The sequence below is a fragment of the Gossypium hirsutum genome, chromosome A12 (genome assembly GCF_007990345.1).
Source record: "Gossypium hirsutum isolate 1008001.06 chromosome A12, Gossypium_hirsutum_v2.1, whole genome shotgun sequence".
Classification (NCBI taxonomy): domain Eukaryota; kingdom Viridiplantae; phylum Streptophyta; class Magnoliopsida; order Malvales; family Malvaceae; genus Gossypium; species Gossypium hirsutum.
In genome coordinates, this window is record NC_053435.1 from 108,185,631 (window position 1) to 108,329,809 (window position 144,179).

The window sequence follows — 144,179 nt, forward strand, 5'->3', positions numbered from 1 at the left end:
CTCAGCCTTGGCCACCACGACACCACGCGTCTGACACTCCACCGTGCCCACCACCTGCAACAAGAACAGACACCACAGCAAGGAGAGCATGCAAATGATGGGGAAAACAATAAACAAACAAATGTATTGGCTTTAAAAGCCGAAATCGGTCATGGGAATAGGGGATTTTTTTTCCTTTCATTCTTTTCAGTTGTAATACTACTTAGAATACAAAAAAAAGCCGATTGAAGCAAGGAAAAGACCCGAGACAGAAAAGGCAGAGATCTAAGGTTTCTTTTATTCTTATTCGAAAACTCATCTATTATATATCTACACATAGCATAAATTTAAAAAAAAAAGAGAATAACAAAAAAAAATAAAAAATTTTACCTTTCCGGCCACCGCGTGCGGTGGCCGGCGCCGGCGCCGGCGAGCCTCCGGTGGCCGTCCGGTGACCCCCCTTGCCGGAAATCGCTCCGGGCTCCCCTCTCCTCTCTCCCTTTTTTTTTTCTCCCTCAGCTTTACAAATGATTTTTTTGAAATTTTTTTGACTTTTATAGGGGGTCAAAACGCACCGTTTTGGTCCCCCCCTGTTTAATGATAAAACGACGTCGTTTTGCCCTGGGTCGGACCGACCCGACCTGACCCACGAGGAGGATCCGCGTGTTTTTGCGGAAGGGTCTAATTGCGCGAATGACCCTTCCGCTTTTCTAAACTTTTGCGATTAGATTTTCATTCCTTTTAAATTGGCATAAATTCCAGCGCATTTTTTATTTCGATCCCCACTAAACGCTGCGTTTCGAAAGGACAGGATATTTGCACTTTTAATCCTTCCTGTGTTTTAGCGTGTTCCAATTGGTCCTTCTCTTTTATATATTTCTTTTTAAAATTCCCCCTAACCTTTTTTTATTTCGATTTTCATCCTTTTTTTTACTTCTCATCATTATTTTATTTTAATTTCAATATTATTTATACTAATATATTCTATTAACGTTACTATTCTTATGTTTTTAGTATTTTATTGTTGTTATTCTACTTAATACTAACCTGTATATGTTATGTAGTATTATTAAGGGTTTAATATCATTATTTTGTTAGTATATTTGTATATCACCTATGCATTCTTTAAATATATATTTACGCGTATATCCTAAATTACATTACACATATTTGTTTTATATATATATTTATCTACGTATATTATGTCTCTATTTTAATATATTTTACATATAGTATTTAGATATAGTTCTTATACATTTCCATGCACATATTTCTACACCATCTTACGTATATATTTACCTATGTTTTCGTATTTATGAATATATCTTTAATACGCATAAGTATATATTTATTATTAATAGATGTTTTCAACATTATTATTATATATATTATGTGAATATTGTAACATTACATTATATATGTATTTATATATATTACGCATATATATATACCCTTCTTTTTAATATTCTATTTTTACATATATATGTAGATATACGTATTTATACCTACTTAAATATATTTTTTCACATTTCATAATTCTTATATACTTACATATGTTTATGCATATTTTACATCATATACATACTTATATATTTTATACTCTTAAAAATGTTTTTTGTATATTTCACATACTTTATAATCCACATACATATATTCTATATTATCACGATTTGTAAATGTATAAATACACATTTACATTTTTTATAATATTTACCGATTTTATATATATGTACATACTTATCTATGTTTTCATATTCTGTAATTTATACATATTTCTTATTTTATGGTTTTAAATTATACATGCACATATATATATTTTACATAATTGTATTCATTGTCATCATTGTTATTTGGTGTTTGTTTATTTATCCATGTACACTTGTGCTTTTTCTAAAATGTTAGTTCTATTTATTTATTGGTATGCTTTGTTTATGTAATCGCCTCGTCATTCCATTTTGCCTATTGTATTGTTGTTACTCACTTTACTTTGCTTACCTCGTCGTATTCGTTATTGTTTCGTCAAGCATTAACACCAAACATCAAAAGGAAAATTTTTCTAAATAAGGCAATATTTCGCGTTTGGAAAATCGAGAAAACGTGCCCTAACGTGCTGGGTTTCGATTTCTCGTTCGACCAAATAGCCAAATATCCTTTTTAAACTTTTAAATAAGGCAATATTTCGCGTTTGGAAAATCGAGGAAACGTGCCCTAACGTGCTGGGTTTCGATTTCTCGTTCGACTAAACAGCCAAATATCCTCTTAAAGCTTCGAAATATGGTTTCATTAAACTATAAGGTGATCTTGGTTTCGATGGTTTAGAGTATCGTGTCCTAACGTGCTGGATGTGATATTCCTTCGGAGCAAGAGAATCTTATGTTTCAATTCACGATATCAGATTTTCTTTTAAGGATCGCATCTTTTAAAACTCTTCAAATTTTCAATTTTCGACACTAAAACACTAATTAATCAACTAGGTACCAATTTTGGGCGTATCGAGGGTGCTAATCCTTCCTCGTGCGTAACCGGCTCCCGAACTCATTTTTTTCTGAATTTCGAAGACCAAAATGGTTGTTTTTATAAAATTAGATCATTTATAAAAAAACAACCACTTTTTGAGGTGACCCGATCACACCTCGTCAAAAAAAGGATTGGTGGCGACTCCCGTTTTCGTTTTTTTTTTTAAATCCAAGTCGACCCCGTTTTCATCCAAAAAATGGTGTCAACAGTATATAATTTAAATTTGACCCAAAAATAATTTTAATTACAATATATAAATAAATATTAATATAATTTTACAAATCAAATTTTAAAGCAACCTAAATTATTTTAAATAAGAAACTCGACCATGACATCCCAAATCAAGATTAAGGGTCATATTGTTAAAAATAAATAAATTAAGGATCACATAATTTATGTGGGTCGTGCATGTTTATGTCACAAAATAATCCAAGTGCTCACCTACTCTTATTTTTATAAGGCAGTTTCCAAATATTTTAATTAAGCTGCCTAGGTAATCAGTTTCCATATTTTTTAATCACCCATTTTGGGTAAAGCCCAGATGGAGGAACCCATCAAACATTAGAAAAAAAAATGGTTAAATTGCATTAAATTTCTTCGAACTATTTTTTAGATTTTAATTTAGTCTCTACACTTTAAAATATTTTAATCAAGTCTTTAAAATATTAGTATTATATTAATCAAGTCATTCTATCAGCCTAATCGTCAAGTTTGGTTTTAAATGTCAGTTCTAATCTAACATGAAGTATTTTTAAAATACGTGATCGAATTATAAACATATGTGTCTATCGTATGAAAAGTTTGGGTATGATGTTTTAAAAACTAAACAATGATATTAAAACTTGTGAGGATTAATTTTTAAATTGTCAAGCTCAAGCCCATACTATAAATGTGCACACGTTTACAATTTGACCCACAGATTCTAAATAGCTTTAAGTTACGATTTGGCCTTTAAACTATATCTTTCTTTCACTTTAGTACTTAAAACAATTTTTGTCCTTTATTTGGTACTTGAGCAATCATTCTCTCTATTTTTACTGCAAAAAATTATCAAAGCGAATGATAATTTTTATTGCTAAATGTACTGCATGTCATATTTTTATTGCTAACATTTTATTTTACGTAAAATGGGATGAAAATGATAGTCGAATATCAAAGCGAGACAAAAGATAATTTAGGTATGAAAAGAACGAATTCAATTCAGAGGGTAAAACATAACTTAAGCTTTTTAAGTATCCTCTATAGTTAGACCAGAAACTTTGAGAATTAAATTAAAACATCAAGAAGTTAAGGGACCAATTTAAAATCCAATCCATAATCTAAGGACTTCTGATGTTATTACCCCATAAAGGAAAAAATAGGAGAAGAAGAAGAGAGCAGCCCACAAAAGGGTATCGACATGGTCATCTACATTATAGAACAAATCGCAAGAGTCTCAACAAAAAGGACCCCCAAGAAACTCATTTAAAAACCTCCAAAAAATCCCCATTGTTTAGTCCTTAGCTTTTTTGACACAAATCCCATCTCTGAAAAAAAGGGTGTATATTTTGTCTCTCTCTAAGATTCTACAGAGAGAGGACACGCCATGGATGTGAGGAAAATAGTTGTCGTTGTAGAAGACGTTGATGTATCAAGGAAAGCACTCCAATGGAGTCTCCACAATTTGCTCCGTTACGGTGATTTGTTGACCCTCCTCCACGTCTTCACCGCCACTAAATCCAGGAACAAAAAGAAAGCCAGGCTGCTTCGTTTACAAGGCTACCAATTGGCTCTCTCTTTCAAGGAAATTTGTAACTCCAATTTCTTTAATGTGAGTGAGTCAACTCATCCCCCCACCCCTCCCACACCTCTCAAATCACTGATTAAGAGACTGGGTTTTCTTTGTTTTTTGTTATAATATTGTTGAACAGACGAATATTGAGATGGTTGTGACGGAAGGGGATCAGGAAGGGAGGAAGATTGTGGCTATGGTGCGTGAGATTGGAGCTTCTGTCCTCGTTGTTGGTCTTCATCACCAGAGTTTTCTTTACAGGTGAGTCAACTCGGGTTCTTGTGTTTAATTATTTTGTTTCATTGTTTAATTATTGTTTTTGGTGATAACCCCGTTGGTAGTAGTTTTTTTAATGGGCCTGTTTTGGGGGGTAATTGAGAGTTTTCTAGGAAGGTACAAGAGAAATGGTCAAAACTTTCATAAGATATTAGGTTTGTAAATTTCAAGACCATTTTTTTGAGATTGTTGATTAAATTGATTAATTCATGATGATGATGATTGAGAAATGAGAAAGTAGAGGGACAGTCAAAACAAGTTGTTTGAGTCGGACCGGTTGGAGTAAGAATTGGTAGGGTCTCCCTTCTTTGAAGGGTATTGAACTGGTTGATCGAAAAATGGGTATGTACTTGTTGAAGTAGATTTTTAATTTTATTTTTAATAATTTATTTAATCGGATTGGTTAGACTGAAGAATTGGTGACCTAACCAGTTCGACAATAGATTGAATTCTGAGAATTTTGGGAGAGATTTTAAGAGTGTTGTGTAATTGTAATACACATTGCACCTTTACAATAAAATCTCAGAGATAACATTGTTAAAAAGGATAATTATAAATCCGAAAAAGACATTTTCATATAACATAGTAATCTTCATAGAACGTGAAACGAATTTAGTATAAAAAAAAGGGCATGGACAAGCATGTGGGTATGTCAATGGTGAAGAAACAGCCAAAATAATAAGTTTTTGGGTCCACTCGGTTTTTGCTAGATGTAGAACTTTTTCCTTTTTACATTAACTATTGGGGTGCTTTTGACAAATATAATAATATAACTTAAAACTCCCTTTGTCACTTAGTAATGGATAAAAAGTTCCCTAAAAGCCTAAAGCATGGGGGTGGTTATGAAAATCATGGCATAATCAAAGTGGTTTCTGTCCACTAGGCTAAAATTTCTTTTAGTGAACATAGTTTACCGCAAATTCATTTTTTTTTTCATTTTCTGAAGTACTTGTGCTTGACAAATATGGTATGGGGTTTGATTTTTTGGACTATAGATTAAGCATACACGTATTCAACATTCACCCGAGTCCATATAACATTTTTTTTATGTAATTGTCTTCTCTCTTGATTGTTTGGAAGTGGTTCCTTAGAATAAAACAAATTGCCCCTATCCATAGTTTGCAATTAGTTTCTGAATTTCATGATATGAAAGACTACACAGTCTGCTCTGCATGGTTACAGATTATGTTGGTCATGGTGCTCTGCATGGATACACGTATTCAACATTCACCATCACCAAAGTTAAAAAGAGGGTTAATATAAAATTTGAACCTTAAACTTGGTAATTAGGTCCACTTTGGTATCTATATTTTTTTGTCTGCTTTGGTAGCTTAACATGACAACTAGGTTCATTTTGGTCCCTGAATTTAGATCCCATCAAGATTTGATGTTATGCCACAATCTCATCGTGCCACATTATCAAAATTTTATGTTTTCCAAGTTTAGAGACCAAAATGGATCTAATTGTTAAGTTCAGCTTCCAAAGTGGACCAAAAAAAATACAGGTATCTTAGTGAATCTAATTGCGAAGTTTAGTAACAAAAAATTACGTTAACCCTTCAATTTTCTTTTTTTTTTAAATTTGTTTGACTTTGATTGAAATCAGTGTTTTGATTCGTATAGGTTGGCATTGGGCCATGACAACATAGCAAACTGCTTGAGCTGCAGAGTACTTGCCATCAAACAACCAGAATTGTCACCACCGCCACCATTGAGGGCCAAGACCAGAGAAAGGCTACCACCACTTGACAGTTCAACTACCATGGACTTTTCCCAAATTGAAATTTCTGGTTTGCAGTAAGTTTGAAAAAAACCCACCATTTCTTTTTCTTGCACTCTTCTTTGTGTTTATGTGACAAGCTTTCTTGGGATATATATCTTGCAATTTAATGACTTAAAAATGGAGCTAATTGATTTACAGTGTGCCTGATATTCCTCCACCAAAAATCCCATATAGAATCTGTCCAAGCCCTTCTGCAATTATTTGGAGACCAAGAGGGTCAAGGAAAAAAAAGAGCTGTTCAAATGGAGGAGCATGATGTTTAAACATAGATTATTTTATTGTTATTATCATAAATTGCACATAGTTTGTGAGCTAATCCTTTTAGCATTTGAGTTTGTTTTTACACAATACACCCAAAAAAAAAATAACAGTGGAAATTGACATCATACAACAGAGTTTCTTTTTGTCTACTTTGATCACTGAAAAGAGTGATTTAATCATGTAATTATTTTTTTATCATCTTTTACTGTTCGGTTATCAGATTCGATCTTGATTAAATTCGCTAAATCAAATTAAAATTTATAGGCTAAAATATGTAATAGGTCACTGTATTTTTTACAAATTTAGAATTTAGTCTTATTTTTATTTCTAAAATTTTGGTTTTTTTTATATTTCAAAATTTAGGTATAATTGTTAACACTATTAATTCTTTTTTGTTGAATTTGTTGCTAAGATATTTTGAAATAAAAATAATTAATTTGGCAGCAATATAACTAAAAAATAATATTGTAATGAATTTTAATTTAACAGAATAATTTTAATAATAGGACTTGAATTTTGAAATTTGAAAAGTGGAAGGACTAAATTCTTATAAATAAATGTACAGGGACTGGATTCTAGATTTACAAAAAGTACAGAGACTTATAATGGATTTTAACCTTTTTGTATATTAAATAATCTTTGGTGGTACGGATTATGTTTATAAAAAAAAAAAAGCAGTTAGTGTTTTCAGGTTTCACGCAATAAACTAACCCAATAAATTAAAGAAAATGGCGTGCAAGAGATCCAAACCTTTTCTTTTTGAATTTATTTTTTGAACTTAAATGTATATTCAAGTTATCAACGACAGATTTAATTTTATTGGTATAAATATTGTTATCAATACAAGAGGATATGGGTTCGAATACATTGGTTCGTATTATCTTCCTACTTATGAATTGAAAGGAGTTATAGATAATTTTAAATATTATATCAAAAAGAGTAAATATGAAGTTGAAGTAGCTTTTCCAGCAATTTTGAGATTCAATTGTGATTTTAATATCTCTATTATGTTAAAATTTAAAATTTAATCAATTTTTTAATTTAATATAATTTAATCTCTTTACTTTTATAATATTAACAATAAATCAAAATTAAACCTGTCACATAAATAATTAGATTTAACATGTTTAATCTCTTTACTTTTATAATATTAACAATAAATATAGATGTGTTTAAAATTTAATTAACCTATTTTTAATATGCTCTATGTCATTTTAAGCTAGAATTTAATGTTAAAGCTAATGACAATGCAAATAGATAAACTCGATTGGTATAATATTAATATTTTAAAAATAATTAAAATATTATAAAATTTAAAGCAATTTAGAATTTAAGGTATAATTTAAAAATGTTTAATGCAGTTAATATTTTTGTAAATAAAAGAGTGTAAATTTGAACGGTTAATTTAAGCCGGGGCTCGCCACCCGTCATTTGCTCAGTGGGCTCAATAAATCGATCCGTCAGCCTTTTGTAACTATCATAAGGCTCGACTGAGCCAGCCCAACACCGATTTTTAGAAATAGGGTAAATTTCATCTAAAGTCACTAAAATTATTAATAATTTTATATTTTTATCATTAAATTTTAAAAATTATAAAAATAGTCTCAATTCAGTAGTAAAATTATAAAAAAAAACTCTATTGTATTAAAATAAGTAGCAAATATTATTTTATGGATTTTTTGTTTTTTATATATATAAAAATATATTGTCGAATAAAAAAAATCATAATTTTTACTATCTCAACACTACCATTTCAACCAAAACTACATTGGTTTTCATATCAAAATTTTATAATTTTGCTACATAAGTTTTTATGTCCACATCATGAGTGTCATAATCAATGTTTTAAAAAATCGAATTGGTAGTCAAATCGATCAAATCATTGGTTCTCGATTTAATGGAATGATTGAATAATTATTTAAAAATTTATAAACCGATTAGAGGTGTTCTTGGACCGAACCTAAGCATGTTCTTAATACACTTTATGCTTGCCTAAGCCTCACTTGACTAGAAATAAGGTCTAAAATTTTGCTCAAACCTGTTCATATTTATAAATAGCTAATCCAAATTCATTTTAAACCCGACCATATTATTTTTAATTTAATATTTAATACTTCTATATATTTTTTTATTTATTAATAATTTATATATATAGTACTCTTAACATTTTTTTAAAAATTATGTGTTATTAATTAGATAATATAAAACATTACAAACTTAAAATACAGGTCTAGCCAGGTCAAGTTCAAGCCTTGGATGTGGTTCATATTTTAAACAAATTTGTTCTTCTTTTACCCGAGCTTATTTTTCGAGCTTAATATTTTTATTCAAACTCTCCCAAATTTCGAACAAACTTTCGAACTTAAACAAATAACTCAACCCATAAATAATTCTAAAACCGAATCAATTATTTATTTTTATCCTAATTTCTAATGTTTTACCAATTATGAATAATACATTCAAGAACCAATTAAATCTTTTTATTCAAATCGCTATCAAAATCATTTATTGATTCAACCGATATGATGAACCCATCAAATACGATTCCGAATATACACTAAGACTATTGATGTAAAATCAGTAAATACGACAATAGCCTTAAAAACAATCTTCCAAAAAACCGAAAAATAGACTGCAAAAACTCCATGCCCTCTCCACGTATGTCCCTTGCATGTCTCCATGAAACTGAAACTTTCCCACACCTGTCACCCAACCCTAATCTCTCTCCTCACCTTTTAACCCCTTTACCCCCCTTCTCTCTAACCTTCCACTTCCCTTTGAGCTCTCTCAAAACCCCCCAACCATGGAGGAGCGCAACCCAACCCAGCAGCGGAGATCCCCAACAGGACCTAATAACCCCACCGCCCCCGCCTTGTCCACTTTCTTACAAAGAATCCAAGCTCATTCACCGCACTCCGCTCAACTCCCCTTGTTCATTACCGCCTTGATTCTCCTACTCCTCACCGGGCTCACCTTGACCGTGACCAGTCTCGGCTTCATCTTTTTCATGCCATTGATTATCATTTCTAGCCCTATATGGTTTCCTATAGGCGCCGTGGTGTCGATCGTTTTCGCGGGTTTCGCCTCTGTGTGTGGCTTCGGGGTTTTGTCGGTGGTGGGGTTTTGCTGGATGTATAGGTACTTTAAAGGCATGCACCCGCCGGGATGGGATAGGGTCGATTATGCGCGGAGCCGGATTTACGATACGGCTAGCCATGTCAAGGACTATGCTATGGAATATGGTGGTTACTTGCAAAGCAAAGTAAAGGATGCAGCCCCTGGTGCATGAGGAAAATGTGTATGTATTTGGATCCGATTATAGCTGCCTGCTAGCTTTTTCTTTTTTACAAAGTATTTTTGTTTTGAATATGAAATTTGCACATCTTTGTACAACTTTACTTTTGATTAATGTGAATGTGATCATCCATATAATCAACCTCAATCCATACATGACATCAACATTTCCTTTTTTTAAATAATTATTTCCCTTTTCCTTTTTTTAAACTGATAATATTTAAAAAAAAATTGAAGGACATAATGAATTTATTCCTAATAAAATTTCAATTTCAATATTCAGTTGAGTTTTATTTTGAGATGATTAAAAATTGTTTGAATTAAATTATTGTTTTTTAAAGATTTTTATCAATCGGAGATTAGAAAAAGAAATTAATCTTGAGGAAGAACTAAAAGTTAATTTGATGATTTAAAGAGTTGGCCAAAATCCTACTTGCCCTTTTAGCTACGTCGGATGACAAGAAATTTACAGACACTTGGATATAAATAGCAGCTCAAATGAAGTGATATCAGCCATCCATCCGAGTTGAGGATAGAAAAATGTGAGGAAGTCAAAACCTCTATTTTTCATTCTCACGCAAATCATACAATAAGACTGGTGAACACACACACACAAAAAAAACACACTTCCACTACAATTAAATTTTCTAACAAAAATGGACTAATCCTTACACTAATATTAAATACTTGCCGCCATCAATAGGCTGCCTAAGTTTATAATTTTAAATTGATAGCCACAATAATTGCTTAATCTACATTTATAATATTTCAATTTCATATATGGCCGAAGTGGGTGCTGGACCGTGGCTCCTTACATGAAATTGCATCTTTATTTTATTTTTTAAATTGAAATATATATCTTGATAATAAAATCAACTATCTCGGAATAATTAATTTGAGAGAGTATAGAAATAGTGGGATTTGAATTTGGACCAATAAAGTCTTTAAGATCTAAGGTCGTGCCCCATATAGAAAAATTGTAATGCTGAAAAAATTTATAATTCAATTTCGACCATTTTTTATTAACATATCCAAGGCTAAGTCCACATTGCTTTGACCGTTGACCCTTGAATAAGTCTATCGATGATTTTAAACGAAAATCCTATGAAAATCCCTAAAATTCGATAATAAAAATATTAATGGGTCAAGCTAAATCTATACTAGATTTCAAAGAAAAAAATTTAAGCCAAACCCGCCCAAACTTATCAAAATGGCATGTTTTACTATAAAAATAAAAATAAAAATTATTTTTATATTATTTCTAAACAATAAACCAGTTTGTCCAAAGTTGAGAATATAACCCAACCTTAACTCGAATGATTATATATATTAATCACAATTTTTTAATTATTTCTTGAAAATCAAATTTATTAAATTATTTTTATTTTGAAAAGATAAGGGTTATCCTAACACATCATTGAGCGAATACTTAAATTTAATTTTTGCAAACACCTTGATCCCTTTAGTGGAGAAAGTGATACCAACCTTCGTATAATGACCTTTTTTTTTTCTTTTCCTTTTTGGATATACTCTTTCTTTTTTTTTTATCATATCTATTTTCTTTTTTACATAATGTCTAAAATTACTCATAATTCTTTTCTAATTCCTAAATAGGAGGATAATATATTTTAGCGCACTCGAACCCTATCTTCCTACACTGACAACAATACTCATGCCAATCAAACTAAAACTCAATCGACTTTTATTTTATTTATGTTATTTGATTTCTTAACCCATATATTTTAATAATATACTTATTCAATTGTTTGAATATGCACTGAGATTTGAAGAATATATCCTTCAATATTTAATTATTATCTTATCAACTATATTTTTATATTAAGCTATTAGAATTCCTTTTTAAAAATACATACAATACTCATCACCTATTATTTTATATATTTTTTCTTACTAAAACATTGGTGTATACTTGGTATGCCCTTACCATTTAATTAACTTGTGAAAATTTTGACTACACTAAGAGTTGACCACAATAATTTTCAATGCAATTAGTAAAATACATATGGTTTATGATTCTAGAAACAAGAATTTATGTACAACATAAAATGTTTGAAGATGAATATTTTAATTTGTGTGACACAATAGAATTAAACTAGCGTAGTCATATCATCATTTTCTTGGTACTAAAATCAGTAAGAAAATTAATTATAACAATAATTTGTTCATATATAGGGTATATTTGTCATTTTGTCTGGAATTCAAGGATTTGATTCGAATAATTCATAATCGGTTCACCCCATTTTGATTATAAAACTAAGCAATCAAATCTTTTAAACCCTACATTTGAATTGACCAAACCCAAAAGTGATTAGAACCCGAAAAGATACAAATCTAAAAATTCGAGCCTCAATCTTGAATGGTTTGAGCTCGAGATTATTTAAAACTTGAAATGATCGAAAATTTTTGAAATATAAATAAATCCAATCTTGATTGACCTGATTAAAATCAACCCAACCTATACAATTGATATCTACTCTTGAAAATAGTAATTTTTTTTTACACCTCCAAAATTTATGATTTAAGCCTTTTTCAATGATGTCAAAAATGAGATTGGATCTGTCGATTAAATCAAGAATCAATAACTTGATCAGTAACATAAAATTGATTACAGATCAAATCGCTTGTGAACCGGTAAAAAATCGAAAATCAAGACAAAAGACCGACAATTAAACAAGTTAAACTGGTTTCTAAAATAATTTTAAATTTTTATTAATTTTTAATTGTTTATTTAATTGATGTTGAATAAATAGTAAAATTTATATCTTTGGTCCCATTTGAAACTTCATTTGGGAGGACCTCTTCAAATGTCAACTTTCTTAAAGTTAAGTGCTTTTATGTACTGAAGGGTCGTTGTTGGGAAACCTCTAAAGGCATTGATTTTTAAAGTTTGAAAGTTATCTCCTTTTTTGAAACTTTCAACAACTAAATAGCTTGAAAAAAATATCTTGGAATTGAATTAAAATATATTTTGTAGTGAGTAGGGTAAGAATTAAACATTGTAACTAAATTATATTATTACAAGCTCCCTACCTAAGTACACAATAATTTAATTAATTGGTTCACCTTTGCCCTTCTATATTCGAGCTTAAAATTCCAACTATAACTTTAAAATCATTGTTTAGCAATTTTGGTTCAAGCATATGATATATTTCAATATTTAATTTGATATTCAAGTCAAAATGACATCATGTGATTCAATGAATGTGTCGACACTTGTGATCTAGTAAAAAAGTATAAATATTTAATTGAAAAAAAAACTCGAGTACGAAGGTGAGCATTAAAACTTAATTGAGATACCAAATTAGTAAAAATAATTGAATAGCAAAATTAAACTAGGTGCCAAGTAGGATATTAACTTTTATTATAAATTTGACAATAGTAGGATTAGGGTCAATCACAACACCAACTCGACTAGCAGTTAATTTCGTTTCTTTAGTATAAGCTAATTTGATAGAAAGTAAAAGATTTAATTATAAATTTCATCCATCTAGTTTATGAAATTTGAGAAGTTAAACCTTTTACTTTAATTTATCAGAATTTAGTCATTATACTTTTTTAAAAAATCAACTTAAATTGTTTGTTTTTACTAAATTGTTTAATGCAAATTGTTGGTCCGTTGATTTTTGTTAATTCCATACTCATAACACATTGAAATACTGAATTTAAGTATACAATTTGAACGTCTAATGTTTTGCTGTATTACCAAATTGATCAAACTCGGTTATCATAAAGTATGAAGATTAAATTCTTGCAAATTAAAATAGATGGACTAACTTCTCAATCTTAATAAAATATATGGATTGGAATTCACGATTAGACCAAAACAATAATAAATACTTTACCGTTGAAATAGACATACGAAGCCCAATGCAACTTGCCTAATGCTTTGTGAAAAAAAATTTCTAAAGTTGAAACATAAAAAATTGCTTAAATTCACAGTTCACCATACATATATATATTGTTTAGTCTATTAATGTTTTTATTGATTATGGTGGAAAAGAATATAAAAATATATAATTTTTTTTATTGGCTTATTTAACAATACACAATTGCCACTCAACTATCTTAATAGGATGAGTGTGAGATTGTATAGGTGGTTTGATGCGGTATGATGCTTTTAGTTTACTTTTGATCTCAAGCTATAGTATCTAATCTCACTGTCACCATTATTTTTAATTAATCGTAGATAAATGCATCGTCCGGTGTCCATCCAAATCCATCCTTAATTGCATAATATCAATTGAAGTGAATACATAATTAGTTGACAATTCCATTGTTAAGAATAAGATTAAAAATTTATAAAAATAAAATTTAATTATTATTTATTTCATGGTTAAGCTGTAGCTAAAAGTTTAACCAAGTTAATTTTATCGTTGCTACATTCACAATGGAAAGCCAAAATAAACAATAAAAATAATGTTTCCATCAAATAAAAGTAATCATTATATTATTAAAAGTTCTACAATGCAATTTTCCAAATTTTTTTTTCTAAACCTTTGTACAAAAACGTTCAAGTGGAAAATAAAAAGAAGATTCTAGACGCAGAATTACCTCACTAATTTATAGAGAAGAGCAATTTTTTCTTTTAAAACAGGTTTTTTTAGCAAAACGAGTTCGTCACCTGAGACCATCGGTCTCAACCATAACCACCAATAGAAACGCAACACGTAGCTTACACCAAGAGAGAAAGAAAGAAAAGATACGTAAACTAAACAACCTTGACGGGTAGCCTAATCAGAGCCTCCCTTTCGGGTGAGGTAAGCAGGCAAAGGACTGGCACGCGGCGATCGAATAGGCAACTCGTCGAGTTGATTCCCTTTGTTATCGTAATAAATCACACCCGAAAAATCCAACGGCTGACATTTATCTCCCATCAAAATCGCCCTTTGCCATACCCCGCCGTCCCCGTAATCTTCCTCCTCCACGTGTTTCCCGTTTCCGCCGCCGAGATTTTTCCGGTTCACCAGCGTGATCGCTTTGTGGCTTATCGTCGCCAAAAGTTGCTTCGGCATCGGCGATCTCAACGGAGACTTCAGAGGCGATTTCGGCTCGTAGAATCTCGGAGTGCCGGAAGCTAAGCTGTTTTGTTTAGGCTTTAGCTTCTTGGAAAGCCGGCTAGCGCGCTTGGCGCATAGAGCCATGAATGAAATGAGGAAGCCGAGAGTAAGCCGCTGTCTGTGTGAGGTAGTGCCGTGGTCCGATGAATCCATTCTCACTGAAAAGAAAAAACTGTTATATTTTTTCTTTTTGAATAATGAAAGTTTTGGCGGGTTTGAGATAGTTGGTAATATATATAGAGGGGGGGAGATGAGAGGGAAGGTGACCGGTTATAGCCGGTGAAAATTTCGTTGACCTAATAATTCAGTTTTGTAGGACCAAGAAAGGAGAGACGTTGGGAAATGATTTGGTGCTTCATTTCATTATACAATTCTATTTTTTTTTCTCAATACAATTTTTTTCGTTCAACTTTATTTTATTTTTGATTGTTATCCTGAATGGAGTGGACAATGAAAATGACTAGTAATTCCATTAAATGTTGTAAAGGTTGAATCCAATTAATTCTCAGCTTTTTTATTTAATAGGTTGAATTTAACATCAACACAACGAGTAATTCCATTTTTTTTGTTAAAATAAAATTTTAATTTTAATTTTTTTTACTACTTCAAAATAGTTTTTACTGTTTTTCAATTAGATCATCAATTCTCAATTCAATCGATTGATTCAGTACTATTATAGTAGTCATAATTATATTACGGTTGCCTTTTAGAGTTATTATCCATCTTTTTTATTTTAACTCCAATCGATTTTAAAATTTTGTTATTGTTTAGGGAGATTGAATCATTTGGAAGAAATTTTCCAAGAGTCCATCTAGAGTATTGTCTTCGTGTTGAGGTTTTATCTCCCTATTCTTGCCGTGAACTTTGAAGAGGATTTGGCTTATATAACATAGGTTGGTGGTTTGAGGCCAGGGGTGTAGCTAGGGGCAAATAGGGGTCTCAATCCCCCTTAAAATAAAAAAAATCTATTTAGGTCCTTTTAAATTAATAAAAGTAAATTTGATCTTTGTCTTCCTAAAAATGATAAATTTTTTATTTAATCCTTTAAAATTAATAAAGATATAAGTTATTAAAATTATTAAATTATATTTTTACCATAATAAAAATTACAATTTAATTTCGATACCCTTAAAAATATTTTCTACCTACAACCTTATTTAGATCCCTTCATACACAAATGATTTACATATTTAACGTTACATACTATATTAATACTTATCTCGTGAGACTTACAAATTATATATTTATCAACTAAAATACTTAATTCTTTAAAAGTCATCGACAAAATAGAGAGATAAAACCCCAACCAGCTACCATTGTTGCTCAATGAAGGATAATGCTAAAACTTCTGCGCAAAGAGTAGAATTATAAAAATATAAAACTTACATATCAATTAGTATGGTATTGAACATGCGCGCCGTTATAATATGCAATGAGAACGAAATCACTACAAAATGTTTCAAAAAAGTTAAAATACATAAAAAGGGGTAATTTTTTAATATAGAAATTTACAATTACAATAATAGAGAAAACAAAAAACCAACAGATAATTAAAATCCACGTGTAAGGAAGTATCTGGTATTGCAGTTATAGGAGCCAATAGAAGCAAAGCACCAGATCATAGAATTGTCCACGTCTCGTGCACTCACCTGAAAGTAAAGAAAAGCAAGTGGTTAGGTCAACTCATTTGGCAAATGCCAGCAAAGTCTTCGCCACCTTTTAAGATTAATTAATCAATATAATTTTTTTGAATAAAAATATTTTATTATTTTTAGTTTTATTGAAGTGGACTTTTGGGGGAGAATCTGTCCCACTTGGACACAGCCTTCGAAATTTGACAATTTTGTGTGTTTCTCACTTCATTTGGACCCACCACAATCTTTGGTCCTTTTGGACTTGGTCCCATCTTTTATTTAATGAAAAAAGAAATTCATTTCTTAATTAAGGGTCTTAATATGACTTAAGACTAAATTACCATAGTTAAACGTGTTAATTGAGGTTTTACGGATTTTGAGATCTTAACTGCAAGTTTTATTTAACATAATATTAATGGAAGAATCCCCATCATCAAAATAAAATATAATAATAAATTCTGTAGGATTATTCGATAATGTTGGTTTTTAATGTTTACGTCTTTTGTTAATTTGGTCATTATTTTCTCTTTAAGTTAAATTTGACCGTTAACTTTAAAAAAAATTTAAATTACTTTTCTTTAACGATGTTGACATGACAACCTATGTGGCAATCTACATGTATTTCATGCTGATATAATATTATTTATCTTATATGCCATGTCAAAAAAGTAATTTAATAATTATAAAAAAATTCAAAAAAATTAATACACGTGAATTGTTATATGGGATGTCATGTTTAAAAAATTAACATTTTAGTTAATATTTCCATTAAAAAGAATCATATTGACTCTTTATTTAAAAGGGCAATCGTCAAATTTGGATTCTTTTAAAAAGTTAAAGGGTGAAATTTAACTCCATGAAATAATAAGAGTCAAATTGACAAATGGTGTAAATATTAAGAACTAAATTTGACATTATGCCAGTAAAAAATAACAATAACTACGATAGAAGTCTCTAGCATGTGCTTTTATTATAACAAGTTAATTGTTCTATCATTATAAATGGATTAATTTAGCCTTTGTGTTATTAAAATAAATCAAATAAGATCATATTGTTACAAAGTTAATATTTATCGTTTAAAAAATGTAATTTACTATTTAAAAGAGTTTACATTTTTTAAGCTTTTATGGTTCTAAAAATTAAATATTTTGTTTGAAGTTAAATTACAAAAAAAAATATTAACTTTATTAAAATTTAGCCTTATTTTATATTTTTTATTAGTATATGGACTAAATTAATCAATTTAATAATGAAAAGATTAATATGAACAAATTTTTATAAATTAAGGGATCGGAAAAAATATTTTTATAAAACTCCCCACCCCTAATCAATAAAAAAATGCTTATGCATGTCGGGAATTTTAATAACATTCGTGATTAAGCAATTATTGTTTTGCTAATAGAATCATGTAATAATAAACCAATAGAGCTAAGCACTATGGAATTTTTTCAATAAATCAGATTAGATGAATCGAATCATTTTAGTTGATCATTAATTCTATAAATTAATAAATAAAATAATAAATTGGTAATAAATTTCTTTTAACATTTATAAAATTATAAATTATAAAATAATAAAATTACAATTTAACCCACTTTAGACTCCATCTCTAAATAATATATACTCTTTCTCTTTATTTATTTATGGTCTTTATCGTGCAGTGGGGAAAGGTTGAAACCTTTTTCCTATCTATTTCCGAGTATGATTCCAACGAATCAACACAGAAATTATATTTTTATCTTCTTTTTATTTTTTAAGTTAATAAAAAATCATAGATTTATGACCAAATGAAGAATTAAATGATATTAGGTAAACACTCGATGGAAAATATAGGTTCGAGTATGTTAAAACGCATTATCTTTTTATTTATAAGTTAGAGGAGGGTTTTGGATAGTTTTAAGTATTTTTTTAAAAACAGATATAATAAGAATTTATAATATTTTTATTAAAAATAAATAATTATATAATTATCATTAAATTTCAAACCAATATTTTATTTATATGATCAGACCAACTTAATTTCAAATTTTAACTCGAAAATGTTTCTAGTGTTTAAAAATTTCGAATCATAAATTCTCTTGATTGGAAATTGTAAAACTCATCAATTAAAAAATGCTTAAGCATGTCGGGAATTTTAATAACATTCTCGACAGCGCCTGGAAATTTATCATAGCGCTAAGGACAATGGAAATTTTTTAATAAATTAGATTAGATGGATCAGATCATTTGAGTTCATCATTAATTCTTTAATTAATATTTTCCTACAAATCAAATATTAATATGTTGAGAGGAGTTAGCACTAGCAATTTTTTTGGATTATTTTATTTTCAATTTTTAAAATTTAGTTAATTTTTTTTACGATAAAATTGATTAAATTGTTAAAATTTTAATAGCAATGACACGACAATTAATATAGTAGTATACATGTATTTTACTGCCGATATGGATGATTTTTCTTTAATTTGTTAAATTTTTATTTAGTTTTTATTAAGTATACATGTGACATGTCAGTAGCCACCTCAGTACTATTTAATTTTTAATGGTCTAATTAACTTTTTCATCTAAAAGAAAATAATTTGACTAAAATTTTAAAACTAAGGGCCAAAGTGATAAAAAGAATTACGACCAATTTGATAAATTAAGTAAACATTAGAAGTTATTTTATCATTACGTCAATTTATAAAATGGGTTAGTATTTATTTTACAAACAGTCTAAAAAATTTATCATGTGTTTTTTTAAATATTTTAATATACACTATAGAATACTTGTCAACCCTTTAATCTTACTTGTGAAATTTAAAAATTCTAGACAATGTACCGACTACTTTCTCTTATAAAATTATAAAATAATATGACGATAAAATTACAAATCGATCTATATTTTGGTATTTATCGTGCAATTGGGTAAAGGGAGAAACCTTTTTCTATTTATTTTCTAGTATGATTCCAAGGAATTGACTCGGAAATTATATATTTATCTTCTTTTTAATTTTTAAATTAATAAAAAAAACCACAGAAATTGTGACCAAATGAATAGTTAAATGATATCAAATGGTATTAGTTTGCAAGTCAACTGTTCCCCTCACAAAGAGGAAAAAAATAAAAGCCAGGCTGGGTGACCTACAAAAATTAAGGTTAAGAACACTGTTTAATCTATAATATTAAACCATAAATAAAATGGTAGGTTACCTTCCATTTAAGGGATTAACTAACTTGATGAATTACATCCTTTATTTTAATCTCTCTATACCAATTTTATTTTGGCAGACCATCATTAAAATGGTAAGTTCGTTAAGGTCACTATAGGTTAGGCCATGGTCCGGTTTAAAAATAATTTTCTATTCATACAAATACTCCCTTTTTAAAGTTTTGATTCTAATTAGATTGAACTAAGTTGATGGAAAGGTAAAAATATTGCCCAAGAATTTAAATTATTTTGATCTTTTCATAAGTCGGATTATTCGTTTAAGTCTAAAGACCCATCTGAAATTTGGGAGGGTTTTAGTAAAAATATCATACCCAAAAAATGAGCTTTGACAAAAAAATTAAGTACATTTAAAACATGAACTAGACTAAGGCTTGAACATTCAATGACCAGCCTCGACCCAACCCATTTTTAAGTTTATGAAATCTTATAATACGTAACTTATAACACATTTAAAAAATAAATTTATACTATCACTCTAATGTAAACATTAAAATAATGTTAAGATACCTATAAAAAATGTATAAATTTATTAAAAATTAAAAAATATAATATAAATATTTTAAAAAATTAAAAATAATATAAGCAGGCCTAAAATTGAATTGAGTTAGTTTTTTTGTAAATATGGGTAAATTTGGACAAAAATTAAAACTCGTATCTTAAGTCAAGTCAAGTTTGAACAAATATAAAATATATTAATATTATATTTAGACCTAATTTGAACCCGACTCAACTTGTGAACAGCTCTAAAACCACCCGAAAATAAGTTTGATTTTAATTTCTCTGTACCAACATTAATTAGGCATAGTCGATTATATTAAAACATGATTAAAATTGTAGGTTACTTAAGTGACTATAAGTGGGGTTGAGCAAGGCCATGGTCCGGCTTGCTCAAATAATCCATTTTAAATATTTAATTTTAATTTAGGTGATCTATACCGTCAATGGAAGAACCAAGATGATTCTTAAGTCAAAATTGGTTTTAATTTCACCACATATATCAACATCAATTTGGTCCTTATCACCTAAATTATCGACTCAGTGTCCACCCGAGGATCATTACAAACTATAAGACGCCGACTTTGCTTTTTTGACAAGACAATTCCTGTATTTTAAATGTAAATATTATATTCCATAAATTAAAAATAATAATAATCAAGAATTGAAAAGAAAATTAGGGTGCGTTTGGTTCGCTGTATTGGATTAGAGGTGTATTGGGATTAGAGGTGTATTGGATTAGAGGTGTAATAGCTAATCCACTGTTTGGTTGAATGTAATGGAATAGAGGCGTAATAGTAATCTTGTGTTTGGTTGAATGGAATAGAGGTGTAATAGCATAATGAAAAAAACTAAAATGACTAGAATACCCTTAGCATAAAATTGTTTTGGTAAATGATTATTGTTATTGTTATTTAAATTTTAATAAGATTATTATTATCAGTAATAAATAATTTAATCATATTTTAACATAATTATTATTAAATATATTTTAATTAAAATATATAATTTATAATAAAATTCTTAATAATCAATATTCTTATATGAATTTACTCAAATCATAATATATGATACTATAAAATATAATTTGAAATAATTAATATTAAATATATTTTAATTAAAATATATGATTTAATAAAATTCTTAATATTAAATATTCTTATATGAATTTTCTAAAATCATAATATATAATACTATAAAATATAATTTAACATAATTATTATTAAATATAAGTTAATAAAAATATATAATTTATCATCATACTATAGATAAATATTGAAATTTGTCACTGTACTTTATTTTTATTTATATTTGCCGTTATTTTTTTTAAAAATGAGTAAATTTGTAACTTAATTTTTATGTTATTGAATTTTACCACTAAAATTTAAATTTTATTAATTTTTGCCACTAACTCTTATTTTTTAGTTAAACTCTTATTTTAAATTGATATTGAATTTTTATTTTTTTAAATTACAAATATCTTCATTTAACTTAACGAGTAAATATAATTCTTGACTTTCCTTTCTCATCATCTAAACAAAAGCACAATAAACAAATTGTCAAAAAGAAACCCAAATCCAATAGTTGGGAGATTCAAAAGCTTTCTCCAATAATGTGTTTCTTCTATAAGAAACAATGCTTATAAGCAGCTTGTCAAAGCTCAAAATCTATTTAGTCCTATGTCATACATCCAATGTCATTTGTATATATGCTCCCTCACATCAGCACAAAACACAAGACTCAATATGAAGCATACATGAGAAGAAAACAGTTGGATTGAGTTAATGAAGTACATGCATCTTATGTGTTTTTCTTTCTCAGGGAAAACCTTTCGAGAAAAAAGAAAGTAGAAAAGGAATTAAAAAAATGTTGGTGAAACATTTGAGGAACATGCAAACAAGGTATCCTACAGCTAGTAGTGGTGATGAAATACTCTGCAACAAAATCAGCGCATCTTATAGAATTGAACTCTCGAAACCACACAACGTCGTCCGCTCAATGAATATTTAACCATTATATCAACGTCTCGGGGATTCTTCTTGTTTGGTGCAACAGTCATGCTCCCAATTATTGTCTCCCCTTCACAGATGGTTAACACATCCTCTAGATATAGGACTGTTTGCTTCCAATGGGTAGCTCGCGATCTTGGTCCTGCATTTTGTATTTGCCATTAGCCAAGGCAAAGTTCTTCTAGGCTGGCTTGCTGATTTCTATTCGTAGATAAAATGGAAAGGACAAAGGATGGAGAATTTTGATGTAGATACAAACCTGTAGAGAAACCCATCAATTTGTGGCATTTGGTAAACGAAACATCAAAATATGCAACGAAAGCATGGATGTAATCATCACGCTCTGCAATAAGCTTGAAAGGTGCAGTGAAAGAAGCATCCCCAAGAACCATCTTAGAAATATCCATTGTCTGAAACCAGAAAACCAAAATAAATAATTCAGTTGTACTCCAAACACATTATTTTGTAAAATAATTTCCAATAAGTGTTCATATATATAGATACCCAATGATATATACATACATACAGGAATATGCTTGTGTATTTTCTCACCTTGAGAAGGTGGCAATTTGTTACAATTTGTTTCTGGTCAACCGTGTCAACAAGAGGTTCCATCATAGCTTGCTTTTTTATACAACTCATGTCAAAGCCATAAACATTATTCCAAACTGTAGCAAGATGATGCCATGTAGAAAAGATGGGGTATATATAAGAATACAAAAAGTTGAATTGCAATGAAACACAATAGAAAAACTCGTTGAAAGTTATACAAATACATATGAACATGAATACCTATATTTATATCAATTTAGCAGTCTGTTATACTCACATTCGATCTTGTCGTCTTTGTACTCGGCATCCTCAATTGCTGTCAAGTAAAGAGAAGCTTCATCTGGTAGCACAACTCTATCATCAACCTGACACGGGTGAAGGAATAAAAACTTTGATTGTAAAGAATGTAGCTTATAAGAACCCAACAAAAGTTTTGCTTTGATGAGCAAGAGTAAAAATAAATTTAAAAGGCCCAGCCCGTTCACCACACGAAATAATAAGGAAGTAAACTGCTCAAGAGAGCTTGACATGATGATGGAGTTAAAATCTCAATCAATTAACAGTTATAGCAGGAATCTAAGCTACTTTCTGCAAATCATAGCATGCAACAGAGAATTTAACTAACAAAGTAGCTAGCTGCCCCTAACCACACGAAGCAATACAAGAAGACACAACAATTTTAAAAACTTCACCATCAGGCAAGCCATTTGTTTCAACAATTTGTTTAGCCATGTCAGCCATATGGGAGCATTCAACCTAGGAAAGGGAAAAATATGAACAGCATTAAACAAATAAGAGATAGACGCCAGGAGTGTAAGAATTTGGTCAGACAGATTATTAACAACACATAAAACAGAAACAGAAGGAAGATGTAAACTTGGAAGTCATACAGCATAAACATGTGCCGCCCCTGCTTTTGCACAAAACAGGGACAAAATTCCAGTCCCAGCTCCCACGTCAAGAACTACTTTGTTCTGGAATAGAAACTTATTCCGATAAATAACATTTTGATATGTCTTGGTTCGCACTACATCTTTAAGCATTTCCTGAAATACAAGGAATAACAGGTTAACACAGAGGAAAAACATTTCACAAAAAAAGAAGAAATGAAAAAGTTACGCAACCGTATCAAGTTCTTCTACTGAAACCAAGAAAACAAACGCAGAAATCATTTCCAGAAATTTAAGTAAAAGATTAAGTTAAAAAAAGAAGACAGTTTTTGGATAGTAACTGTGATGCATTAATTCATGTATGAGCTTAAACAAACAGAAAAATTACAACCAACCCTCCAATCACAGATATTCGGCACCCAATAGATCACAAAATAATGGTGACTGAAGCAGAACCATTCCATAAATAAGTCGACAAAAACGAAACAAGATTCAAATGTCCAAGTTGTTGCACACTTACTTCATGAATACCTGCACATACACAAAAGAGGGGACAAAGATTTAGAGGAAAGTGCTCACTGGAGATAAATGCAAGAATGTATAACTTGAAACATCAGCGAACCCAATGCCCTACCTAATACCAACATGCTAGCCCCATAAACATGCAACCAGTGAACCACAAATTACTTAGATATAAATAAACTATTGAACTCAACAAGCTCTAACTTTTGCGAAGATAGAAACTTTTTTCTCACATTCGAACCTTCTTCACAAAAATGTGAAAGGCAACACTAAGAAATCCTCACATTCTCATTGTTTTCTAATCAACAAGAAAAATCAGTAAAAAAACTTCAAAATTGAATCTTGGAAAAGAGGATGAGAAGCAGAAAATATACCGAAGTGAGAGTAAGAATCGAAGTAATAATCAGCACTGGTTTTATCATCTTCGCCGTCGCAACCGAAAAACGAAATGTCGGGCTCTCCCATAGAAACATATTCACTAGCTTTGTCAACGGCGACGATTGAATCATCGAGATTGGAGCTGTTGCTGGCGATTTCCTTGTCGTCGGCGTCTCGGAAGCGAATGTTAGCTCCTTCGAAATTGTTCGAAGAGTTGGTCGAGGTTTGAGTTGTGTTGGGGATCTAGAAATGGAGAGAGATAATAAAATACCAGTGCCATGCCATGCCCACCACACGTGAAAAAACCTATATAAAAAAGAGAGGTAAAAAGAGAAGGAGAAGAGGCGATGAGAGTGGAGAAGAAAGCTAGAAGGAAGAAACAGAAGACGTGAATTTTGGGTAAAACAGAAGCGGGAATGGGGAGGGTAAAACAGGGACCAAAACTGAAGCAGCGCCTAAACTGAGCTCAAGGAAGGGATTAGAAATCAGTGGTTTTCACCGATTAGAAAGGTAAAGGATTACACCCGTATTAGCAATACATCAAACCAAACGATGGAATACAGTCGCATTAGGTGGGGCCCACCGATTAGGGATGTATTGGCTATGCCAATACATCCAACCAAACATGCTCTTAGTGTATTATATTATGTTTTACTTCATTCCTTATCTTTGATTTTTTAAAATATTTTTTCCTAATTTTTAATTATTATTTTTTAATTTGTTAAAGTGGTTGAATCGAGAACAACATGCTTTAGCTATATTCCTATAGTAAAAGAGTTTTTATTTATTTATAGTTTAAATTATGTAAATATTATATACTTTATAATTTAGATTTTAAACAGATATTTTATTATATGATTAGACCAAATAATTTAAAATTTTTTATTATTCAAGTGGGAACAGTTATACCAAAAGAAATAGCTTTGGCTATTGAACAAAGTTACTGTTCACTTTTGGTCCTTCTGGATTTACCTCTTTGAAAGCGTGACAAGGTCTTTTTTTTGGAAACCATACTTTTTAAATCTGAAATATTTGAGGTTTAAAGAGAGTTGTTGGGTTTTAACTTTAGGGTTCTTCAGTCTTCTGTCTATACTTCTTAAATTATGATTCATATGTATATATCAAATTTTAATTTTGATTTAATTATGTATATCTAAAGAATTGAATATATAAGTTTATTCTTATATTAGATTAATATAATTATTTATGTATGTAATATATCATTGTAAAATAGTACTAATTCAATAATATTATTAGTAATTTATCAAAATCAATATATAAAATTATAAATTGAATGAAAATTCAAATTTAATTTTGATATTTATTCTAAATATTTTTTAAAACTAAATCTCACGTATGTAAATTATATATTTACTTCACCCTGTGTCAACTGAAAACACATCAAAGCTAGCGGCAGAGAGAAGGGGGGGGGCCTTAAATTGAATCAAAATTCAAATTTATTTTTGATATTTATTCTAACTATTTTTTAAAACTAAATCTCATGTATGTAAATTATATATTTACTTCACCCTGTGCCAACTGAAGACACATCAAAGCTAGCGGCAGAGAGCAAGAGGGGGCCCCTATTCTATTATCAAGTGTATGGTCAAATTATCTTTCTGTTTGTATGATAAATAGAACCCTTTGCGTGCAATAAACTATTGAATAGCAGCAGTAAAAATGTCAATGGAATGGAATTTAGAAGCATTCGGCATGATTATTGGAGTGCTTAGTGGTATATATTTGCTAAGGGAATTTTAAGGTTTATAAAATTTAATTTCTTTGATTTATGATTGTTAATTTTAATAATGTAAAAGAATTTAAGTTTTTTTCTTAAAAATGTAATGAGTTTTATTATTAATATATTTTTTAATAATTAAATTAGAGTCAAACCATCGTTTCTCAATTCAACTAGTTTGATCAGTTCAAGTATTTGTTCAATAAAAATTGCATAAATATTTGAAGATTTTAAAAATTTAAAATCAATTTAATCAATTCGACTGTTGATTTTCTTTATCCCTATTTTGACATTTTTACAGATTTCAAATGAGTTGATCAAAGATAACGCTTATGTCCAAATTGATATTCAAATTAATTTTTGGTGGTGGGGAACAGTAATAGAGGCCAAGAGGGCCTTGGCACTCTCAAAATTTTTGAAAATAAATCAATTTTCCCTTTAAATATGTTGAATAATTTAACTTCTCCTTCAAAATTTCGAATTTTTAAAAATTTTAATTAATTTTTAAATTTTTTTATTAGTCTTACAAAATTAAAAAAATTAATTAGATCCCTAATTTTTTGAAAAAAAATCTCATTAAACAACTAAAATATTTAAAAATTGTATTAATATTCTAAAATCCGTCACTAATTTCCGGTTTCATAAGCTAACCTAATCTAATTAAATTAACCTAGAAAACTCCCCAGACATAGATCTTCTGAAACTCCATTTTCTCCTTTGGAGTCATAGAAAAATGGGAAAGTTGGTCTTGAATTTATAAGCTGAACAGTTGATATAGTTTGGTCTCAAATCAGCTAGGGTTTTAGGGTGTACTGAATAGTATACCAAAAACGACAGTAGTGGGTTTGGTTTGCTTGGGTTTTTGCAATCCCTATTTGAACGGGATCCTTAAGATCTTTAGCCCTAATTATTTCTTGTCTGAAAATTCAAGAGTAGGGGACGGACTGCACCTCATTTTTCCATTCTTATTATTTTTCTCAGATAACACGATTGAATGTGTTGTGTAGTCACACAAAGGAAGGTATTAAATATTACTACAACTATATATATATATATCAAAAGCTGCAGTTGAAAATGCTTTGCGGGTGTTTCATCAATGGCCTAATCACCACCCACCTATATGTTTTCTAGGGTTTCACGAATGAAACATATTCCAACTTTTTGTTCATGTATATTTATTGTCTTTGCTTTTACAACATGAAGCTATTAAAAACAGTATTATAGTTGACATTTACTTGCCAATGTTCTAAATCATCTAAAGGGAAATTTACCTAATTAATTAATCTATTTAAGTCTATTGTAACATCGGTTAGTTTAATTGGTTAAGACAATTAAATCGATTATTTTTTTTTTATATCTTTCTAAGGATAATAAACTAAACACGAATAGAAGGCGGTTTAAGTTTTGGTTAAAACTTTATATAGCACTATATCATAGAGCACCAACTATGTGAATGACAATTTTTTATGTAAAATTATGTTTGTTAGAAGTTTACGTAGAAAAATAAATGAAGCTTTAGTTAAAGATACCATCTTATGTAATGGTTTAAATCTTACCATTTGGTTTCATTTAAAAATATATTAAAAAAAACCTTATAATGATATTCTTTTTTATAAATATAATGATATAATTTATTTTAAAAAAAAGTTTTTTAGTTATTATTCAATTGAATTATTGGTCGGTTGACTTTTGAAGCGAATTGAATCAAGAATTTAATACATGTTGTGCACATATATTATTATAAATATATTTAAAAAATAAATATATTATGTTTTATAAGTCGGTTAAATAAGTTGATTATGATTATGAACTTTCACCATGAGCAACCAAAGCAACTTACTTTAATACTGCAATATTGAATTAACCATTATAACTGATTTTATTGAACCGACATGACCGAAAGCTATCAATTAATTCTGTTTGAACTAACTCTTACTCTCCTTAGCGAAAATAGTAAAAAGTCCTTAAACACTATTTAGTGATATTTAGAGAAAAGTTAACATTAAAAGAAATAAGGCTTTGATTGTGTTTGGCACAGTTGAAGTCATTTATTATATATTGATATTTAATAAAAATTAACATGAAAAATTTGTTGTTTTGGTAGTGCTGGTAAGGTTGGGGCACTGGAGCTTTTCCTTTGAGCGCCCAAGTTTTTAAGTCCAATCGAATGTAATTTATATCTAAAATTGATAAGGATCAATCCTATTTGTAATTGTTGATATAGTTGTAATTTTTTTTTTAAAAAAAAGTGAAATTTCATGATTAAACCTATAGAGATGGTAGCATATATGTGTTATACCTCTATCTTAAGCCCCTCACAAAGATAACCAACCACTGTAAGGACTCAACAATACAACCTTACCAATGCTTCGCTAGAAGAACCTCATACTCATCCTCGCCTAAACATCATATTTGGTGAACCGACATAAATTACAGAAGATATATTAAGAAGGGCTCGTTTGACAACACCAATCAATCTATCACATTCGTCAAACCTTCACTTGATCTCTTCAAGTCAACTTCAAAAGTGTCCTGACACGCTACCCATTGAAAGAGAACTTAACTAGCTGAGCCCCACTCTTAACCCTCACGCTGTCAATACTCCACTCACACTCTTAAAACTTTCAAATCGAGCATATCGCTTCCTACCATTTAGGATGTGAAGATTTTTGTGTTGCAACAATAAGATATCAACTAGCAAATAATGCCGAGAACAAAATGGAATTGACTAGAGAAAACACGAAAAGATGTAAGTAGTTGAGAAGATAAAAACAAAATGCAGCTAGTATAGCAGCAACCCGGCCCCTCAAAGCCAAATCACCAGGCAAGGCTCCTAGCTAGATAGCTCAGTAAGCAAAGCTACCGTAAATTAAAATCTTACAGCCTTAGCTTCCTGTTGTATCCTTTACCTTCTTGCCTTGTACTTGCATATATATATATATATATAAGCAATCTCTTTGTTATCAAATTCAGCAGCTACTTCTTTATTAACATATAAAAATCTTTCTTTTCAGCTTTCATCATTGATCTATCTGCTGAAACTTCGTCGACTTGGGTTTTTTTATTTTCCTTTTCGTTTTGGGGTATTTTCAAGTTCAACTTGTTCATGGATTAAAGCTTCTATTGGTGAGTTTGAGGTTAATTTTCATTGCTAATATATATGAGATCATTTTATTCGTCCTAGCCTGGAATTTTTGAACTTGTTCTTTTGCTTCATTGTTTTTGCATGATGATGAGTTTAAAACTTGGGCTGCTACGTATCGGCAAGTAATATGGAAATGGCAATGTTGAACTGGCTTTGTTCAAGGTAATTCCAACACTACTTCACAAATTATCTTCTAATTTATCATGTTTTATTTCTCATGTTACAAAAAATTTATAAAAAAAAAATCTAACAAAACTAGTTTACCAAGCTAACCTTTGTTAAGTCAATTTAATTCATATAAATGATTAACTAAGACTTAATCAATTAAGATAAAAAAAAGTTGATTTTTTTTTCGTTTTTTATAATTAGAAGGGATGAATTGCTCACTCTAATAATTTCTCCTTTGCAATAATAGTTACAATTAACATATACGTCAATATGATATTTCGAAATAGATTTAGCGAATAAAAATATTTAATAAAATATTATGAAAGATATTGAGGTCTTTTTGTGGCGGGCTAGTGGATTGGGTTAGTGCTGCCAGATGGGAAATAGGTTAGAAGATATTAGGGTATAATTTCTATTTTAACACCTCGAAAAAATAACATAATATTTTTAACTTTTAATCTCTTAAAATTTTATAATTTTATCTTATCTCTTAAAGGAAAATTCTTGACTCCATCCTTATTAGCACCCCCTAAAATGTAAACTTTCCATTTAGGCTCCTTAAAATTTTAAATTTGTAATGATAAAATTATATTTTGCCCCTCTAAAATAATAAAAATTTAATTTAATCCTTTAAAATTTATAAAAATATAAAATATTAATAATAAAATTACATTTTTACTATCATAAAAATATATAATTTAATTTCGACCCTTAAAATATTTTTTAACTTCACTCTTATTTATTAATTCTCTAAAAAATATTAATTTAAACACCAGCTCGTTTGATTCATTTATCTAGTGTTTGGGGTTGAGCCTCTATTGTTGTGGACTGACAAAATGAAATGTGTAATTATTATTATTTTTAAAAATAATCTACACATGGGTTAAGTGAAGGCAAAGGTAATACAAAAAATGAAAAGAACATAACATTCGAGTCATAAATGAGGTGAAAGTGTGAGAATTCAGCTTTTAGCATGGGAATGACCGATCCTTTCCTCTTAATACCTGTCCCATCATTGGCATAATCACTTAACACTCCAACTACAAACTATTTATTTAAATTTTCATTTTTTAATTTTTAAACTTAAATATTTTGTTTAATCATCTCAAGATAAATAAAACAGTTAATGTTTATTAATTTTATTGACATGACATATGTGAATGACATGTTAATATTTAATTAATTTTTTTAATATTATAAAATATTAAAAATATATTTTATAATTCTTTTAAATTTCTATTATAAAGTAAAACTGTTCATGATTGAGTCGGGTCTAAGTATGATATTAATATATTTTATATTTGTTCAAATTCGGTTCGTTTAAAAATATGGGTCTAAAATTCAATCTAAACCCATCTATATTTGTAAATAGCTAATCTAAACCCATTTTAAACTCACTCATATTATTTATTAAAAAAACTAAAATATATATTTATATTACTTTTATTTAACATTTAATAATTTTATATATAGTCATATTACAATTTTTTTAATGTTTAGGTTTAATTTTTATACACAATAAATTAAATAATATATAAAAATAATATAATATAACTTAAAAAAAGCTTGGGCTAGGCTCGAGCTTTAAATGTTTAAGTGTGAGCCTTATTCATATTTTAAATGCGCCTAAATTTTTTTGTTTGAACCTCCCAATTTCGGGTGGCCCTTCAGACCTGGGCGGGTAGGTCAACCCATGAATAGGTCTATTGAAGAGGCTAATCTTAATGGTTAAATTCTATTTTTAGTATTTATACTTTGTGAAAGTAGTAGATTTAGTTCTTGTTCTTTAATTTGATTAATTTTAGATCCTATGCATTTTGAAATTTGAAATTTTAGTTTGATCTAAACGATAGTAATTAAATTAGTTTGGTTAAATTCAATTACTAGTCTATACTATGCGTAGGGTTGTAAGTTTTGTCCATATCCTCCAATTGGATCATTCTTAAGTTTTTGTGATTTTTAAATTTTGAAATTCTAGTCATGACACAAAGGATAGTTGTTAATCCATTAATTGGAGTTTTAGTAAATATTATGTTGAAATAATAAGCTGACATGACAATATATATATGGTTGGCGTATTAGGTTTTAGAAACAACATAACTTAATGAATTTAATAATTATCATTTGGTGGTGATTGAAAATTTTAAAATTAAAAAGTGTAGGGACTAAAGTTGATCAAATTAAAGTATATGAATTAAATCCATAACATTTGTAAAGTATAAAATTAATAGTAGAATTTAACCTTTTATTTATGTGCCGGGGTTGACAGGGGTGTCGGTTTTGCTCCTTGACATGTTTGGTATCTTAGATACTCTTGTTTTAATAAATTCTGTTTGTGATCGGAGGAAACATAATTTTATTCTCAATATTTATATTTTATGTTAATTTAATTTTTATATTTTTTTGAGTTAAATTTGACTCTCCACCTTTTAGAAATAGTTGAAATTGACCATCAATATTTAAAAAAAAGTTAAAATTTTGCTTTTCTAATCGAAATACTAATTAAGACATTAAATTTGCAAACATGTTAACCCACATGACAATCGACATGCACTTCATGTTTTTTTTTTAATTTTTATAAATTTTAAATATATTTTTTTGATTTAAAAAATAAAATAAATAATGCCATATCAGTACAAAATACACATGTAATGTCACGCGGGTTGCCATGCAAACATCGTTAAAAATATATCTTTTAATCAACATTTCCATTAAAAAAAACACATGGAATTTTTTTAAGAGATTAATAGTTAAATTTAGCTCAAAATAAAATAAAAATTAAATTGATAAAAATATATAAATATTCATGCTAGAAAATCATCTAACGGATTTATCATTTGTAGGGTGGTTTGAGTATTAGGGCTAAGAAAATGATCCTTTCTGGGTTGGGTTGTAGGATAGTTGATTGATATATAAAGGCCCAATTGTTTTGAATTAAATAGAAAGCATCTAAGTGTGAAATTCATGTCTAGGAGTAGGAGCTGGGCACCATTGACAAAGCACCTCTCAGCCAGTCAACATTCTAGGCTTTAATCAGCACATCCCAGTCCAATCTAATTGATACACCTGAAGTTTAGTTTTTAGTCCTATAATTTCAATGCCTAAGAAACCTTTGCCACTGCTTTAAACATATTTCATCATAATCTTCTTTTTTCGATATCAACCAATTCTCTAACCACTTCATCTTCATTACCGGTGACCCTAAGACCCGAGTTTTTCCCGAGCTCCCATGCTTCCCATACTTTCTTTTTCCGATTAAGAAAGCCAGAATCAGATAAAGAGTTGTTTGCATTTTGACTCCCATGACGATCAAGGCTTTGGAAATTTATTTTTACATTTCCTACCGCTTCCATTTTTTCTTAAATCCGTGCTCCGCAATTCTTTATTTCTCAGTTTCAAACAAAGATTTAACTTTTCTTGATTTGGATATTTTTTCCTATACTATATACGCACATAGAGAGACAATATATAAGGATGGAAGAGATAGATGAGAAACCCCTTTAGCGTGCATTATCTATTTAGGGATGACTGGATTTATTGAGAAGTGAATGTCAAATGGGATAAAATTTTTTTTAAAATAGGTATAGAGTGGTTATGGTAAGTGTTTGTTTGTCCCATACCATCTCACTATATAAATTATCATTTTATTCTTGTATATATATAATTATTATAGGAATAAAAATGTGTTATAAAAAATTCATATGTTTTATATTAAATATTTTAGAAGAACTATGTATAATATTTACTTACTTTAAAAAAAATTGAAATGTTAAAAATAATTCGAAAAAATTAAACTGGGCGGATTGAGAGGGATTTGGATGCATCCAACATCTATGGAATTAGTAGGTGTTTTCAAGATTACATACCAATCGTAGAGTGAAGTGGCTGGTAGGGCAAAGCATACTGACTATGAAGTGGTGGTAGATTTGGTAACATTTGCTCGCCTTACTCCGCTTCATTATAAGAGGATTTGATATCTGTCAATGAAGTCTTGACAATGTTGACAAAAACTAACATCTTAGGACCTTACACCCAAATTTGAGTCTCACACTGTGAAAATTATGTTGGTGTAAATGATATAGTTGAATAAGTTTATTATAAGAGGAGTTATATGCAGGTAAGCAAAGACAATAGATACAAAGATTGATGAAGAAAACGATTTTTATAATACAAAAGTGCAATATTATTTCGTTTTGTATAACCAATGTATTCTTCATGTTTATAGCTTTATCTCGTGACAATGTTATCTCTAAGGTTCAAATTGTAATTTTTTTTAAAAGTGTAATGTGTTTTATCATTGCATCTAACTCTTGTCGATAGATGTATATTTTTTTAAAGAAAGGATTTTTATAAGTATAATGCATTTTCCATGCACATGATGAGATTGGAGATCCACACATACAATTGTGCATAATAAAACTTGAACTTATGTATTCAAAACTCAAAATCTCAACCTTTGCTAACAATACAAAATGCAATTTATTTTAAATGCACTAACTTGGCATGGTTCTGAGCTTTCTGGCCTTTTTTGTTGGCTCTGAATCTCTCGATTTTATCATGCTTTGTGTTCTTTCGTTTTTGCATGATTTTGTCTTTGTTTTGATTGCTTTTGCTTGTGAACTCTTTATCACTGCTTGAGTGTAGGTTGCTTCTTCCTTTTAATAAATTTACGTGATTGAGAAAAAAAATGGATTACATTTCCCTTTGAGGGCTTAAGCGATACAAAAGTTACTTAAGAGGGAAAGGATTTTTATTAGATGTGATTCCAATGGAAGGTGTTAAGAATTAGTGTTAGTGGTTGTTAGGGTGTTCATGGGATATGCCAATATGATTTTAGATAGAAAGGAGGTAAAAAGAAAAAGACACCATAGGGGGCCATGTAAGAAAATGCAGCTAATGATAACTAAACCATAAGGAAAAAAGAAAAAAGGTCCTGCACTGATTGAAAAGGTTGTAGACTTTGATTGCCTACCGAGGTTTCGACATACCTCGGTAGGGTTGGGATTGAGTGGCTGACCACTTTTTATAGATTTGATTAAGTAATAAAATTGTTGTTTATTGAATGGAGGAGAAATAGATATTCAAGATTTGATTAAAGACTGACTGAGCCACTTGTGAAAAATCAATTTGGTTTCATGCGAGGAAATCCACCATATGGTAGCATTTCTTGGAGACAATGATTTAGAAAGAAAACCGACAGGGATGGTGATTGTGGCAGATTTTGGAATTAAATTTTGGGTTAATAAAACATTTAAAATTTTTAGAGTTTTAATGATTTTGTTTTGAGATGTTTAAGGATGAGTTTGGATGAGCGGTGCGTTTACTTGCGGTTAGTGTAAAAACAGCGGTAGCGGTCAAATTAGATACTATAGCGATACTATAGCGTGAGACAAAAAGTAAGCTAAATGCATCGCACCGCACCGCACCGCACTCAATCATCCATCCAAACTAAACCTAAATTTATGATAGATGCTAATTATATGATTGAGATTGTATGATTTAAGGAAAAAATCGTGTTGATTTAGCCACAATTAAGAGATTATTTTATGAACCCTTCCCACTATATTATTTATAATCTATTTTTAATTATTTAATGACATTATAATTTTTTTCATGTCATTGATACATAATTTAGGTAATTTTTTTATCTTGAATTTTGAACTCTGAATCCAAATTTGAAGTTCAATGTTTAGGGTAAAAAAAATTACTAAAATTATGTATAAATGACATGAAAAAAAATAATAAAATATCTTAAATAATTAAAAATGGACCCTGAATTATATGGTGGGAAATGTCATTAAAAATTGCATGATTTAAGGAAAAAAAATCATGTTGACTTAACCACAATTAGAGTGATTCAAAATTTAGGGTTGAAACCTTTTGTAATTCATTTCCCTCCCCAGATTTGTAATAAGAAAAAGGAGAAAAAAAATCATAATATTAAATTTATATGATTGCAAAATACTTTAGACTTTAAACGAAAGCTTTTGCTGTAAACACAAAATGTTGGATTAACATGATGTTGACATATGCAAGGAATGTCATAATAGGTTGGTTCAATTGATAGAGCATTGATTAACATAATAGCAAAAATCAGAGTTGTCTTAAGTAAAAAGTGATGTACACTTATTGACAATATGCAAATGTTGCATTTGGTCACATGGGGTGTATTTGTTAGAAACATGGATCTAATTAATGTTGCACAATGGTTGAAGAGAAGACCAAAAAGCACATGGTTGGAGATGATGTCTTTGCATCAATTTCACATTTTCATATAAGGGTGTGGTTTTGGACTTATGCTGAAATATGCTTTTAATTTGAACTTAGAAAGAGATTGACATTGGTGCATCAAGTTAACTAAGAATATTATGCAATAAATTTATAAAAATTAAATATGATTATAAATATAAAGGTAAAATTGAGATTATGAAAATTATTATATTTTGGGTTTAAATCCCATTATATATATTTTCTTGGTTTTATATAAAAATTTAAAAAAGAAAAAAAATACTCTTAAAATAGTATTTATTATTTTGTAAAAATAATAAATTTTTGTAATCTAAATATTTTCTTTGAATATAAGTGAAGTGGTAATAAATTTGTATTTTAATACTGTTGCAACACTATTAAACGTGTACTTAGAACTTTAAATTTATAATTGTTTTACTTATAAATGATATAAAAATCTGAAAAAATAAAAATATTACTAACAAATATTTGGGTGTAATGAAAAATCACACTATAAACTAACCATAATTGTTGTTAACTTTTACAAGAGTTTTACCTTTTGATTGGTCTGGTCGATGACTCACCCTTTGGGGTTTCTTCTCCACTATCACAATTGCCTCAGCCACTCCACATCTTTTTCTTCCATTGGTGCTTTTACAACCTCCACTTCATTTCTTTTATCTATCTATCTCTTAGGGTTTTCTTTTTTGCAAGAAGTGCTCCTAATGATTCAGATCTTACGGCATATTCTAGGTTTTAGAGTCTTCAGTTTTTTTTTAAACTAGGGTTTGCTAAAGGATCTCTCTCACACAAACAACACCAAGAACTTTGGGGTGTATAAAATACCAGATTTTGAATGTATATATATATGCCGAAAAAATCAACCTGTCATCTCAAAATCTTAGGGTTTTTCTTTCTTTCTTGATTTGTGCTTTTAAGTTACAGATTTGGGAATAGCAGTTTTAGGGTTTGATGGGTTTTCCAGTGTATATCTTCCCTCTCCATCATTTTGGGCGAAGTTGTACAAATTTAAGCAGACCCGTAAGAACCCTAACTAGAAGTGATGCCCACATACCTATTTAGCAAGAAGAACTTAATGTAAGTGGTCCAAGTGAAAATGGTGGATTTGAGGACAAGTTCAGAAAACTTTTATGGGGTGAAGATGGTAAAAAAGAAATGCAAATCAAAACAAGGATCAATGGCTTTAGGGTCAAAAGTGCTCTTGCTGTTTTCCCTTTTTAGTTTTTTTTTTCCAGTCAGAGAACACTTATTCATCTTCACATGGGTGTGGATAAGTAGATACCAGTTCAGGTCTGTAAGGCAGATTATTCACTCTCATTTTAATTTTAACCTTTAGATTCACCCATTGGCCTTTTGGATGTAAAAAAGAAAATGGAATTTTGAACTTTTTTCTTTCTCACACACAGATATATAATCGTGTATAAGTCACTCACAGCCACAGACATGAAAGGATGAGGAGTTAAATAAAAGAGAAAATCCAAATTTTATATTTGGGATATTTAATGGCTTAAGAGACAAATATACTTAAAAGGATGAACGTATTAGGGGGAATAGTAACAAAATTTGAAAGTATTTGTGTTTATAGATAATAAAAAGGATACAAAAGATACCGTGATTTCAGGGTTGCTGATGCAATTGCTGGCAATGCTATGTAGTGTCTAATTGTCGGCTTAAGTTGGAACTTGAGGCAGTAATTGCATGGTTTTCTAAAATAGGGTTAGATTGGCAATGCTATGAATGAGAAAATTCAATTATTCATGTAAATAAAAAAGGGTGAATCCGTTAATTTGTTTTACTTTTTCTTTTAAAAAGTTTTAAAATATTGGATGATCATATTTAGTGAAACAAATCATCAATAGTCGCTACAACTTAGTTTATGTCATATATCTTAATTCCTATGCAAAAATATAGATGCAATATGTATTATTATAAAATAAACATATAAAATATTAAAAATAAATCAATAATTTAGTTTTATATAATTTATTATACAACAATCAATCTAAAGAAAGCCTAACATGTACATATGTGTCTTATATATTAAAAAATAATAATTTTATCCTTATACACATTTTTTTTATTAAAAAATAATAATTTTATCCTTATACACATTTTTTTTAAATTACTAAGCTGACAATCCATATGCATATTTAAGTATGTAATAAATATAAATATCAAATTCAAATATTTAAAAAAAATAAAAAAGGAATTGAATGCAATAACTTGTATATTTAATTTTAGCCTATTAATTTGTAGTTTGAATTCTCTATATATTTCAAATTTTCTCATTGCTAAAGGAAATGGTCAATCAATGTTTTGTTCCAATATAAAATATATATGTTACTTATGTTTAAAATAATATATACTTATATAAGCTGATCAAGTTTTAACTTAATTGTCATTGTTGTTATTACAATATTTAAGAGGATATAGGTTTTAGTGTAACACATTTTTTTTTATTTAAGGGTTGAGGGATTCAAATTTTTATTTTCTAGTTTTATTATTTTAAAATTATATAAAAATTTTAGATTTTAAATAAAATTTATATTTATACAAAAATTAAAAAAAATTGAACCAAAAAATTCAAAATTTTTATTAAAAATAAAATATAAAAAAACCCGAGTTTTTTTTTCGGATCTTCAACAAATTTTTTTCGATTCTTGACTTCCTATTTCTTATTGTTCAAAATAATCCAAGTTATCTCCAATTATATGTTACCAATTTAACATATTAAAATTTCAATTTTTAATTCGTCAACTAAATCTACCCGATTCTGACAACATTTATTTGTCCTTCAAATTTAATACGCATATGACTAAACGAAAAAAAAGTAAGATAGAGCATGATTTCTTTTCATGTATGGAATAACTATTCCTTATCTTTTATTTTTGCCCCTCTTCTCATTTTCAATCATATACACTTTTGAGATATGACAACACCCGCTTTCCCTAAATATTTTTCCAGATTATTTTCTCTAAGGTACCCTTTTGTTTCCACATGTTTTGCTTCATTGTAGGGGAGAATCAATGGTAAGTTTTATTCAATATATGATCAATTTAGTGCAAGATGTCCCAATACCATTTGGTGCTTTATTGCTTTTCTATATACCTAGTGTTTCTTGGGAACAATTTTTATCCTAATTATCCATGGGAGGGTGGGGGGAACTTAATTATAATTTATGTGGGGTATATTAAGAGAGTTTTTTTTTTCTTCTTTTTTTTGAAAGAAAGAGAGTAATGATTGTATGAAATAGGGATAAGTCTCAAAATTATATATGAATTTTAGTTTAATGTGTAATTTTATATATGAATTTTAATTTTGTGTAATTTCATACATAAAATTTTGATTTGATCTAGTTCTCATAAGTTATTAACATAATTATTGATAAAATGTCATTTTAAGTTTACATGTTATATACACAAATAATTATATTTATCCAATATAAAAATAAATGTATATAATTGAACCAAAATTAAAGTTTCATGTATACATTTGAACCAAAATAAAATTTCCATAAATATAATTTAACCAAATTAAAATTCATGTATCAAATTACACATTGAATAAAAGTTCATATATAATTTTAAGATTTGTTCCTATGAAATAGGGTGTATTACTTTCATTCAGATCATATTATGTGTAATAATTAATTATGAAAATAATTTATTAGTGATTTTACAATAAATAATTGGTTAAAAGTGATAAACAATGAGTTGTCTCTTTAACAACAACTTCCTTTAACAAACATTTCATTATAACAATTAAGTTTATTGTAAAACTGATTTTTTACTTTCTATAACAACTTTCCATCTTTATCAACAACTGTCATAATGTTTTAAGTACATTTTTTCCTAAATTAATTGTCTATTATCCCAAATTTTAATAAAATTAATTCGATTCCTAAATGAAATAAAAACAACAAATTTTAGTGAAGATATTATTTAAATAAAGTATTTAAATCTTATATAAAAATATATTAATTTTACTTTATTAAACAAAAATAATATTTAATAAATAAAATTACATTTATAAATTTTATTAATTAATATTATTATAATTTAAATCATTTACAAAGATTTTAATCCTGCCACATGTAGATTTTATCCATTATTTTGAAGGTAGACCAATTCAACTCAACGTTTATATTATTATTAATTTAATTTATTTAAATTGGTTTGATGTATAAAAAAATTTATATACGCTATGATAAAATTTTACTCAATTTCCAAAAATGATTTAAAATAATAAATAAAAAAAAATGGGTGGACTATTTTGGTAAGTGTTAAGCTTTTGTCATTAGCTTTTAGTTTCCCATCGAATAGCCAAGTGATTGCTTTTGTCATTAAAGTAAAAAATTATTCTTGTTATGATGTATGCATTTTCCACTGCCTTTGTTACCTGTTATGACATTTCTGGTATGTGTCAGTAAATAGACTTTATTAATTATTAATAATTATTGTTAATAATAAATCTACTTGTATTTAATGAATTTTATAATTTTTCCTTAATAATTATTAAATTATTTTATTGAATTTAATAAATAAAAAAATTAATTTATCGAATTAATAATTTTGTTCAATCCTTATAAAATTGGTTTTGAATTAATTATTCAATCCAATTTTTGTAATAACTTATTGCACCATTAATACCTATTTTCCCATAATATAAATATAAAAAATATATCTATTTTTCAGAATTATGCATAGGTTTTGTTTACGGTAATAATTACACATTGTTGTAATTGTAAAGAATTTTAATTCTCTATAATTATATCGTAATTCTCTATATCATGTTTGATAGTATAAATTATAATTACAGAGTTATATATTTTTTAATTCTAAAAAATAATATTAATTATATAAAAAACCATCAAAAATATTTGAAAAAACAAATTCTCAAAAGAAGTAACAATATTTAAAATCAATTATTAATGTATATATTATGTTAGTCCAAGAAAGCATCAACAACACGATTAGTAATAAAATTAACTAAAAAAGAAATATTCTATACAATTTTATCTAATTACACTGGCATTCAATATTTGTTGGTCTATTCCCTCTATAATATTTAATATATACTCATTATCATCACTGATTGGTCATTGGGAAAGTATAATTAATTAATAATAAATGTTATGTAATTTAGTAGGTCAAAATGTATGAGAAATTATCTCTCGTGTAGACAAGATTAATGAAATAACATATAATTACATTTAAAAATAAAATATATGTCAAAAAATAAAAATAATATTACCGTATAAAAATAAATTTTAAAACTTAAATAGTGTAATTGATTTTAAATATAATTATTCACGTAATTACTTAAATTCTCATCCTTCCTTAAGAATTGAAAATTGTTATCAGAACACTTCAACTACATTCAATTTAATAATACCCACTAATTACAATAATTACCCAAATATATTGCACATATATAATTATAAACAACTACACCAAAAATTTAATTTTTAGGCTACTTTTCAAAATATTTAAAAGTTTTTATTTTGTTCTCATTTTTTATGATCATTTCAGAATAGCTTAAATTTATCCTACACAATAAAACAAAAGGAAATCATAAAATCAATTATTTTTCCAAAAGATGTTATATATAATCAAATTTCTTCAATTTCTTTTAGATCGGTGAATTTTGAAAATTTCCAATAATCCCATGTAGCATTTTATGTATTTTAAGTGTTCATGCTTTCATCTATACATAAAACCAAGCTCTCAATTGCTTTCTCTAACTTTTGAGTGTTTCTTTCATTAAAGAAATACTATAAGAAAGTCTATAGTAGAAATTTTGTGTTATATCTTATGTATATATACATATAAAATAAAAAAAAGAAAAAGAAATAAAGAAGTAAGAGAAAATAGTTAAATTAATGGGAGTCGAGATCTAGATTCAAGCTTAACTAAATAAGCGGAATTTGGCACTTCTAAGTGTCCGGTCCTAAGTCAGACTTATTAGCTAATAATCTTTTTTCTTGTCTCTTCTCAGATCTTGAGGGAATTCAATGATTAAAAATCTATGTTAAACTCAAACACCTATGATAGTTGATGTACTCCTACATAAAAAAACAAACCTATTTTAAGAAATAAATTTTATAAAAACTTAGATTGAAAAATAATTAAAAATTTTCCACTAACAAAGTAAAAAAAACTTACAAAGTTTATCATGTATGTTTATCATATGCTTCAGAAAATCGACCTAATTTAGCTACAAATTGTAGTAGAAATTATCGTAAAGAGTGAGTTTCATAGTACTTCCATGGTAATGAACCATCTAAAGCATCTAAGCATGCACAAAAAGGATGCCCACTAAAGTTTCTATTATTTCATAGCTTAGATTTCAATAGAATTAATCTCTACAATATTAAATTAAGTAATTAATTCACAAAGTCATGCAATTGTATATGCTTAACTTTAGGAACATTGAGCTGTACTGTTTGAAGTCATGATGCCCACTATATTATAATATTCCATTATACATGAAGATATCCCTATAATTTCTACTTAATATTATGAGATGAATGATGGATATGTTGTTTAGGCTTTGAAAAACTATGGCCTGAAAGTGGAAGAAAATTGCTTGTAAGGCCATAGTGGATCCCAAAACCCACCCTATGTATGCAACCATTTCCTATAAAAGCTTACTTCACCACCAACATAAGGCAAAACCAATGAACAAACACTAAAGACAGAGCAAGTTTTAGATCAATTGGTTTGAAAACAACAATAACAATAACATAAAAAAGATGCTGATCTTCATTGCTGAAATTAAGGTTTTACAATGAATCTAATTAAGATACTATATTTTACTTACTTTGAACATAAACAAGGGAATTGCATAACATCATCCTAAAATGATAAATCACCACACAACAATCATTAAAAGAGTCCACAATAAAAATCCCAAATAAATATTTTATTAAAAAAACCTTGTTCATACCATAGTACTTACCATATAGAAAGTCAGCAATAACATAGTGCATGCCTCTAAATTTTATTGTTGTAGCCTTCCCATGGTTTGCCAAAGGGCAGAAACCCAGTGATCTGATGCTGTCAAATTATATCATTTGTTATAATTAGGTTTGGTTCTAGAATTAGCAGCTGACAAACAGAAGATCAAAGGAACTATGTTATAAAGGAACTTAGTACTTGCCTCTTGGTTAATTCCAGAGTTTTGTAGACAATTGAACATGGAATTGGGGTTCCATTTGTTAATAATTGCTAAAGATTCATCAATCATATCACCACCAGCAACCTGTTGCAAAGAAGGGTTGATCTTCTTGTTGTGGTGGTGGTGTTGGATACTAGATTCTTCACCTGTCTGAAAAGAACACCATGAACTGAGTTTGTTCTCATCAGTACTACCACATAGCTTTTGATTCCACATGTTCTTTGCTTTGGTTCTTGCCTTTGCCCTTGCTCTTGCCTTTTCCCTTAAATCCCTTGCAAGAGGGTGGAACTGGAAAGTGGTTTTTTTAACCCTTTTCTCTGTAGGTTTCCCTTTAGAGATGGTACCTTCTAAAGCAGACACCACTTCACCCTCGGAAGTCGAAGATGGACTCTTTGCAACAGCCGCCGCTGCCGCTGCTGCAACGCTGTTGTTATTATTATGGGAAACACGGGTTCTGGCTAGCTTCATGATTTCGTGCCTCGCCTGTATGAGCAACCATTCCACGGTCCTACTAGCTTTGTCGTAGCCTAACATGTCTTGCAAACCAAAGAACTCACGAGCTACATCGAGGGACAACCTCATCCTCCGGTCTCTTGGTCCATTCGCCGTGTTGATCTTGCTGTGTCGGTCTCTCTTAGAAGACGACCGCTTTTGCTGCTTTACTTCAGCGTCGGTATTATGATTGTTGCTCTTCTTCTTGGTGCAGTCCACGGCTGAAGTTGCAGGCACGTTAACGATGGTGCCCGAAACCGAATCAGCCATTAATGGCTGTTGGTATTGTTCGTGATGAAACAATAGATCATGATGTTGGTGAAGGAAAGCATCATGGTCTTGGTCTTGAAACACTTGTTCAAGCTCACATTGACTATAATACGGAGAGGGGAAATTGAAGAAACCAAAAGAAGGATCTTCCTGTTTAGAATCCGTAACGAAATGAAAGAACGAATGGTCATTAATTGGTTCTTCACTGCTGCCATTGCTGTTTGAAGGATACATTTGAAAAGGCCAAAAAAAAAAAAAAAAGAAGCTTTGAAATTGCGCCGCTAGAAACAACCCTATTAGAAACTAGATTTGAGAATACGACACATGCACCATTAAGGATAGTCTAATTATGGTTTTATTTTCTGCAAATGAAGACTCAGTGTTTTGTGAGAGAAATCAAAGTACTCAATATCTTCAATCCCCATGCTTGTTTTGATTTCTTCTTTTGTTGTTTTCTCACTCAGTTTATAGAGATAGTTAACTAAGCATGTGGATCAAAAATCTGAGTGTTCATTTTTGGGCGATAGAAACTAGAAAGAGAGAGAGGGAGAGAGAAGGGGTGTGTATTTACCCTTCACAAGCAAAGGACAACTACAGCATGAGAAAGACAGCAGAGATGATGTACTCTCTACGGCTGTAGTAGCAGAGTTGTCTCTGTTGCAATAGATATATAGAGAGAGAATATGAGGGAATTGAATTTCAATTCTGAGGAGGCTCAAGCACCTCAAAGATGGGAATTTATTGCAGACAAAATACCCCTCAATCCCCATCTCTTTCTTAATTTTTTTCGTTAAATTTAGAGTACAAACAAGTGAGATTTGTATTGAAATGATTGAAGAATGAACCGGTATAGACAATTATTATTATCATCATCATTAAATTTAGAGTTTGAATCAGTAATGATAGATTAAACTCGTCTGTTAGATTGATTGAATTAAAATTTGTCTTAAGTATCAGTCTAAAGAATAGTATCTAATCAATTCAACAATGAATCAGTAAGAACCGACAAAAAAATTTGTTGACCAAGAAATCAAACCAAAATATTTTATTTTTTAATAAAACCAGAATAAACTATACATTTACATAAATTGGGGCTCAAACCCGAGATCCCAAAGTTCCTAAAGCCTCAAGCCTCATTAATCCATGGCCTTATTGATTACTATTTTTCTAATTGGCATCGTCATGATCAATGTTTTGAAAATTGGATCGATGGTCGAACTAGTTAGACCACCGTTTTGACTGTCAATTCAACAAAAATTAAAAGTATTTTAAAACTAAATTAAGTACTTAGATCAACCACAGTTTTTTGTCTCGGTTTTCGATTTTTTACTATTTCGCAAATGACTTAATCTATATATGATTTTATGTCATTAGTCGAATTGATTGAACCATCATTTTTTGATTCAATCAATTCAACTGACCAATCCAATTTAATTCTGCCGTCATTAGTTGTGATTGTGGTCCCTTAAAAGATTGTGAGTTTACCAATAAATTGTTGGAACAAGTGGGGAGTAGACTTTTTCCCAACAGGGATGAAGACAAATGGGTAGAGCTGTGACCTTGCCCCCTCTCAAATAGTAGATTTGCCATTGAGTCCCTTAATTTTTTATGAAATTACTTGATAGTATAATAGTAAAATTACACTTTGACCTCAAATAATTTGTGATTCATCTCTATTCTCTATAAAGCGATTTTGTTTGGCTTCATTTGTTCCGGAAGTACTTGCACCAAATTCGAATTCTCAGATTTTATCAAAATACCACTTCGATCCAAATAAATTTAAATTTAACTTGTAAAACAGTTTTAAGACACTTGTGATTATACAGAAAAGAATGGCATAATTAGGGTTACCTAATACTCCTGCATTTAATCAGAAATGGTGTTAAAGAAAAAAAGAGGGCATTCGCATATCTTTCAAACATTTGAAGTGGGACAGTGTGCGAATAAAAACAGTGAGGTCGTGGGATGTGAGTAGATAGGGAACACTTAGTGTTGTGCCACCTTCACGTGGTAACAGGTACGTGATTTTGACAGTGAACTCATTTTTATGTTTCTTTCACTTTCTCCTCTTTTTGATTTCTTCTTCAAAATATCAACCTAGTTAGTGAAAATTACTTAAACCCCCCCCTCCCCACACAAACTGTTTAGTAACTTCTGTTTTTCCCGCCTAGGTTATTGGGCTTCATCTTCACTTCTGCTTTGTCCTAACTTGTTATGGCAAGAGACATGATAAAATAAATATGCAAGTAGAAAAAATTATTCAAAAATTGTAAATATTTGAGGGGTCAAACAATAAATTTTATTATTTTATTAGCTATAATCTTATAAAATTTAAAATATCAAGAAGTAATTTGTGGAGGCGAAGAAGAATTAAAATTTGTTCCTATTTTTAGTGTTGTCATTATTTAAAATTATTAATGAACGGTTCGTTACATTATTTAGAAGAGAAATTAAATTTAAGTATTGAAAATAATATTGTTAAAAATAATAGGTTGGTTATAAAAAAAAAAGCCTAAATTTATATACTTTCAACTGGACCAAGGCTGAATAGACCTTTATCACCTAAGACCATTAGGCACGCCTTTTTCATAAGAGTGACTCTTATAGATAAATGATAGCTCCAAAGTTTGACCATACACCGTTAACAAGAGGAAGTATAAAAGATACAAGTTCATAATACCCTTTTTTTTCTGTTCTTTTTTTTTCTCAGGGTAAGTTTAGAATATTTAAAATTAAGGAATACCAGTAAAATACAGGATGAAGCCAGAAAAATTTTTAGAGACTGAAATTAAATTATAATTTTATATGATAGTAAAAATGTAATTTTAAAAGATCAAATCAAAATTTTTTTATTTTAAAGAGTTAAAGTATAATTTTATTTTTACTAATCTAAAATTTAATGGACTATTGCCAACCCCTTAAATTTGCCTCTAGTTATATATATATAAATGATGTTTTAGTTGATGGTATATAATGTTTTAGGTTTGAGTTTGTTTACGTGCAGATTTTTTATTATAGATTTGATATAAAAATGTAATAATATAAAAAATATTATTATTATAATATTTATTATGTTATAAAAAGAATGTGTTTTTTTTAATATTTTTCAATCAAATAATTATTTGATTTGTAATAGCCCTAATTTGACCCTAGTCAGAAAGTGGTTTCGGGACCACAAAACCGAGTCGTAAAAATAATTAACCGTCATATTCGATGCTTATTATATGTGAATGTGCATGTGTGAAAGTTTCATACTGTAATTTTGTTAATTGTATGTGAAATTATTAAATAGGACTTATGTGAGAAAATTTTGAAATGTGATAGATAAATTTATAAGTGGTTTATTAATGCATGTTTTAAAGAGTTTGGACTTGCATGTCAAATGTCCCTTTTTGTTTATAGTGGCCGGCCATGTTGATGTTTATGACAATATATATGTATTATTTATTAGTTTTAATGCAACTAAATGGCTTTATAATTTTTATAATATTAATGAATAAAGAAATAAGTAAAAATTTGGGTAAAGAAAACAAAGCTTTATCTTTGTCTTCTTGGCCGAATTGAAAGAAGGAAATGGGGCAAAAACATTCGGTCACTTGAAGCTTGAAGAAGGTTAGTAAATTATGTTAGTTTTTGAAATTTTAAGCTTAGTTTAAGTTAATTAACTAGTTTCATATTTAGCCCATTTGAAAACTTTGAAATTTGGATGTTGGTTTGAGCTTTCGGTTGTGGTTGTCAAGGGAGGAGATAAGATTTTGTTTGTCTTGAACAATCGTTTGGTATATAAATGTTAAATGGGAGCAAATGCCGTTTGGGTGATTGAAATAAATAATTAGAGGTTTAATTATCAAAAGGTTCGGCTATGTATATGATTTTTAAGGTATAATTTTGAATAATATAAGTAATGTTATGCATAGGTTTCGGCTTGATATTATCTTTATAAGTATAATTAATTCATTTTGATAATAAAGTATGAGGTGATATGTAATAGCCCGATTTTAGGCTTAGTCGGAACAGTGGTTTCGGGACCACAAATCCGACGAAAAAAAAATGTAATGGCTTGAATTTTCAGAGGTGTCGGAACGGTGATTCGAGATCACTAAATTCGACAAATGGGTAGAAAATATTATTAATTTAGTAAGTATAAGTTAAATATGAAGTTAGGAAAATTTTTGAAATAGTGAATAGTGCACTAGAAATAAATATTAAAATAATTAGAATCGAAATGAGGTATCAAGACCTCGGGGATTTTAAACTGAGCCATAAATATTTTTATAAATATTTATGGAGTGTTAAAAAGTTAGTATTAAAGTTTCGTTAAGAAATTTTAAAGTTCCGATAATTAATTGAACAAAAAGGACTAAATTGTAACAAATGCAAAATTTTGGGAAATGATTAAATAGCTTAAATGATAAAAGGAAGAGGGCTTAAAAGGCAAATAGACCCAAGGTCTATTTGGGCTGGACGGCAGAGGCATGAAATCAGCAAGAAAGTAAGGAGAATTAAGGGCAAAATTGGAAAATTGCAAAATTTGCTTAATAAAGTTAGGACCCAAGTGGAATTATCTAGATTTCTCTTCATTTTTCTGAATTCTCATCAGCTAAAACACCATGGAAGGGCTTCTTCAAGCTGGTTCTTCATATTTTTATTACAAGTAAGTTCAATTCTTGACTATTTCTTGAAATTTTTGTATTTTTATGACTTTTACAACTAGGCCCACTTGTTAAATCCATTAGTTTTTGATTTTATGAAAGAAGTTGAAAGTTGATATGAATATGTTCTGGAAGTATATGATGATTTAGCATGAAATTAGAGCTTTAAATTGTTCATATGCTGATTTTATTGAAAGAATTGAATAGAAAGTGAATGTTTGGGACCTAATAGTAAAAGAGTTTGAAGATAGAGTTATATGTGGAAATTCTGAATTTCAATAGTTGTGTAACAACTTATAATGTCTAGTAAAGTACTAATTGAGAAAATTAGATTAATTGAGGGGTTAATTGAGAAAGGACCGAATTGTATAAACTGTGAAATTTGGGGCAAAATGGAAATCAACATTTTGCACTAAAGCAGTTTTGGACAGCAGCAGTAGTGTAACTTTGAAAAATCACCAAAAATTGTAGAGATTGAATTATAGGATGAATAAAATATGAAACTAAAGCTTATTGAGTCTAGTTTCTTATAAAAGAAATGATGTGAGCAATGGAATTGTAAATCATGAGATATAATAGATTTTGTGAGACAAGGTCAGAATGAATTCGGGTTCCCCTGTTCTGACTTTGGAAAATCATTAAAAATTGTACAAAAATGATTATGAGTTATAGTTTATATGGTTAGAATCCTTAATGAGTCTATTTTTAGAAGAAACAAGCTAAAACATCATCCGAATTCTGTACAATGAGATAATTAATTTTTAGTGAAGAGTGGTCGGAACTGTCAGACAGCGAAACAGGGGAAAATTTAAAGAATAAACTGTACTATTTGGCTGAACCAAAAATTATGAAAATTTTATGGTATGAAGATATGTGAGTCTAGTTTCAGGCAAAATTAACGGATCTTAATTTGGAGCTCTGTAGCTCCGGATAAAAATAATTTAGTGACTCTGACTCGGATAAACAGCTTTGAATATACATGTTAGTGAATATTGAAATTATGGTTAATGTTGTTTAAGTGTGTTATACACATTAAGGATGTGGAATGGAGAGGAGGAGGAGGAAAATTGGGAAATATATGAATGATTCGTGTATAAATGGTCATATGTTTGATTATAACTCATAAACGATGAAATATGAATGATGCTTATTTTTGTGCATTATTGGTCATGGTTTAAGCTCATGTGTGAAAATAAAGTTTCATAGTATGTGTGTATGGTATATTCAGTATATGATTTGGCATGAAATAATACCATGAATGGTTTATGAATTAACACATGTTGGTAAGCCTGATATATGAATAAATGATCAAATTGAGCGGAACGCCGGATTTGAGTACTTCTGATCAAATGACAAAGTGATAAGTGGTAGCTTTAGCTACACTTATCTGATCAAGTGACAAGTGGAAAGTGATAAGTAATAGCTTCGGCTATACTTATCTGATCAAGTGACAAAGTGATAAGTGATAGCTTCGGCTACACTTATCTGATCAAGTGACAAGTGAAAAGTGATAAGTGATAGCTTCGGCTATACTTATCTGATCAAGAGACAAAGTGATAAGTGATAGCTTTAGCTACACTTATCTGATCAAGACAAAGTGATAAGTGGCTACACTTATCTGATCAAGAAACAAAGTGATAAGTGGCTACACTTATCTGATCAAGAAACAAAGTGATAGGTGGCTACACTTATCTGATCAGGGACAAGTGATAAGTGATCATACGTAAGACCATAGTTATACTATGGCAAAGTGAAAGTGAAGTACTCAATTTTCCGTGACCGTTCCCTAATTTGATTAAGGATGGTAAGTGACAAATGGGCCCAAAAGAATTAAAGTAAATGGATAAGTGGTAGTGTATTTATATCAGGACGATGTTGTTATTCAAACTAAGGTGATATTTTCATTGCTAAATTGAGAATTTCATAAATGTGTTATTGAATGGTATAATCAATAAACATTGAGTTAAATGGTAAATACGTATTAGTTTTGAATTTGATGTCATTGAATTGTACGTGAATTAAATGGAAATTGCTAGTGATATGATTTAAATTATGAGCATGAGAAATTGCGAATTGAATGAAATGGAAATGAAGCATTAAATTGCATGAGTATGTATCGGGTCTCGCAGGCCCTAATTATTATGATTATAATATTTTGAGGATATATTGTGAAAAGTTATAGAAACATGTTAATTATTTTGAAAGTTTTAATTTTGATGAAATTTTATAACTCGGTTAAATACGTTTACAAGTGTATGTGTTTTGGTAATGCCTCGTACCCTATTCCGGTGTTGGATACGGGTAAGGGGTGTTACATGATAGGTAAAATTATTATGGTGGCTTAGGTTTAATGACATTCGGCTATGGATTATAAGTGTTAGCTAATTCGGCATAAGAGTATAAGTGTTCATTTCTTTGTATTTGAAGTCTTGAAAAATAGGTAGTGGTTAATTAAAGTGATGAAGGCTAAATCTTTAAGTTTGGTTAAATTAGGCATTCGACATTTCTTATGACATTAGATATAAGTGTATGAAAGGTTAAGTTTAAGTAGTTGGTGCGTTAAAATGTTGGTGATTTGGGTGCTACCTATGGTTGATTTAGGTACGGTCTTTGCATGAGTAAAAATATACTTATGGAGATGGTTATTATATTTTACTAAAGTATCACTATATGCATTTATATTAAGGAATATTCAGCTATGTTATATATATATTGAAATGATTATAATGGATAATATGTAAGAGTAGTTTCGGTTTGTCAAATATGCGGTATGTGTATGGCAAATTGTATAACTATGATGCATTGAAGTTACCCTATATGATCGAGTAGATAATTAGATTACTAGTAGTATATATATATGTAATATTTTTATTCATTGTAACTTGGCATGTGGATTGGGTATATGTTAGTCAATATATGCATTGGAGGTGATGTGTTAAAATAATTAGGTATACGGTTTGGTTTCATTATTGAGTATAAGGGTTAAGTGCTTTAAATTGCCTTTGATGTTCGAAATGATTAAATAAATTTATTGGTTTAAATTAAGCTCAAGAGCAAAGAGAAGCTAGATCCGATAAGGGAAAGGAGAAAGCAGTCGAATAGCCTATTCACAACTATTCAAAATTTTCCGAGGTAAGTCTTTGAGTAATGGAACTTAGCTTATGATTTGATAAAATCATGATATATAAGCATAATATATAAATTGTGACCTAATGTATCTACTTGAATTAAGTAGTGAGATAAGTAATTTGTACATATGACTTGTATCCGAATGGTTATAGAAATCATGTTGGATAGTGAAACGAAATCGGGTTCTTTGCATGTGACTATTGAGCCGAAAGTGAAATTATTGATAAGCATGTTGTGCTTGAGTTCTAGTAAGGTAAATGAAATGCTAATGTATTATGATATATATATGTGTGTGAACGATAATTGAGGATTTTAACCGGGCTAAGACCCGCAGGCCTTGTGTGAGATATATATCCGGGCTAATTCCCGAAGGCATTCGTGCTAGTGTTATATCCGGGCTAAGTCCCGAAGGTATTCGTGCTGGTATTATATCCAGGCTAAGTCCCGAAGGTATTCGTGCTGGTGTTATATCCGGGCTAAGTCCCGAAGGCATTCGTGCTGGTGTTATACCTGGGCTAAGTCCCGAAGGCATTCGTGCTGGTGTTATATCCGGGCTAAGTCCTGAAGGCTTTGTGCTAGTATTACATCCGGGCTTAAAGTCCCGCATGCTTTGTGGTGGTGATTGGATTTGGGTTTTAAACCTAGCAGACTTAATGCCGATGATTGGAGTAAGATTTTGATTTCGAATGTTCGTAGTAAACTACCATTGAATATGTTCAATACATTAAGTTGGTCAGGTATGTATTATATACTTTTATATGTTAGATTGATCGGAATTGAATCATGAATGCAAAATGAGAAGTATATGTGAAAATCTCATATGTGTATGTGTGTATTCGGTTATGGTGAAAGGTTATATGAGATTGATTTGGTGATATACATGTTAAATAATATGAATGCAAAGAATGGGTAATAAATCTGCATGAGACAGCAGCAGTAACGTGATTTCAGAAAATCACCATAAATTGTGGGAGTTGAGTTAGAGGCTGAATAAATTATGTTATGAAATCTTAATGAGTCTAGTTTCTTATAAAAGAAACTGTGTAAGCAAAAGAATTGCCAATAATGAGATAATTGAAGTGGCGTGGAATGGAGTCAAAATGACTTCGAGGTCCCCTGTTCTGTTTTCAGAAAATTATTATAAATGGTACAAAAATGGTTATAAGATAAAATTTATATTCTTAGATTCCTTAATGAGTCTAGTTTCAAATGAAATAAATGATAACATATTTCGTATTCTGTATAATGAGAAAATTGATTCGTAGTGAAGAGTGGTCAGAATAGTCAAACAGTGAAACAGGGGAAATTTCAATACAAATCTGGTATTGATTGGTCAAACCAAAAATTCTGAAAATTTTATATATGGAAGATATATGAGTCTATTTTCAGGGAAAATTTACAACACTTGATTTGGAGTTTCTTATCTCCAGTTATAAATAATTTAGTGACTGTTGCTCAGGAAGACAGCTTGTAGTGAATTTGTGATTTTGTTGCAAACATGGTTAAAACTTGTTAATGAGATGCTTTTCGAGTTCTTACGATCTTATTTGTGATTTAAATATTTGGTTTTAATTGAGTTCAGATTCAAGTGAGGTGAATTTGCTAAATATGCATTACGTTCATGGATACTTGGCCAAAGTGGCAATTATCTAGGAATGATTTCTTGAAAATTTGAAATAATCGATCTATAAGTAAATTAATTGTTTGCATTGCTTAAAACTAACTAAGCATTGAAGCTTACTCCGTGTTCTCTTTTCCATTTCTTATAGGTTTATACTTTAGCTCGAGTTGGAAGGGCCAGAGATATCATGTAACACCCCCTAACCCCAAACCGTCGCCGGAACGAGGTTATGAGGCATTACCGGACATATCAGACAACTTACGAATAATTTACAATTAATATAACTTTCATAGTATAATATAATAATTAAGTCCCTATCTTGAACTCTCGAAGTTCAAACACGTATTAAAAGTAGAACGGGACTTGTTCGAGTATTCCAATTTTTTTTATAAAAATTTCGGCAGCATTTCTGCTTATTTTTACCTAAACCTCCTGTAAATTCAAACCAAAACAACCAACACCAATATTTCACATTCATATACTAATATTTATATTATTAACAAAATTTTAATTTAATAACTATCATAGCATCATTCAAAATTGATTAAAAACTTCATTCATTTAACAACTTAATGTTCATGTATCAAAATATCATGTACTTTCCTTACCATTTCATTTAACCATCTAAATTTTATAATTCATCCTTCACTACTCAAAACAATATACATATTCAGGTGACTAAACAACACCTATGTACATGCCACCTTTACCCAAAAGAAAAATATACATCACCAAGTTTGTGTTGGAGTCGGGATTGTTCTGGATGCTGAGCTGGGACATTGACTTCTACTAACCTGCGCACGGAAACAACTGTACGCTGAGTATGGATATACTCAGTGGTATTACTATAACTCAAGACTATTTAACATTAATAAATTACAAACATCAACCATAAATTCTATAATTATTTAAACTACTTTTATATATAATTATTTTACTTCATAAATCTTAAATTCATAATTCATTTTTCTCATACTAACTCAATTCATAATTTAGTTCATACATTCTTTCTCGTACTTTTCAATAGTACTAAAACAAATAATCTCATTTTCAAAATTTCATTTCAATTATTTACCCTACTAACAAAGCTCGGACTATGACAGATATGCGGATTCCATCCAAACACACCAGAATGTCCAACCCAAACACACCCGGAATATTGTAAATCCTCCATAACACACCGGTATAATATATCCTCCCAAACACACCAATAAGGCATTAAATGCCTATTCGGATAAACCGAAGTATATAATAACAGAAACATCTTCTCGGCCGAACTACAATCTCTTCATCACATCACAAATCCAATGGCATGCCATTTGTATCGAATCTAGTCCGACAAGTTAATAGGGTATTATTTTACTTTTTCTAATTTCAATTTCATTTACACAAAAATTTTCAATACTCATTCAATTCAAATATCTATTATCTTAATTCATATACAAATTAATTTTCACACAAGTGTATACCATCAACACCATACATTTGTCACAATTTATTTATTTTCAATCAATACACTTTTCAAATAATCACATATTCCATAATTCACTCAATATTCATATCGATTTCACATACTTACCTCAAGTCTTATTTACCATACATAACAATTAAAATTTCAGCAATCAATAATAATTAAAATTTGAATTATAGTAATACACACCGTAATTCTCCCGTTTTAGTCCTCGATGACTTTCTCCTTTCCTTTCGATGCTGATGCTTCCGGTTCTTTGTTGGCTATGAAAATAATAGTAATTTACATTATTATTTACAGCATTATTTATAATAAATAATTAAATTTCTAAACAATTCCTACCTTATTCCCAATTTAATCCTAACTAAACTTAATTATTTTCTTAATCCAATTCTCTCTCTTTTTCTATTCAAATTTTGTCTAAACTTATATTTAACTATAAAATTTCCAGCATATTTCCCTAATTTCGAAATTTCTTCAATTTAGTCCCTACAACATAAAACTTATAGCCTAGTTTACAATTTAATACCTTAATCAATTCTAACTTAGAATTCATTCAATTAAATCCTTAATTCCATAATTTTTCCAACATGAACCCTACTTGGAAACATATGAACTCTTGAACTATCAACTTAATTTCATCAAAATCTTGTTTCAAAGCTTCTAAAACATCAAAATTAAGAAAAAAGGACTTAATTAAGCTTACCAAACAAGTTGAAGCTTCAAAATCCAATTTTCCCTTTTTCTTTTATTTCCCTTTTTTCTTCCCCTTTTTTCGAATGCTCTCTGTTTCTTATTCTGTTTGTTTCTTTTTATTTCATTCTTTTATTCTTTTATTTACTTTATTATTTTATTAACATAATATAATATTAATATCATATATTAAAATATCTTTTACTTTAATATTAAGTAAATTAATAATTATATAACAAGTGTACCTATTTATATTATTACAAATGTCATTATTTAATTTGCTTATTAAATAAAAATCTCTTGATTTAATTAATACAATTAATAATTATAAAATATTTTTATACTTAAATTATAAGTAATTAAATATTTAAATTACAAATGTACCCATACAATTCTTACACATGTATACTTTATTACCATACAATTGTCTTCTATTTAATTTATTTATAATATATTATCAATTAAATAATCATAACAATTTAATATAAAACCATAATAATAATCATTATAATATATAAAACCTAAAAAAAAATCTTTGATTTTATTTCACCAATATGCCACCTCATTTGTAGTCAATGGCTTAATTGCCATTTTAATCCTTTTTATTTTTTATTGCTTTATAATTAAACTTTTACCCTTTACTCAATTTAATCCCTTTTTATTACTTACTCTAAATTAAACTAAATTCACTTAATTAGATCCTAATTAGACACACCACTAGGCTCATAAATATTTTTAATAATTATTTTCGAACTTATTTCACTAAGACGGAGGCCCTATAACTCACTTTTCCAGTGCCCGTGAATTTCAAGTCATTACAATCACACTATCGAGTCATTATGTGAGTTAAGAAGATTGTATATCATCATGGTTTAAGGCATGTATAGGATAGACTATAGGTAGAATGATATTTCGACTTTGTATACATTATAGCCATGCGAAGATGGCTTGCTCATTTTGTTTAGAGAAGCCTTATAATTGAACTAATGTGGTGAAATGTTTTAGTTATAACTTGACAGTAGTTAATTTGTTATTAGATATTCGGTTATGTTTTGATAGTGAGTCATTTTGGAAATTTATAAGAGCTCTTATGGAAAATCAATGAGACATGTTTGCATTGTTGATTATTTATGTCTGGTAAGTATCTTTGACCTTATAGAAGTTTTGTTCAGTCAAGTAATACCTCTTAACCTTATTCTGGCAACGGATACGGGTTTGGAGTGTTACATGATTAACTCATGACATCAATTCAATCAAACATTTGAGTCTAGATTAGAGATGGATATGGAATAAGGCGAGGTGGATGAGCCCAACAGTTAGACATCTCACCACTCCACCATGGATGTACAATTTTGAAAATCATTATCACCTTCTCAGATGTGGAGGATGTTAGATGCATCCATCCTCACCACTTTTCAATTTAACTTTTGCCAGTTATTTATAATATTTTCAATATTATTTAAAACATATTGTAACACTCCTATACCCAACTCGATTGTCGAGTCAAGACATCAGGATGTTACATTCGTTACTGAAACAACTACTAAAAATTTTAGATCAATTTATCATATTATTGAATTAATGTAGATTATTAACTTGTTTTAGTAATAACTGAAGTTACGATAGAACTAATAATGAGTTAAATGAGCTCATTAAAACATCCACAATTGATCAAAGGCCAAACTGTAAAGTTTACAAAAATTTTTGAATTGTCGTCACGATGTTGGGGTTTCCACGTCATGACATGGCGAACTTGTCATCATGACGTCGCCTTCATTTTCTTACAAGTTCCACGTTTTATTTTTATTTATTTATTTTTATATATCATTACTTGAATATATATTTAGATGTCATAACCGCCACTTCATTTTACATATCATCTGCTTACATCTATTTCTAATATCAAGTCCTCATAAAAATATTATATTCAATAAAAGATAACAAAATATATAAAATTAACACAAATATTAAAGTTTTACAAATAAGACCATTGGAGGACTTGACACTTTCAAAAGTAGTTTACCCACTTTACGTATATTTCATATTTATTTTTAAATTATGCCAATCAATTTAATTCTTCATAAAATTTTAACAAAGAATTCAATATCACATCAATTAACAATTATTCACTTATTATTTTATCAATTCGTTTAAACATACTCACATGTATTAATCATTACATCACTTACAATCATTTCGAAACATTTCAAATTCATCTACTATATATATATTCATATTTTTTTCCTCCTCCTCCTCTCCATTCCACATCCTTTATGTATATATTTGTTAGAATGTTTAACTTTTAGTATATAACATGCTTATATGTAACATTATCTATAATTCCACTATTTACTTATGTGTTCATATCAAAGCTGTCCACTTGAGTCATAGTAACTAAATTATTTATATCTTGAGCTACAGAATTCGAAATTAAGATCTGGTTGATGTTTTTGAAACTAGGCTCAAATATATTTTTACCATAAAAATTTCAGAATTTATGACTTAGCCAATAAGTATAGTAAATTCTTCAAATTTGTCCCTATTTTGCTGTTTGACAGCTTCGACCTTTCTTTACTAAAAATTAATTATCTCTTAGTACGGGGTTTGGATGATGTTTCTGTTTGTTTATCTTAAAAATAGGCTAATTAATAATTTGAACATATAAATTTAAAACCCTAATAATTTTTTTACATTTTTTTATGATTTTCCAAATTCAGAATAGGGGAACCCGAATCCACTCCGACCTTGTTTCACGAAAATTAATATATCTAAAACTATAAAATTTCGTTTCTTTCATCGTTTCTTCCATATGAAACTAGACTCAATAAGCTTTAATTAAATATTTAATTCAATCTCTAACTAAATTTTTTATAATTTTTGGTAAATTTTCAAATTTAAGTTACTGTTGCTGTCCAAATTGTTTTAATGAAAAAAAATATTTCATTTTCCATGGTTCTTTGCACTATCTTTCATTCATTCACACATAATAGTCATACTTTTGATTACTATAAAATTTAGACACTTATATTTACATGTAGATTACACATTCATTTCTTAATCTTAGTACTTTTCACCATACAAATCACATTCTCTCTTACCAATTTAGTGTTTTAAGTCTCTATTCTTCATCAAATCATTTCTATTTCTATTATTTAGATTAAATACATGTTTCATACATCTCACTCAAAACACCTTTAACTCAATCTATTGAAATACAAGTAGGTTTAGTATGAAACTTACCTCCTTTGTCAAGAATTTATTCATTTCTTCTTCATTTCCATGCATTTCTCATCTTCACCACTTTCCTTCCTTTTTCTTCTCATTTTCTCCACTTTTATCTACTATTTTCTTGCTTCTAAATTGATGAACATATTCTCTAGAATCTCTACTTCATCTTCTCTCTTTAATATCTAAGGAAATTTTCAAAAATTTTGGATAAAAAGGTAAGTTTTCATGGCAAAAAACTAAATTGTAAAGGAAAAAAAAACTTCTTTTCTCACCCTTTCATTCACGTTGGAAGGATGATCCATTTCCTTCATCCTTTCTCTCTTTTTATACTACCATTTAACTAATTAATTAATTAAAAAATCACCAAAATATTTTCAACACCATCATTACATTCTAGAACTCTCCCTACTTGCAAATTGACCATTTTGCCCTTTATGATCTTTTAAATTTCCATCATTGAATCATCACTTAATTTGATAAAATTACGATTTAGTCCCTCACAATTCTTCACCTATTCAATTTGGTCCCTGCATGCCAATTCCATATATTAGTAAATTGGATTATTTTCACTTTTGGTCCTTCAAATTTCTCATTTTTACACTTCAATCCCCTAAATTTTGAATATTTACACCTGAGCCAAAAATTTTCCACATATTTACTAATTTAGCCTTTACTTTAAATCAATATACTAAAACCTACTTCTTAATCATTATTATTATTATCATTTTAATACTCCTCAATATTCTCTTTTATCTGCTTTATATCATTCTCATTTTACCAAAAAATCAATTATACATTATTCAATTTATTATATATCAATTGTAGGGATGTTAAATTTATGCTTGTGCCATAGAACTTTTTACATATTTACAATTTAGTCCCTTCCTTAATACATCATGTCATGTTTTTTGATTTAACTCTCTTTTGATATATTGTAACTTTTATTTTCTTTAATCTTATACCTTACTTTGCTAAAATTTTATCTCATTATTTACGACTAAGAGGGTTTTGAGGATATTATATACATATAGACTTTTTCTATAATATATTTTTTCCCTTTTAATAATTATATATAAAGGTAAAATGATAGTTTCAAATAGTAGGATGGGTAGACTAATCAATTATCATAACCACTCCATACCTATTATTCTAAAAAAAAATCCTCCTCATCCCGTTCGCTTACTACCGTCCTCTTTTCAAATAAAAAATCCGTTCCAAATAGAACATATTAGTTTGATATCTATCAAACATTTTGGATTTTACTACCCCTAATATCAATAAATATACTTGACATATTCTTTAATAATATTATTCTGCATCTTAAATTTTTTATTGATTTAAGCCTCGAAGCGCAATATTTCTAAAGTTAAAATATGCCATAGATTTATGTACTCTTCATAAATTTGAAATTTAGTTCATGTATTTTATTTTTAGGAATTTAGTTCCTTTACTTTTAAGATTTTAAATTTTAAGTCTAATTATTAACACTATTAATTTTTTATGTTAAATTTGTTGATGTTTCATATTGAAATAAAAAAATTCACTTGATAGTGATATAATTAAAAAAATAATATTGTAATAAAATTAAATTTAATAAAATAATTTTAATAGTATTAACGATTGAATTTATATTTTAAAAAATAAAAAATTAAATTAAATTAAATTTTTAAAAATAAAAATATAGGAATTCAAGTACTTTCTCACCATTGGTAATGCCTTTTACATATTTGATGAAATGGTTCTGCTTACACCGAACATAATCCTTAACCCTTAAGAAAACTATCAACAATACCACTTCATTATAAAATGGCTAACGATAAGCTCGAAGTACCCTTTTCAAATGAAGGGCGGTCAATTATTCCTCCCTAAAGGGCAAACAATCTACTGCGAGGCCTGTCATGAAAGTGCAATGATCCTTTGACGAGAGCATCTTTGAACATAGAGATCTGAATTTTATCCGCATTAGAAATTAAATTTAATAATTTTTTTTAATTTTATACATGCGAATATGTGATACTTTGAGATTATATTACATCATTACCTGTATTTTTTTATGAAAATTATTATTATAATAAATTTAACATGAAAAATTTAACAGTGTTAATAATTAAGTCTAAATTTTAAAATCTAAAAAAAATTTTGACTAAATTTCTAAAAATAAAACTTACAAAAATCACATAAAGTTGAAAAAGTTGAAACAATTTCAACCTAGTTTTAAGCATATAATATATATGTCACCTACAAAAACTTTCCTCCAAACCGTAGCCATTGGTAAATTTTCAATGTTCTATGGACTCTCATGACAACATTTTCCTTTCAAACGAGGGCGAATCTAAGAGTTAGGGAGGAACTTTGACCCTTTTTAAATAGAAAAATTGTTATTTAAGTTTCGAATAATATGATTAAACTAAAAAGTATTTTATGATAAAATTATACATTAATCCTCTGAAAATGAAAAAAAAATCTACTCAAAAATAATGAAATAATAAATTAATACATTATAAATTATGTTTTTTAGTCTCTCAAAAGTTTATTATTCAAGTCCAACCCTCTAAAAAAGATTTCAAAGTGTTTACCTGTCGGTGTTTCCACCTACATTATCTCAGTACTTACTTTCTTTGTCAAGCTCACCGTTGTCTTAGTGAAGCTGGCACATTTTGGAGGACCACATTATATATGGAAGAGATGAATCCAGCCAAACTCTATGTTGAATGAGGTTAGTTTCCCCAGTTAATGAGGCTTTAATTTCTACTATATTCAAATTAGTTTGTGCTATAACAACATATTCAGGGTTCAAGCTGAGAATTTTGTATTGAAAGTTGAGATATAATTAAAATAAATTAGGGTGTCAAAGTTAAAAATTTGGTATTAAAATAATTTAAATTGAATTATTAATTTTAATAGACTGAAAATGTATGGCATTATCAATTTGATTAAGACGAGAGAAAATAAAAAACATAATATTACACGATGTTAAAATTTACATTAAAGTAAATTATTAAAATATGTCGATTGAGTTTTAACTTCATTAGCATCGGAATTGTTATCAATATAGGAGGATGTGGATTTGAATGCGTTGAAGCGCATTATCCTCCTATCTAAGGGTTGAAGAAGGGTTATGGGTAGTTCTAAGTATTGTGTTAAAAAAAAAAGTAGATATGAAGAGAATTTATAATGAGATTAATGTTAAAAAAGTAAATTATTAAAATAAAAAATTTTACAAAAAATTTATGAAAATACTAATTATTTTATAAATTTAATAGTTATTACAAAGTACACAAAATGTGATAAATAGAAAAAAAAATCATAAAAACCCTAAAAGCATACGCATCTAGGCATCAAGGAGAGGGTAAATTCGAAAAAAAAAAATTCTTATCTCTATTTAGCCCGTACTCGTGATTTAGTGAATTTTCTGCTTTAACACTACTCCACTCTTTAAACCTGCATGTTATTTGCAGTAAATGCTTTAGGTCTAAATAGAAGTGTACATTTTATTGAGAAATTGAAAATTCAACTCAATTAATTTAAATTTAAATTTTCTTCAATTCAATTAGAATTTATATAATTTAAATTTGAAATCATTCAAATCTAAAATGAATTAACTTATAATCAACCTCAAATTTTATATCAAGATTTTAAATTTTAAAACCTAGATTAATTCAACAACCTAACCTCAAACCAACTCAATCAGTCCAATTGACTAGTATAATAAAGGGTTAATATAATATTTTGCCCTTGAAATTAGCAACTAGGTTCATTTTAGTACCTACATCTTTTTTGAGTCTACTTTGGTACCTAAACTTGACAATTAGGTCCATTTTCATCCCTGAGATTATGTCACGTCATCAAATCTAGACGGAATACAAGTTTAGAGACTAATATGGACTTAGTTGCTAAGTTCAGGTATGAAAGTATCCAAGAAAAAAAAGATTTATTTGTCAAGTTCAAGTATCATATAATAAATTGTATCTAAAAAAGGATAAACCACACCCAATGTCACCAAACTATTAGTGAGTTACGTTTTGATCACTTAGTTTTAAAAAGTTACAAAATGGTCTCCAAATTATTTGAAAGTTTTCATTTAATTCATTAGACTATTAAAATTACTATTGTTATCTGTTCGCATTACCTGCACCAATCGAAAGCTCTCATTCCTCTTCTCTTCTACAGTTTAGTGTTTTTTTTATTGAAACAACTTTCAACACCATGAATCTATGAACCAAAATCCAAATAGCTTTCTTCTTTGATCTTAGACACTAACTACCAAATCGACTTGGATATAAAGTATGCTATTCTACTCATTGATGGATACTGATCTACTGTATTGATCATTGAATCGTCGCTTGGAGCTCGCTAAAACTAACTTTTTTAAAGAAAAAACTTTACTACCTAGTGACTTAAATAAAAACTTTTAAATAGTTCAATGACCATTTTGTAACTTTTTTTAAGTTTTGTGACCAAAATACAAACTTACTAATAAGTTAATGACCTTGGATGTAGTTTATCCTAAAAAAATGTTAATTAGGTGTAAAAATAGTTATAATCCAACTATTTGGGTCCATTCTATGTGGGCCTAAACCAGCTTAGAAGCCCAAAAATTATTATTTCCTTTTTTTTCCGGCCAGACCCAACAAATATCAGCTAGCAAAAAAAAAACACGAAGTAAAATAGGATGTATTAAGGGAGAGGGGTTATTGGCGCTCTTTTGAAATATCCTAACATAACACTTTTTTCCCTCTATTTCAGCTAAAGAGACTCTGATTTGGTTTAAAACACCAAGAAGAATAATTCTTTTGCTTTCACGTATATAATAATATAATTTAATGCCATTTGTTTTAGGAATTTGAAGAAGAAAAAAATGAGTTGGAGCCAATTTGTTCGGGGCAGGCTTTTGGCAGCGAACCTTTCCTTTGTTCTCTTTCACGATTTTGATCCTTCTTGAGCTGGATCATGCCGGTTCTTAATCTTTGTGGTCAGTTCAATTCTCTCTCCTTTTTCTTTTTTCTCTCTCAGGTATAATAATTTGATCGATTTTACCTGTTTTGGTTTCAATTTTGATTTTGATTGAATTCGCTTCCGGAATATGTTTTTTTATTTCTGTTTTTCTTCTTTTTTTAATTAACGGTTTGTCCTTAGAAAGACGGTCTTAGATGTTAATTTGTTTAGAATTTTTAGTTTAGTGTGGTTTAAATATTGATGTCATTATGCAATTGGAGGCAGTAGACGGATATTTATATGTTATTAGAGAAAACATTGATGTCATACCTTTTGACATAAACCAGAGGTGCAAAGGAATGTTCATGTTTGCCAAAGAAAACTTAAACTCACAGTGCAGGTCTCAGAGGCGAAGCTAGAAAATTTTTTTAGGGGGCGGATGAAATTTTAATTTTTATAATTTATATTTTTATAATTTATAAAGGATTAAATTGAATTTTTATAATTTTAGGGGGGCAAAGTGTAATTTTATCTTTACTAATTTAAAATTTTTAAAAAATTTCAAAGGTCTAAAATGAAATTTTCCATTTTAAGGGGCAGGCCCATGCCAGCCCTCCTGGCTACGCCCCTGGCAGGTCTAAATATTGGATAATTGGATACATGTGACACGGATATGATTAGATTTTGAGGATCATTGGAAGTTATATCCCCATACTTATTTGTTAGGAATGAGTGTCATGCACAAGTAACTAGACAAAAAATGAAGATTCGGAACAATATATGCTGGAAATTTTTAATCGTCAAATTCTGCAATATAAGCCAACTGAATTTTTATAGACTTCAATCCTTTATCTCTCATGCATTTATACCTTAGTAGATGTAGTTTCCTTAATAGGAATGATCTTCTGACATAGGAGCAAGATTTTGCTTGCTTGTTAAATGGTTGAAAATGAACAAAACACTAAAAAGATTGTGCTGTCATGAGATTACCACAAGCTTTTATCACTAAAATGCTATAGATTACTTTGTCTTTATCCTGGTCAAGCTTGATGCTTTGCCAAACTAGGAAAGAAATGGTAGGCTTCCCATCAGTATCACCCATGGATTTGGATTAATTTTAGGATAGTCTTGTTATTGATTAGTGATTAATGATCTAAATTGTTTTAGACTGATACTTTTAGGATGGTCCTACGTCTTACGTATACCCATCCACCTCAAACTGAAGGCTTGGATTATAGAAGTGTCCGTGAGTTAACTTTTGGATAATTTTTAAGATGAAAAGTTTATAGTTATACATGAACAACTATATAAGTTGTAAAAAAGAAAATCTTAAAATTTTAGCTCTCCTTTAATATCTATAAATTTTGGTTAATGTGATTGTAATTTTTATTTAAAATATTGGAACATTATTGTATTGGCTGCTTATATTTGAGAAAAAAAATGAAGGTTTAGTATTGACCGTAGACCACAGAGCAGGTCCTGAAGTTGGTCTTGGGAGAGCACGAAATGATCCTAAACTTTTAGGACCCATTTTGCATGGGTGATCTATGGTTTTAGTTTCCAAAATGCGACTCAGTTATTCTCATCTAAACCTGTCAATTGAGTGAGGCTGGATTGATTTTGAGTCGGATTAATTTAAAATGGGTTAATTCGATTTTTTTTTTAAATTTTTGGTTATTTGAATTAGGATTGTTTTAGATCAGCTTGGATTCGGATTATTGACTTTTTACAGTCATGTCAGATTGAGTTAATTTCGGACTCAAGCTGGTTGGGGCAGATTTTTTTTATTTAAATTGATAGGTCTAATAATCTTATTAACTGTAGTAAAATTATTCTAAATTCCCTAGATACATGATGTAACTACTAATATATCTCACCCTTAGATAATAGATAGTTTGTCCACAAATCACTAGTAACCAATAGTCTCTTTACCGTTCAACAATAAGAAGCCATTGAATTATTGTTTAGAATATCAAATAGGGTGAGATGTTTCTCATGTGCATATCGCGGTGATAGCCAATGCTTCTGGTTTAGCAGTGGGCACAAAAATGTCAGTGTTGCTTGCAGTCACTGGCTTGCTCACTGCTTTTTCATTATCTGATATCTTCTTGGCAAAATCGTCGAAGCACTCCGCAATGGTCCGAAATGAAGTGTTCGGATAGAGAGAGCAGATTTCAACATCAGTAGTTTTGTCCAAGCTGAAGTTTATTTGACAGCCATTTATGAAAATGTCATGAGTTATTGCAGCAACCACACTCTGCGGGATCCGCATCTCTGCAGAGATAACAAAACTAATGCTTAAATGGGGATTTAATTCTTCACAGAACGGTTACTTGTACTGGTACTCTGAAGAAAAGTGAGATTAAACGAACCTTGAGCCCGCTGGAGCAGATCTTGTTCTGTGATAGTTACCCTAGGCAGCACGCGGCCGATCTTTGTCTCCCATAGTGAAGCCATTTCGTTCATGTTTAATAGGTTACTTGGAGGTTGAAAATGGACGGTTTTGTTTAGTGTTCGATCATCATCAGTGGACATGACAGTGAACTTTCCAATATCGGAACCCGCCACAAAGTATGCTGTGAGTTCACCACAAAATTGAATTAAATCCCTATTCAGGTAGTGAACAAGCTATATGAAGGGTAGTGCAATGTCTTTGACTGATTTACACATTATTAGAAGGGTAGAAAATTTCTTAAAATGCTACCAACTTTTTTTTATGTTGTAATGTAAGAGGAAAAGAAGCAATGGGAGATAGAAAAGTGTTGGGAGATGATCACGTGATCCTTCGCTACCTAACACCCCCCAACATATCAGTTACGTGTCTCTGTGACATTTGACACTTTGGGTCTTATTAAAACTGCCGAGAGGAAAATCTCCTAGCCTTGAAAATTTCTATTACCCTTTTTTTTTGCCTCAACAACAAAGACAAAACGTTAAATTAGTCAAATTTTGCTTGCTTGACTAAACGCAACCTTTGACTAGGTTGAACCATTCCAAACTTTTCCCATGTTCTCAACTGTATATTCTTTGGTACGATAGAAGTATTATTTTAAGTACGTAATATGCCAGGGACAAGCTTCAAAACCAAGACACCCGTGTGAGGATTGGGGAGTGATTTAATTCTGAGACATTGATTTTCTTTGAAAAAACTAAAGTAGAATTAGGTAAAGCCTTTATTATATAATATTTTCAAACAAAAACAACAACGATGATGATGGAGAAAATAATAAATTTCAAAGAAAGGAAAGATGTGGAGCTGGGGTACCTTTGACAGCGCCATCACCATAGATTTGGAACCTATCAAGGGGTGGTAGAACATCTGCTGGATGAGTGTTGTCATGGTAGGGCCAAGCAGCAATGGAGTTGCAGCATATGTAACTGTACGGGATCCCGCATTCCTCTATCTGCCTCCTAATCTTGCTCTTTTGCTCATACATGGTCAGCCCCGGCTCCACCGGTTTCGCCCTATCTATGTCATGACCAAATTCCGACGGTACAAACCTCTGCAAATATATATTTCATCCATTAAAATAGTGCCTTATGAATCATGAACTTTATGCAGTTTTGGAGTCCTTGATCTTGCATTGCATGCAGGCCCAACCTTAAGGTAGTTTGGGAGTGCGACCACCAAGGCCTAGGGCTGGAAGAGGCCCAAAAATAAAATTTTCAACTTTCAAGGTAGAAAATAATTTTCAACTTTTTAAATTTTTTGACGTACACTTTATTATAGGCAGGAAAAGAAAGAAGAAAAGGGTCTCCAATTTTTTATTTTATTGTATTATATTTTATAAATTTTTAAAAAGAGTCTCAATTTATTATTTTACCTAATGTCTCAAAAATATCAAGAGTGGATCTGATTGCATGCTATCACATGACATAACACACAACCATATATGTTGAGCAGAAATATACCTTCACAGTGTTTACATTCTTAATAGCCTCTATTAGACTGAGCTGGTCCAAGATGCTCTCCCCTCCTACAGCAGATATTACAACTTCTATCTTATATTCTCTCAGAACTTTCTCCATGAATTCTTGGTCGGTGATAGAACCCTGTTATAACATTTTCAGTTCTTGCGTAAACTTGTATATAATACATAAATGTACATGTATGTATATGCATAGGTATTGCTGTATAGAACATGATTTTGCCTATACAAATATATATATACATGCACAAAAAGAAAATTTCTTGAAAATTCAAGGATATATAAATACGAAGAGATGCCGAGAAGAAAATGGTAAATTACATATATAACGATGGCTCCTTTGTCTTGAAGAAACTTAATGGTGGAAGCTTTGGAGGGAGAGTTTGAACTAGAGCGGACTAAGATATACGTTGGCCGGCCTGAGTCTAGACAGGCCTCGGTAATGAACCGACCTATGAACCCACTTGAACCGATAACTACAGTCTGACCGGCCTCTGACTCATTTGGATATGAACCATTCATTTGTGTTGATTTCATAATTGCTTGCTTTTGTTTTCAACTTTAGAAATTTTGGGGCACAAAAGGAAAGTAAGGAAAGAGGGTGAGTAAAAAGAAATATCCAATTGTGTTTAAATAGAGGTGAGCGGTTTAAAGGGTGGGTAGAAAATCGCGATGGCGCATTGATAGCTCGAATTAGGAAGGGAACTTTTACCATTCTCAATTATATATTTAACCAATGGCTTGCTTGCTTTGTTGTGTTTTTCTTTTAGTAAAATTATGCTATTAGTCCCTATACTTTTTGAAAGTTATGGATTTATTCCTTTTACTTTAATTTGATCATTTTTAGTTTTGTAATTTTAGTCTTGACCCAAACAATAGCATTTAAATATATTTGGTTAAATACAATTACTAGTTTTGCACTATGGGTATAATTATAGATTTAGTTCATATTCTCCAATTAGATCATTTTAAGTCCTAATACTTCTCAAAATTTGAAATTTCAGTCTTCACAAAATTGGCAGTAATGAATCCATTAATTGAATTTTTAGAAAGCTATATGTGAAAATAACAAGTTGAAGTGACATTTTAAGATTTAGTAATTACCGTTTAGTGAGGATTGAAATTTTAAATTTTAAAAAGTATAGAGACTAACAGCAGAATTAAACCTTTTTGCTTTTCTGTTTCGGTTTCCATACCACCGCCTTCACCTTGTTTATGATCAAGGTTGTTGACATCGGTCTTAGTCTGCCTTTGGGCACTCTCAAGGACCGTTCTTCATTGTAATATGCTTGCTTGTATGGCCACTTTTTTATGGGAATTAAATCTTGACCCGTATGTTTCTAAAAAAATATTGCATTTCAAGTACTTTTGATTTTTCCTTCTAACAATTATCTTGGAACTTAGGCCAATAGCAATTGATTAGTTAATGTGTACTTAGGTACGGTACTATATTAATTTCCAGCGTAGAAGTGGTTGTGGGTATAGTTTGTAGAACCAAAAATCATTAAATCTCTACCTATGCTTGTTGGTTAAGTAAAATGAAGTTTAATGTGTGTTGAGCTCAGGTTCAAGTTATGTGGATGGAAAAAATAATATTGAATTTGTTTTTCTCTAATTTAGAAGTTTGATGAATCTCAAATTAAAGTATAATTCATGCTTAATGTGAGTATCAGATATGTGGATGTTTAAACGATTATTAAATCTTATTTCCTTTTTCTCATAATAATTAGAACTCAAAAACCAATTCCAAGTACATATTTATGTTTTACTTTTTTTGGTGCAAATTTAATTTTATAAATAGACCAAACTTTTTACATATTACACATTTTTTAAAAACAAAAAAATAATAATTACATATATTATAGACATAATGATAAATTTAGTCTTTATTGTTCATATTTTTTGTCAAATTGATGTTTGCCTACTTAATAAAAATTTAGTCAAACTGGTTTTTTTAAGATGAAAAAGTTAATTAAATCATTCAAATTTTAACAACATTAATTAATAAAAATTTTACAAAAATAAATAGAAATATTTAAAATTCAACAAATTTCAAAGTTCATAAAAGAATTTTTAAAAAATAATCTATGTTAACAGTGAAATACACATAAATTATCAGGTTAATGTATTAAAATTAACATATTATTTAATTTTTTTATCTAAATTAAAATAATTTAATTAAAATTTGAAGGTTAGGATAAATTTATTTCTATACCTACATTATTATGTGGGAAGAATGGGTAGATCTCAGTTAAAATATGGTTTGATAGTCAGGTTCTTGACCAGTAGATAAGAGTCCTTTTTGAATTTTGGGTTCTTTTGGCGCTAGTCAACTTACCAAAAGCGATTGATACTTGAAAGTTGAAACTTTCTAGCTACTTCAAATAAATACTTATGTTTATCTTCGAATTGATTGAAGTTGCAGCTGCTCCCTTTTCGTTGGTGACAACTGGTTGATGTTTAAAGCTTAATTTGCATTATTGTCGCGGCAATGATTTTGATTTTTTTTCTTTAATTTTAACAGTTAATCTATTTGAGTAAATTACATTTAAATTCGTTAAATTATACGTTTTAGTTCTTCAACTTTAAAAAATTATAAAATTGTATTTAAATTATTTAAATATTTTATTTAAGTCTTTGAGTTGTTAAAATCAATGTTATATGTATTTTCTGTTTACACCATTTACTTCAATTGAAAGCTTTTTTTTTTCTCTTCTCTTCAACAGTTCATTTTTTTTATAATACAATTTTGAACGTCATGAGTTTATGAATAAAAATCTAAATAATATTTTTTTTTTCAAAAAGTTCTACTCGTCGATGGATAATGTTAGGAAAATATAAGATTTCAGGTAGAATTTTATGTATATTATATTACTTTATTTAGTTCATTTAATTAGAATGTAAAATTTTAGCATTTGACTATTCTGACCACTCTTCACTACGAATATAAATTTTATATATGGAAGATATATGAGTCTTCTTATTGGATATTATCTAAAGGTACATTTTATTAAATTTCTCTTCTTATTGGATATTTTTAAAACAATTTTAGTTCATTTAATATTTTTTTAGTTTCAATTTTCATTAAATTATGATAATTTTTGCTTTCATTATAATTATATTAATAAAAAAATGATGTTGAAATAAATTTATAAATTATAGTTATAATAATTCATAAAAAGTGATTGCATTACTAATTATAATTTATAAATTATAATTAATATGTAATTAAATAATTAATATGTAATTAAATAAACTTTTAGAATAATTATAATTTTAAAGTATGAGATTTATTACTTTCTAACGAGAAAAAGAAATGTTTTTATTTGTAATTAGACTTGAATTTTATTTAAGAAAAAAACTTGGTTAAAAAAAAGGGTAAATTTGTCCAAATTTTATGCTCGTAATCTTTTTTTTTTTCTTTTGAAACTTAAGAAACTATGAATTAGTAAAAGAAAACCAACAGTCAATAACAACAATATCAAGATATCTATACCCAAACCAATAGGCTTACCTCATATACTCATCCTTAAATCTCTCAATATCTTTTATCTAGAAAAGAATCCGCATCTAAATAAGCTAAAAGAAATATGGAATGGAAGGGACCTTCCAGTCTTAATCATTAGAATAAGATAAGGTGACCCTTGCAATCTCAAGAATCACATTATTAAATAAATATGATTTTAATTGAAATATTATTTTTATAAAAGGCTTATATTTCATATGAAAAATATTTGAATCATATTTTATTAAATGAATATAATCTTCAATGAGTGGAACTAAAGATATCAATTTAACAAACTATTAATTTCTTTAATTAAATATTTTACTATGAATTTTGAACATCATAAATTTATAAAATAATTAATTGAATTTAATAATTCATGATAAATTAATTATTTTAATTTGACAACTCATATTAACTTCTTGAAAAGTAGACAATTCATACTAATTAATTAAACCTTTTAATTTTATAAACTTCATAATTAATCATGTGAAAAAATTTAAAATAAAATATGCATAAAAGTAATAATGCATGCACCTTATATACATCTTTTAACTTTGTTGAGTTGATTCTCACTCTTTTTTTTAACATAATTTTGACTTTCTTTATTTGATAAAAACTCATGATATGAATATTATAATAGGTTTTGTAACGCCCTAACCTGAATCCGTCATCGGAATAGAGTTAAGAAATATTACCGGAGTTACCGATTTATTTATCAGATATTTCATTTCATCTAACGTTCATATTTGGAATCAATTAAAATCAAACATATTGTCCCTTAACGTACTTATTTTTCTCTATATGTTTTACTTGAATTTATTACTCGTCTCAATTTAATTAATTTCTTTGTATCAACGTATCAAAAATAATCACCTATTTACATGTCATGATAAATATCATTCTCTTGCCATTTCTTCATAAACATAAATCAAGTAATTCATTACATCGATATTTCATGCATTTAAAAATACAATTTAAGTTATACCAACTTACCTCGTTGCTTGCACATGTTTATAATTTCATTAATCCGATATTTTTTCTTTTCCATGTTCAAGTCTCGTATTCGAGTCATCCGGATCTTTATAAAGAAATTTGATCATCGTTTTCATTTATTTCATGTTGTAATACATTCAACTAGTGTTCTAAACAAAATTACCATTTTATCCCTAAACTTTTAATTAATGACGGTTTCATCCTTAGGTTAAAATAAAATAAAATTTTTGCAATTTAATCATTATTTCCAGCAGTTATTCTCAAAAAAATTGATAACAACCCATGAATTCTATAAAATATCAGAATTTTTCATAATTTCAACACTTTTCAATTTAATCCTTAAAACATATTTTTCTCTGATCTTGAGCTAAATTAATAATTTCATTCAATTTTGTAATTTTAAATAATAAAATAATCCATTTCATGCAAATTGGTTATTTCTAACATTTTTACAAAATTGCCCATAAAAATTTACTTTTATTCAATTTAGTCCATGAGCCTAAAACATGCAAATTAGCCATGCTAGTTGAATATTCATACATATTTTCCTCCTCCTCCTCCTCCTCTCCATTCCACATCCTTAATTTGTATAACATGCAACAAGTAACATTATCAATAATTTCACTATTTAGTTATATGTATATTCAAAACTGTCCATTTGCATCATAGTCACTAAATTATTTATATCTTAAGCTACAGAACTCGAAATTAAGATCTGATAATTTTCCTTGAAACTAGACTTACATATCTTATTACCATAAAATTTTCATAATTTTTGGTTTAGCCAATAATTACAGTTTATTCTTTAAAGTTACCCTTGTTCTGTTGTTTGACAGTTCCGACCCTTCTTGACTAAGAATTAATTATCTCATCGTACGAGATTCAGATGATGTTCTTGTTTATTTCTATTGAAAATAGACTCATTAAGGATTTTAAAAATATAAATTTAATCTCTTAATTATTTTTCTGCAATTTTTTATGATTTTCCAAATTCAGAACAAGGGAACCCGAAATCATTCTGACATTGTCTCACTAAACTTATTATATCTCATGATTTACAATTTCATTGCTTACACCGTTTCTTCTATAAGAAACTAGACTCAGTAAGATTTAATTTAATATTTTATTCATTCTCTAATTCAATTTTTACAATTTTTGGTGATTTTTCAAAGTTAGACTATTGCTGTTGTCCAAAACTGTTTTAGTGCAAAATGTTGATTTTCATTTTGCCCCAAATTTCACAGTTCATACAATTCAGTCCTTGCTCAATTAACCCCTAAATTAAGCTAATTTTCTCAATTAATAATTTTCCTAGACATTATAAGTTATTTCATAACTATTCAAATTTAGAATTTCCACATAAAACTCTAACTTCAAACTCTTTTACAATTTAGGTCTCAAACATTCACTTTCTATTCAATTCTTTCAATAAAATCAGCATATAAACAATTTAAAGCTCTAATTCCATGCCAAATCATCATATACTTCCAGAAAATATTCATAGAAACTTTCAATTTCTTTCATAGAATCAAAAACTAATGAATTCAACAAGTAGACCTAGTTGTAAAAGTCACAAAAACACAGAAATTTCAAGAAATAAGCAAGAATTGAACTTACTTGCAATAAAAATATGAAAAACCAGCTTAAGGGAATTTTTCCATGGTGTTTTTTCTGATGAGAATGCAGAAAAATAAAGAGAAATCTAGATAATTCCACTTTAGTCTTAGCTTTATTAAGTAAATTTTGTAATTTTCCAATTTTACCCTTAATTCTCCTTATTTTCTTACTGATTTCATGCGCTTGCCGTCCAGCCCAAATAGACCTTGGGTCTATTTGCCTTTTAAACCCTCTTTCTTTTATCATTTAAGCTATTTAATCATTTTTCACAATTTTACATTTGATACAATTTAGTTCTTTTTGTTCAATTAGCTATCAATACTTTAAAATTTCTTGACGAAACTTTAATATTAACTTATTAACACTCCATAAATATTTATAAAAATATTTATGACTCGATTTAAAATTCTCGAGGTCTCCATAAATATTTTATTTTTGAATTTTGGGTTCTTTTGGTGCTAGTCAACTTACCAAAAGCGATAGATACTTGAAAGTTGAAACTTTCTAGCTACTTCAAATAAATACTCATGTTTATCTTCGAATTGATTGAAGTTGCAGCTGCTCCCTTTTCGTTGGTGACAACTGGTTGATGTTTAAAGCTTAATTTGCATTATTGTCGCGGTAATAATTTTGATTTTTTTTCTTTAAATTTAACAGTTAATTTTTCGAGTAAATTACATTTAAATTCGTTAAATTATACGTTTTAGTTTTTTAACTTTAAAAAATTATAAAATTATATTTAAATTATTCGAATATTTTATTTAAGTTTTTGAATTGTTAAAATCGATGTTGCATGCATTTTCTGTTTGCACCATTTACTTCAATTGAAAGTTTTTTTTTCTCTTCTCTTCAACTGTTCATTTTTTTTATAATATAATTTTGAACGTCACGAGTTTATGAATAAAAATCTAAATAATATTTTTCTTTTCAAAAAATTCTACTCGTCAATGGATAAGGTTAAGAAAATATAAGATTTCAAGTAGAATTTTATGTATATTATATTACTTTGTTTAGTTCATTTAATTAGAACGTAAAATTTTAACATTTGATTGATAGAATATAATATTATCTAAAGGTACATTTTATTAAATTTCTCTCCTTATAGGATTTTTTTAGAACAAATTTAGTTCATTTAATATTTTTTTAGTTTCAATTTTCATTAAATTATGATAATTTTTGCTTTCATTATAATTATATTAATAAAAAAATGACAGTTGAAATAAATTTATAAATTATAGTTATAATAATTCATAAAAAGTGATTGCATTACCAATTATAATTTATAAATTATAATTAATATGTAATTAAATAGTTAATATGTAATTAAAATAAACTTTTAGAATAATTATAATTTTAAAGTATGACATTTATTACTTTCTAACGAGAAAAAGAAATGTTTTTATTTGTAATTAGACTTGAATTTTATTTGAGAAAAAATTTGGTTAAAAAAAGGGTAAATTTGTCCAAATTTTATGCTCGTAATCTTTTTTTTTTCTTTTCTTTTGAAACTTAAGAAACTATGAATTAGTAAAAGAAAACCAACAGTCAATAACAACAATATCAAGATATCTATACCCAACCCAATAGGCTTACCTCGTACACTCATCCTTAAATCTCTCAATATCTTTTATCTAGAAAAGAATCCGCATCTAAATAAGCTAAAAGAAACATGGAACGGAAGGGACCTTCCAGTCTTAATCATTAGAATAAGATAAGGTGACCCTTGCAATCTCAAGAGTCGCATTATTAAATAAATATGATTTTAATTGAAATATTATTTTAATAAAAGGCTTAAATTTCATATGAAAAATATTTGAATCATATTTTATTAAATGAATATAATCTTCAATGAGTGGAACTAAAGATATCAATTTAACAAATTATTAATTTCTTTAATTAAATATTTTACTATGAATTTTGAACATCATAAATTTATAAAATAATTAATTGAATTTAATAATTCATGATAAATTAATTATTTTAATTTGACAACTCATATTAACTTTTTGAAAAGTAGATAATTCATACTAATTAATTAAACCTTTTAATTTTATGAACTTCATAATTAATCATGTGAAATAATTTAAAATAAAATATGCATAAAAGTAATAATGCATGTACTGATATACATCTTTTAACTTTGTTGAGTTGATTCTCACTCTTTTTTTTTTAACATAATTTTGACTTTCTTTATTTGATAAAAATTCATGATATTAATATTATAATAGGTTTATAACAATTACTCTACAATAGCATGTTGTTATAAGTGTATAACAATTATCTAGGCCTGTTCTTCACATTTTTGGGCTCATTCAAAACAATAAAATGGGGTTTTAGGTTTCTTAAAAGTTGGATAAAATTTTTTTAAGTCCCTTAAAAGTAGGTAAAAAAAATTGGGCCCTTAAAAGCTAAAAATTATTTTGGAGCCTCTTAAAAATTAGAAAATAATATTTTGAACTCCTTTTAGCCTTAAGTCCTAGGTGGCTGCACCTCCAGACGACCCCAAGGTCGGGCCTGCAATTGCTATTCTATAACAAGTAATATATTGACAAACAAATGAGTTGTTATAGAGAAAGTTGATTGTGTATTAATATTGATTGGTGATACAATCACTTTTAATAATTATTATAAATATGATTTATAAATTATTTCAACATCATATATTTACCTATTAATATATAAATTGTAATAAATATAAGTATTATCATAATTATATGATAATTGAGATTAAAAAATATTAATAAAAATATTAAAAAAATTAAAGTTATAAAAAATAAATTATATAATAAGGACGATTTAGTGAAATGTACTTTATAATAGGTTTACAACAATTATTCTATAATAGCATATTGTTATGAGTGTATAATAATTGTCATTGTATAACAAGTAAAATCTTGGTAAGAATTGACTATATATTAATAGTGCTTGGTGATGTAATCACTTTTAATAATAATTATAAATATGATTTATAAATGTATTTCAACATCATATATTTATCTGTTAATATATAAATTGTAATAAATATAAGTATTATCTTAATTTTATGATAATTGAAATTAAAAAATATTAAAAAAACTAAAGTTGTAGAACAAATTATATAATAAAGATAATTTAGTAAAATATACTTCTAAATAATTTTAGATTTCATCAACTAAAGACTGAATTATTATTTTCTAATCACATAGAATAATAATATATTCGGTATTTCATACTGTAATTTAATTTTTTATAATTTTATTACAAAAGCTAATATTATATTCTTTGAACCAATCAATCAAATTGGATGTGCTTTATGGCATTTCTAAATATATATATATTGTAAGGCCCAATTTTATGCCCAGGCCCGAATATTAAAACAAGATAAACAACAGTCCAATTACAAAGGAAAATAACAAGCCCAATGTAGCCCATGGCCCGAAACAAAAATTAAAAACCCAGCCCAGACAACATTAACATTTTCGGCAGAAAGATGCCCCCCAAACCCTAGCGCCGCATGCCTCGCGTGGCCTCCTCGTCTACCACGCCCAGCTCTCCATGCCACCATGTCGGCCACCTGCTCCTCTGTACCACCATACCTCTGTCACCTTCACCCATTCCCTGCAGGACCAGAAAGAAGACAAGACAATAAAATACAATTTTGTAAAGGCTATAAAAGCCTATTTGGCTTTCTGTAACGGGGTGGGGGATTTTCTTTGTTTTTTTTATTTTTTTTGGCATTTTAATACAAAAAAAACAGAAGCTAGAATAAAAAAAATACATAGATTTCAGTATTGAGATAGCAAGCATTCGGAGAAAAAAGGAAAGGCAAACGGAAAAGGTTACTTTTTTCATCCATTTTCTTTCGATTTCCATATACATATCTATACATTTTTTAAATTAATATAAACCTAAAATCTATATATTCTAAGACCAAAAATAAATAAAAAATATAGCAAAAAAAAAAGAAATTTTACCTTTTCCGGCCACCGCGTGCGGTGGACGGCGCCGGCGCCGGCGAGTCTCCGGTGACCGTCCGGCGACCGGACCCCTGGCCGGAGTCCCACCGGAAATCGCCCTCTCCCTCTCCCTCTCCCTTTCTTTTTTCTTTTTTCCCTTTCCCCATCCCCAAATGAATTTTTTAAAAGTTTTTTTTTACTTATATAAGGGACCAAAACGCACCGTTTTGGTCCCTCCCTTTAATAAATAAAACGACGTCGTTTTGGACGCGGGGGCAAGATCCGCGTGTTTCTTAGTGGAAGGGAAATTTGCGTGCTCAGCCCTTCCGCTTTTCTGAGATTTCACAAGTACGTTTTTTTATGTTTTGTAATTCGGCCCTAGAATTTTTCATCTTTTTCAATCTGGTCTCCGTGCTGCGCAGCGTTTAGATAGTTGGGATTATTTGCGATTTCAGTCCCTCCAGGTTGCGCGCATCTCACATTTTGATCCCTCCTCTTTGTTTCCTTTTACATTGACCCCACAACTTTGTTTTTAATTTAATTTTAGTCCTTTTTCGTTACCTTTATTTCCTTATTAAATACTCTTATTATTTTTATATTATTAATTTTATTATTATTAATATTATTATGTATTAGTTTATGTTTTATTATACAATTATATATTTATAATATGTATACACGCTTAGGATATTTGTATATACTTATATAATATTAGTACTAAAAGTTTTATTTTAATGTGTATATATTACCTAAATGATTAAAATTATATATGTACGTATATTCTTCATTATGTTCTTAATACTATACTTTACATATATCGTACATTTCGTTTCAAGTTTGCTTTCATGTATTGTTTAGTCAAAATTGTTTTATTGCTCATTTTAAAATTGTTTCACATACTTTGCTTTAAACATTATATCTCTTTCATATTATACACATCATTTTTAACTCTATATTGTATATCACAATCTCATATATTGTGTACGTACTTCTCATATTATTAGTTACGCATATATTCTTTACATTATCTTATGTACATATATTTTTCATATTATATTATATACCTATCCTTTTGATACCATGTTGTATATATTTTCAATACTATATTACAAAATTTTTACCATATTATGTATGTTATGTATATACGTTTTAATGTTTTTGTACTATCTTATATGTATATTTTAATAACTATATGAGGTATGTATTTTTAACACCGTATTATGTATGTAACTTTCAACATCATTGTATACACACTTTTTAATACTATGTTATTTATACGTTTTTATAGGCATCGTGTACATGCTCTAAATACCATCATGTATATAGTTTTTTTTATTGTTACTATTATGTATACATATATGTAGTATCATTAATAGTTCTAATATCATGCTCCCATCACTTTGCTAACCATTATTATATGTTTGTATATATTAATCCTTATTTCGCGTTTAATACTATTGTTAACATATTTAATATCGCATATATGGCCATTGTTTTAATATTCTCGTCGTATTTATCATTTATTTCAACATATTTCTAGCCCTTCCATTTGTTCACTTTTATTTCATATCCATTTTGCTTGGCATTTCAATGAAAATCTTATTCTCATTTTCTAATTAATTTCAATAATCGAGGCAACATATCGACTTAACATTAAGTCATCGAGTTCATCGCTACGTTGGGTGAACGTCAATTGACTCGTGTTAAAGCGATATGCCCTTCTCAAAAACCGGAATAAACTAAAATTTCTCGTTTTTTTTCAGATCACAACTAAACTTTACATTGAATTCGCATTTTTGAAAATTAAGACAACATGTGTTTATGAGATACCAATTTTTGGGCGTCGCGAGGGTGCTAATACCTTCCTCGCGCGTAACCGACTCCCGAACCCTAATTTTCCTCTGGATTTTAATGTAGACCTAAACTCAACCTTTTATTTGTTTTAATAAAAGATCTAATAGGTGTCCGATCACACCTAGGAAAAAGGATCGGTGGCGACTCCCTATTTATTTCAAAAATCAAACGTCAAATTTTCAATAAATCGCCACAATTAGCGACCCCGAATCTACCAAATTTTTACGTCGCTACATATATGTTATTGCAATGTCTCATGGATGATAAGGTCTTAACATGTGCTGTATGTAGATGCTTTTGATCATAAATCAAATGTTGATAGCTAATCCTCTCGATCTTATCATTGAAAGTGATAATCTAAACATCAAATTAGAAACAGAAAAATCTTTGAAAAGCAGAAAATCATAATATTATATTTATTATATAATTCATAAATCTATGTGATTAAAAAAAATAAAATTTTAGTATTTTTTAATTTTAATTATCATAAAATTACTTACAATTTATATATTAATAGGTAAATTTATAATGTCGAAATAAATTTATAAATCATATTTATAATAATTATTAAAAGTGATTGCATCACCAATCACCATTAATATATATAGTTAATATTTTGAAAGACAGTAAATTATACACTCATAATGACATGATTAAAATCTTAGTAGGAGGATATGGTTGATATTGACTAGCAACAGTTATGGATATGATTAAATTATTATTTTTTAAGTAAAAAAATATAATTTATCTCATAATATAAAGATTTTCATAAAGAAGCTGAATATAAGTCACTTAATTTGTTTATCATATAGTCCTTGTGTCCATAATTGCTATTTAGACTCAATTATATAATTTTGGGCTTTAGAATTGGGTTTAGGAATAGGTCACATAATTACTTTCAACTCATAATTTTGCAAGTCAATAATTAATTTTACCTTAAAGAAGTTGAATATAGGTCATTTAATTTGTTTATCATGTATTCCTTGTGTCCATAATTACTTTTTAGACTAAATTATATAAATTTAGGCTTTAGAATTGGGTTTAGGAAGAGGTCACATAATTGATTTGGCATGTCTATAATTAATTTTACCCTAAAGAAGGTGAATATAGGTCACTTAATTTGTTTATCATGTAGTCCTTGTGTCCTTAGTTACATTATAGGCTCAATTATATAATTCTAGGCTTTAGGCTTGGGTTTAGGAATAGGTCGCATAATTATTTTCGACTCATAATTTTATTAATCTACAATTAATTTGTTCCAACATGTTTTATAAAGTAATAGGTGAATAATCGATCAAATTGAATTACAAATTTTTATAAGAATTAAAATATGATTTGAAATGCAAACTTACCGATTAAAGTATTAATTTTCTATTTTAAAGTCATCAAGGTATTTGTCAATCTCTTGCCATGAACTTGCAGGCAACATTTGAAGGAGTTTTACGAGCTCCAAAAGGTGTACAAATTTTTTTATAGCTTATACCAATGACAAAATACTGCATTAGAATTTTTGATAAAAACTTTGATATGCACTAATATCAAAATTTCTAAAAAGAAAAATTAAAATTTTTAGTAAAAACCAGATATTTGTGTGTTCACTTTGTGGAATTTCCCAACATTTGTTGCTTGTATGGACTCTCAATTGTTTTTCTGGCAATAGAAGCTGAATATAGATGACGTAATTTATTTATCATGTATTCTTTAGAGTCCATAATTACTTTTTAGACACAAATTTGAATAGAAGAAAGACATTACATTATTATAACCATAAGAGTAAGATTTGATATAAAAATTTTATTAATCAAGATATATCATGTCAAATCATTAAATGTTGAAGTGTATTTGAATCTATTGATTTCTTGGAATTTTCGATATCGTGATTTTAATATTCCAAGTTAGTACATAAGTCATTTAAAGAAAGTGACGTGCTTTTTTCTAAAAAATGGGATATTAAAAAAAGTTAAGTATGTGTAATTTGAGGACCGTAACCATGATATATAACATTTTTTATATAAAATAAATAATTAAAAATTTTAAATTTACTTAAAATTTGACATGCATGATAATATAAAACATAACAATCGAATTGTTAAAATATTAATTGTACAAAAATTTATGGAAGGGTATAAGTAAATCCCTCCTCCAACACAAAAGGTTAAAAGCTATTAATAATAAATCTACGTGGAAGTGAAATTTTTATTTGATTTTTTATTTGGTCAAAATTAGGTTTAAATTTTAATTTATGTACCACACTTAGAATTTGACATGTGGATTTATTATTAATAGATTTAATTTTTTAAGGTCATGTAGGATTAATTGATGGAAATTTTCAGATTAATTGTCTTTACTTGTTTTATACAAATATAATATGTAATTGTATTATGTTTAAAATTTTAATATGTTATAATTATATTTACACGAAAAATAATAAGTGTACCTAAACTACTGCAAATTCAGTCCCTTTGGTTAAATGAAACAATAGTAGATTTAGTACATCTCAATTATGAATAATTCAATTTAAGTCTTTCAACTTTTTTTAGTTTATTATTTCAACCTTCCACATATTGCCTCTGCTTACAATTTTACTTTATTTTCTTTTACCGATAAATATTTATACATAAGCTTTGATATGAAAAGCAATTCAATATATAATATTTGGTTTTGTACAATTAAATATATAAATTTTTATTTAAATTTAATTGTATATTTAAATATTTATTTTAATTTAATTATATACATTTAAATAAATACTTTAATTTATAGTTATATTAGATAAATATAATAATTTATATACGCAATATGTAAGCTTTAAATTAATTTTTTATTTTAAAAATTAGCATTTGCATTTAATGTCCATGAGACAAGATAAGAGGCACCGTTACCTTACATGTTTGTTTTCTAATGGTCATACATAGTGTTCTTAAAGTCTGTTTTGTAATGGACATAAATATATGATGTCCTTAAAGTTGGCAATAAAACTTGTCCATATTAATATATTTCACATCAAAAGTAAATGTGATGTCCATTTGAACAATAGGTACAAATGACATGTGTATGGGTGAAAAATAATACACTGAAAGATTATATTTATAAAATAATATATTTAAAATATGCATATAAATGAAAAGAAAAAAAAATTGGTATACTCTCAGTGAAGTTTTTGGGTTCCACAAGGATTAAAATGTTGACAAATATTTTATAATAATATAATAAAGTATTAAAAAAAATACACATTTCAATTTTTTAAAAATACTTATAGAACAAAGACAATTACGCTGTCAATATACTAAATACTCGTCCATAAATAAATGGAAAGTTTCAAAAGAAGAGTTTTTTATTTTTTTTTGTTCTATAGGTTATTTTATGTAATGATTTAAATAAAGAAAATATTTGATATACAGTCAATTGAATTTTTAAACTTCACAATCAGAGTTAGGGGGTTGACAACTGTCTTATAAATGTATAGTAAAATATTAAAAAAAAAAGATATTTAAAAAAGAAGAAGAAGAGACATGTTAATTTTTTAAAGATGTTTGTGGAATAAAAAAAGTATAGCAAGTGTATCAAGGGAAATGATTGTATGAAACAGTGACGGCACGTTATTTGTATCTTTTTTTCTAATAGTTTAATGTCCCATCAGCATTTTCATCTTGAATTTCAACATTTTTATCCTAAAAGAAAATCAAATCCAAATAAAAATCCTGAAATTCAGGATGAGATTATAATTAAACTATTGGCAAGGGAAAATATATATGTTTCATACAATCCTTTCTCGTGTATCAAATATTCACCCATAAATAAATGGTAAGTTTTTAAAAGAAAAGAATTTTTTTTGAATTATTTTGAGTAATGGTTTAAATTGATTGATTTAAAAATTTATATAAAAATATTTAAAAGAACAAAAAACAATTTTTATATCTGTTATTTTTAGAAAAATGATTTTTAAGATTTTCTTAGTTCAACTTGACACTTCATAATAATATAAATTGAATAAATTCAATGGACAAAAAACCATTTCATACACGTGATGACCAAAAGAAATAAAAGGAGTAAAAAAGATAAAATTTTTAAAGAGTTTATAAGTAAATTTATGAGTAGAAATTATACATTTCTAGAAAAAAATTCAATTTAATATAAAAGTAAAAAATAAAATATATTAATAGAAAACGTACAAATTAACATTTAGATAAAGTATGACTTCAACTATGGAAGTCTCGGATTTTCAACCTTACAAATAAACTAAGAAATAGTTAGCAAAAAGAAAATGACATAGCAGTTGTTAATGGACATTCAAATATGTGGAATGGACTTCTCGTTTTGAAACAAAGCAAATCTGAGCCAACCTTTAATCCTTCCACCACCACCAAAGGTACATGACAATAATATTAGAGCTTCATTTTGTTTTAAAATAATAGGAATAAAATAACATTTATTCGTAATTTTTTTAATTTGATTTTGAAATTTTGTTGTCCACGTTGATATCGAAACTTGATAATTTTTTTTTCGATTTGATTTTTGAAATTGAATTTCTTTCAGAGTGATAATATGACATTTTAATATTGTACCATAGTATCATCTGAAAATTGAAAAAATCTTTATAATCTAATAAATAAAAAAATTTATAAATTATATAAAAAAAAATTTAATTTTTAAGTGATGTGACAATCTCAAAGTACAACATCATCGTACCTTTATAAAATCTAAATTCACAACCAAATTAGAAAAAGATGCTAAATTCCAAAACTAGCATAGACCAAAAAAATTTTATGTACCAAGATGAAAAAAAATTATCAAATTCAAAAACTAAATATTACTTTATCTCAACAAAAAAATATACTAATATCATACATAAACCTAATTTGAACCCAACCTATAAACACCTCTAAATAAAATCTATGCAATAAATACTTATATTATTTCAATTTTTTTTCATCTAATTCATCATCCCTCATTACAATAATATTTTCGTTCCTTAAATGCAAAACTAATAGTCAAAATTTAACTAATAATCATCGATTGAATGATAAAAAAATTATATTCAAATTTTTAATTAAAAAATTGAAATCAATGTCGAATCCAATCATTGAACTGCTTTAAAGTATATTATTTTTAACACTAATCTTATTATAAATTCGTATCATATTTACTCTTTTTGATACAATACTTAAAACTACTCATAATCCTTCCTCAATTCTTAAGTAAAAAGATAATGCACTTCAACACATTCAAACTTATGTCCTACAATGGTAAATAAGAAAATAATACACTTCAACACATTCAAACTCACGTCCTCCTACATTGGTAATAATATATTGTAAATAGCTTCATGAATATAGTAGGAAAAAAAAGGGCAAATGTTCATTTACGACATTTAATTTGGATATAGTATCTCAAAAGCTTTAGCCTTAGGATAACATATGTTGCATATGTTGTTCCATAAAGTCCACTAAAACACTTCCATAAAGTCCGTAAAGTCTTTCAACACTAAACCCTAAATCCGAAAATATTTATCTAGATTTCTTGTCCGTGATATAACTTGTCTATAATGCACAGTTACACGACAAAAAGGGATGGAATGAGGATAAAGTCTCAAAATTTTGAGCACTGCTTTCATTTTAGATGAAAATGTCCTGTAAGGATATGAAACAATAGTTGTTTTCTGCCCCACCTCCACCATAATGGTGGCTCGAACACCCGTCTCCGTTTAACTTGTTTATCTGCAATAAAGAAACAAGTAATTAATGGAAAATAATACGAAACCAACCTCGCACTATGTGATAAGTTCGAATCCGAGAAAATGGGAACAAAGACAAAAGAAACCCTCTTGCATGCATGCCTTTAGTTCTAATTACAAGGACGGCTGGACTATGAGAGAAGTTCAAGAACAGTTCCTTACGTTTCTTCTCCACAGAATACATTGCCCGTTGCAACTGCAGTTTTTCGAAGCTTGAACTTAGATTTGGCCAGTACTTCATCTGAATCTTCAGGACTTCCAACACCGTAAGCAGGCCGGCTTTAGAAGGAATGATGTTCTCTAGTTCACACTCGCAACTTCCACCCAAAAGTACCTTTTTTTTTTCCATTGGAAAGAAAAAAGAGGCCATGTAAGGACGTATTGCATTATACGACTTAAGTTTTAGCTCGCGATGATGGGTAAGGCAGAAATGAACTGTGCACCATAAGCTAAAATTTTGTAAAAGTACCAGGTGTATATCAAATTTTGCCCCATTTATTCAAAAAATAAACAAATTGGTCCATGTATGTTAAATTAAAGAGCAAACTAATTCTTTTTGTTAAAAATTTCATCAAATTCTACTGTTAAAAACAGACATGGCTAACAGAATAATCAGACCTTTGCACATAGTGTGCTATGTTTTCCTCAAGCTAGCATACAAGGATTGACTTTAACAGTAGAAATGGATGAAATTTTTAGCAACTAAACCCATTTGCTCTTTGATCTAATGTACAATAACTAATTTGGCAGTTTATTAATAGAGGGGACAAAATGCAATTCAACTCTTAGTACAAAGGTCTCTATAGTACTTTTACCGTTAAAATTTTTAACTAGCTCATCCTCACAAAATTAATTGAGTACCATAAGTTAATGTCTGCTCCTTTTGTGTCTATTTATACCTTAATCACTGCAGTAGCAGAAGATGATATCGAACGGAGGTTGTAGCTGCCAAAATGAAAAAGTCGATGAAAAGCCAAATTAAATGATTATCTGGACTGTACCAAACAGCAGAGAATAAACCACAAACCCGCCCTCAAGTACAACTAGCAACTTTCCACCCGAGAGGGTACTCAACATGTGTGTCATCTGTGTATAACCAGCAGGAGTCACCTGTAATGGGAAAAAAAAGTGACCATCATTATGCATCGCAAGGAGCACAAAAAACAAACCCATTTTACAAAATTAAAATTCTTACCCATTTTACAAAATTAAAAGTCTTACTCCATTTGATAAGTTTATAATAATTAGGAAATAACAAAATCAAGATGCATTTGCACGAGGAGATATGTTCTCTGAATGCAGCCAATCAATCATTTTAATGGAAGTATACCGCCAAAGATTTGAGGTAATAAAAACCTACTTTTCTAAAAAGTTCTCTTGATATATATATAATAAGGTTCTTGATTATATCAGAACAAAATAATAGCAGAACAAAATAACGGAAACGAAACTTACATCGCAGCATCCTAAAGGATCACCACGAGCAGCATCAAATCCAGCTGATATTATAGTAAAGTCTGGAGCAAACTTGGAAGCTGCAATTAGGAGTAATCGGATTAAAGCAAAGAAATCAGACATCAACTAATGCAGGTTGTTTGATTTCGAACTGGTGACCAAGAACAAAATATACCGATATAGAAATAGGATACTAACAAAAGGGATTAAAGACACAAATTCAGCCACTTTGGCTGATTTTCAAGCAATAAGAAATATGCCTTAGAGGTAGAGTCCTCTATTCTCTCTTAAAAAACAGTACATCGAGAAGCTATTATTTAGCAGCTTGTAGAAATCCTTTACAGTTCACAAAGTTAATAATCCTATTCATCTTAACAAATATAGATTTAAATGATTCTTTCCCAATACAACGCATTGTTCTCAAATTCACAAAGCATATAATTGATCTAATTCTTAACTAATAAGGCTTGGGAATTCCACACCTAGAAATTTCATCTTGATCTAAACAATGTACTTTGAAATAGATGAATGAAAATGATACATATATATACACACGTATATATTTTTTGAAAATGAAAATTTGAATGGGGTAGGCTTGGTTTGGTCATGCTAGATTCAAGCTGTTTTGGGTTCGGACCATTTCGAATTTAAATTCAAGTCATTTTCGTGTTTTATTTAAGATTTCGAGTGTTCAGTTGGTTTCAAGTTGGGGTTTTTGAGGGTTCTGGCAGTTTTAGAGGTTCAAGGAGTTTAGTATAAGTCACAGGCAACCGCAAACTAGCCTTGAAGCATAAAGGTAAAAGTACCATGCAGATTCATGTACTAGGGGTTAGACTGCATCCCCCCCCCCCTCTCTCTATTCAAAAAATGAGCTAATTAGTCCTTGTACATTAGACCGAAGAACCTCAGATTGGCATACAAGGATCAGTTTTTAACCGTAGAAATGGATGGAATTTTTAACAAAATGATTAATTTGCTCTTTAATATAACATACAATAACTAATTTTCCCATTTTTTGAGTAGAGGGGACAAAATACAATCTGACTCCTAGAACAAAGACCTCTATGGTTTTCTTACTGAAGCATAAACTGTTTCACTATTTTGTATGGCAAAGATTGATGAAATGCATCATATCCCATATTCCTCTTGCAAACTACAGTTGAAATGCAAAGATATTTCTGAATAAGAAATAACAACCTATTGGAAGCACAACGTGTTGAAATGCAAAAATGTAATCATTATCTCCAACTCCACCACGACTCCATGGAATATTCACGCAATATCCTTCTGCACCTTTGGTACCAACCTACAAAATCAAATTGAAAAAAAGAAACATATGGTGCATCGATTACCAAAGATACAAAAATGAATGGCTAAATGCTCAATTCAAGATCTAACTTTAGATCCAATTCACAATTACAGTAACAAACATCAATCCCTTTGTGTCCTAAGGACCTGATGAAGAAGAAAACTACAGAACCAACATCCAATTTGGACTAACTCCAGTATTCCCAATTATTTATGAGATAACTGGTGGAATTGAAATTACAGAATTATCTTAGTTTAATATTACAAATATTAATGCTAAAAATCACATCAACCAGCCCCTCAGAGTCCCAAGGGGATAATATGCAGTTGATATTACGATATAAACCCATCTTTTTTACCGTCTATATCTCCCTTTCTTCTCTGGTCTATTTCAAGGTGAGATGCTAAATTCCAAATCAATATGTAGCAACGCAAAACTTGGATAAATAAATAGTCAAGTACCTCAAAAGCTGACCCAGTACCAGGGTAGAACTTTCCTCCTTCATGTCTATGTAAGGATATGTACAATACCTACAAAGAGGTACAAGATATTGGTCAGAACATAGGCCTCCAGCACACTCAAGGGCAGAGGGGGCAGCAATGGCTTTGCCCCCCCCCCCCCAAAAAAAAGAAAAAAAGAAAAATTGCTTATATAGTCCCTTTAGTTTTTAGGAAATCACAAGTTAGTACAATGGTAAAATTGTACTTTCCCCCCCCCAAAAAAAATTATTCATTTTCGCCCCACCCCAAAAGAAATAATTTCTTGATTCAACCTTGAGCACACCCCCACCCCCACCCCCCCCCAAAAAAAAAGAAAAAAAAAGGTGTGAAGATATGCATAATAAACCAAAACCAACGAAAGAAGAAAAGCAAGGATTTGGTTGGTTAGTGCAGCCTCATATGTGTTTTTTCGTTCTTACCATAAACTCAGGTCAAAAGCAACATAGCCAAACCAATTACCCAGCAACAAATTTACCAGAAATGAATAGCATTAAAAAGTTGATCAATGTGTTGCAAGTATAACTTTACGGTTAAGAAAGCTCACCGATTTATTTTGGTCAAATATCTCTTGCGTACCATTTCCATGATGAACATCCTGAAATAGTGAATGGAGAGCCATTAACTCAATATTTTGATGCCCCTACGCCTTCGTTTTGCCTTAACTTCAGAATAATCCAAATTTCCCTTTAAGCACCAAGAGAAGTTAAAGTAACTTACCCAATCAACAATGAGCACCTTCTTCGCCCCTGCAGCCTGTGCTGCTAATGCAGCAACTGCTGCATTGTTGTGGAGGCAGAACCCCATCGCTTGTGTGACACCAGCATGATGGCCAGGTGGTCGAACCTGTATCAGAAGTGAAATGCAGATTATGAGAGATAAGCAGTCATTGCATCTAGAGCATAGTATAGGTTGGTCATAATCTTTAAACATATTAAACAGAATACTAGTAAAACTCATACATACCAGAGCAAATCCATTTCTTACGCGTCCAGAAAATATAGCTGAAGCAAGATCTGCACATAAACCAGCAGCAAGTCTAGCAGCATGTGCTGAATGCTCATTAGCATACGTGTCAGGAGTAAAATAACTGCCAGTAAAAAACAACCCACCAATTCAGATTGTGTTTCATTTTAGCATCACTCGAGAAATTGAAATAAAGCCTAATAGATTTTGACACACAACACATACATTGATACCCTATCACTTCAGTGGCGTATCTTGGCATTAAATTTTGGGGGATTCAAACTAAAATTTTAAAATATTTCGAGGGTTTTAAAGAGAATTTTCAAAAATTTTGGAGTTTTAATAAAATTTTACAACAGCTTTTGAAGAGTCTAATTGAAATTTTTTAAAATTTTTGGGAGGCCTAATTAAAATATTTTGGGTATAATTAAAATTTACAAAAACTTTGGGTCTTAATGACCGTCCGGCTTTTCTATCACTCCCACACTCCTCAGGGAAGTGCTTTCAAGCCACCCGTAAAAGGAAGATAATTGAAGAAAGAGCAAAAAAGTTATTTTTTCTACAAAGATAATACAAGTACTTCACAATTTCTATGCATGGATACATTTGGAGTAGGAAAAGACAAATGATATAACCTAGAAAACATTTGGCGGGTAAGTTCAACAACTTCAATATGCTCCGAGGAATGGACCTAAAGATTCCAAAAATAAAAACAAAAAGGCTTCAAAGATGGTCCTTTCAGTAAATAAATAAACAGACAATCGGAAAAAGCAAATCAAACAAAATAGCTAATTACATCAACAAAAGTAAAATGATAGAATAGATGGAGCCATATCTCCAAGATAAAGAATGGCCCTCACCATTTGAAGCTCCTCCAGAGTGATTTCTCTAGCAGGAATTGGGCAGCACTTTCCAGGGAATATACCTGTATATGTCAAAAATTTCCATTTAATTGTTACAGACAAATCAAAAGCCTGCATATTAATTTAAAAAAGAAGCATGAGACCAAAATACCGGTAAAAGTACCATGAAGGTCCCTGTACTAGGAGCCAGATTGCTTTCTGCTCCCTTTACTCAAAAAATAAGCAAATTAGTCACTGTATATTAGATTAAAGAGCAAACTAGTCCTTTCAATTAAAAGTTTCATCCTTTTCTACTCTTAAAAAATAGCATCGCTAACAGAATAATTAGATAGGCGTGCCATGTCTACCTCATTCTAATATACAGGGACCAGTTTTTAATAGTAGAAATTGATGAAATTTTTAACAGGATTCGTTTTCTCTTTGATCTAACGTGCAGGGACTAATTTGCCCATTTTTTAAACAAAGGGGGCAAAATGCAATCTAACTCCTAGAACAAGGCCCTCCATAATACTTTTACCCCTAAATACCAGCAGCAGAAAGGCTAGCAGCAATAGCTCGAAGACGATCTGGTCTTTCTGGATGTGGATGTGATTTTATTTCTACCTATACCACCAAGCAAGCACCAGATACAAAAGTGCAAAAAGAGTTAAGACACAAGTCCCACATAAGTAACAATATAAGAAGCAACCACAGGTTCATCATAAAGTTGTTTTTGCAGATAATTAATTATTTTAGTTCGACAATAAAGTGAATCTTTTTCTCATGATTTGAGGTTATAATTTCTATGATAACTGCATGATACTTGATCAAATACAACCACCAAAAGGGACCCCCCCAAAAAAAAAAAGTATCAACCCCTCGTCAAAACTTTGAAGAGCAATATAGAAGCAGCGCAACAAAAAAACTTTGCAAGCAAACAAACAGACAGATTACGTTAACTTATAAAACTTCTACCACAATTCATACTCATATATTCAAATCCAATACATCAATCTTATCATGAAATGGTGTCAAACCACCATAAAATGTCATTCAAGTGGAAGATTCCAGGGAAGCATGTAGAATACAGTGGCATACCTCTGAGTGAAGCAACATTCTTTCATCAAAACCAACTGCCGTAGAACAGTTTGAAGCTGAAGCCTCAGACCAAATTTCTGCATCAAGAAGTGTAAACAGATTAGGATCACAAAAATCCCATGCCTATAATAGCTCTCCTGATCCTATCACGGGAAGTATTTTAAAGTTTCAGATTGTAGAAGAATGGTATAATTCAATAGAGAGAGAAATTCCCAAGACTAGGATCTCTCAGTTGATATGGTGTATCTACAAGCAAAATATTTTACCAGACCAATGTTTTCTTGCTAGGGTTGTTTACTAATGAGGCAAATGTAATTCAGGATTCAGGCCAAAAAAAGAATATAGAAGTAAAAGTCAACATAAAAAACTAAATTAGAGTAAATTAGAACGTTTCTACTGGTTAAAAGTGTGATAACAAGAGGCAAGTTAGCAATAATACATAGTAATGGCAGAAGCACCTTCACATTAAAAGAAAATACTTAAATACATTAATAAATAAGCAAATAACAAATTAAAAAAGAATTCTATCAACCCCATTTAAAAGAATGATTCAGATGCCAACATATAATTAAGGTTGAAATGAAAACCTAAATTGTTACATCGTCTAAATACAGCCAAATAGAAAGTAAAATTTAAGGAAACATTCCAATTCTCCAGAACTTAATTGATATCTTAAATCCACTTCTTTTTTTTTTTAAAAAAAAAGCCAAAAAAAGAAAGTTGCTCCCCACTTAATGACAATCCCATCCTGTTTTTAAACTTGATAACCATAATTTTGACCATACATAAAATGCATAATAAGAACTTGAACAGCATAAAACAGCAAGATAATTAAATATAGGGCACTTTAAAAAAATAATAAATAAGTTCACCGTGTAACAAAAATACTTAAATATGTTTATGGCATAAGATATTGTATGTTATTATAGCACAACCTCCACAACCTTTTCAATGCTGTCGCATATGATTATAACCGATTGGCCATTAATGCATTCCAATGTACCAGAAAGACCATCGTGAAAACACAAAGCCAAAAACCACCAAAATGACAATAGATTCAAGAACTATACTAAAGGTACTGACTTGGTTGTATATCAAGTGCGGAAGACAAATTTTGTTAGTAGATTTAAAAAACAAAATAAGACTGGAAAAGAAAAGAAACCATCAAAATGTAGGGCAGTCCTATCGCCTCTTGGACAGAAGAAAAAGAAGGGCAACAATGTGGTTACCTTTCTCACTTCCTGTGGCTTCTGATTCAACCTGAATAAGTTCTACCTCAGGTGAGAAAGTAGACGCATAAAATCCATGCCTTAGGATGCCAGATTCTTTATGTTCCCCACAAATCTTGCATAGATTCCAGAAATCACATAGAAGATTTAGAACAAAGCATACCAAAAGAAGGGCATGGAATAGTATCAAGAATAAGAAATAAAAGTGTACATCACAGAGGAAAACATCATCAAGGTTGACCATCGTGCAGTTGGTACAAAACCACTTCAAAATCTCTATGTGCTTTTGTACAGGCTCCCAATCACTGTCATCCTCATCATCCTCATCAAATGCATCTTGATTGTTGTACATATCCTGAAAAGTCAATTCTTTTGGCAGCCTCACCTTTTTCTGCATACAAACCCCAAAACAAATTTAACACATTAGAAGCAGCATAAATAAGAACCAACATCCATAGCAACTCTATTCATTGAAATTAAAGAATTCCTAAAAGTGTGCTGCTTACAGATGCATCGTCAACCTGTGTGTCTTCGTTTATATTGGCAGCCATATCTCGATCAGATGTTCCTATGTCCCCTTTGGCATCGGAGCTATCATGACGAGAAGCTGATGCATGCTCATCAGATCCTAAATGTTTCCTTTTAAAGCTTTCATTGCTCTTAGTCCCCCCATTTGTCACACAACTCACTTGAACTGTTTCAGAAACCATATTGTTTTCAGAGTTCAATGGAGATTTCTGCCAGAATCATAACTTTATTTAAACCCGAATCATCTGCCAATGAAATCTATTTAAAAAGAAAAAATAAAACCCAACAAATTCAGTTAGTACCAAGTATAAGGGACGGCTGAGGAGAGCAAAAATTTGAAATTTGAAAGGGGGAAAATAACAAGATAAAAACTTTTCATATTTGGCAAAATAAACAGTAGAAAGAAGGAAATAAAAACACAATTTTCAAAGATATCAAGCAAAGAAAAGGCAAACAATAAGTCAGGATTTTACATTTTTTTTTTCAAATAATTAAAAAACTGTGCATAAGAAGCTAATACTACACATCACAATCTACCTACAGATATCAATTAAAATAGGTGCAAAAATGATAAAATCTGAGCAAACCATTTTTAGTCATAAGCTATATACAGTTATACACACACTAAACGTCAAACAAAATATAGAAATGAAGCATAAAAGAAGAAAGATATTTAAGTCAAATTTAACTTTTTTTCACTCTGCAAGTTGAGCATAGAAACAGAGTTTTTTTTTTTAAGTCAGCTATAAATAAATTTTCAAAAAAAGAAAAAAACGAAAACCCACCAAAATATTCAAAAAAAAGTAAAAACCCATATAGTAATTCATAAGAATAAAATTAAAAAATAAATAAAACGTCAAATTGGATTTCTAAAGCTATATTGCAGCTAGAAGGGTAGCACCAAGCGAGATTAAATTTAAAAAAAAAAACTGACCTGTATAAATCTATATGTATACAGCTCGTTTTCTAAAACAATTTTTTTTCAAAAAAAAAGGTCTTGAAGAAAAATAAAGAGCTGATAAAAATAATTGCAGATAAAATAAATACATAATTTCAAATTTTTAACCTGGCTAGGGCAACCCGTGGAGGGTCTCGGAACGTAAATTCGGTATTTTTGAGGGAGGAGAGAAGGTAGCGACTAAAATATAGCTGTTTTCTTTTTCTTTCTTTTTGTTTTTTAAAAATTTGGGGATTTTCGATGAGCAACTCTTTCCACTAAAGTCCTCAATAAGTCGTTAGATTTGAGCTTATTACCCGCTCCTATTCTATGGGTTTTTTTTTTGTCGCCGCGGTTATTTGAATGATTTTTCAGTTTGGTCCTTCATCTGTGGGCGAAAATTATTTTTTAGAAAAATTTCTTTACGGTACCAAAAAAGGAAGAAAATATTATTTTTTTTCAAAAAAGCTGCCAGAGCCAACTAGATTTGTCCAATAAATTTAAAAATTTATCCTAATTTAAATCAGATTTAGATAAAAATTTATCTTTGAACAGGTTCAACTTGACTCATATTTAAATAAATTTAAAAATATTTTTTATTTAAATTTAATTATAAAATTATATGTTTTTTATTATTCTATTTTTTAAACAAAAATATAAAATTTTTTTACAAAACTTCGACTCAATTTATAAACACCTCTAAAATCAACTTACACAAAATTTGCTTACGAGGGTTAGCCATAAAGCATGTTTCAATACTTAAATTTATAAAGTAATTTAAGTATTGTATTGTTAGAAATTTTGGTGTATTTCGATCACTTTAATATATTTCAATATTGGTTTATATTAATATATATTAGTTGATATAAATTTTTAATATTTTAAATTTGTCTTAACCATTTTTATATTTGTATATTTACATTGAAAAGACAAGATAAATTAATTAATACTTTTAAAGCTTATGTTTATACTTATGTAATTTCAATATATTTGCATGTATATTGCTGTATATTTGATTAAAAATATAAAACAGATTATGTATGCAAAAAATATTTTTAAAAATTGATTCTAATCTTACTACTATGATAACTAATCTCTCCACCCCACCGATCAAAATAGACCTTTTATCTCGTTATTAATAAAAAATTATTAATATCTTTTGTTATTTAATACCCAATTTTGTAACTCGTATTCTTCAAAGCTAAACTTTTGGCCTTTTGATGATTCCCATTTTATTTAAACACTAGTGAAACAAATTTCATTCAACAAATACATAGACGTATATGACAATTCTCTGTAAGGCCGTTCCATTCCCTCTGTTGAGAAAGTTTATGAGATAAAACCACAACATATCATATTTAGTTTCTTGAGTGACATACACAGAACAAATATAGGATACAAACATGGCTCATTAAGGGGCAACATTTAAGGAGAAAACTGACCTCAACATTGGTAATTTGGTACACAAAGTGACTTGCTCTCCTTAAGAGTTTTGAGGCTATATAGATAGATTAAAACACTATGCAGTAACTACAGTATTTTTCTTGAAACTATAAGGGGGCATATTGCTTTGCTTATTTCCTTTGCATCCTGCAAAAACAAAATGACCAAAGTTGAAATTATGAAAGTTCTTTTGATTGCTTGAATTTACCATTAAGAAGCACCAGCACTCCATTGATGAAATCAATGCGCAGTAATAAGTAAAGAGATCCCGTTTTCTTAACCAATCAAGAATAGCAACTAGGAAAAAATGTTGCTAACAAGTATTTACAAGGAGTTAATATAACTTTTAGTCCCTGAACATAACAATTAGATCCCACTTTGGTACATGAATTTAACAACTAGGTACATTTTGGTCCTTGAACACCAAAATGGACCTAGTTGCCAAGTTCAAGTATCAAAATGGACCAAAAAAAAAAGTATAAGTACCAAAGTGGACCTGATTGTCAAGCTCAAGGACTAAAAAGTTATATTAACCCTATACAAAGTTCTCTTCTTTATAGTTGCTAGTTGAGGACATATCACTTCAACCTCCCTCTCTAACAACTTAAGTATCAAGCAATGTCTATCATTAGCCAGGAAAAAAATCTAACAATGAAACTTGATCTTGGCCAGGTGGTTCAAGGTGAATTACCTGAGAGGTCCCTTTATAATAGGGACCTGATTAAATTAGTTCCTCTAATATTAAATGAATCAATTTAATCTATATACTACTAAAAAAAGTCAAATAAGGCCTAATTAGAATTAAGTTAACATTTACTATTTAACAAAGTTTATATTTTTAAAGTTTTCATGATTCCGTAAATGAAATCTTTTTATTAGAATTAAACTAAAATTGAAAAATAATAATTTAAGAGATTTTAAACAGTGAATGTTAACTCTATTACAATTTCGACTTTATTTGATTCTTTTTAATAGTATGATGACTAAATTGATCCATTTAACAATAAAGGACAAATTTGATGCAATCCCTCTAATACAGGGAACCTTTAGATACTTTAACCGGTGGTTCAACCATACACCATAACAAACCCTCAGCTAGTGGAGTTCCTGAAGAGCAGGGTTCCATACACCATAACAAACCCTAACAATGGCATAAGATGCAATTCTGCACATGAAATATGCACAGCAGTATTATCCTAAGTACATGTCTGAGCCTCCCTAAAACTTCATCAGCTATAGGCAAATAGATAGCATTAGGATAAATTGAAATTGGTCTCATTTCGGATTTAGTTATAAAGGTTTCAGCATATCTATATTTACAGCCTTCAAGCATTCATATTTCTTTGATCAAAGTCTAAAGGACAAATTTTCCAAAAGAGGCGGGCAGATAGTCAGCTTTCGATACCTGAAAGATGAAATATATTTCTCAACGATTGGTTTTTGTTCGGTGCTGTAGGTGTACCATTTTTCTTTAGCTGCAACTAGATCACTGCCCTCAATATCTGCACATTAGTGGAAACTAATAAAATGGCAATTTGGTTGATAAGTGGTAAAAGTACCATGAAGACCCCTATATTAAAGTCGGATTGTATTTTGCTCCCTCTATTTAAAAAAAGGGTAAATTAGTCCTTGTACATTAAATCAAAGAGCAAATGAGCCTTCTGTTAAAAATTCCATCCAATTTTATTGTTAAAAACTGATCCCTACATCAACATGAGATACATCTGACACCACATTTCACTTTCTAATTATTCCATCAACCGTGCCAATTTTTGACAATACAAATAGATGAAACTTTAACAAAAAAAAAAAAAAACTATTTTGCTTTCTGATTTAATGTAAAAGGACTAATTTGCTCATTTTTTGAGTAAAAGAGGCAAAATGCAATCTAACTCCTAATACAAAAACCTCTGTGATACTTTTACCATTAATAAGTTGATAAAATGCAAATTTTGGAAATTGAGTATATGAACAAACCTTGAAGTAAAACATCTGTTTCACTAGAGTAGCTTCTCAATTTCCAGAATCTGTGACCATGGCCATCCCAAAATATTGGCTCTGATCTAACAGGATTTAACGGCTCGTCCTCTTCAAGCATCAATTGCAAAGCAAAATGTTAGTTGAACATAAGAACAAAGTTCCATTTGTGCAACCATACAAAAAGTACTAAGGCAATGCTCAAATGGTATAAATTAAGTATAGGTAAAGATCAGTATTTTATGATCAATTTCAAGGTGCTGAGATATGAATTGCTCCATTGACCAAATGATGGTGAAATTGCAACAAGTCATTGAACATACCCTCGTCGACCACTGTCTCAGACACTTCCAGTGTACTTGCAAGAGTACGGGCCACTTCAAGAGTTTGAGCCACTTCTGACTTTATTCTCGAAAGAAGCTCTTCATTTTCTGAAATGGAAAGAGGTGCACCATTTCTCATGAGAATAGCTTTGGCTATCTCATCCTGCAACTTCTTCTTCATCTCTTTTTCAAGGTTTCTCTCCTACACAGAATTAGGACAAGACAAGCTGTGTCATCACATTAACATTAACACTACCACTAACTCGATCTCAGTTGCCATATTCATGTCATTACCTTCTCCCTCTGTGAAAGAAGTTTCTCTTTTGCTTTCTTTTGTCTTTCAACAAATTTCAAATTTTGTTTATCGATCCAGCTTCTAAAATCTCTGAAAGAAGTGCGACTTTTTTTATTCATACACTTCCATATGAATCTAAAATAAAAAATACAAACACAAGCCTTACGTGGTGCTGAGAGCTTCATCACATAGAAAATTTAAGACTTTGAGCTTTTTAGAGGAATTTAATCGCTCATATTTATCACCACCTACATCTAAACAATCCAACAATGGCTGCTTTAATGGATATTGAGAATCATTTATGTATTCTACAAGAACTTTCACCCATGATTTTTCACTTAAGTTCTTATTTAAGCAAGGATACCTGCATAAAGATTTAGTTCAAATGATTGATATACGATTTAAAAAAAAGTAACTGAACGTTTATAACAATCTAGTTAAAACAAGCATACTCTTTTCCTAAATCCTTTTGCATCATGGATAGCAGTAGAATGTGGAACTGCACAATTGAAGGATGACGTAATTTGTGCTTGCGTTTACTTTTTCCAGTAAATAACTCTTTAAGTAACAGCTGAGACTGTCCTTTCTTCATATTGAGAACCTATATCAACCAATAAACAAATTAGAAACCTTACTCTATTAGGATTTATGCTGAATAAACAGATGACAAGTTTACCTCTCCAAAAACTTCACAAAATTCTAGAAATTGTAAGGCATGGCCAACATCCTCGACAGGCAAGTCAATGCCATCGATATGGTTTAATGATGTGCCTTGAGGCAATACAATTTCAGCATCAGAAGTTTCGTTTTTGGCTTTTATATTTTTCTTCTTAAGATTTGGAGACCTACAAATCGGCTTGTTCTTCACTACAGGGTCTGCATTGTTTAGCACTTCATCTTCTCCATGATCACACTTCATAGGCGCCTTCATGTCAATTAGTTGGATAGCAGTAATCATGTCATTAATCACTTTGCCTTCGTTCGACACCTTCATGGAGATCTTAGGCTTTTTAGGACTAATCTTTTGGAGATCATTGCCTTCGGAGACAATTTCCTTACCGTTCTTGCTGCATTTCATCAACTTGGTATTACTAGTTACATCCCTTTTGTCATTGGCTCGTATCAAACCATTAGGCTCTTTACAACTGCTTTCCTTTCTGCTATTACCAGTTCCCTTAACTTCAGAATCCTGTTAGAAAATTTTAATGAACACTCGTCGATAAGTAGAACCGTCTTATTTTTGGAAACTCAACAAGGATCAAGCATTCATCATATCCTTGATCATTCTATCATAAAAACATATATACTCTAAACACAAACAAGGATTTTAATGGCAAACAAACCTCATCTTCTGCAGCTTTTCGCTTTTTGGAAGACACAGCTACATCAACAGGCTCTTGAGAACCCGATTTTTCGGAATCCTTAAGATGCAACATATCTGAAACTGAGGCGAACCCATTTGCCTTTGCTGCATGTACAAGTACACCAGTAGGCTGGTGACCTCGTTTCTTCCTACAAGATTCAAAATTCCCCCATTTTAGATTACCCACAAAGAAAAAAAAAACAAACAGTAAGCAAGTATTTGCAATTGATTATATATCAATGTTCTAAAAACCATATGGACTGACATGCAGAAACTACAGTTGCAAATTCCTCTACATCTTGGACAAGTCCAATCATTCAACAAAGCCACCTCCTCAGCCTTTTCCCCATATCTGATAAAAAAACAAAAAAAAAAGCTAATCGTACTTCAAAGACAAGATAGAAACACCCTGATTGTTAGATCTATAACATGATATGATCTAAAGATTTTAAAAAAAAAGCACGTTGACAATGGGATTTTTGTCTGCTAGAGAGTAAGATCCAGTAAAGTAGCTAAAAATGTAAGGGAAAAAAAAACCTGTTCAAGAGACATTTGTGACAAAAATGGATGGTACATTGCTTCCCATTAATCTTTGTCTTGCAAGAAGCTGCAAAATCCACTGTTTTTTGCCTACACTGCAATCATTTTTTACTCCAAATATTTCAACAAAACGTAATTTTCCCAAGCAAAAGCAACAAAAACTTTATTAAAAAAAAAAAACAGCTACCTGGTGACAAGTCTTGCCGTTCTGAGAATCATAGATTCGACCATGGATGAGTCGAACTCCAGGGGAACTGTTACGACGACGTTTTGGACTGAGTTGTGGTGGTGGTGGGTCAGTTGAGTAAGCTGAGTCAGTAGGCCGAGTTGTCTCGATGTTGGCGTTGTTGCTCTTCTTGTTCTTATTCTTCTTCTTTGATGGTGGAGAAGGAGAAACAGCCATTGCTTAAAGCTTTTTTCTTTTTTTCAATGCGAAATTGAAGATCGCGAAGTCTTTTTTTATGTGTTAAAATTATGTACTTAAAAAATAATTCGATTACTGTTTGCATCTTCGTTTCATTATGCTTTTAAATTTATTTATTTATTATTGTTTGGATTGGGCGTTTTCTTTAGTAATTATTATTTTTTGTTTTTAGTGTTTAGAGAAATAATAAATAAATATTTGTTTGTTTGTAATTAATATTTATTTTCTTTTGGGATCCGGCGGGAAGAGAAAATTAATGGAGGGAATACCTGAGTGGGCTTGTTTTGGGAAAGGGCCCATCTATATTTTACTTTTTTTGTAAATTGACCCTTAAACTATATTTCAATTTCTAGATTAGTCCTTAAAGTTTTTTGTCAGAATTTGTCATTAAATTATCAATTATCCAAAATAGATATCAGCCAATGTGAATTAGACACGTGGTATATTTTAGGTGAAATGAGATGAATTTGATAGTTTAAAAATCACTTTTGATTAAAAAAATTAAGGATCAATTTGAAAATTAAGGTATACTCTAGGGTCTATTTATTAATAAATCCTTTTTGTTTGAAGGCTTGGTTGTCTCGAGGAACAAACATAATCACCTAAAAGATTTAAAAATAAAATAGGGATTTAGGGGATAGTGGGTTTCAATAGTTTCGATCACTGATAGATGAATCGTTTGATTCTCATTGGTTTATGTTAACAAAACATTAACAAAGTTTAATAATTTACTCAGTTCATTAATGTGAATTAGTTTATTGATTATTTTATGTCTAAAAACAGAATGTATGTTTGTTTGTTTATTTATTTGTTATTTGGGAACATTAGCATGAATATTATTATAATTTATATTTTTCGTTTAACTTAAATAAATAAATACAAACACGTTAGGTTAAATAAACGAATATAGACATAATATTAAAATATGTAACAAATAGTAACAAAATATAACAATCTAAAAATAGATTATCGACTACAAAATGGGAAACATGAATATCAGGTAAAAAAATATGAAATTACTTTATAGGGTTGCATGGGAAAATGTTTAAGATGAAAGATTATGAATCATTTCAGAAGCTAGAAAATTATGTTGACTACTTAGTACGTGTTAAATTGATTACCGAATACGTTATTTTTCTTTTAAATTCACTCTCTCCTTTTTTAGTGATTAAACTGATTGAATTGATTAAAAGATAAACTCATGTTATTCAATGCAAACCCATGTGGCATGCTTAAGGGTAGAATGATGTTTCTTTTTCTCCCTTTTTATTTGATACGTGGATTGAAAAATAATCCCACAAGATCTTTAAATCGATGCCACCATTAAAATAACTTATCCCTTCCAACTTCGATAGTTTTTAGAATGTGATTTTTCGAAGGCCATCCAATCGTCCTGATTTCTAGTTACAATTTTTTGGCATGTCTAGTGATGTCAATGTTGTAGTGTTTGTCCAAAATTAAAAGTAAACTACAGACTAGATTAGTATTCACCTAACTACTAATAAAATTGTTTTTTTGTCACATAAATATGAATATTTACAAAATGATCACCCAACTAATCAATTTTATCTCTTTTAGCTACCAACTGATTAACAGTGACAACTTTTAAAATTAGTATAAAAGCAACTTCAATCTTCAACGTTTATATATTCTATTAATTTAGTATTGATTCTAAAAGATTTAACCCATAACATTTGTATTTTTTTTCTTCTTGGAGTGTAGTTTGCCAAAAGAAAAGAAATACCAGTGCAAAGTAGGCATTGTTCTGTAGCAATGTTTGTTGGAGCTAGATTAAGCTAAGCATAAAGCAAACTTGAACGGGCATTTAGACTATGTAGTATGATGAATTTATGTATTCAATGGCAAAATAGGGGACTTAGATCCTTCAAATATGAGATTTCTTTTAATACTCAATGGCTCTTTAATTTTAACAATTAATTTTTGATGGTTTGATTTTCTAAAAGTCTACATCAATCGGTATTAAAATTAATACGTGTCTAAATTATAATCATGCGACGTAGGTGATGATATATACATTGCGTTGTTTGCAAGAAAAAAAAACAATAAAGCAAAACCAATTAAACTTAGACTAATCCATGGTCTGATCTGAAAATTTGCCCGAAAAGTAGCACAAATTGGGCAAAAATATAAGTATGAAAAATGAGTTTGAGCAAAAAATAAAAAATTCCATTTAGAAGACAGGTCGGACATCAATAAGGTTTTTATGACCCAAGCCCAACTTGACCCGAATTTGCAAAAAGAACAAAATATGTTGTTTTCTTATTGTTGTTTTGCTGCTATTTCACTATTATGTTATTACCATTTTTTTATCGTTGTTTGGATATTGTATAACTCTTATTTTATTGTTAATTTTATTACTATTTTATAAGCATTTGCTTGTTAACTTATACTTATGTTAGTACTATTTAAGTATATATTTTTTTTAAATTTATTTTCAACTGTGAAACATTTATATAAAAAAGTTAACAGGTTAAACTTGAGCAAAATATTAGGATCATTTTTAAGCCAGGTTTAGACCTATCAAACGGACTTAAAATTTTGTCTTAAGGACTAGTCCTAGATCCCAAAACATGGGAGAATAACATGTGATAGATTGCAAAATAAATTACTTGAATCCACATAAAAAAATTATTATTTCTTTATAAGATTTATGCAAAACTAGACTCGCTAACCTCAACGACTATACGATTGCTCTGTTATTCCATTTAACCAAACAATACCTATTACTCTGTTACTCCATTCCATTTCATTCCAGCAAACCAAGCAGATCTCAAGTTTGCAATAAATAAAAAAAGGTCAAGGTCACTGGCATAGGCAGTGCAATTCACAACTGAGTACAAAATCCACCAACACTTCAATGAACGCTCACTCACTCACAGGGCATCCATTAACAATAAGTAAAATGCCATCACAAGGAATCCTCAAGCTATTCTTGATGTAACAACAACAGAAAAAACTTTCATTTCAGCAATGTTAGGGCATACTAGTTTCCGTCTTCATTTTAAAAACCACCAATAGAGAATGACCCGACACCAAAGCCGCATTGATAAGAGAATGAATCTAACTCGACTTTCCTATTGGATAAACCACAAGGAGAAGAAGCACAAACCCAAATTGCTCTATAAACATAACCACAACCAATTTGGCACACAGAGAAATGAAAGCAAGATTAGCAACTATAATCCAAACTCACAAGGCAAAAAATGTTCAAAGCAAGTAATGTCCTAGATTTGAGATTTTGCCTAGTAAGAAGAATGGAAACTGATAAAGATGGAAAACCTGTTAATCTAATGGTTTAGCTAAAAAATAATAATGTTATTTCACCATTGAAATGTTCTATATTTCAACCATAATTTTGCATATGTTTCATGATAAGAGGTATAATCATGTCCTATTACTTGTTTGTTTCACCTCACATCCAATGACTAAACACAATTCTATGCATAACTGTATGAAAATGAAAAGCTTCAAATCTGTGACAAAGAAAACGAAAATGGTCATCCCTTTCTATTCCTCTAAAAGGTAAACAGTAAACTCTCACCATTTCAACACCACCATTGGCAGGCTCAAAAATGGCATCCCAAAATTCATCTCTGCTGATAAGAGAAAATTTATTCTCAAACCCTAATATTCCTTATTGCAGAGCATAAGAAATTTCTCCTTCACAAAGCTAATCCCCAATTAAACTTTCATTATACCAGTGTTTTAGCATAAAGTTTTAATCCCTAATTACACTTTCATGTTATTTGTGTGTGTATATACGTTCAGTAAATCAATCTGAAGCTTGCATTTTGGACATTATTATACTAAATTCATGAAAATAATAGCAATAACTTGAAATTCGAATAATTATACCAAAAAAACTCTGATAAATTCTTTGACAAAAGAGAAGAAACCATTCAAAAGTCGGAAGGGCGCAATCGTTTGTACTGTTTTGAGTATTTTTCAATTTAATTCAACACTTAATAAAGAAACAATCACTAATCAACCAAAATCACCATGATTTCACATATATCCTGCTTATTGTATGCTGATTCTAAAAAACAACTTAAAGAAAAAGGAAAATGGAGGCTTAACTGTTAAAAAAAAACAAGGAAAAAAGAAAGACTAGATGGAATCTTCAAGTTCATCTAGCTTCTCTTTTCTTTTCAATTCGAGCTCATATTGCCTCAATCGCTCCTTCATCTTTTCCTATTCGAATAAAAAATAGAAGTTTACAATCTTTTTCTAAATTAAATAAAAACAAATTAAGAAATAAATGAAGAACGACAAAAGACCTTGTAGCTGAGTTCGACGCGGTGCATAACGTAGAAGCCAACGATACCGCCAAAAATGGTGCCGGTGATGATACGGACATATCCCCATTGCACTGAGTTCATAGCCCTTTTTTTTTAACTCGATCTACTACCTCAGTCGTAACTCAGCTGAATAAAATTCCTGCCCTTTTTGAAAACTTCAAGGTTCTTTAGATGGGAATGTCAAACAAGTAAAAATATTATATAAATTAATTTAACCACTAGACCCCGGCTGGTTGTTGTAGTATAGTGGTGAGTATTCCCGCCTGTCACGCGGGCGACCCGGGTTCGATCCTCGGCAACGGCGTTTTCTTTTCATTTTTACATTTTAGGTTTAATTCTGCTTTTAGTCCCTCTATTATACTGGAATTTAAGATTTGATCTTTCATTAGACCCCAGCTGGTCGTTGTAGTATAGTGGTGAGTATTCCCGCCTGTCACGCGGGCGACCCGGGTTCGATCCCCGGCAACGGCGTTTTCTTTCCATTTTTACATTTTAGGTTTAATTCTGCTTTTAGTCCCTCTATTATGCTGGAATTTAAGATTTGATCTTTCTATTTTAATTTTGATATAATTTGATCTTATTGCCATATTTTAGCATATTTAGAGGGACTAGAATAAGAATACTGCCTATTATTTATTATCCGTTATATTTTTTAAAACAACTCATAAGGTTAAAGCTTAAATGTAAAATTCCCCCTCAAATTATACCATATTTCTCATTTAAGTACTAAAATTTTTTCTAGGTCACAAAGTGCTTAAACTACTAATTTTGTTTCATTTTATCCCAAAGCATAATACTAACTAATAAGAATGTGACACATGCCATGTTTTTCCTGAACCTTATACATTTTTTAAATAAAATGAGATAAATTTAAAATTTTAGGTACCATTTTTAACCAAAAAAATCATTTACGTACCTAAATGAAAAGGCCATAATAATTTGAGGGTCAAATATGTAGTTAGACCTAAAATAAAAGCAAAAAGATGGCCTCTCGGATCTTTTGACTCTTGAGCCGCAAGGCAAAGGGGGGAACTTTGTGGAGTTTCTTCATTGCTTCGTTCTCGTTTCCCCCTTCCTTCTTCACAACATTCTTCAAAAATTCAAACCCTAATCTATAAAAAAAATCATGAAATTAAGTTCATCAATCTTCACTTTTCGCTTCCTAAACTTCAATTCCTTATTCATTAAATCTCATCCTTCCTTCAAAATTTCTGCCGCTACCAAAAGAACCATGACTCAATTCCCTAATTTTTCCACCAAAATTTCAAATTCTTGTCCCGCCAATACGGCGGAGGATTCCCAGGTGTCGCCGCCCGAGCCCAGGCCGCAGTCTCCGCCTCGCAAGCCGTGGCTCATCGTCGGTCTCGGTAATCCCGGCAAGAAATTCAATGGCACCCGCCACAACGTATTAATACGTCCTCGTTTTGATTTTTTTTAACGAATTTTAATGTTCTTTTAATGATTTTTAATTTTTTTTCATTCTTTTGCGAACAGGTGGGTTTCATGATGGTAGACGCTATAGCTGAGGCTGAAGGGATTTCTATTAACACTGTTAACTTTAAAGCTCAGATTGGAAAAGGTACTTTTTTTAAAAAAGTTCAATCTTCGAATTACTTTCACTACTGTTAAATTCGAGAACTTCAATATGCTTTGAAGTATTGCATCCCTGTTGAAAATATAATAGCCATGGAACTTTGCTGGAATGGGTTATTGTTTCTTCATAAATTTATCAGTTAGACATGATAGGGTCCCAAATTTCTAATTCTAGACTAGTATATTGCTTTGATATTGAGTTGATTCTACTTCTTCTAATTTCTAATGTAGTGTATTTGAAGGGTATATTTCGTAATAGGTACTTAATTATCTATCCATACTAATATAATGCCTTGGACTGAGTTGGTTTCACTAGTTAAACAGATACCAACTCAGTTGTAAAAAGTCTAAAAGACCTTCTAATTTTAAAGATCAAATTAGAATAAATGCTTATACCACTGCCGTAGTTGGATGGTTTACTAGCCACGGTTTTCTTTGTTTGACTAATTTCTAGCTCCCCTTTGTTTTGTAATTGAAACTTCTAACTGATTGTTTTATGGTTTTGGTGATGAGATTGAGTGCTGTAAAACACTAATAATTATATATATTCTTTGAAGTTCATAATCTACCACTAGCCTCCCACATGTCATTAAATAAGCTAAGGGAGACATTATCTGCCTAAGGCCTCTTGAGAGTGTTTGTAACTTGTATGCCATTTGAGCTAATACTCATACCTTAAAAAGTTTTAGCTGCAATTGTTTGCAACTTTATTCTTGATTTTGAATGCTTTAGATGAAGATATTGTTTTACATTGTAACCTTGAAGAGTGCATTTAGATTACTCATTGGGAAAAGATCCTCTCTTCTACTACAAAAATAACGGAAGTTTCAACTACTTTGTTTAAGGGGAGTAATTTACTCTCAATTAAACTTATGGCCAGCATTTTAATGATTTTTAAGATGTATGAAATTTAATTAAAAAAATATCAACCCTAGATTTAGTTGAAAGTGGATTAGTGACCCTTGGATAATAGAAACTAATAAGATTGAACAGTAAAACAAACAAGAGTGTATTAGATATGGAAACTGATTAGATTAGAATCCCACCTGAGTTTATCTTTGATTTGGATGATGGCAGACAATAGAAGCTGCAATTCTTAGTGACTTCACAATTTTCATATTTTTTGAGAAACATATTTAATATGTGGCATAAACTATCCAAAAACTTTCTATAGTTCATCCTCTTCCATATTAGTTTAAGCATCAATATTGGTATTTCCTTATGCATAAAGATAATAAGACATAAGTTCTAGCCTGATAGATGGAAAATAAAAAGCAAAAGTTTATTCATTTCAGTGAAAATTGTCGGTAAATTACAAATGAATTCATGTTCTAAAATTTTCTTAGGCAATTCAATGTCCCATTATGCAATATTTAATTTGAGATAGTTACTTTTTCCCAGGATTTATAGGAAATGTTCCCGTCATGCTTGCCAAACAGCAAACGTTTATGAACTCAAGTGGTGAGTCTGTAAGTGAGCTATCTCAAAGGGCCTATATATTGTTTTTGAGAGGCTAAGATTCTCACCTGATTGAAATTACTATAGTTCTAATATCCATTGGATGGTTTCACTTTACATATTGAAGGTTGGGGCCATTGTATCATATTACAAGATTCCATTGAAGCAAGTACTTGTGGTAATTTTCTTCCTTTATTATGACTTAATGATAATCTTTTCCCTCCCCCCTCCGCATTTACAGTTCCCTTCGACAGATTTTTGATGACTTAGATTTGCCTTTTGCCAAATTGAGACTGCTTCCGAAAGGCGGACATGGTGGACATAATGGGTACTTTCTTGTCAGCATTTGTTATATCATGCCTTGAATCCTACATAGCTTATATCAACACTTATTTTCAAGTTTCTACCAGGATGAGAAGTATCATCGATAGTTTTAAAGGTAGCCGCGATTTTCCTCGTCTAAGAATTGGTAGGTTGCTAAGAACACTAAAAATATTATCCGAATGCAACTAATTTTTCCTACTGGTTATTGAAGTTTCTTAACTTTTCTAGGCATTGGACGACCTCAAGGGAGGATGGATACTATTAATTTTGTTCTTCGTGCTTTCAACAAGAAAGAACGTGAAGAGGTATGTATGTGATTGTAAAGCACAACCAAAGAAGAAAAAGTAAAGAAACTGATGAATAAATTTCACCGGTCACGTCTTTTTATCTTTCAGCTGGAGTTTACGTTTCACAATGGAATGGAGGCTGTCCGGATTCTCTTACTCGAGGGTTTCGATAAAAGTGCAACATATGTCAACAGCACCAAAGCAATGGAACAGCTTGGGTAAAATTATTGCTCCAGGCAAGCAGAAAAGTTGGGTAATTTGCTAGTGGAGAAACTGATATCATTGAATTTTCCTTCTAATTACTCATTAGTGATTTTAGATGTTATTTTTTATTAACTGATATATAACTGCTTCAATGCATTAGAAATTTAGAAGAATTGTTTTTTTTAATCAAAAAATGAAGCTTGCACTGATGGTGTAGAGAGATAGATAGAGGTATTTCTTTGATTTTATTCATGGAAATGTTATATCTCTGGTTTTGTTGTATTCATTGTTTAAATGGGGATTTATTTGTGTGCATTGATGAATATATGGATTAGAGACTTTAACCTGTGAATTAAAAAATCCAATCTTTTTTAAAATAAAAATACAAAGATTAAAATTCAAAGAATACAGGGCAGAAAAGGACTCTCACCTAACATGTCCAATCTAATTATTATTACATGACAACCCATATAGTAGTTAGCATTTTTGTAGTGCACTATAACTTGCGGATTAGTCTCCCTCAAAACCAGAATCTATACAAAATTTTATACACAAAAATTAACCAATAAAATTATTACATAATAAATAAATGCTACTAACAAAAGATTCTTGAACTACTAATTTGTGACATAATAATCCATTACTGGATTAGATTGGGGTATTTTTGTAAGGGAATATAGTTTTTATGTGTGGATAATATCACAAAATTTATATTCCATGTGAAAGACAGAAACATGATCTGCAAAAATTGTGTTCACACCACATTATAGCAACAGGTTAAATTCAATATGTAAAATTTAATCCAAAATTACATCCATTTTGAATTATATATAATTTTATAAATGAAATTTAAATTTAATTCAGTTCTTATACATTATTGATACAATGATTGATATGGTATTATTTTATGTTTATATTTGATACATAAATAATTATTTTTTATTTAATATAAAAATAATTTGATGTATTTATTTTTTAAAATGCATATAATTAAATAAAAATTAAAGTGTTATACATACATTTGAACCACAATGAAGGTTTCATATGTATAATTATATCAAATTAAAATTTATTTATTGAATTACATATTGAATCAAAATTAATATATAATTTTGAGATTTATCTTAAATGAAATCTAGGATTTAGATTGGTTTTTTGGTTTTGAGAGGTGAGAAAATATAGGGTAAAAGTACCATGAAAGTCCTTGATTAGGAGTTAAATTGTATTTTGCCCTTTCTACTAAAAAAGAGAACAAATCAGTCCATGTATGTTTAATTAATGAGTAAATTGACTTTTTTTAAAAATTCTATCTATTTATATTGTTAGAAATTTGTTTAATTGATGGAATAATTGAACAATAACACGTGATGTGTTATGTTCACCTTATGTAAGGATAAATTTTTATCAATAAAAATAGATGAATTTCTTAATAGAATGATTAATTTATTTTTTTAATTTAAAATATAAAAACTAATTTATTTTTTATTATAATTTAACTAAAAAATAAAAACTTCTATAATATCAAGAAAGACAGATATGGTTGGGAGATTGAAGGGAGCAGCCACATTTTTAATTGCTACGTGTCATTCAATGAGAGTGATGAAAACGACTGCCGACATTGACGGAACTGCTCCTTATAACCCTTATGTGCATGAGTTATATTACACGATTTTTTTTTTAAATTTCGTATTAAGTTATTGTTATAATCCATTTTTAGTTTTATTTTTAGACTTAAAAAAATAAAAATAAAAATCCTTAAGCCTGCGTTCTTTATGTCTGTCTGTTTGACTCTCCCACTACAGTTGACATCATGACCGTACCAATCTTTTTTGGGGGGTCCCACGCGCTTCATGTGATCTGTTTCCTTCTTTTAATTTTTCATTACTCCCAACATAATGTGCGTGGACCCCACTCGCCATTACCCCCAGACCAAACCTTCTAAACACGGTGATAACCAGTAACCAAATATGTTCATTTGTCACGGGTCGCACATCAGTTTTATTATTATTATTATATTTAAGTTTGGATTGGAAATATCAAATAAATGTTGAAATAATATTAAAAACTTATAAATTACTTTTTACTAATATAATAAAATAAAAATTATATAGGTTTTTTTTAAAGAGAACCAAATTGGTCGAATTAAAGAACTATGCTGTATTTTAAAGATATTTAAGATTTTTTTGTATTTTTATATTTATTGTCATATGTTGTTTTTGAATAGAGAAATGAAAACACGTGTTTTTAGGCTAACGATAACTTTTTTTCCTGACGGGTATAATTCCAATGGCTATAATACCTTAAAAAATCATATTTTTTTTCATTTTAAACCTCTCTAGACTTTATTTTTTTTCAATTTAAACACAATTCTCTCAATAATTTCATTTTATATCATTCTTTGAATCTTGTTGTCTTTGATTTTATTTTATTCCTTATAATATGTAAAATGACAAATCAATGTATTCGTTTGGATGACAAGTACATCTCCAGCGTTCAATTACAAATGGCTGAAGATCGAATATTATTCCTTATAATCAACTCATTGTCGTGGCCACAAAATCACCATCAACTGAGGCCTCATTTATGCTTCATCATTTGACAGCATAACATTTGTAAATTTTAAGTATTAGTTACATTTTAACCTGTGACCTATAATCACCGACAACTTGGACCTTGAGTTGTAATACGATCCCGACTTATCAGGTGATGGCTCCATCCTCACATGACAGGTGAAATTTGTAAACCATCAAGCTGCATGACATCACCGTAAATCTATACATATATTAAAACTATAACAATGTCTATCTCAAATATAGACAAAAATAAATCTATAAACTTCTAATTTCCAACCACAAAAAAAAAACCAAATTTAAACAAATTGAAAACGTATCCTATAGGACGTGTTTTCATTTCTCTCTTCAAAAATAGCATACCCCGATAAATATATAAAAATATCCTTAAATTTTTAAAAAAAATTAGCATATGTGTTTAATTCGGCCGAACGAAATTACTATAATAACAAACTAAACAAATACAATACATTATAAATATATATAAACACAACATATATGCATATACGTATTAAATTTTATGTAAAATAAATTAATAACATAAAAAAATTATATATTCCAAAAATAGCATAAACATAATACAATATAAAATGTACTAAAATTTACATAAGACGAATCAACTGAACCAAATACCAATCCAGGGCTGTTCGAGCTATGAATAAGTTGTCTGATAATATTAGCATTAACTGTTATTTCTAATGCTATTCACGTCATGTCGATGTTTATATTTATTTGCTAAAATAATTTAATTAAAATATTAAATATAAAAGAGGTTTGTTTTGGTAATTGTATTGAGCTTCTCAAAAATCATAAAACATTTCTGTAATACGTTGGTATTCATGCTATTTTTCGCTGTTTAGAGCATGCAAATTTACGTAGAAATTTTTTATATATATATAATTAATAAAGGAGTTTTCTTTTAATTACACGTTTTATGATTATCTTCAAAAAATAAAATAATGTTTTTTTGCAATATGTCCATATTCGTATTATTTTTCACTGATTAATGTATAAAATTTATACATAAATTTTATGCTATAATTTTGTTTTATATAGATGTTAACACGTTCATCATATATACATGACTTGTTGATATAATTTTTGTATTTTTAATTTGTTAAAAAATATGTTTAATTATTAATTAACAATTTAATTTTTTATTACCGACGTTATAAGTTAATATTTTTTGTCCCACCATCTACAGCATATAACCACTACCATTTTTGAATCCTTATCTTAAATATTTATTAATAATATTTCGAATAATAGAAAAATATTAAAATTTGATCAATCAATCAGATTCGGGAAAAGATTCCAACTTAGCTATTTGCTGTCGAATCCCTTCACGTAAAATCAAAAACCACAATGCTGAAATCTAATACGTCCACGTGTCATGCATGCACGCGTTTGTAATAATTACAGCATCCGACTTGATTCTTTTCATTGCCCCTTCAAATTTCAACAACTTTACTACATAATGACACTGAACTTACCTCACGGTGAAAGTAAATCAATCCAAAGGCGGGTTATATTCATTAACCGCCCACGTCCACACTGCTTCTTCCACACTGCTTCTCCATTCTTTGGAATTTATTTCCCCAATGTAAAAAAGTACGACTACATAGTAAAAATTCAACCTATACATATTACAAACAAACAAACTTCGGTAAATTCTTCACCTTCTTTTACCAGAGAAGAAACGGATAGGTAAATTAGTAAATTACCACCAATAAGCTATTTATTTACTGTCTTAACATTTGTGAGGAGAGAACCCGATCTTATTATTAGCCAAGTCGAAGCTCACACGTGTCCCTTGCTGTTGTACGTTCCCAATTATAGACAAAGACGACGTCGTGGGGGCAAACGCCAAGCAAAACGTTCCCGAGGAGTCCACCGGTATCAAATAATTTTTCGCCGGCAATTCCAGTGACAGTCCGCCGCTGAAATGAAACGCAACCGTCGGGACCCTAACACTGGTTCTTGAAGACAAGTCGTAGCACGTGTCGAACAACGCAAACCCACCGGTCGTCGGCAAGTCCGGCGTTAATTTCACGAACGCGTCACGGAGTGCGTTGTAAGCCTCCGCTTGCAACCGTGTTATGGCCGTCCCGCAGTCGACGATCACTCCTCCGTTTCCCGATTGTTCCAACTCGAAAAAGCCCGGCGGGAGTTGTACCGGTTGGCCGCCTACGCTAAGCCCGGTCAGTCCGACGTAATAAAAGGTATCCACCTTTCGGCTCCTTATTAACGGAGCAACCACTGAGTCAGCCGGTAACCCGGAGTTGAAATCCAACGTCGATGAACCCGCTGAGTCACGATCCACTAAACAATAAGAAAACGACGTCGCTTTAATCTGAGATGTTAAAGACAAGGGACCACCACCGAGTCCAACTAAACCGGCAGCTGCAACAAATAAGCCTTCGTTGGTATGGCCACAACCCAAAGCAACGCCTTTGATATCACCGGAGTTCCCAAATGACACCGTTTCAGTCACAAAATCACCTACTGTGTAAGATCCATCACCGTAAGACACCTGGTAAAGACATTTCCCGCTACGACAAGCCGATTGTCGTAGATAAGAACATTGCCTTGACTCGCAAGTAACCGGACTGTAAGTCGACGACGCCGACGGGTTAAAAATCGGGTCGGATTGTTGGTAACAATCCGTACATGGTTCACATTGGATCCAATTAACATCACTCCCGGTATCAAGAACCATGTAGAATTGTTTAGCTGGGTTACCGACTCCGACCCGGGTAAAATACTCCCCACTCCCTTGGCTCATACCGGAAATAACAGGGGTGGAAAGCGCCTCTGGTTCTAACTCGGTAACAACAGGCTTCAGCTCAGTTTTGCGAATCCCATTGACAGCGAGTAGTACCTCGGTGGTGAGCGAGTTAACTCGGGCTGAGTCACGGTCGAGTCGGGTTCGGACCAGGTTTTTATAATCAACATGATGGGTTTTGCGCAATGAGCCCCGTGAATGAAGTGGAATCGAAAAAGCAGAACCCGATGAAGAAGAAGAGTTGAAGAAAAGGGGCTGGCTTTTGGAAAAGCCATTAGAAATTTGAGGATCAAAGGAAAGAATATGTTGAGTTTGTTTCAAAGAAGCTAAGACATCGAGGATTTTTGTTGTTGGTGAAGGGGAATTACGAGCTAAAGTGGAAGTAAACAAGAACGAAAACAAGAAGAAAAGGGAAAGCTTTGAAGAAGATACTGAAGTAGCCATTGTTGTTTATTTGGGTGCTGAATTTGAAAGAGTTTAGTGGGGGTTTTATTTTGGTTTAGAAAAAGGGGAGAAGGAGAAGAACGTCACCGTCAGGCTTTGTTGGCAGACATTAAAGGCTTCAGCTAGAAGCAGATGAGAGACGGGGAGTGGCAGAGCTTTGAAACATACTATCTATGGTTGTCAGTCTTTTCTTATCTTCTTTTCTTTATTTGTCCATAACAATAATAATAATAATATGAAGGATTAATTGCACCATAGTCCTCTTATTATGGTTCATATTTTAATTAATTTTTAAATATCAATATCATATTAATCAGATATTCGCAATGGGCAAATCTTGCCTCCCTCAAGTGGTAAAATGGCTTTCTATATCTCTTAAAAAGTTATAAAATTACAATTTAATATAATAATAAAATTGATATTAAACTCTCAAAAATTTATAATTCAAATTTCAATTCCCTAGGTAAATTTAGCCATTAGTTTCACCATTAAAACTAGTTCAATTTTAACTTAAAAAATATTAAAAACTCATGAATTAAATTATAAACTCATGAGTACATACTACATAGACATTGTACAACTTAGATTTGACATGTTGAAAAACAAAAACAATTTTCCAAAATTTGATTCATGTAATTTAAATATATTTGTGTCGTATCAAAGTTGTTATTTAGCACTTAAATTGACAATTAAAAAAATTGAAAAACCTAAGTAATAAAACATTAATATTTTAAAAATTCAATAAAAACATTTTAAAATTTTGAGATGAATTTAAAATCAGAGGAATAATTTGAATACTTCTGATGAAATTAACCCTAAAAATTAATCTCCATTTCAATCCAATCCAACCCGTGATAAAAACATTATGTGAAAGTTTTGGATTAACGATGATGACATTTCTATCTAAGTTAAAAAAAATGATCTCATTCCAATTATTTAGAAAAGATATGAGTGCCTTTTTTTATTCTCTTTAAATTTCAATTTTTTGTTTAATTACCTTTTTTTTTGGTATATATATATACATAAAAGACTTCAATATATGACAAGTTAGAATATATTTCTAATCGACTTTAGTTTCAGTTTATTAAATAAAGGATAAAGTGATTTTAAAAAGTGAAGGGAAATCAACTTAAGTTTGACGCAATGTTGTATGATTCCTCAATCATAATTGATGTCCGAAATAAATATTCATCTATAGGAGCACATATACTATAGATTATGACACATGTACGTGCCTAAAAAAAATTAAAATTTAAAAAAATAAAAGCACTCCATAATAATATTTTACTTTTTAAATAGAATAATTTTTTTAATAAAAATAAAATGTGATTTTTTTATTAAAATTAAAAGGTTGTGATGGTTCAAATTTAATATTCATATGATGTGTATGTATTTTGTTAAAATTATAATAATATTAAAAAATATAAATGCTATTGTAATAACATTTGTTGCTTTGGGAGGCAACAGCAAATTTTGGGATTAAGTTTTAAAACATTTAATTAATTTTTAAAAAAAATTAAGAGTATTTAATTGAGACTTTCAAAAAAATTCAAAATAGATTTTATATTATGAAATTAATAGCAGCATTCACAATTAAATGAGTTTTAATTGGTTTTAACTCCTAATTAAAACAGAATAAGTGTTTTCACGTACACATTAATTAAACTATCTTGTCATGCGATTAAAATGGTAAATTTTCAATTTAGAAGTTTAATAATTTATAAAATTTTAAATTAGTAATGATAAAATTATATTTTAACTCTCTAAAAATGATAAAATTTTGATTTAACCATTTAAAATTTATAAAGATACAAATTATTAAAACAATAAAATTATATTTTTACTATCGTAAAAATATACAATTTAAATTTTTAGCTCTAAAAAATTTTCTGCCTCCACTTCATCTAATCAAATTATGTTTGAATGACATCTATTATCGAACTAATTAAAGACGTTAGATACTGAGTCAACCTATTTTAACTCATAAGGGACAGTAATGTTTTAGATGAATCGATGTAATGTAAATTTACGATAAAGCAGACTACACATACATACATATTTACAGATTATGAAATTTCTATGCATATTTTCAACGCTATACATATATTCCTCTTGCCATCATGAATGAAGGCATTATGAGTAGATGAAACTTAATTCCGTGGGGGAGGTTCAGATTTTTATCTCCGATGGGGCCTTGTCGGAGCCATTGTTGCATTTGGCAAAATACAATTTTTTAAGTCGGATAATTCGGAAGGGAAATGGGAAGAGTTCGGGAAAAAAAAAAAAAGGCAAACGATAACCTGAAATAGCTTAGAGCTGACGTTCGATATCGACAAGTGAAGACTAGGATATGCAAACCAATTGTGTAGAAAAATGCAAATTTTCGAGCAGAGGCAATTCATTACTGAATCAATGAACTCTCTATTAATACCAAGGATTAATGCACCATATGAAATTTAACTTTCCAATTTGACTTAAATTTTCTTTTATCCAAATTAATCACTACATCGGAACTTGACAATTATTTCAATATTAGAATTTGAAATTTTTTTTTATCCAAGTTAATATCAAATATTTCATTAAAAAAATTACACAAAAAAGTTTAAACCCTAATGTATGAAAAATTATTAAGTTCAAGAACTAACTTGAACAAAAAAATTCAAACTCCAATATTAGAGCAGTTGAAAAAAAAATTTAGATCCCAATATGTAAACAATTGTTTGATTCAAATCTTAATATAAAAATAATCATTAAAATTCAAATTTTAATTTGAAAAAAGAAATTCTAACCCAAAATAGTTATCCAATTTAAACCCAAATAGTGCATTAAACCTAATACCAATGAATAACATAAACATTGCAAAATGAAAATTGTTTTCGCCACGTGCTATTAGACAATATGGTGAGATCACTTGAGAAATACATGTATATTTGTAGACATGCATGGTAATACATGAAAAATGTAGACCTTACATTCGGTCCCAAACCGATTACTTGAAACATAAGTTCGAGCCACAGAGAGTGGTCTATCCTTATAATAAACTAAAAATGATAAATATGAAATAAGACAGGGACCTAGACCACCCTTGATGATAATGCTAGATGCCTCCAATCTACCAGACTAACTGCCATCTTTATATACGTCCTTCCACTCAAAGAAAAATGCAAAGAAGGGAATGGAAGATCCCACCAATTTAAGAATGCAATTCGACAATGAAATAAAACCGTACTTGTTTCCCATGAGAAAACGTCCACTGCTGAGTGTGATTCGGTCTCTGATTATAGACCCTACTTAAATTAATCCCTTTATTATTAAATAAATTAATTTAATTTTTATGCGGTTTAAAAGAATCAAATAAAGTGAAATTAGAATACAGTTAACATTTGCTGTTTAAAAAAATATCATTTACTGTTTACAAAGTTAATATTTTTAAAATTTTTATGATTCTGTAAATAAAATTTTTTGTTTAAAATTGAACTGTCATTGAAAAAAAATAATTTTCAAGACGTTTTTATATAATAAATGTTAATTATTTATAATTTGGAGTTATTTGATTCTTTTTAATAATATCGGATCTAAATTGATCCATTTTATAATAGAGGGACTAATTTAATCCAATCTTAGGAACTTGAATCTATCTTAACATTTACAGATGGAAATAATACTTGAGCTTTGTTTCATCAGTGTCTTCGGTTCGATAACATTTGTTCCACATATAATGAAGCACACTGGCACGGATACATGAGTTATGCTTTAAAGAAGAAACGCGAGTATGAAATTTAATCTCGTGGGGCTCATGTAAACTCGAACAAAACCAAAAATCCGTGAACGGACATTGGCTCTTGTCTTCTAAAATAATGTAATGGAAGAAGCAAAAGGCTCTCTCCAGGCCTAAGTTCAGATTTAAACTAGATGACTCGAGTATGTGAATCTGACAGAACTTTATATTAGTGAAAGGAGCTCAAGCTTACCAACCTTTCTAGAGAAAGCTGCAAAAGGATTAATATCATCCTCATACATCTTGTACTTGGAATCAACATCTGAGGTAAAACCACTTTCAAGATCTTCTGCGTACTGAGAAGTGATCGAATGAAAGAATTTGAACTTCAAGAAGCTAAAGACACTAGATAAAGATCATGAGGTTCCAAAAAGAGGTTACCTTTTTCAATCCTCTAGAAATTACTTTCTCCTGGTTATAGTCCGGGACATAGCGAATCTTTCCATAAAGTTTGACGTTGTCAGTTTTTGTTTTCTCTAGGTCTGCAGTTTGTGCCCTTATCTTCTCCTTTAATTGCCTTATTTCCTGTGAAATGCGGAACATTGCAGAAACCATAATCTTAATGCGTAAAATAAAAATTCCATCAAATGCAAGTATGAGTAGACATGTCAACAGCATACTTCTTCAGTTTCTTGCAAACGCGCCCTAAGTCGATTACGCTTGTTGCATATCACTTTCAGCATTAAGGTCTGGTCTTTATCTGAGGAAACTTGCTTCTGATCTATGTTATGCTCCAGAGTAGGTAATGGACTAACAAATCAGAACAAACTCATTCTGAGAACTGAACTATTTCTCTTGCAAAACATACTTCAATTTGATGTCAATTTTTTCCTGTCTATAAATATTCATTACGGTCCATGATATGAAGGATTTAAATGCAAGTTTAACGTTATCAGTCAGAAAAATATTTCTTGCAACAATATACCGTAAACATGTACCACTGCACTTCCTAACATGTTAAACCATGCCACCCTCAATGAGTGCTTAGAACAATGATATAGATTCTTTCCTAACCTAACATTATCTGATTAAAATCAGGTTGGCAAGTGTTGCTGATGCTGGTTCTTTACATGTAATTAAGAGATTGACACAAACAGAAATGGCAGAAAGAAGGGCTAAAGGGCTATGTTATAATTGTGACGTGTCTTATTCCATGGGACACAAATGTAAAAAGTTATTTTGGATAGAAGTACCAGATGTTGAAGGCAAGCAAGATAATGATGAGATAGATGATTTTGGATAAGTTTTGAAGTTTATTCTGAATTTGAACTTAAGGACAAGCTCAACTCTAAGAAGGGGAGTAATGATATGAACGTTTTTATTACAATAGGAATTTTTAATTTTATTTATTTATCATATCAAGTTTTGCTAAGATTTTAATTTTACTTATTTTCTCTACAATATATGTACAATATATGTATGCGTATAAAAATTATAAATTTAAAATGTAAATGTGTTTAAAATAATATATAATAAATAAAAAATTAGTTATAAATTTAAAATTTTACTATTTTGATTAGCACGAATTCAAATAACAATCATATACATATTTTTCTTGAATTTTGTTAAAATAAAAAAAACTAAAATATTTTACAAAAATATAATTTATTTTAATTAAAAAAATGTTTCCGTAATTTCCTAATTACAAATATCGTCCTTGCATTTTAATTAAAAATTTCAAAAATAATGACATTTTGATCTTCCTATTTTTTTCTTACTTTTAAGCAAAAAAATTTATTCATCTACAATTGAAACCATGCAAATATTTCCAAGCATGCTCTTATCTAAAATATTATTAATTAATCTAAATTATTATTGTTAATTATTTGCACTAAAATATTGAACAGAACGCTTCAAAGTTTTTCTAAATAAAAAAAATTCAGTCAAAATAACTTAAAATTAGATATCAGATGTTCCAAAAAAATAACTAAGGTTAACAATTTGAATTAACTAACATTATAAGAATAATACGAGACTAGAACCATAAATTAGACCTAAAATTGTTAGACAAAAAGAAACTCAACAACTCAATTTTAGACAAATTACATATTTATATAGCAAAGGAGTGTTTCAATCTGGAAAAAAGATATACAATTAAAATAAGGGGAAAAAAAACAAAAGCTTTAAGGTAAAATAAATTCAAAAAGGAAAAAGGAAATGATGTAGAAGTGTGATAGAAGTAATGTACGGTTCTAGCTAGACATCATCATTTGTTGATCACTTGATTGTAGAGCTTGGGTGGCGAAATACCTGACATCAACATCTGGATCCTCACTTAATTCAACTAGGCATGGCCGAATTGTCTTCTCCACCACCTGTTCGTATTTATTACTCATCCATAATTCAAACAACACCACCAAATATATATATAACTAAACCAATTATTATCACTCTTAAAATGCTTTTATTAAATTTATTAGTGTAATATTTTCAAATAAAAAAATCATAAAGAAAAATTTTAACCGTGTTAACTATCCAACATACATTTTTTAATTTAAAAAAAAACTAAAATTTTCAAAATAAAAAAATAAAAAATAAAAGTACCACGTAAGTTATTGTACTAAAAATCAAATTGTGTAGTCCCTACTCAAAAAATAATAAATTAATCACTATACTTTCTATTAAAGAGCAAATTAATTTTTTTTGTTAAAAAATTTATCCATTTATGTGGTTAAAAATTGACATAATTAACAAAATAATCAAAAAGTGACATGTTGCATGCCACATGTACCTCATGCTAATATACATGAACAATTTCCAACTATAGAAATGGATGCAATTTTAACAGAACTAATTTGCTCTTTAATCTAAGATATAGTGACTATTTTACTCATTTTTTTATTAAAGAACAAAATGTAATCTAAATTTTAATATAAGAGCCTCCATAGTACTTTTATCAAAAAATTTAACAGTTTAAATAATTAAACTTGCATTTCTAAATACAAAAAAATAAAATGACTAGATCCCTCGAAATAAAAGTAAAAAAGCGATAAATAAAAAGATACAAGAACTTGAAACATACTTTAGCCTAGAGTCTAAGCAAAAGCCAAAAAGACACCTAATGAAACAAAATAGGCATTGCATATGAAAATTTTGCATGCTAGTAGCAAACTCAACCCCTTTTTTCTATATCAATATCCGACGCATTTTCGAACAAGAGGGTAGAATATACTCCGAATATATGATTTTCCCTTTAAAACGAAAATAAATTTACTTACAGATTGATCAACAATAGGGATAAGTGACTGCAACACCTTGGCGACATTAAATTTGATGTTCGGAACCCTGTGATCATGCAATTTTTGGTCACATAATTGAAGTCAAAGAATTCAAACAAATAGTTTCACATCGAAAACTGGTGTCAGCATTACCTATCTTTAGAAGCATTAATAACCACGGGCAGAAGTTTTGAACAAGTAATATCCTTTCCCATAACAGGGGCAAGTAGAGAAACCGCATGTAGAATGGTCATCCGATATAGATAATGCGGGTTGTTTATCATGTCCAAAACCTGTTCAATAGATTTTCCGGAAAAGAAATCTTATTCAGACCAGGCATCATCTTCGGGTATCTTCTTATAGATTTATAGGAGAACGAGACTGACCTGTGGAACTATATGCTGCATTGCCCAATCAGGTCCAAATTCTTCCGTGAGGCGCTTCACGTTATTAGCAGCAGCATCACGTATAGAATAAACCTAAAATTGCAACGATGAAGTTAGACAATTGAGGATTCTCGAATAGGCAGGGAGAAGTTCCAGATTGACATTGACGTAAATATTTCATAATGAGACACTTCAACAGGAATAGAATCATAAAGAACCGAGCACATGAACTCTATTTTTTCTTTTGCTCCATATCAAAGTTCTGTGCACCTTATCTTTTAACCATTGCATGCAGAGTGCACCAAGTTTGTCATCGAAGAAGCCAACACCCAATTGGCTTGCCAATAAAGGTATGTATTCTATTATTGCAAGCCGAACCCTCCAGTGTCTATCCTCTGCGAGCTCCACAATTGCAGGCAATAGGGACTGGGACAGCAAATCAATTCCAATTACCTGAAATGATAGGGCATGTAAAACGCTGTGGTGTTCAGAAATTGAGGCATATTAGAATTAGAAAACAAAACGGCTTCTTAATAAATCTTAAATTACGTCCTACCTGGTTGACTTGATCAAGCTTGCTAATGATATTCAGTCGGACATCTGGAAATTCATCTTTTAGAAGAGAAAGAAATATAGGAAGCAATTGTTCTATGGTCGCATCCTACAACCATCAAACAAGATAACATTATCGTGTGTGAAGAAAGAATGCTATTTCAATTATAATGCAACAGAACAATGCAATCTAGAACAAATATGAGATGCAACAATAATAAATCAGTGAGACATCTAATTTGTCCACTCATCACAAAATACACCTACATACTTGCGGTTAACATGAGGATAAGCGACCAGAAAATGTCATAAAAGGAGGATGAGCATCTATTCAACAACCAATACTACACAAAAAGAATGAATTTCATAGAGGTGGACTGTATGAGAACAAAAAGAGACAGTGTCTTTACCTTCCCCAAAATGGGTGCCATTCCCATTATAACTGAAGCCAAAGCAGAACGGACATGTTGGGACGAATCTGTTGATAATTCCTAAAGCAGGCAACAAGAACTAATTTAGAAGGACATAGCAAGGGTGGAAAGACTAGATTACCACAAGAAATGAAGTGAAAAATTGGATGGAGTAGTCAAAAGTATTCCATAAGCATTTTTACCTTGACACAAGGAAGAATGTTCTGAATTGCTAATTCTGAATTCAGAATTCGGCAAAATTTAGTTACTTTCCCAGCAGCAGCTATCCGGACTTCAGCTTCATTATCACGAAGTAGGCGAACATATGCAGGTACTAGGTCCGACCTAAACAAGTAAACTTTATCATTCAATGATAGTTGATAAGCATGTCCAAAAATAAAAGTTCATTAAAAGTAATTTAAATAATTTTTGAATGGCTGAAGCCAATTGTAGAGAGGAAACAAGGAAGTTCATCAATATTGACCAAGGGAATAGGAAGAAGGTAAAACAACAGAAAATAGGTAGAACAAAAGATGCCAGGACAGCAGAAAATAATACGGTTTATGCCTCATGATTATAGAAGTTACCTAGTAGGCTCAGGACCAACAGCTTCACACAGCTCATACAACTGATTTGCGACCATGTAACGGACACGCCAAGATTTGTCCTAGAAGCAATAGTAATACCAATAAAATATAACTCAAAACTATATATTACAATATTTAAGAATGGGAAAAGCGAGAAGCAGAAAGGGAAAAAATAAAAATAATTAAAAGAACAATAATGTCCATCACATTTTACATCAAGAAGCAAGAAAAAAAAGCCTTATAAATTAACTAGAAACCATACAAAATATTGCATCAAATAGAAATACAATTTATATTCTCTGAATGAAGAACAAATCTTAAGCTTAGAGGTTAATGAATTTCTAGTGAAGTGAATCAAACTTGTTTGTAACATAATATTCATAACACATGGTCCACCTGTGAGAAATTAACTATGACAGGGAGAATGTGAGCGACACAATCTTGGGGTTCCAACAACTTTCCAAGAGCTGCACAGCCCTCAACAGCTAACAATCGGACAGAATCTTGATCTGCAGAGACAAAAAACAAGCTGTTCAAACTCTGCTACAAATTACGAAGTTGAAAACAATAATAGAAAACTAAATACGCAGAATAAAAGGCACGAGTATGAAAAAATGCTCATAGATAAAGGAATCATTGTTCTTTTGTTTATAAAATAAGGTTAGAATCCCATAAAGTACATTATCATCCTTAGTTATGGTTCACACATGAAACACTAGATAAATTTCACTAATTCTTTGATATAATTGTTTGAAAAGATTGAAAGGAAAAAGATTGTAGCTAGCTTGCTGGTAGAACAGCTCAAATATCCTTTGATTTAGTTTTATGGGTGACCATCAATTACTCTTGCTCATAAACAATAATTCTCGAATTTGTTAGGGGAAAAAAATAATAAGGGAAGAAGTTGAAAATTTCCGAAATGCAGTCTTCAAATTTTTCAATATGAAAATGAAAGGCTAGAAATAGAAAGGAGCAGCTTGCTACCCCTTTCCCAATTCACCTTCCTTCAAGTTTGAACCTAAATCCGTCCTCCGTAAAAGAAAGAAAAGCACCATAAGGCTACTAAACACTCCCCTCATGATTTTTTACCAGGATTGTTTAGCTCAAATCACTTATCCTGCACTTCTATCTGTTTAAAATATTTCAAAGCATATATTCAACAATGAATTATCAGCAAAACAAGCAATCATAATGAAGCAAAAAAGATAAATTAGGTAATCTACATACCATCCTGCGTCAAATCATCAAACATAGACATAATGTCCACCTTCAAATGAGGTGCTTCTACAGTAGCAGCAAATTTTCCAAGATTTGTCGCAGCAGATCTCCTAACCATGGGCATGTCATCTTGGCAAAGTTGACCGTATAATGTTCTTAATTCAGTTTTCAGTGCCTCTGGGGCACTTGGGTATGCAATATGAAACAATCCACAAGAGGAAACTCGAGCTGTAAACCACTCACCAGCAGCCAATCTCTGCATGTTGAAGACAACCACATTCAACACATTCATTTCATTTTTAGTGAGGTAAGACCATATCAAGTATTATTAAGGAGATTACAGTCAATAACAAATTTGAGTAAATATCAAGGATAACACCATTAACTGGTGACTAGGCTCAGAAATTATCACATTATATATGGTACAATTATCCAAATGAAAACAAGGCAGGGCAGCAGAACAATAAAATCAGCAGTTAACATACAGTTTTCGAGCATTACAAGATGGAAACACTATATCATGCATCCATCTTAAGGCATTCAACTTGCATTTTATATGGTACAATTATCCAAAAGAAATCAAGGCAGAGCAGTGGAACAATAAAATCAGCAGTTCAATGACAGAAATATTACTAATTTTTGAAACACAAAACACAAATGCAATTATACTTTCATCCACTCTGGTTTATATACAGTTTTCAAGCATTACAAGATGGAAACGCTATATCATGCATCCATACTAAGGCATTCAACTTACATCTTATATGGTACAATTATCTAAATGAAAACAAGGGAGAGCAGCAGAACATGAAAATTAGCAGTTAATGACAGAAATATTGCTAATTTTGATACACAAAACACAAGATGCAATAATACTTCAATCCACTCTGGTTTATACAGTTTTCAAGCATTACAAGATGGAAACACTATATCATGCATCCATATTAAGGCATTCAACTTACATTATATATGGTAAAATCATCCAAATGAAAACAAGGCAGAGCAGTAGAACATGCAAATCAGCAGTTAATGACAGAAATATTACTAATTTTAAAACACAAGATGCAATTATACTTTCATCCATTCTGGTTTATACACAGTTTTCAAGCATTACAAGATAGAAACACCATACCATGCATCCTTATTAAGGCACTCAACTTTCTAATTTCTATCTCAACAAACATGCAAAACCATATAAATTATATAAACACAAAAAAATAATAATAATAATAATAACCTTCAACAGTGGAATAAAGAACTCAACCAAGTCCTGCTCTCTCATTTGAGCACCAATTCTACACAACGACTCAACAGCCTTATCCCTCACACAAGTTTCCTCAACAATGCAAAGAGTCTCCAACGGAGGCAACAAAACATTAGCATGTTCCACACCTCCAACATAAGGAATAAAAACTCCCAATTCTTCAGCCATGGCAAGGAGAACTTCATCATCGTCATCATTGTTCTCACTAAGAAAAGGAATCAATTCTTTTCGAGTCCTTTCTTCACCAAGGGCACGTGCAATCGTAGAAAGCTTACGGATCGAGTTCAAACGAAGCTGTATATCTTCGTTCTTTAGCTCATCGATCAACACCGCAATGGGATACAAAGGCTCGTCGATCATTGCCATGTTAACTCGCGAGATCTAACACCTGTAAATACACACCAATAAACTCAAAATAATCATTTAATTTTACACATCAAAATTTTGAAAAAAATATAGAAATTAGAGTTAAATCCAAACAACTAGTTACAGAGATCCTAATAAATGCTGAGACAAAAAGTGATCCAATTTATAAACAAATCGAAAAATAAATGGAAAAAAAAAAAGAATCTCTGTAACTTATATCGACTAAAGCTGCAGAGAACCAAAGAGGAGATCTATAAATTCAGAGAAAACAAATGTTCTTAAACGGTGAAACAGAGGAAAAGAAAAATGGAGTACCTCTTGAGGGTTCGAGTCAATTGCCGGTTTAATCTAAAGCTAGATTTTATATATAAGCGGACACATAGAAAGAAAGAGAGGGATCGATCCGTAAAAGATTTAGAGATTTGTGAAAGGTCAAAATATGGTCTAAGTACCTATAACTTTTTGTAAATTTAGAATTTAATCTATACTTTTTATATTTTAAAATTTAACTTCAATTGTCAATGTTACCTTAATTTTTTTTCAATTTTACTGATATGACATTTTAAAATTTAAAAATACTCATTTATTAGTTATGTAATAAAAAATTGTTATAATAAACTTAAATTTGATAGAAAAATTTTAATGTATGGACAAATGAACTTGCAATTTTTTAATTTGAAAGGTTAATTTCTTGAAAAAAAAATGTAATTTCTACTTATGTAATTATCTATGCATAAGATAGCTTTTTTTTTACTGTAACACTATGGTTAGTGAGAAACAGTGTTGCTTTTCATATGCCTTAGAATAATTCCAACATTCTAAAAGGGGTGGTTGGGAAAGACAGCGGGTTTTATTCACTTGCGCACACTGACCATATCATCCGAAGGGCACATACAGTTGGAGTGAGATGGCAAGCACCGAGAGATGGTTGAGCGAAACTCGGTTGATCGACTTCGGAAACTCAGGATTGGCGGGCTTGGGCGCAATCAATAGAGACTCCAATGGATATGAATTAAGCAAGCTTACCTTCAGGTGATATTAACTCAGTTTGATCAGATTTTCTGAACCATTCATAATATTTCGATTCGATTCAGTTCGATTTTCGATTGTTTTATATTAATTTTTTGTTTTTTATTTGAAGACTTATTTTGACAAAAATAATTATACATGCTGTTTCAAATAGAAAATCTTTTTCTTATATTATAAAAATTAAAATTAATTATAAATTAAATAAAAAATAGATTCGGTTTGAGTTCACAGTTGTTAAAGTTTCCGTTCCACAAACTGTTCAAACCGATTTTTCTTTGCTCAATCTCCTTAGGCATGTTTTTTTGTATTCATCCTTTTCATTACTACGCTTGGTGCATCTTAGCACCAAACAACAAAAGCCAGCCTGATTAAAAGTTCAATAGGGCATACAATAAGGAAACTTCTCAATATACATAAATGAATCACAATAAAACCACATAATGACCAACGAAAAAAATTGCATTCTTTACGAGTAAACTACATATGCTAGCGCCTTTTTTGCGTCCCAAGGCAGTACAAAGGGTTCTAGTGGCTAGGGTGTGCTTGTGCCCTTGACAACACTGGCATATAGTCTCTGTACATTGTTTGATTCATTTAAGTAAAAAAGTTCTGCTTCAAAAGTTTTTTTTCACTTTCCGTTTGAATGTTTTTGCCGACTAATCAAAATCCTAAACTTGTTGAGGCCCGTGTCTTAAGCTGTTAGACCTGATTTAGGCTTCAGGCCGATACCATTTCCATCTAAACAATCTTGACCAAAAGCCAATGGGCTCTCTTGCTGCTGCTGGTAGCTCTTCGGGTTCCTTAAAGTTTGCTTTCTCACTCAACTCTTCAAACGAGTCAACAACATTTTCAAGCCTGGCAACGAATTCTATCAAAAGTGAAGTGAATGTTGCCAGTGACAACGCACTTGCATTCTCGTATGTTTTAGACTCTTCCAAGGGTGGTGATGTATCAGTAGCAAAAGAACGGGGTGCAGGCCACGATATCTGCTTCTTCAGTAAGTCGTTAGAGGGAACAACGGGAGAGACTGAAAGGCTGACACCTACATTAGTCTGCTGGCCGTCCCAACTATTTGGTATAGGAACCGATTTGAGATCAAGTACTGCTTCACTGAGGGACTTATAAGCCAGGACTTTGTGTTCTTCGTTATCCAAGTTTCGTGAATCTTGAGGCTCTACTGGACTATGTGGTCTATTTCCGATTTCCCAACTCTCGGCATTGACAAGAAGGTAGGATTTCCGGTCAACTTTGTTTTGCAACTCCTCAGCAGCTCCAAGTACATCGAATAGCATGTCACGAGGACCTAATTTCTCCATCTTTTTAACTTTGTTGCCAAGCTCACGCAATAATCTAGCACCTGTAGCACCTACCCTCTGAAGTTCATGATAAAAGACTTGTCTCCGTTCAGGTGGAGCCTATACAAAAGTTACTAAGATTTGAGATACATGAAATCGAGGACAATAGCAACAACATCTATTCAGAGGGAAAAAGAAAAGTGGCACTAGAGCACATTTCAATGAGGGGTAAGTAAAAGTACTATAGAGGCCCTTGTACAAAAAGCAAGATTGTCTTTTTCCCCCTTTACTCAAAAAATAAGCAAATCAGCCTTTGTATGTTAGGTTAAAGAGCAAATTGGTCTTTTTTGTTAAAAATTTCATCCATTTCTACTATTAAAAATTGGTGTGACTGATGGACCAGTTTCAACAGTAGAAATGGATAGAATTTTTAACAGAAGGATCAGTTTGCTCTTTGATCTAACATATAGGGACTAAATTTGCCAATTTTTTTAGTAGAGAGGGCAAAATGCAATCCAACTCCTAGTATAAAGGCTTTCATGATACTTTTATCATGAGGGGTAGCATTAGAACGAATATTCCAATGGGTTTGTTGTTCCACTAACGATCACTTGGGGATCCTACTGTCAATACAGCTATGGAACAAACAAAGCAAGAAGAAAGGAAGGTACTTGTAATCATATTGGCAATCAATTGCATAAATTTGAGACATGAAAGAATATATATACCTGTATTTCTGAAAGTATACAACCATGTAATGCCATGACCATGAATGCACAATGCCTCAATGCTCCACTTAGTCTGGCATAATTCTTCCAAGGATAACCAAGTGACTTGTAAGGGCCATGGGGAGGCTCCCATATGGCAAAACCCAACTTCACAACGGGAAAAAAAAAAATCAGAGAATGGGAAGAAAAGTGAAAGACGATACATAAATGCAACAAATTTACCAGAGCTTCCTCTTGACTTATAGATTCTACAGCTGATCTATAGCCATTATAAACTGGATCATCAGAAGCTTGATAAGTTAGGATTCTGGAAGGGACCCTTTCATATTCAACACAATTAAGGTACCCTTTAACACATCCTGATCAAACATGGAAGGAAACAAGCATGAAGTTGCCATTAATTTCAAATTCAGATGAGATATATGAATTAGAAAACATTAGGTGCATGCTATAACCTTCTAAGGAATATGCCACACTCATAAAATTTTTGGCCACCAAATTGTGTAGATCCTCACCAGCCCAGATTGGATAAATGCATACATTAACAGCTAAAGAAACACCAGCACCAAGTGCAATCAGAAAAAATCGTGTCACAGCTGTATGAATGAAATCTCCTGTTCTATACCCAGATACTATTACGAAACAATATGTCAAAACAAACACTCGGAATCCATACTCATAAGGCTTCATTGTTGGGTATAGTTTTGCATAAGTTGAAAGAAATCCTGGCGATAGATGGAATAATATCAGAGAAAACATAGTTGCAAATTTTAAAAGGGACCACTAGGTAATAATATGACACATAAGATGAAAAAACAAGACCACAAAACCATACCTGTGATAAAGATGCTTATAACAACAACAATTTCTTCCCATTGTCCAGCCAACTCCGACAATTCTGCCACAGCAAGAGCAAGCCCTCCAGCCGATAATGTCCCCAGCCCACGGTTAAACCCTTTGCTAAGAGTTGCTCCTGTAAAAAAAAGGCGACCATTAAATTTGTAAATAAAACAAAACATATGGTTCTTTATGCTAGTTAGAAAAAATGCAAACAGGAAAGAAATAATGAATTAAAAAAGTTATGGATATAATCAAATAAAGCTTGCCTGCTCATACTGTATTTCATGATTACTGGTTTGACATACATATATTTAGTATAGAACCAAATGGTGAATTGGCTTTTTATGTACTTCAATCAGTAAAATATTATCACATGCATTGCCCACAGTGAGCATAAAAGCGAGTATGATGAACAAAGCCCAGGGGAATAAACAAAAACAGAACCAATACCAAAACAAAAGACACTCTCTCATGTACCAATATCAAAACAAAATGACCTCTCCCATGGATAAAAACAAATTGCCCTCGTTAATACAAGGCGGCAACATTAAGCCTCTTTCTGTTAGTTGGTTCTTGCTTTTAGAAACGAAAGAAAAATGTACATTTGCATGCAAAAGGCCAAAAGTAAGTGTAACTTTGAAGAATTAAAAACTACAGGCAAATCTATGCAACAAAAACAAGAGTATACGATTGCAGAAGAACAATTGAAAAAATAATTACTAGTACGAAATTAATTTATAATTATGATTTATGACCCACGGAAGAAAATTATTACAAAATACCCAATTTACTAAAACAAAACAAAATTACCTATACTGAATTCAAAGACTACGACAACAGTAAGAATAGCCCAAACCGAGTATTGACTTAGTTCCTTGATGGGTTCTTCTTTCAAGAAAATAAGTAAAGAAATAAGTGCTAAGGCAAGACCCATCTTGGCAGAGAAAACAATCTTTCTGGGATCCGATATGCCCATCTGCCATGCCTGGCCTGCAACATATTGGACTTCCTTTAAGAACCCAGTTACTTTTTCACTTATGAATCTATAGGAATACCACCTGCATCGTTGTTGTTGCAGTTCTTCTTCTTCATTGGTGAGTCCCAAGACTGAATACCCCTTTGTTTTCTCCCTTCTCTCTAGAAGAGAATGCCTAAAGGAACCTAATTTGGCAGCCATTGAGAACCAGAAACTTTCTTTTTCTTGCACAGATAGTTGAGAGAAGGTATGAAATGAATCACTGTGGGATTCCCTTGAAAAATCTGTATTAATTAGTAATTAATATTTTTTTCTTTGAAGGAATTCAATTGCACTGGACGAGAAGAAGAGGCAGAAGAAACGACGGCGTTTGTTTAGTTGGTGGGTGACGTACGAATGAAAGTACCAAACACTGGGGACCCGCGCAAGCGGCCCAGACCGTATCCCTTCAAGTTTAATTTCAACCGTTCATCGTTGGAGCCGAATTTAGAGACCTTGTAATTTGTATACCATTGAGCAAAATACTGAAAATGCCTTATATACGTAAGCTAAGCTTTAGGTCAAATTTGTACAAAAAAGTCTTGTGCAGATTTTCTTGGATAATAGAAAACATCGAACAAAATGTGTTTTGTTTAAATTTTTTAAAATAATTTTTAAAAAGTAAAAATATGTAAAAAAATAAAAAAATTTATTATTTTGTTTTCTAAAAGTAAAAATGATAAAATAATTATTTTTAACAATGAATTTACCTTTGTAAAAAATTATTTTTTCAATATTTTTTTAATATTAAATTTGGCCTCACATTCGAATGCATATAAATGAAAAATATATATTCCATTTTTGTTATAGAAAAAAATAGCATGTTTTCATTATTAAATGAAAAAAGCACAGAAAACTCAAATGCTCCAAACATAATTTCCTTTTTAACGAATTTCTAATTGAGGTAGAAGAAGGCTCGTAAAAATTATTTCATTAAATTTACGTGCAATGCGTATGATAAAATATTTTTTCCTAAAATAATAATGCATACTAATTTATATGGAAAGCAAAAATAAATAAATAAATACTATTTGATCCAAATTTAAATTCACTTAAAATAATCATCACTTAACGAATGATTAACTAATGTTCAACATCATATTTATAATTATTTTTCTGAACTCTTTTACCTCATCTGTGTGAACGATTTGAGAAACTGAAGTAAGGGCGATAGATCTAATGTCGTGAGCTCCCATGATCTAGCTATATAACTTTGAGTTTTCACTTTGAGAGCTTGATTTATTTTTATAGAGTATTGATTCTTATCGTTAATGTTCATTTCATAACGACGATTTGAATGGTTAAAATCACAATGTTGCCGATTTGAGATCCAAGGAACATTCTTTTTAGTGTGTATCAATAAGGTTAAAAGAGTAACTCAATGAAGAAATTGGGTAACTACAAGAGAAAAACAAATAACAGAAAAAGAACGATTTTTAAGATTTAATAATTGGCATTTTTAGGATTTAATCATTAGCATAATGATTTATTTGGTCTTCAAACTTTACAAAAAATCATTTTAATTTTTTATTTAATTTTTCATCTTTTTTAGTTTTAAATTGATGTTAGGAAAAATTAATGTTTTTTAACTTTACTGATGTTGTCTACACGTAAATGACGCTCCAACATTTATTACTTAACAATTCACATGTATGTCACATTAATAAAGTTAATAACCATTAAATTTTTATTTATTTTGGAGTGGTTTAAAAAATATATAAATTTGAAGACTAAAAAAAGTAAAAAAAAATTAAATGGAGGTTAAATAATTTTTTTTTTAAATTTAAAGGAAAAAAGAAAATCATTATGCCTTAATCATTTATACTTTTTTCAATATTAATACTTTTGCCTGAATCTAATGAAATCCATGGGCTGGTAGAAAGCGCAAGGTGACGTGTATCTCTAATATCAAAACCATTTTACAAAAACCATAAACTATATTTCAAGTCCCTGTATAATTTATATATTTAAAATTTATTCTATCTACTAGTCTATCTATTTTAAAATTTACCAACTAAGTACCTGCATTTTTTATCTACTTTAATATTTAAATTTAAAAAATGTAAACTGTTTGAAGACGTGTCTTTCTGAAATTATATCATAATGTCAAAATTTTAAATCCTTACCTAACAAAAATAAATTTAATTATAAAGTTGGTACGAAAAAGTAAAGCAATAAAAATAAATTTAACTGTCTAATTGGGGCTAGAAATTATAATCACATTGCTTTTATTTAAATTAAATATTAATTTACGAGTTAGTTACTCAATTCACAATGAAGAGGTTTTTTTTTTTAATACACTAAAAGTAAAGAAATAAAATTTTAAATTTTAAACTTCTATCATGTAAATTTCAGACGAAACTTTTAATCTTTACTCTAAATAATTCTTATTATAAAATTTTCCTAACTTATTAAGTAGTTATTTTTAAAGTTTAAATTTTTAACGAGAACGAAGCTTTATTACATAATTTTATTTTTTTCTCCTCATTTAATAATTACCCAAAATCTAAATAAAAAAAACCCTAATCTAGCATCAAAAAGTGACCCTAAATGTCCATATCGATATTCGACCACAAAGAAACGGCACCGTTGTCGCTTGATTTTTTTTTTCTTTATCTACAAAGCAGAGAGCGATTCAGGCCACCACGTCAACTCCGAAATATCCGCCGATGTATCAAATAAACCTCCAAACGCCACAAAATCACCGCTTTTACTATGGCTATTATTATTATCGCTATTGATAACCGAGTCACCGCCGACTCCAAACTCGAACGATTCGTAACTCGGAATCGGAAATTCATACCCCATCATATCCGCTAATCCAACTAATCCTGTCCCTCCACCTTCCTCCACATCAACGGTCGCAAGTTTCTCCTCAAAATCCGGCTGTAAATCCAACTGGTATCAAGAAGCTTCTAAACCAAACCCTAGCTCCCGCCGGGACTCGCCGGAATCTAATTCCTGTACCGGATCCTGAGCGGGGACCGAGATCTCTTCTTCGAAGCTTTTGATAACCAAGTCGAGACCCTGAATCTCCGGATCAAGTCCAATAACCGGATCCGAATCGTCCAAGATATCAAGCAAATCCTCCTGGATACGCTTCACATCCGGCGACTGAATTCCCTCGTCGTCAGGATCAGGTTCCGCATAAGTAACTTCAGGAGAGTTCGAGCCCGTATTCTCCGAGTCAACTCGAGCGAGCTTTGAATTATGGACCGACTCCAAATTACCCCCCGATTCAAACTCCTCAAACTCTACTCGAGCTCTCTTGTTTCCTTTATTATCCTCCATCGCCATTGAAGAACTTTTACACTTTAATATACCATGTTAAGATACTGATTGGATAGTGTGAGAAACAATAAAGAAAATGCGGGAAAATTATTTGAGTGGCAAAAAGGGGAGAACTGGGAACGGGTTTATATAGTAGTTGCAAACATGAGGCGGATTTTGAATTTACCTTTTTTTTAACAATTTTTTTCAAAAAAAGAAAATAGAAAAAAATAATTAAACATAAAAAAACAGATATTTTAATTTAAAAATTGAGGATAAAATAGAGGCGCGTGTAGTGCGCAGCCGAAAAAGGTAAGGTTTTTACCTTTGACGAGTCATTCACGGGATTCGCTGTCTTTCTTTTTATTCATCTGTCCTCTCAGTACTGGTTTTTCATTTTTTTTTCAAATTAACTAAATTTAAATCCAAGACTATTCACGTTTGAAGTCCGTTGCGTGGACCCACCGAATTAGGAGGTAGGATGGGAGAACGGGAATCCAGTGGTTGGCTTCGCTTCTTTTGTTCTTGCTGTTTTTCTTTTTGGATAAACCGATATTTAATCTATAAATTTGTTTTTATTTTATTTTTTAAAATTTTTAAAATATAATTTATAATTTCACGTCATCATTATATTTTTTTAATGAGAAAATAATAATTTTTTTAACATTTTAAATATTTATTAATTAAGTTAGACGGACTCTTGATTAAAAAATAGAATCCTAATTCATAAAAAAAAACTTATTCAATTGTTATAAAAAAATCATTTAAAATTAACTATAATATATAAATATTGGCATACATTATTTTTTCTATTTTTATCATTTATATTGAATTCAGTAACTCAAATTAAAAAATATAAATTACCCATCGAACTATGAATATCTCTAATTTAATAGGTCCATGCTGCTCGTATTCATGCAAGGTGCCACGTCATTAATATCGGAAGCCACGTGTTTATTGCCGCTATTATAGTAGCACATGGAACCGGGACATCACCGACTATCTATCACGTGTGTACTAGCTCTTCAGGTACACCAAGTTTAAGGTGGTAGATTAAGACACGTCATACGTGCAGCAGGTAGTACACCAGTTGAACAAGATGAGGTCACGTGACAAGGGACAGGGGTAATGTTTTCAGTTTTTTATTTGTTGTCGTCAAACTGAGTTGGAAGGAATAGAAATAGAGTTATGTTTAAATGTCAGTCATGTCCGGTTTTTGTGGTGTCGTGGCATTCACGTTGTGGGGAAGGTAAGTTTATCGATAACTACTTTAATTTCTTTAAGTGATTAATGTCTATTTTGGCAGTATTTACTATATAAAAGTAGTTAAATTATTAATAAATTTATATTTTCATTATTTAATTTTAAAAATTTATAAAATAATTATTAACCTATTTAAAAGTTTTATTTATTTAATAGGTTTTTTTTCTTTTTTATAAAAAAGATATCCAAATAATTATTTATAAAATTCAAATAGATTAATATATTTTAAATTTAAATTGATCTAATAGTTGGTATCGGAAATTAAAGAAGAAAAATGTTAAGGTTTTAGTTTAAAGATTCATAATATATAAAATTATTTCATAACAAAATTATAAAAATAAATAAATGAAAACTTTTAATTAGTACAGACTATATGAATAAAAAATTATATAACGTCGATTTTAATAACTGAATCATTTTAAAGTTAATATGATATCTTACTAATTTTCATGTATTGTGGTTTTGAATAATCAAACTTTTATCTCTTTCAATAATAATAATATATATATTTATAATTTATAAACTACTTATAATCCTTAATTTTTAAAAATTAAAGAATTATTAGCTTTTATGAATATCACATAATCTAATTGTCTACAATTGGTATATTTTGTTAGTTGTACTTCAAATCATGTGGCACTCCGCCTGCGATTCTAAAATCAGCTGTCCCTCTCACAAGTCACAACCTTACCTATCTCCTAGACCACGTGCCACCTTCTTCACCACACGATCTTCTTTTCTTTTTAACAAGAATTGCAATGATTTCCTTTTCCCCTTAATTTTAATTTTATTAGTATTAGTATTATTATTAATATAAAATGACGTGTGTAAAACTCAAATTTTGCCCGGACCCAATAAGTAGAGCTCAAAACACCAACCATCCAATTAGCACACTACTAAACCGACCACTAACTCCATCACCCCACTAACTCCATCACCCTACTTGCCACTAATTCCATCACCCCACTAAATCACCCCACTAACCCTATTACCCCACTTGCCTAAGAAAAGAGAAAGGGTGTAACACCTCCTAACCCCAAACCGTTACCGGAACGAGGTTATGAGGCATTACCGGACATATCAGACAACTTACTAATAATTTACAATTAATATAACTTTTATGGTATAATATAATAATTGAGTCCCTATCTTGAACTCTTAAAGTTCAAGCACGTGTTAAAAGTAGAACGGAACTTGTTCGAATATTCTGAATTTTTTTTTTATAAAAATTTCGGTCTGCTTATTTTTACCTAAAACCTTTTGCAAATTCAAACTAAAACAACCAGCACCAATTTTTCACATTCATATAACTAATATTTATATCATTAACATAATTTCAACTTAATAACTATCATAGCATCATTTAAAATTGATTAAAAACTTCATTCATTTAACAACTTAATGTTCATGTATCAAAATATCATATACTTTTCTTACAATTTCATTTAACCATCTAAATCTTATAATTCAACCTTCACTACCCAAAGTAATATGCATATTCAAGTGACTATATAATACCTATGTACATGCCACATTTACCCAAAAGAAAAATATACATCACCAAATTTGTGTTGGAGTCGGGAATGTTCTGGATGCTGAACCGGGACACTTGACTTCTACTAACCTGCGCACGGAAACAACCGTACGCTGAGTATGGATATACTCAGTGATATTACCATAATTCAAATTATATCAACAATAGTAAAAATATAAATATTAAAATACCTAATAATTAATGTCATATGTACTAATTCATAAATCAATGTATTTTCTCAAACTTAAATTTATATCACTTATGAATATACATTTCATACTTTTCTCTTATTATCACAATTCCAATTTCAATTCGTAATTCAATTTATTTTTCTCGTTTCAATGCCTCAAATTCACATTTCAAATTTTCACCCTATTAACGTAACTCGGACTTTGGCGGATACACGGATCCAACCAAACACGCCAATATAGCACCCAGTGCCTCATCGGATAGTTCGAAGTAATAGTTGACACCCAGTGTCTCATCGGCCTAGCCGAAGTAAAGTTGGTACCTAATACCTCATCGAATCTATCCGAAGAAATATAGTGACACCCAGTGTCTCATCGACTCGAGGTCGAAGTATCCCTGAACACTTCCAATCCTATGGCATGCCAACTATATCCGACTCAGCCCGACTAGTTAATAGGGTATTCAATTCACTTTCTCAATCCTATATCACTTTCAATTCACAATTCAAATCACCAATCATTTTTCAATCAATACGCTTTTCAAATAATTACATCTTCCATAATTCACTTATTCAATTCAATTTGATTCAATTTGCATCACTTTCATTTTCACTCAATATTCATATCAATTTCACATACTTACCTCAAGTCTTACTTACCATACATAACAATAAAAAATTTTCAGCAATCAATAATAATTAAAATTCGAATTATAGTAATACACACCGTAAGTCTCCCGTTTTAGTACTCGATGACTTTCTCCTTTCCTTTCAATGCTGATGCTTCAGGTTCTTTGTTGGCTACGAAAATAATAATTTATAATCATCAATACAACATGATTCAATTTAATTCATGAGCCTAAACATGCAAATTTAACCATTTTTAATGTATATATATAATTTCACCATTAAGCTGTCTACTTGAGTCATTATTACTAAATTATTTACATCTTGAGCTACGAAACTCCAAATTAATATCCGTAAATTTTTCTTAAAACTAGACTCATATATCTTCTAATCATAAAATTTCCAGAATTTTTGGTCTAGCCATTTAATACAGTTTATTCGTTAAATACTCCCCTGTTATTTCATTTGACAGTTCTGACCTCTCTCTACTAAAACTAAATTATCTCATTGTACAGAACTCGAATAAGGTTCTTGTTTATTTATTTTGAAACTAGATTCATTAAGGAGTTCACATATATAAATTACACTCCATAATAATTTTTTTTACAATTTTTAATGATTTTCCAAAGTTAAAACAGGGCATCTCGAAATCACCCCGAACCAGTATTACAAAATTTCAAAATATCTCTTGATTCATCAATTAATTGCTTACACTGTTTCTACTATAAGAAACTAGACTCAATAAGCTTTGATTCCATATTTTGTTCATCCTCTAGTTCAATTTATAAAATTTTTAGTGAATTTTCAAAGTCAGACCATTGCTACTTCCCAAAACTGTTTTGATGAAAAATGTTAATAACCAAATTTATAACACCAATTCACACCTTATTCCTATTCAAATTTCATTTAAACTCAAATTTAACTATTAAATTTTCAACATATTTTCTTAATTCCGAATTTTCCTCAATCTAGTCCCTAAAACACAAAACTTATAGCTTACTTTGCAATTCAATCCTTATATCTATTCTAACTTGAATTTCGTTCAATTAAACCCCTATTTCATCATTTTATTCAACATGAACTTTGTTTAAAAACCTAAAAACTTCCAAACTAACAACTTAATTTTATAAAAAACTTGTTTTAAGACTTCTAAAATATCAAAATTATGAGAAAAGGACTTGATTGAGCTTACCAATTAACTCCAAGCTTCATAAACTTATTTCCCCTTTTCTTTCTTCTTTCCTTTCTTTCTCCCCTGTTCTTCTCTGTTTCGTTTGCTTTCATTATGTTTCTTTTAACTTATTTGTTTCTTTTATATATAATAATAATATAATATAATACAATATAATATACTTAATTATTAAATAAATATATATTTTTTTTAATCAATAAAATCTTTGATATTTTCCACGGCTATAGGAAATGGTTTAATTTCCTCTTAAGTCCTTCTAATTTTTCTTTAATCTATAATTAAACTTTTACTCTTATTCAATTTAATTCTTTTTACTAATTACTCTAAATTAAGCTAAATTTACTTAATTAAAACCTAATTAAACACACTACTAGACTCATAAATATTTTTAATAATTATTTTCGAACTTATTTCACTAAGACGGAGACCCGATAACACACTTTTCTGGTGCCCACGGATTTTGGGTTGTTACATTTCCTCCCCCCCTAAAAAAATTTCGTCCTCGAAATTTTAGCTGAAAATAAGTGAGGATACTGCGATCTCATAGTTTCCTCTGGCTCCCACGTTGCTTCTTCTACACTATGGCTTCTCCACAGTACTTTTACCAGAAGGACTCGTTTGTTTCTTAATTCTTTCACTTCTCGAGCTAATATTTGAACTGGTTCCTCTTCATATGACAGATCTGGTCTAATATCAATGTTTTCAGTAGAGATAATATGAGATGGATCCGACTGATACCTTCGTAACATGGAAACATGAAAAACATCATGAATTTGTTGTAATTCCGGAGGTAAAGCTAATCGGTAAGCAACTGGTCCAACTCTCTCTATAACTTCATATGGTCCGATAAACCGAGGACTTAACTTTCCTTTTCGGCCAAATCTTAATACTTTATTCCAAGGAGAAACTTTGAGAAACACTTTATCTCCAACTGAATATTCAATGTCCCGACGTTTCAGATCAGCATAAGATTTTTGTCTATCAAAAGCTGCTTTTAATCTCTGTTGAATCTTCTTGACTGTTTCTTCTGTTTCACGAATCAATTCCGGCCCAATTATTTTTCTTTCATTCAACTCCATCCAACATACTGGTGATCTACATTTTTGACCATATAACGCTTCATACGGAGCCATCTGAATACTAGATTAGAAACTATTATTATAGACAAACTCAGCTAGTGGCAAATATCGCTCCCAACCTGCTTCAAACTCAATAATACAAGCTCGAAGCATATCTTCTAGTACCTGAATTACCCGTTCGGACTATCCGTCAGTTTGGGGATGAAAAGCTGTACTGAAACTAAGTCTAGTACCCAATGACTCATGTAACTGTCTCTAAAATCTCGATGTGAACCGAGGATCTCGATCTGAAATTATTGATATCGGAATGCCATGTAGTCTAACAATTTCTCGAATATACACATCTGCAAGCTTCTGCAACGACCAATCAGTCCTGACTGCTATAAAATGTGCTGACTTGGTAAGTCTATCAACTATCACCCAAATAGCATTCTTTTTGCTTGCTGACAACGATAATCCCGTAATAAAATCCATCGTATACGATCCCATTTCCATTCAGGAATTTTAATAGGCTGAAGCAATCCAGTAAGAACCTGATGTTCTGCCTTTACCCGTTGACAAGTCAAACATTTACTTACAAATTCTACTATGTCTCTTTTCATCCCTGGCCACCAGTATAATTCTCTTAAATCTCGATACATTTTCGTGCCTCCGGGGTGCATAGCAAATGAACTATCATGAGCTTCTCGTAGAATCAACTTTTTAAGCTCAGAAGTATTTGGAATACAAATTCGATTTTGAAACCTCAAGCATCCACAATCATCAATACTAAAATTTTCTGCTGTGCTATTCTGTACCATCTCTATTTTCTTCAATAATTTGTTATCCTCCAACTGAGCTGATCTAATCTGATCAAACATTACCGGTTTTACTCTCAATTCGGCCAAAAGACTCCCATCCTCACTGATACTAAGCCGTGCAAACATTGCTCTTAATTCAATTACAGCTTTTCTGCTTAATGCATCAGCTACAACATTAGCTTTTCCCGGACGATAGTCTATAACACAATCATAATCTTTCAGAAGCTCTATCCAACGCCTTTGTCTCAAATTCAATTCCTTCTGAGAAAGAAGATACTTCAAACTCTTATGATCAGTATAGATGTAGCATTTTTCACCATAAAGATAATGTCTCCAAATCTTCAATGCAAAAATCACAGCTGCTAACTCAAGATCATGAGTGGGATAATTCCTTTCATGTGGTTTCAATTGACGAGATGCATAGGCTATTACCTTCCCATCCTGCATCAATACACAACCCAAACCATTCAAAGAAGCATCACTATACACTACAAAATCTTTACCCGATTCTGGCAATGTCAAAATTGGTGCCATGGTTAACATTCGCTTCAATGTTTCAAAACTTTTCTGACACTGATCATCCCAAATAAAAGGAATATTCTTCTGCAGCAACTTAGTCATCGGCAAAGCTATCTTTGAAAATCCATTTACAAATCTTCTGTAATACCCAGCTAAACCAAGAAAACTACGTACTTCAAATACATTCCTCGGTGCATTCCATTGAACAATTGCTTCAATCTTTTTCGGATCAACTCGGATTCCATCTGCAGATACTACATGTCCCAGAAATACCACTGCTGATAACCAGAACTCGCATTTACTGAGCTTTCCATATAGTTGTTTCTCTCGTAAAGTCTGTAGCACAATCCTTATATGCCGATCATGTTCTGACTCTGACTTTGAATAAACCAATATATCATCAATAAAAACCATCACAAATTGATCTAAATATGGCTGAAAGATACGATTCATGAGATCCATAAAAGCAGCTGGGGCATTTGTTAACCCAAATGGCATTACCAAAAACTCATAATGGCCATACCTCGTACGGAAAGTTGTATTCGGTACATCACTTTCTTTTACCTTTAGCTGATAATACCCGGATCTCAAATCAATTTTTGAAAATACTGAAGCTCCCTTAAGCTGATCAAACAAATCATCTATACGAGGCAACGGATATCGGTTCTTGATCGTCACTTTATTCAACTGTCGATAATCAATGCATAACCGCATAGAACCATATTTCTTTTTAACAAACAACGCTGGAGCTCCCCAGGGTGAAATGCTTGGTCTAATAAATCCACGATCTAGTAAATCTTATAACTGCACCTTCAACTCTTTCAACTCAGTGGGCGACATTCGATACGGAGGTATAGAAATTGGTGTTGTACCTGGATACACCTCAATAGCAAATTCAACCTCTTTGTCAGGTGGTAAGCCCGGTAATTCTTCTGGGAATACATCTGGAAACTCACGTACAGTCCTAATTTGACTGCACTGACTCCCAACTGAATCAGAATTAATAACATATGCCAAGTATGCTGGACAACCCTGCTGCAGTAATTTATTAGCCTTCATCGCTGAAATAATGCGTGTCGAACCACTGGTACGGATGCCATTCACTTAAATTCTATCCTCATTTTCTGTCTGAATACTAAACCTCTTTTTATAGCAATCCAAAACTACCCCATGTTCATATAGCCAGTCCATACCCAAAATGATATCAAAATCACCAAAAGGCATGATCAACAAGTCCACAAGAAACATTTTATCATGTATTATTAACGGGCACCTCCGACATACTCTATCTACTAACACCGTTTGTCCCAAATGGCTAGACACTTCTATAGAAACTTTAGACATTTCAGATTCTAATTTCCCCGATTCGACTAGTTTTGAATTTATATAAGAGTGTGACGAACCCGGATCAATTAAAGCATAAATAGGCTCAGAATACAATAGAAATATACCTGCAACAACATCATGTGCATCGCCTTCTTCTCGTTTTCTGACCACATAAGCTCTAGCTGGTACTCTGGCTTCAGACTGCTGAGTAGCAATATCACTGCTCCTTCTACTAGCACCTCCTCTGGAAGCCGAATTACCTCTACCTGACCCTCTGCCTCTAGCAGTAGATACTGATATTTGTGATGATACAGGTGCAGCACTATCAGTATTCGGACAATCTCTGATAAAATGGTCTGTAGAACCACATCTAAAGCAACCTCTAGTTACTTTCCAACATTCTCCTCTGTGTTTCTTTCCGCAGTGCTCACAGTCTGGAATTTCTACACCTCGAGATGGACCTCTCACACTGCTAGTAGTTACTGTCATCTGTTTACCTCTACTTCTACCACCTCTGTCTGAACTAAAACTAGATTTCCAGTCACTTCTTGATTCTTTGAATCTCTTCGGTAATGGATTAAAACTAGTAGTTCCCATACGTTTCCCAGCTGATTTACCAATTTCTGATTTTTTATCCAGGCCAGTACTTGTTCTATCATTTTTGCTCACTCGTCCAGATCAACAAGTTCAGTAATTTTGAGACTTACCAATTGAATCTTGATTTCATCTCGTAGTCCCCGTAGAAATCGTTTACAACTATCAGCCTCGGTTGGAACATATTCTAAAGCATACCTGCTCAATCTAGAGAACTCTCGTTCATAATCCAGTACTGACATATTCCCCTGTTTCAACACTAAAAACTCTTGCTTTTTCTCTTCGATGTACAATTCCCCAATATACTTCTTCTGAAATTCTTTTTGAAACAAGTCCCAAGTTACCTGATCATCTGGCAAATGTCTAACCACAGATTCCCACCAGAGATACGCTTCTCCTTGTAACAGTGATATAGCACATATCAGACTCTCTCGGGGGGTGCAGTCTAATTGTTGCAAAACTCTTTTTGTTGTTTCTATCCAATTTTCAGCAACGGATGGATCAGCTCCTTTTAATCCCTGAAATTCCGTGGCACCATATTTTCGTACCTCTTTAATCGGGGCCTGTCTGACAGTAGGTACAGATGTAGTAGCAGGTATAGCTCTCACTATATGCTGTAATGCATTAGCTATATCTCTTAACACTTGTGAGGTATTTCTTTCTCTCCCTACGTTAGGAGATTGATTATTTAACGGATCCACACCA

General features: G+C 30.2%; 15 protein-coding genes, 1 long non-coding RNA gene and 1 other non-coding gene across 28 annotated transcripts; 5 read left to right on the forward strand and 12 right to left on the reverse strand.

The window, feature by feature from the left end:
• The first annotated feature begins 3,885 nt into the window (after positions 1-3,885).
• LOC107930966 (uncharacterized) lies at positions 3,886-6,736 on the forward strand. Its single transcript, XM_016862744.2, has 4 exons — positions 3,886-4,306; positions 4,407-4,528; positions 6,167-6,340; positions 6,465-6,736. Exons 1-4 carry the CDS (start codon positions 4,082-4,084, stop codon positions 6,580-6,582), a joined length of 639 nt encoding a protein of 212 aa, XP_016718233.1. The 5' UTR covers positions 3,886-4,081; the 3' UTR covers positions 6,583-6,736.
• A 2,557-nt stretch (positions 6,737-9,293) lies between these two features.
• On the forward strand, positions 9,294-10,023 carry LOC107930978 (oleosin G). Its single transcript, XM_016862756.2, has one exon. It carries the CDS (start codon positions 9,391-9,393, stop codon positions 9,874-9,876), a length of 486 nt encoding a protein of 161 aa, XP_016718245.1. The 5' UTR covers positions 9,294-9,390; the 3' UTR covers positions 9,877-10,023.
• A 4,304-nt stretch (positions 10,024-14,327) lies between these two features.
• On the reverse strand, positions 14,328-15,172 carry LOC121211238 (uncharacterized). Its single transcript, XM_041083800.1, has one exon. The coding sequence runs from the start codon at positions 15,110-15,112 to the stop codon at positions 14,633-14,635; it is 480 nt and encodes a 159-aa protein (XP_040939734.1). The 5' UTR covers positions 15,113-15,172; the 3' UTR covers positions 14,328-14,632.
• A 6,881-nt stretch (positions 15,173-22,053) lies between these two features.
• On the reverse strand, positions 22,054-27,094 carry LOC107930993 (protein arginine N-methyltransferase 1.1-like). The gene is made up of 9 exons (XM_041084251.1): positions 27,074-27,094; positions 24,644-24,890; positions 24,268-24,278; positions 23,748-23,903; positions 23,505-23,613; positions 23,135-23,407; positions 22,858-22,973; positions 22,565-22,715; positions 22,054-22,447 (listed from the first exon to the last, which is right to left on the reverse strand). Exons 1-9 carry the CDS (start codon positions 27,092-27,094, stop codon positions 22,242-22,244), a joined length of 1,290 nt encoding a protein of 429 aa, XP_040940185.1. The 3' UTR covers positions 22,054-22,241.
• Positions 27,095-28,592: 1,498 nt separating this feature from the next.
• LOC121211239 (uncharacterized) lies at positions 28,593-44,161 on the forward strand. Its single transcript, XR_005906553.1, has 3 exons — positions 28,593-29,234; positions 29,400-29,692; positions 43,450-44,161. It is a non-coding gene; the product is annotated as an uncharacterized lncRNA (long non-coding RNA).
• On the reverse strand, positions 42,694-44,122 carry LOC107930988 (transcription factor TCP18). Its single transcript, XM_016862765.2, has 2 exons — positions 43,109-44,122; positions 42,694-43,005 (listed from the first exon to the last, which is right to left on the reverse strand). Exons 1-2 carry the CDS (start codon positions 44,120-44,122, stop codon positions 42,943-42,945), a joined length of 1,077 nt encoding a protein of 358 aa, XP_016718254.1. The 3' UTR covers positions 42,694-42,942.
• A 21,313-nt stretch (positions 44,162-65,474) lies between the features above and the next one.
• On the reverse strand, positions 65,475-68,240 carry LOC107931042 (leucoanthocyanidin reductase). The gene is made up of 5 exons (XM_016862817.2): positions 67,868-68,240; positions 67,530-67,670; positions 66,883-67,120; positions 65,990-66,193; positions 65,475-65,891 (listed from the first exon to the last, which is right to left on the reverse strand). Exons 1-5 carry the CDS (start codon positions 68,081-68,083, stop codon positions 65,611-65,613), a joined length of 1,080 nt encoding a protein of 359 aa, XP_016718306.1. The 5' UTR covers positions 68,084-68,240; the 3' UTR covers positions 65,475-65,610.
• Positions 68,241-84,786: 16,546 nt separating this feature from the next.
• On the reverse strand, positions 84,787-94,373 carry LOC107931050 (histone deacetylase 15). 6 transcript variants are annotated; one of them, XM_016862830.2, is made up of 18 exons: positions 94,178-94,373; positions 93,090-93,369; positions 92,795-92,974; positions 92,584-92,698; positions 91,355-91,431; positions 90,805-90,880; positions 90,275-90,339; positions 90,050-90,105; positions 89,415-89,538; positions 89,169-89,294; positions 88,996-89,046; positions 88,413-88,481; positions 87,840-87,948; positions 86,643-86,722; positions 86,215-86,297; positions 86,087-86,132; positions 85,350-85,521; positions 84,787-85,170 (listed from the first exon to the last, which is right to left on the reverse strand). In XM_016862830.2, the coding sequence occupies exons 2-18, from the start codon at positions 93,291-93,293 to the stop codon at positions 85,064-85,066; spliced, it is 1,740 nt and encodes a 579-aa protein (XP_016718319.1). In that variant the 5' UTR covers positions 93,294-93,369; positions 94,178-94,373; the 3' UTR covers positions 84,787-85,063. The 6 variants fall into 6 exon arrangements, with proteins under 6 accessions (XP_016718319.1, XP_016718320.1, XP_016718324.1 ...); XM_016862831.2 differs by having other exon boundaries at positions 93,105-93,369; positions 94,178-94,335; XM_016862835.2 differs by having other exon boundaries at positions 93,105-93,277; positions 94,178-94,333.
• A 955-nt stretch (positions 94,374-95,328) lies between these two features.
• LOC107930950 (uncharacterized) lies at positions 95,329-100,497 on the reverse strand. Of its 3 annotated transcripts, none has more exons than XR_001693092.2 (12): positions 100,177-100,497; positions 99,987-100,084; positions 99,715-99,801; positions 99,430-99,598; positions 98,763-99,275; positions 98,539-98,687; positions 98,253-98,450; positions 98,086-98,176; positions 97,792-97,993; positions 97,469-97,579; positions 96,897-97,010; positions 95,329-95,638 (listed from the first exon to the last, which is right to left on the reverse strand). XR_001693092.2 is itself a non-coding variant. In XM_016862723.2 (12 exons), exons 1-12 carry the CDS (start codon positions 100,390-100,392, stop codon positions 95,623-95,625), a joined length of 1,947 nt encoding a protein of 648 aa, XP_016718212.2. In that variant the 5' UTR covers positions 100,393-100,497; the 3' UTR covers positions 95,329-95,622. The 3 variants fall into 3 exon arrangements, 2 of the variants coding, with proteins under 2 accessions (XP_016718212.2, XP_040939738.1); XM_016862723.2 differs by having other exon boundaries at positions 96,897-96,993; XM_041083804.1 differs by lacking the exon at positions 99,715-99,801 and having other exon boundaries at positions 96,897-96,993; positions 100,177-100,491.
• A 3,812-nt stretch (positions 100,498-104,309) lies between these two features.
• Positions 104,310-104,893, reverse strand: LOC107930968 (uncharacterized). Its single transcript, XM_016862746.2, has 2 exons — positions 104,712-104,893; positions 104,310-104,625 (listed from the first exon to the last, which is right to left on the reverse strand). Exons 1-2 carry the CDS (start codon positions 104,811-104,813, stop codon positions 104,542-104,544), a joined length of 186 nt encoding a protein of 61 aa, XP_016718235.1. The 5' UTR covers positions 104,814-104,893; the 3' UTR covers positions 104,310-104,541.
• A 238-nt stretch (positions 104,894-105,131) lies between these two features.
• Positions 105,132-105,203, forward strand: TRNAD-GUC (transfer RNA aspartic acid (anticodon GUC)). Its single transcript has one exon. It is a non-coding gene; the product is annotated as a tRNA-Asp (tRNA).
• A 522-nt stretch (positions 105,204-105,725) lies between these two features.
• Positions 105,726-108,880, forward strand: LOC107930964 (peptidyl-tRNA hydrolase, chloroplastic). Its single transcript, XM_016862742.2, has 8 exons — positions 105,726-106,137; positions 106,227-106,311; positions 107,727-107,794; positions 107,911-107,961; positions 108,038-108,111; positions 108,194-108,252; positions 108,336-108,412; positions 108,503-108,880. Exons 1-8 carry the CDS (start codon positions 105,859-105,861, stop codon positions 108,614-108,616), a joined length of 807 nt encoding a protein of 268 aa, XP_016718231.2. The 5' UTR covers positions 105,726-105,858; the 3' UTR covers positions 108,617-108,880.
• Positions 108,881-112,516: 3,636 nt separating this feature from the next.
• Positions 112,517-114,649, reverse strand: LOC107931027 (protein ASPARTIC PROTEASE IN GUARD CELL 1). The gene is made up of 2 exons (XM_016862797.2): positions 112,893-114,649; positions 112,517-112,805 (listed from the first exon to the last, which is right to left on the reverse strand). Exon 1 carries the CDS (start codon positions 114,395-114,397, stop codon positions 112,919-112,921), a length of 1,479 nt encoding a protein of 492 aa, XP_016718286.1. The 5' UTR covers positions 114,398-114,649; the 3' UTR covers positions 112,517-112,805; positions 112,893-112,918.
• Positions 114,650-117,988: 3,339 nt separating this feature from the next.
• Positions 117,989-119,524, reverse strand: LOC107931013 (protein CASP). The gene is made up of 3 exons (XM_016862786.2): positions 118,796-119,524; positions 118,557-118,700; positions 117,989-118,471 (listed from the first exon to the last, which is right to left on the reverse strand). Exons 1-3 carry the CDS (start codon positions 118,856-118,858, stop codon positions 118,340-118,342), a joined length of 339 nt encoding a protein of 112 aa, XP_016718275.1. The 5' UTR covers positions 118,859-119,524; the 3' UTR covers positions 117,989-118,339.
• A 682-nt stretch (positions 119,525-120,206) lies between these two features.
• Positions 120,207-126,628, reverse strand: LOC107931041 (serine/threonine-protein phosphatase 2A 65 kDa regulatory subunit A beta isoform). Of its 2 annotated transcripts, none has more exons than XM_016862815.2 (13): positions 126,492-126,628; positions 125,784-126,198; positions 124,556-124,802; positions 123,725-123,837; positions 123,329-123,408; positions 122,945-123,086; positions 122,742-122,822; positions 122,336-122,440; positions 122,050-122,232; positions 121,780-121,872; positions 121,547-121,686; positions 121,394-121,460; positions 120,207-120,490 (listed from the first exon to the last, which is right to left on the reverse strand). In XM_016862815.2, the coding sequence occupies exons 2-13, from the start codon at positions 126,174-126,176 to the stop codon at positions 120,368-120,370; spliced, it is 1,767 nt and encodes a 588-aa protein (XP_016718304.1). In that variant the 5' UTR covers positions 126,177-126,198; positions 126,492-126,628; the 3' UTR covers positions 120,207-120,367. The 2 variants fall into 2 exon arrangements, with proteins under 2 accessions (XP_016718304.1, XP_040939739.1); XM_041083805.1 differs by having other exon boundaries at positions 126,390-126,492.
• A 969-nt stretch (positions 126,629-127,597) lies between these two features.
• Positions 127,598-131,531, reverse strand: LOC107930945 (aluminum-activated malate transporter 9). 4 transcript variants are annotated; one of them, XM_041083807.1, is made up of 7 exons: positions 131,127-131,489; positions 130,879-131,058; positions 130,064-130,201; positions 129,684-129,953; positions 129,451-129,587; positions 129,229-129,375; positions 127,598-128,620 (listed from the first exon to the last, which is right to left on the reverse strand). In XM_041083807.1, the coding sequence occupies exons 1-7, from the start codon at positions 131,158-131,160 to the stop codon at positions 127,916-127,918; spliced, it is 1,611 nt and encodes a 536-aa protein (XP_040939741.1). In that variant the 5' UTR covers positions 131,161-131,489; the 3' UTR covers positions 127,598-127,915. The 4 variants fall into 4 exon arrangements, with proteins under 4 accessions (XP_040939741.1, XP_016718204.2, XP_040939740.1 ...); XM_016862715.2 differs by having other exon boundaries at positions 130,879-131,531; XM_041083806.1 differs by having other exon boundaries at positions 129,229-129,587; positions 131,127-131,498.
• Positions 131,532-133,699: 2,168 nt separating this feature from the next.
• Positions 133,700-134,380, reverse strand: LOC121211486 (uncharacterized). Its single transcript, XM_041084252.1, has 2 exons — positions 134,051-134,380; positions 133,700-133,969 (listed from the first exon to the last, which is right to left on the reverse strand). The coding sequence occupies exons 1-2, from the start codon at positions 134,378-134,380 to the stop codon at positions 133,700-133,702; spliced, it is 600 nt and encodes a 199-aa protein (XP_040940186.1).
• Between the last annotated feature and the right edge of the window lie 9,799 nt (positions 134,381-144,179).

Bases quoted from the DNA above. Each gene is read 5' to 3' on its own strand.
- LOC107931013 (XM_016862786.2), bottom strand. From the start codon at position 118,858: ATGCTGAAAGTGATATGCAACAAGCGTAATCGACTTAGGGCGCGTTTG. The intron at 118,701-118,795 runs GTATGCTGTTGA...CGCATTTCACAG, and splicing joins GTTTGCAAGAAACTGAAGAA to GAAATAAGGCAATTAAAGGA. The intron at 118,472-118,556 runs GTAACCTCTTTT...ATCACTTCTCAG, and splicing joins TTTCTAGAGGATTGAAAAAG to TACGCAGAAGATCTTGAAAG.
- LOC107930950 (XM_016862723.2), bottom strand. From the start codon at position 100,392: ATGGCTGTTTCTCCTTCTCCACCATCAAAGAAGAAGAATAAGAACAAG. The intron at 99,802-99,986 runs GTTTTTTTTTCC...TTTTTTTATCAG, and splicing joins CACAAATGTCTCTTGAACAG to ATATGGGGAAAAGGCTGAGG. The intron at 97,580-97,791 runs GTATGTTCAATG...TGATGCTTGAAG, and splicing joins TGAGACAGTGGTCGACGAGG to AGGACGAGCCGTTAAATCCT.
- LOC107931050 (XM_016862830.2), bottom strand. From the start codon at position 93,293: ATGGTTTCTGAAACAGTTCAAGTGAGTTGTGTGACAAATGGGGGGACT. The intron at 90,340-90,804 runs GTATTTAGGGGT...TGACATATACAG, and splicing joins TGCTAGCCTTTCTGCTGCTG to GTATATTCCCTGGAAAGTGC. The intron at 90,106-90,274 runs GTGAGGGCCATT...TGGAATCTTTAG, and splicing joins CTCTGGAGGAGCTTCAAATG to GTCCATTCCTCGGAGCATAT.
- LOC107930968 (XM_016862746.2), bottom strand. From the start codon at position 104,813: ATGAACTCAGTGCAATGGGGATATGTCCGTATCATCACCGGCACCATT. The intron at 104,626-104,711 runs GTCTTTTGTCGT...TTATTCGAATAG, and splicing joins GCGTCGAACTCAGCTACAAG to GAAAAGATGAAGGAGCGATT.
- LOC107931027 (XM_016862797.2), bottom strand. From the start codon at position 114,397: ATGGCTACTTCAGTATCTTCTTCAAAGCTTTCCCTTTTCTTCTTGTTT.
- LOC107931042 (XM_016862817.2), bottom strand. From the start codon at position 68,083: ATGAAATCAACACAAATGAATGGTTCATATCCAAATGAGTCAGAGGCC. The intron at 67,671-67,867 runs GTAATTTACCAT...ATGTTATAACAG, and splicing joins AAGGAGCCATCGTTATATAT to GGTTCTATCACCGACCAAGA. The intron at 65,892-65,989 runs GTTCGTTTAATC...TTATCTCTGCAG, and splicing joins TCTGCTCCAGCGGGCTCAAG to AGATGCGGATCCCGCAGAGT.
- LOC107930988 (XM_016862765.2), bottom strand. From the start codon at position 44,122: ATGTATCCTTCAAACAGCAATGGCAGCAGTGAAGAACCAATTAATGAC. The intron at 43,006-43,108 runs GCAAGTACTAAG...ATAATTTGACAG, and splicing joins ACTCTGGAATTAACCAAGAG to CATCAGATCACTGGGTTTCT.
- LOC121211486 (XM_041084252.1), bottom strand. From the start codon at position 134,380: ATGGCGATGGAGGATAATAAAGGAAACAAGAGAGCTCGAGTAGAGTTT. The intron at 133,970-134,050 runs GTACAGGAATTA...TTGGATTTACAG, and splicing joins CGGTCCCCGCTCAGGATCCG to CCGGATTTTGAGGAGAAACT.
- LOC107930966 (XM_016862744.2), top strand. From the start codon at position 4,082: ATGGATGTGAGGAAAATAGTTGTCGTTGTAGAAGACGTTGATGTATCA. The intron at 4,307-4,406 runs GTGAGTGAGTCA...ATTGTTGAACAG, and splicing joins GTAACTCCAATTTCTTTAAT to ACGAATATTGAGATGGTTGT. The intron at 6,341-6,464 runs GTAAGTTTGAAA...ATTGATTTACAG, and splicing joins ATTGAAATTTCTGGTTTGCA to TGTGCCTGATATTCCTCCAC.
- LOC107930978 (XM_016862756.2), top strand. From the start codon at position 9,391: ATGGAGGAGCGCAACCCAACCCAGCAGCGGAGATCCCCAACAGGACCT.
- LOC121211238 (XM_041083800.1), bottom strand. From the start codon at position 15,112: ATGGATTCATCGGACCACGGCACTACCTCACACAGACAGCGGCTTACT.
- LOC107930964 (XM_016862742.2), top strand. From the start codon at position 105,859: ATGAAATTAAGTTCATCAATCTTCACTTTTCGCTTCCTAAACTTCAAT. The intron at 106,138-106,226 runs GTATTAATACGT...TTTTGCGAACAG, and splicing joins TCAATGGCACCCGCCACAAC to GTGGGTTTCATGATGGTAGA. The intron at 108,112-108,193 runs GTACTTTCTTGT...AGTTTCTACCAG, and splicing joins GGACATGGTGGACATAATGG to GATGAGAAGTATCATCGATA.
- LOC107930945 (XM_016862714.2), bottom strand. From the start codon at position 131,245: ATGGCTGCCAAATTAGGTTCCTTTAGGCATTCTCTTCTAGAGAGAAGG. The intron at 129,588-129,683 runs GTTATAGCATGC...ATGTTTGATCAG, and splicing joins TGTGGCATATTCCTTAGAAG to GATGTGTTAAAGGGTACCTT. The intron at 128,621-129,228 runs GTATATATATTC...ACTTTTGTATAG, and splicing joins GTATACTTTCAGAAATACAG to GCTCCACCTGAACGGAGACA.
- LOC107931041 (XM_016862815.2), bottom strand. From the start codon at position 126,176: ATGGCAATGATCGACGAGCCTTTGTATCCCATTGCGGTGTTGATCGAT. The intron at 123,838-124,555 runs GTATGTAGATTA...TTGTCTCTGCAG, and splicing joins TGATGATTTGACGCAGGATG to ATCAAGATTCTGTCCGATTG. The intron at 121,461-121,546 runs GTAATGCTGACA...GCATGATCACAG, and splicing joins ATTAATGCTTCTAAAGATAG to GGTTCCGAACATCAAATTTA.
- LOC107930993 (XM_041084251.1), bottom strand. From the start codon at position 27,094: ATGGAGTTTCAGAAGATCTAT. The intron at 23,614-23,747 runs GTATGACTTCCA...TCCCTTTCCTAG, and splicing joins GGGCGGCACATGTTTATGCT to GTTGAATGCTCCCATATGGC. The intron at 23,408-23,504 runs GTTAGGGGCAGC...TGTTAATTGATT, and splicing joins TTCTTGTATTGCTTCGTGTG to GAGATTTTAACTCCATCATC.